General features: G+C 34.8%; 1 protein-coding gene across 1 annotated transcript; it reads left to right on the plus strand.

Moving 5' to 3' along the window:
- The first annotated feature begins 15,484 nt into the window (after window positions 1-15,484).
- Non3 (Ribosome production factor 2-like protein Non3) lies at window positions 15,485-121,527 on the plus strand. The gene is made up of 9 exons (XM_090411804.1): window positions 15,485-15,580; window positions 22,217-22,349; window positions 34,665-34,702; window positions 53,802-53,841; window positions 63,260-63,418; window positions 75,252-75,351; window positions 91,682-91,784; window positions 95,786-95,930; window positions 120,482-121,527. Exons 1-9 carry the CDS (start codon window positions 15,558-15,560, stop codon window positions 120,686-120,688), a joined length of 948 nt encoding a protein of 315 aa, XP_090267930.1. The 5' UTR covers window positions 15,485-15,557; the 3' UTR covers window positions 120,689-121,527.
- Window positions 121,528-121,896: the final 369 nt, after the last annotated feature.

A 121,896-nucleotide genomic window follows, 5' to 3' on the forward strand; every position in this document is an offset into this window, starting at 1 on the left:
TATCGTATTAGCGACACTACTTTTGGCCAAAAATGTGCAAGAGCGTTGTGATGGTAGTTTTCATTATCAGGTATACTTTCCAATTTTTGATACTACATGAACTTTATAAAATCCCTACCTCTGTAGATATTTTATTGCTCAGTCTTCTGTAATTTCTTACTAAATTATCAACTGAGTCCCTCTATTTCTAAGAACATCGTCAAGAACAATTACTTATCATTTTTGAAGGATGACTGCCATTAAAAAAAAAAAAAAAAGACAGAATCAGTTGGAAACTATTTTACTACTTATTACCTCATCCTCTAAATGCTATTTACATTATTGCCTTTTTACACACCGATTTAACACACCAAAATTTAACACCCATATGATTTTAAGAAATACGATAACAAAACATCGCGAACAATTCACGAAATACAATGAGACGTGACACTGCATACATAATTTGTCTAGAAATTTAGATTCCTTGTTGTTGCTATGTCGTGTATTTTAATTCTTTAAATCCATGAAACTGGTTATGGCTTACGACAGATTACGAAATGAATGAGGCAGTATTATAAGATATTCACGCATCTTTCTCTTAGTAACATGTAAAGTAATACTTACATGCATATTCTATCCTTGATGCATATATTAAAAACAATTATATAACATATACACGTATTACTTGCTATATAAAAAATCTAAAACTTAAAAGGCCGTTATTCCATAGTCTGTATAAATACTGTAGATCAATTTTTATCTGGATATTTCGCAACATCTTGTTGCAGTATATTAATTAAACGAAGTCTTATGTCAAAATGCAGATATGCATGTGAGTTTCATTCTTCGCGTTCCACGAAACAAAACAAATCGAGATTACAAATAAAGGAACGTCGTGAAGTGTGTAAGCTTCTTTGTACTTTGCACATCAAACACCTTTATTGTTTTTTTTTATGTTTAAATTTGCCTTAAGTTTCGAAATTTTCAAACTAAAAATTAATCTAAAGCATGCAGATAATCGTAGATTACCTTTTTCTTTTTCTAATTACCATATTTCAAATTCTATGCAGTTATCATTTTCACCGACTACGGAATTCTGATGCCGACGATTATCATTAACTAAGAGTTGGCAATTCGTCTTCAATTATTATTAAATAATGAAACTGTCATATAGTACGTTCGTTACATAATGGTTGAAATATTAATCTTGTAGGATTCTGACAGTATAGCATTTTTTTTATTAAAGTATTAGATATTAACACTTTAAATATTTTATTATTATTATTTTATTTTTTGCCAACTCTTTCTCTTTCCGACACACAAGAGAAAATATTCTATTCAGATAATGTGACACATATGAGAGTGGTAGTTACCAGTACAGAGGCGCCATCTGGTATACAATATACATGATACTAAACGCAATCATACATAATCCGCTTGTCTACTTATTTTATTATTAAGGCATGATTCTAAAGTAGTTTCACATATATATATTGCAATCTCTTCTAGTACAAATTTCTTTCTTTAACTTGAAATTATGTAGTTAAACGTTAATTAAATTTAACATCCTAACCCATAATGCTCTGATAATGAAGGAGATTGTGGAGTGGTGGAGACATAGGTGTAGGGTAGGACTCCTAGGAATCCTAGGAGTCCTACGAGGAAGGACTCGTAGGAGTCTTTCCTCAATGAGTCTTTGGACTCCCTGAAGGTTTTACGTAATAATAATAATAATAATAATAATAATAATAATAATAATAATAATAATAATAATAATGTTATTGAATAATAAATGTAAGTCTTTTTAAGTAACAAGAGAATTTAATGATTAAATTATTCGCTGTAATTCGTTTAATTTTCATCTACAAAAAAAAATGAGTGGAACTAGCAACTTGTTGCTGACATATTAGCAGCTCTTTTCTCTGGGAAGAAATCCTTGGAATCTCCGGAATCAAATTCTGAAAAAAAAAAAAAAAAAAAGGAAAGTATTTCAAAACAAACTTTGTAAAAGTTTTATCGAATACTCATCACTCTTTCTTTACGTATTTTTCTGTATTGCAAAGCGAAATACTAAGAAAACTAAATAAATAAAAAAAAAAGAGTAGCGGATACAGTGTTCTCTAATTTAAGCATTGAACTAAAACCAGCAAGGTTTTAACGTCCGTATTCTTTTACTAAGAGTTATGCTTAATTCTTTAGCTAACATGAATAATCGTTTATTTAACGACAGGCACGCTACGTTTCTTTCTTTCATTTTTTTCTCCCTTCTTTTCTTTATTTTTCTTTTTATGCTATCATTTCTAATGACATATCATTTGGGCGATTTAATGATAAATTTTAAAACATAAAAATGCAAACTTGTCAGGGCTGACTTCCTTTGGTGAGTAAAAAGCGTTAGAGAATTTTAAAAAAAAAATCGTGAAGGCCGGTTAGGGGGGGGGTTCAAGTCAGTGAAACCAATATTATCCTATAGGAAACTAAACCAGCCATGCCAATACCAAAAAGCAAACATCCGAAATCAGTGGCGCACTCAGGATTTGATCTTGGAGGCGACCGAGTACTCAAGATTTAATCTGGGGGGGGGGGGGCGAATTGAGTAGACAATTTGAGAATACACACTACGCATTGCATACGACCTATGACTGAGCATCTGCAGTGATCGCCAATACATGATACCCGTGATCTCTGGCCCGGCTAGGGCAAAAAAAATATCTCCCAAGCACTACTTCGTTCGCCTTGCGTTCACAACGGCCGTGATTCCCGAGAGCCAGAGAGAGGTATTCCCACCTTATGTGATCGCTAATTCATAAGTAGTATAGAAATAGAAGACACGACACAACATAAATTTTAAAAAAATAATAATAATTTTAATTAAGAAAAAATTTTTGGAAAATTTTCTAGTATTTTTTCTTTTGCTTTTTTTGGGGGGGGGGGAGTAAGGGCCCCTTGGCCCCCCTCCCTGGGTGCGCCAATGTTCCGAAATGTGGGTACCAAGAAACATGAACACCTTACCAAACACATCTGGCATGCAACCTTCTAGAGCTCTTGCCCTAAACCAACTAGGAAGAAACGTGAGTAGCATGAAGCGTGAATACTAGCAAATGTTTACTTTGTACAGTACAAGATTAGCTGACGTGTATTACTCCTACTAGGGATATCAGCTGTGAGCAGCATCCTCTGTTAGACAGATGATGAGTTAGTAGTACTATATTATTTAGAACCATAATTTTGAAAATAGGATTATATGGCGATAAAAGTTAAAATATAACCTTTTTTTTTATAAAGTGAAAACAAAAACAAAACGAAAAGAGCTGAAAATTCTCAGTTTTAACAAAAAATCCGTGAATCTAAGAGCCACAGTCAGGTTCAATGATGCCCCTTTGGTTCAAATCTTGTCTAGAATACAAAGAAACTTTTTTGGACTTTTCAACTGAAGATGAGTTAGCTGGTCATATAGAGGTGAAAGGGTTTTTTCTTTCTGCCAAACAAGCCGCATATATGTTGGTTTCACTTACTTTTAAAGTAAGTCAAACCAACATATCAGCCCCGCATGAGCAATTAAAAGAGCCTCACCGATACCAAAAGATAAGCATCAGAAATGGAAATACCCAGAAACATGAACACATAATCAAACATCTATAGCCTGTGGCTTCCACAGCTAACCTGACCTTTTAAAGTAAGTGAAACCAATATATCACCTCACACGAAACCAAACAGCCCATACTAATGCCAGGAACAGATACCAAGAAAAATAAACACACAGTACTACCTCTCAAAAAAAAAAAAAAAAAAAAAACCTATCCAAATCAAAAACCATCACTATAAACAGTAATACGCTATACAAAACAGTACGACAAACGGATTTCCAGAAACACTACTACTACTAAGAACCACTAAAAAAATAAAAATCAATGCGAAATATAAATAAATAAATAAACAAGATAATAATGGGGTTTTATTATTATGTTTTTTAAATTTTTTACCATTCCGACCGTAAAACAAACGCCTCCGTAAACATAATATAAAGCAGTTAACGTATCACTTCTGGTGACGTCAAATATGTGATACAGACGTAATTACCTTTTGCTGATAGATATCTCGGTTATCGGAAAGCAGTAGTTTCATAATGTTACACCACTTTTTTTGCCCTATCGATACATATTTTAAAACTAAGTGCAACTGAATTACTGCACCATTGGGTTAGGTATGCTATGTTAATTTTAGGAGCAGTAAGTTAAAGCTTAAAAAAAAAAAAACTACTTGAAAGAATTTCTTCTGAAATATTTAAACTTGGAGTTATGAAATTTCTCAGATTTAACAGCGAACCTTCACAGTATAATCATATACGTAATCATATAACACATAAAACGTTTTGTCTATAAAGACATTTGCCTCTAATTTCTATTTCGATGGGAAGAATATCTCAGTTCCTTTCAGATAACAAGTTTATAATATGCTATGCTGCTAACAAACTCGTGATATAATTTAAGTTTGTTTTTTTATGAATAAGAAATTGGCAAGGTACAACAAAAATATTACAGAAATATAATTTTCTAACTATCGAAAACATTCTAATTGTGTAAGTGCCAAATTTGTTTTCGCATGAAAAGGTCTTGCAGTTATACATGGCAACAATATCGTCACGTGACTTTTTTGTTACGTTGAACGACCAGCGTTGTCAAAAAATATGCACACTCAGTGTAATTATTGAATGGCGAATTAATTCCTAATCCAAACTCATATTGTCTTTCAATATATAAATTATAGCATGGAATTCCTCCTAACCGTACAGTGTTGTAATTAAAGGATGGTTAATATGGCTTTAAGCCTAATATAAGCTTTCATGACAACCAATGATCTTATAACAGTTGAAATAAACATTGAAAGCTTTTCCCATCAGGTATGTAAACAGCCCTCAATATGAAAAACATTTACCAGTTCTACAAATTTAACCAATCACAGGAAAACAGCAGCTCGTGAAACTGAGAAATTAACGACTATTTTGTTGTTAATTTTCTTTAAATAAGCAAGAATAATATATAATAACAAATAGAAGCCGAAGGAGGGAAGAAGAATGCAGACTTTCTCCAAAAAATACAAAATTAATTTTTTAAAAATCATTTTTACTTACATAGCTTTGTAATAACGAAATTGACAGCCATGATCAACACCTACTAACTATACTCTCGGACAAGAGGTAGTCCTCGTTAGTGCAAATGTGTTATTAAGTAAAATGAGTTATTCCAAGTGAAATCATCACCTAGCAGGAACTGCATAATTCACGATTTTGATTAAATGGAGTTATTTTGTGATCTTCTCCGTTGGATGGAAGAAAATATTTTGGCTTCAGTTTGACATAAATAAGATATTGAAAGAGAAAATATTATGAATTAATCTATATTTTATAGTCAATCATATAAACTTCGAAATTTACCAGAAAGTTCTTCTTCTTGGCTTCCCGTATTAGGCAATTGCTATGACAGTTAACAAAGGTTATGGCAAACACTCTTTGTCATATACAAGCTGCTAGCCGGAATCCGTGTGTTTTAAATAGTGCAAATCAAGACAACTCTGATACCAAAGGTTATATTATCCTAAGCTCTTGGGTAAATTTTAATTTTCAATTTCTTTCTATATTTGCCTATAAAATATGAATGGATTCATAATACCATGATTTCGATATTTTTTTTAGATTTTTTTTTCTATCCAATTAATTATAAAATATTAAAAACATCACTGAACGCTTGTATTCCCCAAGAGGAGTAGTTAAGGCCACTTATCTCTAACTTTTGAATACTGGATGGACAGCCAACTCTACGCTTAGCTATCAGAGATAGCTGTCCCCAGGCTACTATCAATGACTTTTAGTACGCATCTGGGAAGGAGAGTGCAGCAGCTAACTACAATCCCTTGGTTGCAAAACCTAACACTATATTATTGTCAACAATAGTGACTTCCATGATTGATTTTCTTGAGTTGTGGGATTAAAAATCCGAGTTTACCAACTTTTTCTAAGTTTTCTCTATGAATACTTCGAAAACTTTTCCCTTTCTAAGGGAACAACTTAGAAAAATTTTTTAATTGCCAACTTTGTGTTGAATTCCAGCATTTCCTGATTATGTATCCAAGATCAGTACTCCCATATTATGTAAAAAATAATAAATACATAATATCTTAGTCCATCATAATATTAATAACATGATAATAATATCTCAGTCCATCCACAGTATCAATGCACTGTAGTTTTGCAATTTTTCCTGCCTAGTATCACATAAAAAAACTTAAAAAATGAGAGTGAGATAATGCAGGAGAAACATGAATGTGAGAAAGGGCAAGCATTATTGTCTAAGAACATGGTTATGTTTTCATTATTGCCACAATTGGTCTAATAAACAGTATTTGGCTCACCCCTACCAAGAAATATTTACAACTAGTGTGTACTCCCAACAGTGACTATGGTAATGAAATTTAGAGTCTGACTAAAAACAACTAGAGAAACTGAAAACAACACAAAGAAAAATGGAAGGAGCCATTTTGGGAATAAACTGATTAGATAAAAAAAAAGAATAATACTTGGATAAAAAGCAAACATAGGTAATAGACATTGCTTTATTAAAAGTGGCAACAAATGGCACTGAGCAGAACATGTAATGAGGATACTGACAACAGAACGGGCACCAAGAAATGGTTATCAGAAGCCAGGTAGAGCATTGGTAAGATGTTATGGAGATCTATGGTGGAGAGATGCATAAGACTGCCTAAAATGGAAGAAACATGTAGTGGCATTCGTCCAGCAGTGGGCTGATGAACGCTGTTGTTGATGATGATCATAATTTTGTGACGATGATATTCTTTGTAAAAGAATGCTGCATCTTGAAACTTCTCTTTTTTAAATTATCTTCTTTGCCTTAATTCCTTATATCATCCATTTGCTGACTCTGCATGTCACAAATTCAGACAATGATCCTGACTATTTGACTTCTTATCACTGAAATTTGATTTCCTAAAATCCAACTGTCCTAACAGGAAAGTCATCTCTTCCATGGTGACTCAAATGTCCAATTTCAGCTTGCTCGCTTTTTCCAATGCAATGAGAAAGTTGGAAGAGATTTAATGATTTGCTGTAAGAATTGAACAAATTATTTGCTACTCATCAGAAAATAACACCGAAAATCTTTTCTGCTCACACATCAGTCTATATCCGATATTAGCTTCCTTCCAAGCCTTCTTCGAGGTATATTGTTGAGGTAATTTTTGCAAATAAGACCTTAATCTCACACAAATTTCATCTCCAGTGAAACGCTTTTCTCTCAGCTATTCAGAAACTTACATGGACAATAACGAATATCATGTGGGGATATCCAAGAGTTTAAATTCTATTTTCCATGGTCAGACTACTACTTTTACTGTCAAGATCCAGATACTTGACAGAAATTATCCAAGACAGAATAAGTGTCTTCATTCTCCAGTCTGTTACTAATTCCACCCAATGATGAATCGATTTTCAGAAAGCATGTTAACACAGTCCAAGTAAGAAAAACAAATGACATTAGTGGTTTGAGGAAAAACTCCACCATTATACACAACTACATTACATTGAAGCTATCAAAAACTGCAAAAAAGTCATATACGAAGTTGTCTTACTTTAACAGAGCTAAATGTAGAATACTTAGCTTTGCACAAATGAGTCATTCCTTCTGCTCTCTTGAAAACGAGGTTCGGCACAATTTCTCTTTCGCCTGTGCTATGCTTCTTTTCGTTCTCACTCTCTGTCTTATTTAGTACAAATGATACTATTACAATATCACCAAAGAATAATGCAAAAATGACCAAGTCAAATCACTTCCAAATCTACTGGAACATTATACACAGTGAATTCCTCTTGTAGTCTTCCACCAGTCTCAATACTAGCTAGTCCTCATTGTGGATATTCTGTTCTGTTGAAGAGATTTACTCCTATATTAAAATCTCTCCTTTGTGATCTACTGATACTATTACCGAATGGAAGTTCACCTGACACCAAGTTCACAGCATGGAAGTAAGCTCATATTAAGCTGATTCCAAAAGACAGAGACATTAACAATTGAACTATTTTTTTCACCTTAGTGATGCATAAAGCAATGGAGAACATTCTCAACATTTAAGTAATTATTGATCACCAGTATGAATTCTGCCCAATCATGATCTGCAGTAGGTATCCTCAAGTCCGTCACCGCCTCTGGACATATGTGATGAAGAGAGGCGTGGATAAGCCTTTGCTATTGCATTCAGTATTTGCTTTTAAGGCATTTAATATGGTCTAACATCGAGTGCTTCTCAATAAACTGCCATGTTATGGTGTAATTTCCAGAATTTGCAATTGCATTTCCTGTTGCCTCTCAGATTTCCTCTACTGAAAATTATGAAGGATGTTCTCTGTTCAGATTTCCTACCAATGCAGATGTTCTTTAGGACTCTGTTATTTCACGAGTCCACTTCTTAATTTATATAAACGATCTTCTTTCACTGACCTCAAACTAATCCATAGTTTTGTTGATGATAGCATACACTCTCCATTTCTCCTATACATAAGAGAAAAGCAAAAAAGGCTCAAAAATCACATGCTTGAAGATCTTCTAAAACAAGTACTCTAGATGTTCACATCATCATCAATGGCATGATGACAACCTAGTCACTTTCGATGCTTCCAAAACATTTTTTTTCTCTCAAACTATTTTATAAAGCTCAGCTCGACAGTTAAGATCAGATCGCTCTCTAGGACTGGAAATTACTGGCACAAACACATCACTTGTATAGCACCTTTAACTTCCAAGAAAAGTTGGCATCTTTTTTGCTTTACTCTTCATCTGTCCTCTTTATAACTGTATACATATCCAAATCTGCTAAATATTGAAATACTGCTCTTATGTTTGGATGATACACCCCAAAATATGTGTAAAAATTCTTGATGTCCAGAAGAGGGCAGTTCGCTAACTGGCTTTGTGTTTGCTGACTGTTTTGTGTCTCTTCTACAAACATTTCAATGGGTGCTGTTCATCAGAAATGGTATCCATCATTCATCTCAGTTCTGCTAAACTTGCAATAACACAAACCACAGTTGCCCATCATCTATTTACAATTGAATTACAAAGCCACTAAAACTAATATGCCCATTCGAAACTATAACCTCAACTTTTTCAAAGCGAGTATGAGCTGATTACTTTCCCCTTAACCAAATTTGCAATAATTTGAAGCTTCTCATGTGTGTTATTGATATATCTGAGCATTATATTAATAAAAATGAACATCAAAAACTTTTATTTACAAAAGTTCTATTAGATTTAACAAGTTTTTTGATCAACCCTAAATGACACATTTTTTAACCACTATTAAACCATAGATCGCCACAGATTTTAGCCAACACTTTCATCGGAATGACTTGACACACCGTTCAATCAATGGATTGCGGTTATTGAATCTTCCTCAGTGGATTCATATATAGCCAGCTGTTTTAACGATTAACTCTTAATTGTATTATCTATCCCCAATTTATTACTTTCAATACCGTAGCACTTATCTTCATTTGAATTTATTACTTCATTAGAAATCAAATCAATTATTTTATATCATACTCACACTTAATCAATGTTTGATGCTACTTAAATGTGAAGGTTATTTCAATGCAATAAAGATTTAATAAATAAATCTAGAATAATGCGACGTATTAATACACTAAGATGAACTATGGGGAAGAGATAAACTTATTTGACACCCAGGATAGCAATTATTGAATCTCCTCCCCATACTTCATCTTAGTACATTTAGCGCCATGAACTATACTATTCTAGATTTTCTTACTGACCTATAGAAAATAATAATAAAGGAGATATCCTTTATTATTATTTTCGATAGGTTTACTACTATTCACCCATGAATGGCAGTAAACCTATAGTACCGTAGGAGATAAGAATAATTTTTTTCCCATTTTATAAAATTAAATACATATATTTTTGTAAGGCCTATGTAGCTCACTGGAAGTGACGCTTGCATTCTCTGTTTAGGTCTTCTGAATGAACTCTCTCTATTTTTTTTTTTGTTAGGCGTCTTACTCATACTAAGGAAAATAAAAATTACACGTTCTAATGCTAATATGATACTTGACTAGTTAAAATAACTTGCCAATTATCTCACTCTAAGGTAATCCTTTACTGTTGTGCATATAATAAAACAGGATATCTAACAAATGGGACCTGTATAACTTTAAAGCAACGTTTTTTTCACTATAATGCAACATCTTCAGCAAAATAATAGTGCAGATTCGATTTTATTCGCGAACTATAGGAACAGTTTCCCCTCCATTCTGAGTTAATCAGTCTTTGGATCAGGGTGACAGTTTCCTGCCATCCTAATAAGTACAACATTTTTGGTTGCCATGCGCCAGCTTTGGGTGATGGTTAAAGTGGAGACCATTATTATTATTATTTAAGTTAACAGCATGACTAGTTCTATTCCCTTGTTTAACACAGCTTGATGGGACATGTTATTTACTAGTGACGCCTTACAAGTTTCATACTTGGAAGCTTATTTGTAAACACGCTCTCGGCTATCAAAGCCTATTTTCTTGTGTGTAAATTGAACGGATGTATCCCACTAGCAACATTAGTTATCCGGTTTGGTTTATTAATAATATTGAAAAAGAACCACAGTCTACAAATATTCACTTATCTCGATAAAGAATTTCAACGACAGTCGGCGGCCTCGTTTCCTCCACTAACAACAGAAACCGCTAGATGTACAAGCTTTTCTCTTTCCATTTCACTCATAGTGTTTCAAAGCATGAGCTCGCACGCATGCACACACATACATATTATCCACGTCCACTGTCATCTGAATCTTCCATATTTATATTCTACCCTCCATTCATTTCGCTTTGAGCTGTACATCCCACTCGCAATATATTATCCTCGTGATCTTCATAATTCTTATTGCAGGTAAAGGTAGTGATTCAAAGGCCAAAATTTACTTTCTTGTTATCTTCTTTTAGAGAGTGTTTTCTTTTATTGCCTGATTAAGTATTCAGAAAATATATATTAGTTAATGAATAATTAATATATTCAGAATATTTTAATTATTATGATAGTCTCAGGCCTGTGTAGCTTTGTGGAAGTTATGTTTGTATGTTCTGTGCTAGGCCACCCGAAGACAGACTTAAATTCAATCTAGTCGCTGACTGGAGGAACTCTTTCTAAGCCTTTCTTCGACCGGTTCCCAAGTTAGTCGATCTCTGGTAAGCGCAAGCGGTTTTTCCCTCCACGAAACTTGAGTTTTTCGTTCCATAAAATCAAGAAAATCGACTGTAGAACTCACATTATTTCAGACAGCGACATATACTGTTAGGGTTAGGTAACAAGAGTTGAGAGCACTTGTTTTCCAGTTTCGTCATCGATTGTCGCATATAATTAGTGATAGTCATGGGACATTTATTTCTGATGGGCTGCCGGTGGCGATTGAACTGCCTACTCAGTCTCGTCTCCAAAGCTAAATAGGATTAAAAGGCTTCGGCTACTTCCTATAAGGGAATAAAAGGAGTTACCTAATTATTATTTATATATTATGTGATGAATTTCATGCATAGGAGTGCACAGTGAACAAAAAATGGTAACTGTAGTGGTGACAAAATACTGGTTTAAAAATCAACTTGCAACAGAAGAAATATAATGGCTTTTTATCTCTGAAAAAATCAAAGTTGTTGGTGTACAAAATAGGGCCTTACTGATCACACTAAGAAATTGAAATATTGAAACAATAATGGATTGAAGAGGCTAAAGACCGCAGACACCATACAAAGAATTACCATTTTTCAGAAGACAGACTAATGATATATAGAAAAGCAGAAAAGGAGACTGATATAAACTTAACTTAAGAAAAGGAAAGACAATACAATTACATAAATAGAAAACATCAGGTTTTATGCCACTTATCATATTAATTAATAATGTAGGATTGCCAGACTGACAGAATTTTTTAACTGTAGGCACGATACAGGTAAAATAAAATAAATTCCGTGTGATGATACAACGTTCCCCCTTTATCCAGGAGTTCACGGTAACATCTAGTGCCTCGAAATTTTATCCGGGCTCTGCAACCGGCATAGGCTGACGAATCAGACCTATGGCTGGGTCAGTATTCCTGACTGTAATTCGTGTGTGTCCTCGGACCGGTTTGCCTGCTTGCGGGATGAAAAACACCAGATGAAACACTCATACAAAAAAAAAAACACGAAATGAATCCTTTAACGTTTTTGCCCTAAATGACGTATGTGGAGCTTATTCAGCCATAGTTGAAGAACCGTGGGAATCGTTTTCCACTCTCTAGTTTTCATTATTGATACTAAGATACAGGCCACCAAAGAATCAGAGAATAAATTACGGAAGACAAAGACTACTATATGACGACCTCAAGCTTTACCTAATATATATTATGTCTAAAATAAGATGGATTATATAATCGATTTGTGTTCTGTGGAGTTATTAGGAATTCCTCCTGGAAATCGAGACAAGAAAAATCGGACGATCTGGGGGGGGGTGTACACGGGATGGGACTACCACGTCCAATCCATCGGTTCCCAAATGTGGCATTAAGATGCTGACTCACGTCCATGCTGAAATGGGCGAGTGCCCTCGTGCAGGACCCACATACGGGAGCGGATGGCTTGAACATCCTGAAGCAATTACAGCAAAACCTGATGCATAAAAATATGGTACGTTCGCCCATCGAGGCGGTCCAGCAGTAGGTAGAGTCCAATTAAGTAGTCATGCAAGATCCCCGCCCAGACATTGACGGCGAACCGTTGCTGGTTCGACTGTCGACGTGTACCATGGGGTTTTCTGGGCCTCCCACAAATGCGCATTATGGACATTGACTATGCCTTCACGTGAGAAAGTTAATTCATCCGTAAAGAGCACATGAGCGAGGAAATCGGGCTGTACAACATTTTGCTGCAGGAACCACTGGGCAAAATCCATGTGTAGGGGATAATCAACAGCTGTTAATGCCTGCACTCGCTGCAAGTAAAAGGAATGTGGCCCTTCTTCATGCAGTACTCACCAGAGACTGTTTCGATGCACACCCAGGCTCTGGACGGTGGATTGCATGCTTGTACCTGGGTTATCTGTCACCATACACAAGATGTCCTCACCCATGGCTGGCGTTCTGACCGTTCAGCATCATGTCAACTGACGTGGAAGGTGCCTGCCTGCCTTACACAGCTAACGATGCAGTCGGGCAAACATTTTATGATCGGGCATGAGGTGCATAGGATATGGCTCACGGTACAGTCTTTGTGCCTCTCTACGATTGCCCTCGGCTACGCCGTACATCACGTGCATATCGGCTTTCTCTGCGTTCGTAAACTGCTCCATCTGGTGTCCGGTCGACGCGGAGAATGCTGGGGTTTGGCCAATCCAGCGCTTGTAAGCTGTGCGCCTCGTCTGTGCCCTCTATCGGCATCGGGCTGCGTTTGCGGCCGCATATTCTATGACGAATATTGGTGGTTTCGGTGTGTACTACCATCCCCTCATGTTTGGGCCATGAATTCAGGGACACCCTGTATATAAATATATACTTAGAGTCTGAAGCCGTCAGTTCATGGCATCTCAGACTCTAAGAGGTGTATATAATGTCTGAAATAGTGTAAATTCTACCTGCCGTCGATTTTTGAACACCATGGAGTATGAAGACCGATCTCGGGAGACCTACTCCACACAATATATATTATACCTCTTCTTAAACTCATTGACAGACGAAGCATTCAAAACTGATTCAGGCAAAGCATTCCACTCTCCAACCAAAATAATCTAGTCCTCACATTCTTGTTAATCACAATGATATTGTTTTTTAGGGATGATCTCCTATTTTTTCACCACTAGACAACTTTTGCAACCCACATATTCTCAATCTATCAATAGGAAGCATTCTCCAGACCACTCTCTGACCTGATCTCACGCCTCTGAATCTTTTCTTCCACTTTTTCATCTTCGAGGAATTCAGAAGGTCAGACCTGAGCAGAGAAGTTCAGATGTGGATGCAGCAACGACTTATAAAGAGGAATAATTTCATTATCTCTGCATGTTAGCCTGTTCTTCAATAACCAAATAATTCTATGAAATATCTTGGACGCCTTTGCAATATACCATCTGAACTTGAACTGTCTATCCACCAACACCACCTAGTATCTAGTTTTATCAATTTCCTGGAGTACAGTCTATCAATGTGATACACAGCTTCTAAAATTTTAATCCAAAATTGCAAAACTTTCCATTTTTCCACATTAATCTGACATCCATTATCTTTGCCAGTACTGCCAGCTTCTTTAAATCTTCCTACAAGCTCTCTACATCAGCTTGGTTAATTATTATGCTACCTAACTTTGCATAATCAGCAAATGACTGAATATCTTCCTTCAAATCATTTATATAATTTATTTTCAAATTAAATAATAATGGTCTAAGCACCGAGCCTTGGCGTACACCACTGGTCACTTGTTTCATCCAAAACTCTACTCCTGCATGCACTATTTTTTGCATGGTTTATCCCTAATAAACCAAGTAAAATTCGGTATATTGAAGTTTTATTGTCGTCGTCGTTTATTATCTACGATTCAGCTCCGCATAAGAGTATTTACGAGATGGAATTATCATCCCCCCTAAATTCATTCCATGTTGCATAATAACTGGAACAAAGGAGGAAGGACATTATACTGGGGATGTAGATACGAGAGTAGTTCATTCAGAATAATGTCCTTCCTCCTTTGTTCCAGTTATTATGCAACATGGAATGAATTTAGGGGTATGATAATTCCATCTGGTAAATACTCTTATGCGGAGCCGAATCGTAGATAATAAACGACAACATCAATAAAACTTGAATATATCGAATTTTACTTGGTTTATTAGGGATACACTGAATGGTAGTAATGCAACTCTATGAAAGAAAGATTAATAAATGCAGTTAAGAAAGGATTGTCTGTTTATTATCGACACGGCATTAGGAACAAAAAATGAGTATTGCAACTGCTAATGAAAGGGGAAAAAAGAGATAGAGCAAGGAGAAGGAATTACTGTAAAAAAAAAAAAAAATCTCTCTATTTATGACTCTGAATGATGGTTGTCAACTTTCAAACCTGGAAAAAATGCATTTGTAAATCATGGTAACATAAGAAAACTTACTTAAGTTATTCATATTACAGTCTCCTTATTAACTGTAATACACATTACATACATATTACAGCAGTTCTTTTGAAAATACCTCTGCATCAATATTTTCTCTCGGTTAGATAGATATATTTCATGATTTAGTACTATTCATAGACTAACTATATGAATAACGTACTGAACAATATGATTCGTATTAATAATCATATTTATGGATATTCTACGAATAACCTTTCATGCTGATTTTTAATTCCAAAGTTTATTTCGGAACATATGATTAGTACTATTCGGGTACAAAACAGAGACCTCTAGCGGAATGTTATGGTGTCCTCGTGTTTGGTTTGTATGTTGTCTTAGTGATCAAGAAATAGAAACGTACGGAAAATGCCTATGTTACAACGAGTTGTGTAAGTATGATATTATTAATTATTATTACGGGACACTTCCAAGAAGTGTAAGGATTTATTGTGGGAGGGTACTTCACTCTATACTACTTTAAATCTCCATCTATGAAACCTTGTACACGTGTGTGTACAAGGTTTCATATATATATCTATATACATATTTAAATGTTTTGCGAATATGTGAAAGGTATATTACTCAACATATGGGGTAAATGTATCCAATGTCCCAGAGTACTCTCAAGGTTTCCCTCTCCCTCCCCGAAACGTTTTTTTATCCATGAATTATTTTATTTAAACCGCAGTTATTTCTTTTGGTTGGCATGCAAAAAACCCGAGTTCTGGGAGGACTTGTCAACTCTCTTGACAGGTTATTATTATTGTTATTATTATAACGGTGTCTCCATGGAGTCAAAAGACACATTGCGGGAGACCCTACATTGAAACACTAACCATTATTTACACAATGCCTGTCATACTTCTCCTTAAATTCATTCGAATTTAAGGAGAAGTATTCATATGAAGCATTCACAACCACCTCTGGCAATGCATTCCACCCATTCACAACCTTCCAAGCAAAAAATCTAGTCCTTACAGCCTTGTTAACTGCACTCTTACATAATCTCCAGGGATGGCCCCTTGTTCTCTCCCTTCCTGCGTTGGTCTTGAAAATGTCATTAGTATCAATCCTATAAAATCCCTTTAATAATTTATATACCTCTACATATCTCCTCTCTTACGTCTATCAGCTAGTTTTTGGAGCGCACAGACCTGCAACAATCTTTGTAACTCTCCTCTGAATCCTCTCCACCATTTCTTCTTCTTCAAGAAATCCAGGTGACCAGATCTGTGCGCAGTAGCCCAAATGCGGTCTTATTAATGTCTTATAAAGTGGAACAATAACTTCCTTATCCCTGTTTGTTAGTGTGTTCTTCAACAACCATGTAATTTGATGTGATGTTTTGGCAATCTTTGCAATATGCCTTTAAATTTAAGTTCTCTGTCCACAATAACTCCCAAGTCCCTTGCCTCATCAACTTCTTGCAGTTCAGTTCCATCAATATAGTAAACAGGTTCTCCCAAATAATTTTTAAAGTGGTAAGGAATACTATGCAATCTAACTATTCCCAAAACTGTGAATGCTCAGGCCATAATTCGAAACCAATTCCATAATGTAAATTGTCCACCCTGAATAATGTGCATAAGGTTTACACTTTCTTATAATCAGCCTTTCTGTTTGAATGGAAGTGATATTGCAGGAAATATTGGGTATAAAATTTTTTATAGTAATTGGATTTAATGTGTAAAAATCAGTTTTGAAACATGCTGGACTAAGAGTAAGATAATTTATCACTTTGTAGGTCTCTCTTCAGCTATTGCTAAGCTTACTATCACAGAATAATAGCATATAAAATAGCCCTTTACCCAAAAAATCTTTGAAAAAGCTGGTAGTGTTGTTTGTAATCTAGGTGCCATCGTGTTATGTTAAAGTGTTTATTAGTATGTAAATATATGTGTATTGCTGAATTATAATACCTTATTATAGTATTGTGGTAGAACATATAACTTTCATTTCCATATTACAGTATTTCATCAATGCAGTAATATGTCACATCAGGAATGTAAAATTGTAGCCATGGTTATGAGCCAGAAGTGTTATAAAAATGAAGAAGATAGAGTATGCATCTGCTGCAAGATTGGTACACAAAAGGGATTTATGTGTTACTTTGTTATAATTAATTTCTGATATATAATGCCATGCAGAAGTTTCTTTAGTATATTGTCTGCTGTAATACTCTTGTAACCATTATGTATTATAGCTGGTTTTCCTTTTGCATCAGGTATTTATGCATTGTCCATTCACAGTGCAGCAGAAGTCTGTAATAATTTTAATACTAATGATAGAATGGAATAAGAACACTTACATGATTTGCCGTTGAATGAAGAAAATGCTGATGTCCACATTTTTTTTAGTTCATGAAAGTCAGTATTTTCAAACTTATAAAACAAAACAAAACAAAAAAATATAAAAATGTAAAGCATAGTGTCAGTTCACTGAACTGACACTATGCTTTATGATTGGTTATTCACTATGCTATGATTGGTTATTCAACCAATCTAATTGAAATGTTGTCATTTGTCATCAGTTGCTGTTTCTGTTTTCTGAGTTTCATCTGTTTTGCATATGTGAAGTGTGAACTGATGTGTTTAGGCACCAATATAGATAAGATTTTAATATATAATTTTATATAAATAATTTATAATTTTTTGGTCCATATTTACAATGGGAAACAGTGTTGACGATCTACTGAATGTTCCGTTTTCTGCTAGAGCTTTCGCTGATTGTATGATTATAGTCAAAGGAGGTTGGAACTTGCATACAAATAAGTAAAATGAGTTAGTTTAGACTTTCTTTTGTTCAGTTTGGAAAAATAACAATTTTCCAAGTGATTACTTTTTCCGATTTCTACACACAATATATGGCTGTATTTAAAAATCACATCAAAATTCAAGGAGCTGTTAGTCAACACCCACATAGAGTTTTCAACTCATTGGAGCAACTTCTCATCCTCTTTTCTCAAAAAAAAATAAAAAAAATAAAAGCCAATTCCTTTCTTCATTCTAACCACTTTCCCCCACACACAGGCATTGTCATGTCATAAGGTATTAGGAGCTCTCATCTGTTGGGACTGATATATATATATATATATATATACACACACATATATACAAAAAAAGATAAGCTGAAATTTGAAACGTTTTTATGTCACGTTTTTTTTGTCTTACCGGCTTACTAGCCTGGAGCTCGAGGGGTTGGGTGCCAAGGGGGCGGAGACCCCTTAGTGTATATATATATATATATATATATATATTTAAAAAAATATATATAACACTATTCAGATTCCTTCTCTATGCATAATCTGGCAGAGTATGCCACAACAAGATTTGAGCGCTTGCTGAAAAGGAAGCATTCTGACTCATTACTAACAGTTCAGGCCTGTATGCTGTCTGGAAGCACCAGTGTTTTTACTGATAGTTGCTTGAAATGGAAGGAAGGGTTACCCCACTCCTTCTTTCCCTTTCTATCCTCCCAAAAAACATACATTTCCATTATAAGTGATATCCCAGTCATCATCAAACAGTTTTTCTCATTCCAGCTATTATCCGGTGGATAAATTGAGTCACTGCAAAGCAATTTTATTTCCTTTATTTCTTGAAATTTGTAAATAAGCATAATTCATTTGTTCTATAGCTATTCCTACCTATGCCACCCCTCTGAGTGCTCTTGTCTGTTTACCTTCATAACCCTTTATGAAGATGAGCAGACCTTTAACTCGCATATCTCCCCAAATTCAACTATTCCCCATGCATCCCAGGCCATTCTATTTGTATACTGACTATTCCCATACATACATTACTGATTCCAGAATCCACTTGCCTTCTACTGTCTCCTTACCCCCCCCTCCCATTTCTCTGTTCAGCTTGCATTCCTGTTCTTACGTTTTCATCTTTCACACTCTTCATTCACAAATACTTATTGGTCAGGTATAATCTGTGGATTCATTGTGAGAGGGGTCTTCACTCCTAATAGTGCTATTATACCACTTCTCACTGTTGGCCCATTTCACTCATTATGTTCTATGAATAAAACCTAGCCTTTACACCCCAACTCATGACAATTATCTTTTCCTCTTTTTCATTTAACAATCAAACCTTGAAACCAGTGGTGTGTTGGTAATTTTTAACAACTGGCTCGCTTTATGTTTAACAACCGCTCGCTTTATGAAAAATTTGATTCAAAGAGTTCTATTGTATCTTCAGATGTCTTTGTTTCTGCTTCTTCAAATTTTGTCCTTTTAATGTTTAAGAAGTTTCGTTCTATTTCATTTTTTTCAACTAACGGCTATCCACTTTTTCGACCGCAAAACTCTAACTCTGATTAAAATTATTTTAATTATTAAAAAAAAAGAAAAAAAACAAAATAAAAACATATATTAAAGAAAATTTTCCTATATTACCTACAACCTTACCTATTATCAAATGAAATCCTGAACAAAAAAAATGTAACACTAATATTACCACTCGTAGTCGATCAAATGACCGGAGACTGTAGCCGTCGCAACGAATTTTTGTATTTATCGATAGTGCAACAATGTTGCATTTCCAAGAACTTAATGTTGCAAGTTCTTGGAAATTTGCCAAAAAATAAGGCATTATTGTTTATTCAGATACCCAGTTCAGGAGTTTCATAAATCCTTTCATAAAGAATTTTAATAACTGGCTTGCCCGATTTAAAAACATTAACAACTGGCTCGCTAAATTTGAAAAATTTTAACAATCGGCTTGCACAAGCCAGTCCCAACACACCACTGCTTGAAACCCAATATTATGTAGGTTATCCATCTCTGAACCTCTCCATTCCTAACACCACAGAGAATCTAGATCACCATATCTAAGTATAGCAGCTCATATGTGGTGTTTCAATCAATATAATACCTAGTGTGCCATGTTACGCATTTGACATTTATTATTGTTTATCCAATAATAACTGACATTTATTATTGTTTATCCAATATGGCCATCAGTTCAAATCATCCTGCAGAAATTTGTTATTAGAAATATTCCATAATACCCTTTCACCTTAATACCATTACCAGACTTAGATGTTGTCTATTTCTAGACTATCTTCAGTATCATTAATTACAAATTGAATAGCATTGGCATTTTCTGCTCAAAACATGACTTCAATATTATGGGAAATATCTCTGGCATATTTGTCCATGCTGCATCATTGAATTAACCAAGTTTTGGTATTCCTAATTTTCTGCCTTTCCTTATGCTTAATACAAATAAACTGACAAAACCCATACATTCAGGTCCCTTGCAGCTGTAAGCTGTCCTACTTTGGCCAAACATGCAGGACAGCGAATATCAGAATTTCAGAACACAAGGACTACATCCACTTTCACCAGTATACCCACTCTGGTCTTGCAGACCATGCTCTGGATACATGCCACAGAATATGGTGGAAGAAAGCTACAATAATACACCATAGCAAGTTCAAATTTGAGACTTTTCATGGAATCAGCCTAAGCCCTAAGAAACATGCCAAATCTCAACAAATTTGGTTGCATGAGACTGCCCCAAATTTGGGAGACGTACATCAGGAGACCTTCAGCCCAGCAGCCAAGAATACCTACATAGCCTGTTAGGGGGCACCATCAGGACTTTTAGGAGAAACAATAGCTTCCGCACTTCGTCTTCATTCACTGTGTACAGTGTCTGCGTGCATGTGTCTTTAAGTTCCTTTGAAGATGGCAATGTGACATTGCTGAAATATTGGAAATATATATTAAAGTTTAATTTAATACATTATGAATTCCTTAAGTTAATTAATAATCACAAATAAACTGAATGTAGAGATATATAAATAAATGCGCAAAAGCACACTTGCTAATGAATGCTTTTGAAAGGATATACACTTTTTCATTTCTCATTATAATTTAACTTCTTTCAAATTTTAATTTTTAATTTTTGTTTTAATTTGGATCTTTCTGATTTTGGTCAAATTCCATTCAGCATGATTATCCACATCTTTTAATTTTATTTACTCTATTTCAGAATTATACATTTCACTTCTGAAATAATTTTCCTATATATGTTGTGAACATTCAGAGTTCTACTTAATGTGTGGTTGCAATGTGAGTTCTGCAACTGTGCAGTTTAACTTCTATTGGTTCTATGATGATGTAATGCAGATTTTATTGGCACGGATCTAATTCATTTATTTCCTCAGTATTGAGATAACAAGAATATACTATGGGTTTTGTCAGACTGAGAATTGAAGATCCATTTTACTTTAATAGATTTTCTAATAGAAGAATGGCACCACATTCTAGTGAACAATTTCCATTAATTAAAACTGTTGATTTCTTTCACATTTATATGTCATTCTGTTGCATATGAGGGCTTCATGTCCTTTAAGTGACATTGGTACTTGTTCCGTTATTTTGTTCAGTGTGTATTCTGTGATTTGTCTTAATGTACTGTAATAGAGAATGTTAAGCAGAACACATAATTTACAAGTTATTCAAAGCATGATAAATTTATATTTGCCTATATTTTGCTTAACCCTGCAGAGATCGTGGTCAAAAAAATTGCAGCTTAGGTCATGTGTATCCGAGAGATACATTCATTACTAGTATGTGCTGAAATGCGATAAAACTTGAAAACACTGCAAATATAATATATGATGGTTTATTTATTTTCAGTTACAATCTAGAAATTATTGAGCAAAGAAACAAAAAAAAACAACAACTAAACCAATACTAAACTGACATCGCAGTTCACAGTATCTCTCAGATACAATTTACTATCAGATATCACAAACCTTTACATAACATATGTTAAACTAAATTGATGGAATAAACAGTGTGGAATATCACTCGTAATATATGTATGCATGACCTCCAAGCCATAACTGTGTAAGAATATTTATATTAAAACAATTTGTTGGTATCTGTCAGATCAGCTGCGACCTCCACAGGGTTAATTGTAATTGGTTTTTTATTTCAGGAAGTCTAGCTACTTTTTCTTTATTAACTTTTTATTTTATTTTATTATTATTCTTTTTACATACAGGAAACCTACAACACATAAAGGAAAAATTTTCTTAGAAAATCGACAACCAAAATTAATAGAAAATGTTAAAACAGCAATTTTCATACGAGGAGTCAATGCTAATGATACAGTCCTAAAAGCACTTCGGAATTTTGTAAGTTTTTTTGGATGGAAATGTTTTTAGAATTACTGATCAGGTTTTTAAGTGCATCCATTGATAATCCGCGATTTAATTTAGAATAAATTTATATGTCACAAGGCCTCCAGCCCTTGGATCATTGTGTAGTGATCATTACTGTTATCTGCTATATGGTTTTTTTTTATTGTTGTTCAATGTTTGTAGCCCTTAAAATATTGATAATTTGCAGTTTTTCTTTTAAAATTATGTATGCCCCCCCCCCCCTTGATGAGCCCTTGACTCCTAGAGGCCTCAGATAATAATAATTAATATATATATATATAATTTATATAAATAATAATATATTTTTGTAGATAATAAAATTATATATATAAAAATAAAAAGTTTTTTAGCAGGTGTTTATTTTTCATACATGCTAATTTAAATATGAAAACTTTATATAGCATTTTTAAAGTTCTTATCAGTACATATGAAACTGCAATAATCCAGAATGCAACATACGAGGGGTGGTCTGAAAAGTTCTTGCCCTATCAATGAAAAAACAAATTTATAATTTCAAAATTATTTTTATTTTTCAATATAATCTCCCTTAAGACTAATACATTTATTCAAGCGATGCTCCAGCACCATTATCCCACTCCTGTAGTGGTTCTTAGTAAGATCTGCAAAATACCCCTCTACAGCCAATCACCTCTTGATTTGAAGAAAAATGCTGACCAGCTAGGAAGAGTTTTAGTTTTGGGAAGAGATAGAAGTCATAGGGATCCAAATCTGGGGAATATGCTTTATGTTCAAACAATTCATATTGCAGATCCCTTAATTTTCCCATTGCCAAAACACCTTTGTGGGCAGGTGTATTGTCCTGATGAAAGATGATTTTTTTTTCTTCTGCAAACCGGGTCTTTTCTCACAATTTTTTTCGTCTAGTCTGGTTAAATGATCAGAATAATATTCCCTGGTTATTGTTTTACCCTTTTCAAGATAATTAATGAAAAAATGCCTTTAGCATCCCAAAACACTGATGCCATGACCTTTCCTGCATCAGAAAGCAACTTTGTCCTTTGGCACTGAACAACCGGCTTCTGTCCACTGTTTTGACTGCTGTTTGGATTCTGGTGTGTAATGGTCAATCCAAGTCTCGTCCATAGTAATAAATCGATGCACAAAATCAGTTTTATTCTTGTTAAAATGTTCCAAGTGCTGTTCAGAGATTTTCGTGCGAGTACATTTTTGATCTGCTGTGAGCAAGCATGGCACCCATCTTGCGCAAAGCTTTTTCGTTTGCAATTCTTCATGCATAACATATCCTACATGTTCTTTTGAAATGCCTATAGTCTCCTACAGCAATTTCAAGCACTTTTGACTTGCTGGTCATCCAATACCATATCGGAATAATTTGATCAATGATTTCTGGTGTTGTTCCACTTTTTGGACGTCCTTGACGTGGATCATCTTCAAGGCTGGTACGTCCACGTTTAAACTCGGCAGCTCATTTCTTAATTGTCAAAAATGAAGAAGAAGAGTGCCCATAAACTTTTATGAACTTCGAATGAATTTCTTTTTGCCGTAAGCCTTCTTTTACAAAGAATTTTATAACCGCATGATTCTCAATTTTATCCATTTCAAAGGATACAGATAACACTTTTGTTTTGAGACAACTGTATAAAACAAACTACTTGATAGAATGACTTGCAGTTTCACATGGATGCTTATGACAGATGTGCCAACTTAGAAAAAACATTCTTGTCGATAGTGTTGCCATCTATGTCGAGGCTGAGAACTTTTCAGACCACCCTCATATATGATAAGTGGTAATGTTAGCAACTTAAAAAATAGAAACAAAATAAACATATAGAAAGTTATGCTAGACAAATCCTGGTACCATCTATATGGTTCTGTCACTAAACAACAGTATTGGAATGATGCACTTGGGCATAATGTGTTTCCCAGGCATTTGTTATAGTCACATGTCTGTTTAATGGGAAAGACTATAGTGTGATTTTGTTATGTCCTAATCTTATTATTATATATCTATATGTTGTATAGTATACCTCTCCTTGGATGACACGTGATACTATTGAGAACACAAAGGAATTGCCTCAAGGTCGAGCCAATTCCTAGGTGACAAAGCCTCTGAAATTTGCCTTTCTTAAAGTTCTGGGAAAATTTGTTTTTTTATTGCTGCGCCACCCAGAACCCTTAGATTAAGAAAAGAGTTTTCCAATCAAGAAGTGAACTTGCAGATGTACCCACTATTGACCTTTGTTTGCAATCATGATCTTAACTATCGTTTATTCCCTCCTGCTTAGATTCAAATAATTTGAGTGGTGCATCGGATTCTTAGACACAGGCAATCAAATTAAAGGTTTATTTATCATATTTGTTGTCATACAGTATAAAGAATAATCAATCATTACTATTAGAATCTTAAACAAAATAACTTACGTACATTTTAAACAAATATGAATATCATAAAAACACTTCTTTAAAAGAATCATAATCTAGCATTCTTAGATCATAAAACAAAAATGAAACTTTAGACTTGACTAAATTACTCAAATAAAGAACATTCCTTTTCTCTTTGTCTAACTGTTATCAGAGCACTATAGTCCTGTCTTATTCTAATCAGAGTCCTTAATTCTTAAATTACAGTTAATTTCTCTTCCTCACACACACATTACTTGACAAAAAGGTTACAATACCATACTTGATGATCCTTTATACTTGTCCTTTCGATTCCTGATTCTTTTTCTTTTAACTATTTCCTTTCCATCGGTTTTTTGGCTGGGATTCCTGCGATGTTGCTAGTATATCGAGCCTATGTCAAGAATGTTCTTGGCGAATGGTGATTCTGCATTCACATAGCACGCTACTGAGCTTTCCCATGAGTTGCCTATTATCTGTGTAAAACGTCTACCCTTTCATCATAGGGCTTGAGACCCGCAACCTTTTCAACTACTATGCGGCATCTCCGACTGCTGCTACCCGGGAGTGAGAGCAGAACTTCCCGCGTCCAGACGATCAAGAAAAGAAACCCACAAAAAAGCCTCGTGGGGGGGGATCCTAACTCTTTTATACCATTCCCCTACAGGTACTCTCTGTAACCTAAGTTGTTCACCCGTCATGTTTTTATTTGTACATGTGGGTCTCGTTTCCGTAGCATCTTCTTCGAACAGCTTAGGTCTCTACGTGCCATATGCATGCGAGACCATTTGGGGCAACTTCTTAATCCGATGGTTTGACGTTGTACTATGACCTTGTGTTCTCACTTTGTTACATGCAATTTATACAGCAATTCATTGTGTATCAATCTTAACAAGTAATATAAAATTTACCAAACTTCACTATCAAATATGCAATCTAGTAGAAATTCTTTTACACTGAAATATACACAATTTTTCTTCTTAATCACTGTATCCTATATTTGTCCTATGTTTAAGTGTAGGGATACCTCCAGAGACTCTTGAGTAATCTCAAAAACAAGATCATTTTAAATCTCACTGAATGTATCACTAATGGATCACTATTAAACTCATTGCTCTTTACCTGAATCACTCTAGGACAGTAAACTCAACAGTCATTCCATTCAGTGACAGGCCAAAACTTGCCACAGAGTAGAGCCTCTCTTCTCCCCAAGAGGCAAACACACCCAATGACAAGCATTACTAAATTTCATCAGTGGGAGCTAAACCCAAGATGGTAACAAAGTTAAATTAATATATTTAGTATTTTAATAATTCATATATTTTCCATATGCAAGTAGTAAAAAGGTGTGTCACTTATTTTTAAAATATTCTGGATCAGAGATAATTCTAAAAAGTTTTTTTCATTTGGTTACAAAGTAAATTAAACTAGACAAGAGATTATATTTATGTTTAATATAATCACTTTATCCAAGTGTAGGCAGACAAAGTTTGTACGTGCAGTATCTTCAACTAGATCGACCACTTGTACATAGACACTTGTATATTAAACTCAAGTAGATTATAGTGTGATTGCAGTATTTGCAACATAACCGAAATGATACACGCCACTACTACCTAACGTCTGAGCCTGACCTGTTTTTGACTCAATCCCAAATTACAGCTTTAATAACCACATTCTACCTTAATTGTCAAAACTACACTCCATGTGATTCTTTCTGCCAGGGAATTATTTGCTTTAATGCAGCTGTTATTCCTTGCCCAGAGGATGTCAAACCCTGAATCTCCTCTTTTTGGCCTTCTGTAGCATATGATTTCCTTTTCCCATTATAGAGCATGAGTTGTCTCTACTGCTTCCTAATTCTGAAAATTGCTGCGATCCCTTTGAAGATTACCTGTAGTCCAACTACCCAAACAATGAAGTAATCTTTCATGTCACTCCCCCCAAACTGGACTTTTGTCAATTCTGCTGATGAAGTTGGAAGAGAGGCTGAAGTATTTATTATAAACAATGGATAAAAGCAAATTGTTCCAGAAAGACTTCTGGTCCTGAAATCTCTTAAATGTCCTTAAATCATTCAGAAAAGTTCTCCTGATCTGATGCCTGTCCTTTATCATCTTTACATTCTGTTATACTCAGTTGGCATCTAACTCGCAGCATGGAAGCAAGCCAATATTCATTCCATTCCAGAAAAAGGAATGGATCAACTATCGAAATTCGAACTGTTGTTCTCACCTTAATACTTTCTCAAATAATGAAGAAAGTCATGATTGGTTAATTTTTATCTTCTGGAGAATTGCTAGCTTATCAGTGATGATTGATATAGATTATGCCTCAAAGTCCATAGTAAATTCTTTCACCTGTATCGTCCACCTTTGGATACTTGCTGTGGAAAGATTGGGAGAAACCACTCTATGCTGTTGCTGTGCTTGATATTTCCAAGGCATTTGATAGAGTGGCAGAGAGAGAGAGAGAGAGAGAGAGAAAGTGATTCTCAGTAAATAGTCATCTTATGGTTTGTCTTCCATCTTTTGTAATTGGGTTGGCTCTCTCTTCAAATTTCTCTGCTAATACAGCTGCTATATTACTGACTCAAACTCTATCCATAGTTTTGCTGATAGCCCTCTCCAATCCTTGGACAACAAACTGTGCAGTGCTCAAATATATGTGATAGATCATTGTCTTTGCTGGGTACTTGCTGTGATTGGGTTACAAATGTTATCTATGCAAACATGGGTAACTTTTAAAGACTTTAATTTAAATGTCCAAAACACTGATTTCCATGTGATATTTCACTTCAGTGATGAAAATCTAGTTACCTCCAATGCTTCCAAAATACAATTTTACTATTTTCCTCAAAAAATATCTAGTAATTCTCCTCTTATCTTTGATAACATTCAGCCTAACATTCATGACCAGTTCTCTTCTTGGAACCTTTCCTGGCTCTAGTACATTACTTTTATAGCATTTTCAACCTCCAAAAAGCTTGGTATATTTTTTAGCTCAAGACATTACTTTTTCACCTGTTTAGCTACTGACTCTGCAACAATCTGCCTAGCCTTAGATTACAACTCTAACATTTGGGATGATGCATTAAATATCTAAAAATTCTTGATGCTGTCCAAAAGAAGGCAATTCAGCTAATTGATGACTCCATTCTCTCATAGAGACAACTGCCACATAGCTAGTCTGTATTGCATTGTATCTTTCTTCAGATACTGTTCAGATTACATTATTCAGCTGAATTTACCTAATTACTAGTTTGCTAAGCAGTCATCCAACATCCATTTATACTTTAACTGCTACATCTGAATTCCATCTGTTTTCTCTATAACAGTCTTCTACATGAAATTTTTCAAAAAGACTGCAGTCTCCAGCACTTCAAAAAATAACTTTTACAGATTCCATCACTTTTGACCTCTAACTTCTAAATGCTATAGGACACATGCAATTCAGTTTGCATAATGTCCTGTTTGTATGGTATAAACAAGACTTTATGCAGAGCATTACATAGCTGTATTTAAGTTATTAGTTAAAATAGTAGAAATGTTTAACAAATAAAATCAGGTGTGGAGACAAGAATGCATCCTGTCTTCACCGTTAATCATTATCTGTATAGATCACATTATGAAAAAATAAAATAAAATCTTATATTATAATTGGAGGTATTCAACTGAGCTATTTACTTTCTGCAGAATGAGGTTATGCTCTGAAATAAATCTGGTACAAGCTGAAGGATGTCATATATAAATCGAATATATAACAAATTTGACATGAAAGTTGTAAAAAGACAGAAATCATGCCGGTAGGTAGGAACATTAAAAAAATATCCACTGTGTCCTTGAAGGGGAACCTGTAGAACAAGTAGTATTTCAGTTATTTAGGTATAGTTGCTACTTGTTCTACAGGCTTCCCTTTCAGGATACAATGGGATGGGATATTTTTTTTTAGCAAAGATGGCAAGTTCAAATATAGAAATGGATAGTAGAGGAAACGGAGCTGGTATGGTGGGGAGCCCAGTCGGGTAACTTTATTCTGAGTAAGAGAAATTAGTCAAAATAGATAAATTGCAATATATAAGACAGTATTCAAAACATAAATTAAAGATGCCAAGAAATTATATTGGTTAAATCCTTTATCCAGGTGTAAGCAAACAAAGTTTGTGCATGAAGTGTCTTCATGACAGGGATAAAGGATTAAATTTCTTGGCATCTTTAATTTATACTATAACGAAGTGAAAAAAACTTTAAACAGTGGTCAAACTAATTTTTACTTACAGATCTGAGAGTTGGATTAGAAATCAATTATATAAAGACAACCAACTATACATATTAGTGTTGTGGAAAAAATAAAGGAGCGAAGAGATGACATGAGTGGCAGAATCATATTGAAAATAAAGATACATTGTATAATAAATTTAGTTTAATCCTTTATCCAAGTGTGAGCAAACAAAGTTTGTACCTGAAAGTATCTTCAGGACTGGGGTAAGGTGGTACAACACCAGGGCGACTCCTTGCAAAGGTGGAGCAAGCTACCAACACTCCTATCTCAGTATCTCCCATAATGCAAAACACATCTCCTTGCAGATATGTATAATGTTATGCATTAAGGGAAGGGCCACTACCCAGACTAGTTTCGACCTTTATTGAGGTCCCTTCAGTGGGAGCCAGGCCCAAGTGGAGATACCAGGCAGAAGCATTAGCAGGTCATCTCTACCTATAGGAGTTGCCAAATGGTGTGCCACCCTTTTTTTAATAAATTACTCTGGATTTAGAGAAAAACACATCTTGAGGATATGTATAATGTTATGCATTAAGGGACGCGCCACTACCCAGACTAGTTTCGACCTTTATTGAGGTCTCTTCAGTGGGAGCCAGGCCCAAGTGGAGATACCAGGCAGAAGCATTAGCAGGTCATCTCTACTTATAGGAGTTGCCAAATTGTGTGCCACCCTTTTTTTAATAAATTACTCTGGATTTAGAGAAAGATGTTGAAAGTTTATTTTTCACTTGGTTAGAGTATAATAAATTTAGTTTAATCCTTTATCCAAGTGTGAGCAAACATAGGAGTTAGGATTGTTGGTAGCTTGCTCCACCTTTGCAAGGAGTGCCCTGGTGTTGTACCACCTTACCCCAGTCCTGAAGATACTTTCAGGCGCAAATTGTCCAGAAGGACGCCATGGGACGTCTAATAACGGTAGACTGGAAGTACGGTGGCCGTACCATCCGGCTTGTTGCAGTATATGCCCCGTAAAACAGCCCATACCACAGAAGCGGTTTCTTCTCTGCCCTTGAAAACTACCTCTTGGGAGCAGAACACCTAATAGTAGCCGGGGACTGGAATTGTGTGGAAGACACACGTTTGGACAAAGTAGGCGGGAACGCAAACTCCGGAACCGGCGGAACCAGCGCTCTAAAAAGATGCTGTGTAAATTTTGATCTCGTCGATGTCTGGAGGAGGAATAACCCATCGAAGGTAGAAACAACGTGGTGCCGCGGCCAGATATCGACGAGACTAGATAGGGTGTACATGTCCCAAAACTTGGAACAGTATGTTCAAAGGACACGTCACACCACAGCACACAACATGTCAACAGACCACAAATTGGTCATTTTAAAAATTACACTCCCAGAAGTTATGGAAACATCCAGAGGTCCTTGGAGGCTTCCTCCTACCTTTCCCAGTCTTTTTAGCAACCAGCTACAGAAACTCTGTGATGAATGGACAAACATCAACTGGGACTGGGAAAACTGGCTGCACTTTAAGTGGCAGGCTAAGGAACTGTTTCAAAAATGTGGGTGCGAAAGGGTCTACCAACAACGTAAACGGCTGAGGAATCTCTACAGGGAACTCGGCTGGTACCAGTCAAGCGAACGGAGCGGAGTTCCCTGCAGACATCTTATCAGACAGGTAGAAATAGAGCTGCGGCAGAGTAGAGTCGATGACCTCGACTTTCGCATGAGGCTCTATCTCAGAAATTTGGAAACACACTCCGCCGCATTCTACAATCAACAACGGGTGGCAGCAAACGATGAAAGAACGATTTACCAGATCGAGGAGAAAGGCCAGATTCTAAATTCAACCCATGAAATACTCCGTCACTTTCACCAGCAGTATCTCGGCATCTTCGCTGACCAGCAGGGCACGGATGACTTCAGTGAGTGGGACGTCAAACGTTTTCCCGAGCATCTTAGCGCCCTGCATGACAGGCCGATAACTGCAGCTGAAATAAAAGCCACGTGCAAAACGATGAAGACAAAAAAGACCCCAGGGCCAGACGGACTGGGGATAGAATTCTATAGATCTATATGGGACCTTGTACTGCCAGCACTAGTAAAGATCTTTAACGAATTCCTCACTTCGGGAAACATCCCCGAGGAATTCGCTAAGAGCTATACAATCTTTATCCCCAAAAAAGACCGAGATCGGACCTTGTCAAATAACTGGCGTCCCATCTCCTTAACTAACCTAGACTATAAACTTTTCGCAAAAATTATCTGTACATGCATTTAGGGCGGAATAGAAAACATAATAACAAGTTCACAGGTCTATGGAATCCCAGGTAGATCTATGGAATTTAATCTCTTCCTGCTAAGAGACCTAATCAGACTGGCCAAGGAAAAAAAATACCCCCTGGCACTTCTCTCCACCGACCTGGAAAAAGCGTTCGACAGCGTCAGCCACACGTACTTACAGGACACCCTAAAAAAAAGTAGGCATAGGCCCGAGACTTCGGTGTACAATTAAACATATGTACACGGGGGGCCTCGACACAACTGTCTATTAATGGGTTTCTGACAGAACCAATCCGTATAAAGAGAGGGGTTAGGCAAGGCTGCCCACTAAGCCCTAGCATTAGAACTTAGAACATTCTCTTTTCCCTAGCATTAGAACCCCTCATCAAAAGAATAGAGAACACCCCTGCAATTGATGGTATTCCACTGCCCCAAGTTTCCAAACAGTGCAAAATAGTAGCATATGCAGATGATGTAGTGGCCACACTCAGAGACTCTGAGTCTATCTGCATCTATCTTGACATACTGCAAAACTTCAGCATAGTCAGTGGTCTCCGAGTTAATGCACAAAAAACCAAAATCAAAAATTTTGGAAATTTCCATAACACCGGACTTCCCTACGGTTTAGCGCTGCATACGCAGCCGCTAACAATACTAGGAGTTCCCTTTTCTGAGTCGCTAGCTTTACCAGTTAAAAAATTACAGGAAATTACTCCTTTTATGGCAGAGCCACAGTGATAAAAACAATCATTACCCCAATGCTGATGCACACAATCAATATCACAGGCATCACACTGCTACAAGAAAACCAATTATCCAAAACACTCATAGATTTCTTCTGGAATGAAAAAAAACATGAGGTTAAAAAAACAATACCTGCAACTAAAACATGAAGAAGGGGGGTACGCTCTGCCTGATCTCAAAAGCTTGCTTTATGCAAATACATTCAAAACGTACGGAAGGCCTTAAACTCAAACCATATTTCAGGCCTCCTAATTAGATATTTTATAGGACTTTTCCTCCCCCTCTTTGGAACCACAGACTATGCTGGATCCCGTGCAAGGGTTATGCCCAAGTGGTACCGCACACTAGTAAAATCACTCACAGTACTTAGAGACAAAGGAACAGAAATCCTCACACACAAACCGAAAGCAGTATACTGGGATTTCTTCCAACTCTCCAGGCGTGATACACCAAACCTCGGGACAAACAATGAAATTCTCTTTAAAAACATCAAGAATAGCTGGGGACAGCCTTTTCATCGGGATCTGGCCTGGCGAATAGCTTATGGGCGGCTCCCGGTGAAACAGGTTAAATCTAGGTACGTACCCAGTCCGTGCGATCCCTTTTGTGATGTCTGCCGGGGCGTGGAAACGGTGGAGCATTTCTTTTATTTTTGCCCACCAGCCCAGCGCGTCTGGCAAAGACTGAGCACAGCACTGGGAATCTCGATGCTATCACTAGAAGAGGTCATACACCTGCAATTCCCGCCACCAGTCAACAAGATCCAAAAATTCGCCATTTTTTTAATTAACGTCTTAAAGTATCACATCTGGAAGGTACGGAAAAAATCCCAGGTACGGGACGCAAATTTAATGTACGCAGGAATAAGGAAAGGTTTCTTTTTTTACCTTCCTAAATTTCTTGCGCAAGAGAGACATCTACTAGGCGACTTTAAATTTGTGAACAAATACTGCAAACCACCGAAAATATGCTTTCTTATACAGGGACGCATCAAGCCCTGTATATTTCTTTAGTATCTCCAAAACTCCACCTAACTCTCCCTAGGAAAAGTAACAACCACTCTGTTCTTCCTCGCCACAAAGCTTTCGCTGGCACGGTGTCCTTTACTCCAAATAAGGGGGGGTAGATCTGAGAACCCGGGCTGCGAAGGCTTACTGCGAGGCGGTGCTGCTCCTTGTGAGCGGCATCTCCCGGACCAGTCTTCTACCCCATTCTAAGTCCCAGTGGTACCAGGTCTGCAAGTTCCTTATTTTGTTCCCTTTCAGTTCAACTGACCGGACCTTAAGTCCTTTGATTTTTATGTAATTTAAAAAAAAAAAAAAAAAAAAAAGTTCTAACTGAAATTATTGTTTTCAAAACAGGTCAGTGGATCTCCTTCATAGATAACTGACGAAATTATTAAGGATAAATTTATAAGTGAACTATTAGTCAAAATTTTTATGGTTAAATTTTCTTTTTTTTTTTAACAGATAAATTGAGAATATGTGTCACAGACCAATTAGTCATATAAGGCTAAACAGGTTGACTGAGGCCTCTTTTACCTCCTACTTCCTACTCTATCTTTCATTATTCTCCTCTCTTACTGTTTGCTGACCCTCAGCATGCTTTATTCTCCAAAGGCCGATGATGAGAGACATGAACTCCCATTCGACCTCAATAAAGGTCGAAACTAGTCTGGGTAGTGGCCCTTCCCTTAATGCATAACATTATACATATCTGCAAGAAGATGTGTTTTGCATTATGGGAGATACTGAGATAGAAGTGTTGGTAGCTTGCTCCACCTTTGCAAGGAGTGCCTTGGTGTTGTACCACCTTATCCCAGTCCTGAAGATACTTTCAGGCGCAAACTTTGTTTGCTCACACTTGGATAAAGGATTAAACTAAATTTATTATACTCTAACCAAGTGAAAAATAAACTTTCAACAAAGATACATTGTAGCATTCAAACGAGCATTTTTTCAAGGTGATATGGTCACTTGAAAAGACTAAAAGTGGAAAGGTTGACAAAAAACAGGTGGCACAAAGAAAACAAGGAAGATCACGATCTAATGCAGTTAAATGCCTTAATTAGATGACTAAAATGTCTAATCTGACATTATTGGAGTCCTGATAAGCAATAAGTTAATTGAGAGGAAAAATTGTTGAAATTAGTAATAATGGAAACCTGATAAGCATACGTTGAGAACATACCACGATAAGTTCCATGTATACTTGGAGATGATATATGGTCATGGTTGTTATTTAATGTTCTTGTGAGATCCTAAAGAAGCTATTTGTGGAATCAAAACCAATGTTGAAGTTAGTAATAATGGAAACTTATGTATGCTCTTAAAGTATCTTTGAGGGTACATTGAAAATTTGATAACATTTGTTGTGCATGTTCACCATGCAGCCACAACCATAAAAGCTTATCATAGTTAATGTTTATTTTTATGAATAATTGATAATTTGATTTTTAAAAATTATTTTAATTAAAATTATATTAACAAATTATAAATTTTGGTTTTTAGTTTGGCTGCAAATTTTAATAATTTCAATACTTTTGACAACTTTAGTTTAATTTGTTCATACTTACATAATTTTGAACCTTAAAATCAGTATCAGTCGATTTTTATGTAGTGCAGCATTTTATTATTATTATTAATAGGCTGCTTTGAAGAAACCACATGCAGTGATGTTCTCAAGGTAAATATTTTATTAATTGAAAGTTTTTATCACAAATGCAATATGTTTTTTCAACTGTTTCTTAATTAATAAGAAATATTTCACTTTCTTTGCTTCAAAACCTAATGTTGCACATACACACTATTAGTCTGTCTTAGAAACTAGTTTTCTTATCTTTATAGGTATATGTTGCTAAAATTTCTTTCCTACCTTTGAGTTCTTTATAGACTTTTAGCTGCACTATGAAAGGAAGAGAGAGATACAGAAAAAAATCATTATTAACAAAACATTTTAAAGGAAAGATAAATACTAAGTTGTATTTACTTCTTTCTATCTGCATGCATAATACAAACTCCATGGTAAAATCCTGTGCTTAACAGCAGTATAGTGAGTCAGAATTATGTATAAATGCTTTGACATGTCATATTCCACAAAATTTATTGACTTAGGCTATGTCAAAATTTATCGACATAGGCTATATTAGAATGTATCTCCTTTTTTCAACTGTTTCTTAATTATTGTCTTTATAAATGGAGCTCTAGTTAATTTGCAGCACGATTGTATGCTATGCCTAATTCATAGTATTCTTAGTTGCCTTAGTATACTAAGGCAATTGATGAGAAGTCATTAGCTTCTATATACAAGAAGCCCAGTCGTGAAGTGACTTCACATGCAAACTTTGTGTGCTTGCACTTGGATAAAGGATGAAACCAAGAATATAATTTCTTTGCATCTTTAATTTTTAGTATAACCCAAGTGAAAAAAAAAACTTTCAACATGCTCAATGACATTTATATCATTGCTATGTTTGCATACCATAGCTGAACAACTTACACAGACACACACATATATTCCTCCCATGACGTATTTTTTTATATTTTTTCTTATATGCTAATTGAAATGTTTTATTTTATTATTATTATTCATTGTTAACTTATCTACTTCGTCACTTTTCTATCTCTTCTTCTGCTCATTTTTCTTATCCTGTCTGAGTCAGTTTCCCTGGCTCACTGCATTAAGTTTCAACTCAGTCAATAATTTCTCCAGGCAGCTTATTCCAAATCCATTCAGGTGTAGGCCATCTCTCTTATACAAGTCTTCTACCATCAAACTTATTCTGCATGCCTAAAAATTCATATAAATTTCTTCCACACATGTAGCCTGTGTATTCTTAACTCATTTGCTGTTGTATCTCAGTAATAAGCTAACAATTTTCACTCTCTCACTTTTCTTTCTTGCTTCCTCCAATAATCCTTTCATGTAATTTCTCATACTAGTGATAAATACAATCTGTATTTATCACTACTTAAATTGTTAGTTCTGACAAGCACTATGATCTCCTTTACTTTTTCTCTATTACATTTACCACATCTTTCATTTTTCCTCTCAGGAAGCTTAGAGTAGTGATTCTGTTGCAAAATTTATGATTGAGTATCCACACACTATGTTACTTCTTTTTTTCTTATGTTCTAATTGACATGCTTTATTTTATTATTATTATTATTCATTGTTAACTTATCTACTTCAGCACTTTTCTATCCCTTCTGCTCATTTTTCTTATCCTGCCTGAGTTTCTGGACTGCAATTCTCTGGTCAGTTGTCTAATAATTTGTTTTAATCAGGCTATTTCAAATATATCTGTTAACATCTCTGTTAACTTGAGCACTTGTGGTTTTTTTTTTCCACTCTTTTTTGAAACTCTCTAAAATTAACAGTATATATCTACAATTATTTCTAAATATGCTGAATACAATAAATCACTAAAAACTATATTAAAAAAAATGTCAATTTGACAGGAGTTTTATAATGACATGCCCACACTCAGAATAGTTGATAACATTATTATCAACTTCAGTATTTTTCCTTCAGATTAGTTTGTCATTTATCAAGATAGCAATATTGCCAGATCTTGTAGTCCATTTTCTTAACACATTCTTAATATATGTATTAATTCACTTCAATCTTGGTCTTCCTTTGGGTCTTTTTCCTATCCTCAAATTCATGATTTGCTAACCTTTCTGTTCTCATTCTGTTTGTGTGACCATACCATCCTTAGCTCTGTTCACAGTGTCAGATTCCTTCTTAATATCTTCATTTTTTAAATTATTCTACTATTGATGTCATGTGTTCATTCATGTCAGTTTTCTTAGAACTTGTATATCTGTGATTTCTAGTTTTTGATCAAATGTTTTATTTCTGTCTTAACTTCTCAGATTCATAAGTTAAAGCTGTTTGATATTCTTGTTAGGTCAGTCTATGGTAATTTTTTCCTTAATGCATAAAAATTTATTTATTTGGCTCCTCACCATACCACTTTTTACTATTCTGTTTCCATATTTAATTTGCTATCTTTGCTAACAATTGTGCCTAAATAGCTGAAATAGTTTTCTTGCTCAAAAGGTTCTTCATCAAGAATGGAATGCAGTTTGTTTTTCTATGTTCCTGTCCTATTTCTATGTTCTTAGTTTGTCTATTTATTGCTGATTTTGATGTGAAATCTGTTATAATAATTATTTAACTTAGATAAAGAATCCAGAGGACTTGTACTTAATTCATTTAGGAGTATAACATCATCTGCATAAAGTAATGAGCTCATTTGAATATCTCCAATTTTGATATCAGGTTTAATGTCATTTTCATTCACATTGTGATCCATACATATGATGAATAACACTGAAGATAGTGGACATGCTTTATATCTGATTTTACATCAGATTATTTTCCTCAAATTTTCAGTGTAACTTCTGACTTACTCAAATGTAGACTGTGTATTGGTGTGTATATGATGTCCCATTTTCTCTTGGCACTTGTCACATATCTTTTCCAGAACTACAAAAACTTAAATGCAGATCCTGTTATATTCCCATGATTTCTTAACTGTTTTTTTTTTAAAGTGAAAATCTGCATTCATACTCTCTATTTGTCTAGGATCCTTGTTCTTCCCATTTTCCCATGCCCACAATTCTAGCCTATTCAAATCATTTTGCAAGTACTGCATATCAGCAGCACTCCAGATTACAATACCTATCTTTGCATCATCAGCTTCTCCTTCTCCTGTATGACATGCGACATACAGCAAATAGCTGTATGTCACGTGTCAAATGCTTCACAGTGTCATTAATGTACAGATTGCATAACAGTGGACCAAGTTCTGATCCTTGAAGCACACCACTAGTTACCTTGAATCTTGCAGATTCACAATCGCTGTATATGACTATTATGTTAGTCAGCTGTTCTCTTATCCATGCCGATAGTTTGCTAAATGATACAAGGATGATACAGTATGCAAGGCAGAATTTACAATAATAGTTATAAATACATGTAATCGAGGGTGATTACCATACTAGTTAGAAGTGTACATACATTTTGAGGATAGGTACACAATATAATAGATATTTACTTGTATGTATATACATTGATGTCCAAAATCTAAGGATGAGCTACATTTTTACATGTATATGAAAAAATTTTCATGACCACAGCAAAATATGAACATAAATTTATTGTCAGCATACTAATAAATTTTATTACACAATGTGTTAATAACACAAATGGGTTATAAATTTCATACAAAGTAAATTGCAATATGTTTTTGGCAAAAGTTGCAAATTTCCTGAGAATGTAGTTAAGGAATTAATGTACAGTGCTTACAGGAAACTATGTGGAGACACATTTCAGTATAGAATATGTCTACTCTGAACTGCGATGCAGCTCTCACAATGTCGTACCGTGCTTAGCATCAAGTGATTCAGAAGTTCTTGAGGCAAACTGCCTTGTTTGTTTTCTGGAGGGGGAATTTCAAGCAGCAGTATATCTTCTTATTATGTCCCAAATGTGTTCTATGAGATTGAGATCTGGGGTGCATGCTGGGCACTTGATTCTCTTAATATCCTCTGTCTCCAGAAGTATCTGCTGCTTGTGTTCAATGTGGTGTGGCATTGTCATAAATAAAAATGAACTCTTTTCCCTACAGGTCCATGGAATAGTTGAACGTGATGTTGAAGAACTTTATTGCAATATGTGCCATAGGAATGGATGGGATTTCTGGGGAGCATTTAGAATTTTTTTCCATCCTATAGTGATTATAGCCATTGGCTAAGAAAGTGTGACAAGATTACAGATCCCACATGACTACAGTTACCATCCGATACATTCAAGGTGCATCTGAAAAGATATCTAGAGTGCTTAATCACCATATTTAAGTGATTTGTTAAATTGGCAACTCTCATCCACCTAAAGACAAACTGTGGCATACAGGAAGAACTGTAACATCCACTTTGGTGAACATAAAAAATAAATTTGGTACTATTGTTATGACAAGTCAGGTCTAGCAGACCATATCTTGGATACCTCCTTCACACAGGATCAAATGGAAGAAAACAAAAATGCTACACAGAAGTCATAAGTCAAAGAGATTATTTTTGGAATCAACAGCAGCTTTAAAACACTCAAAACCTCAACAAGTGGCTGTATAAATTTACCAAAAATCTGGGTGACAGTCATTTTAAGATCTAATTAATACTTGTTTTCTCTCTTTTGTCAAAACACAGATGGCACCAATTAGGACTTTTGTTCCTTGTGTTGGCCATTACAATTTTTTTAAACTAGTCCTGCTGTTATACCAAATTGTCATTGTTTCATGTACTGTGACAAACTGTTCCTGCATTCTGAAAATGTTTATAATACCAGTGAAATATCAGCTAATAAATTAATAAATATGTTCTTATTCTGTGTTGTCATTATTACTGTTAAAATAAACTAACGTATTGCCAACACATTAGCCTTTCCACTTGTTGGAGAATCCTTTAAGTGTATAGGCCTAATTTTTGCAGATGTCTTAGTTTGTTGAGATATTCACCTACCTGAGCTTGAATGGAGCTGACCTGCCATGGTGCGTTAATTAAGTTTGCTGTTATAATCAGAAATCTGTCTTCATGCTCTGTGGTAGAGCAGGGTACCCTCTTAGCAAACATCTAGAACACAATTTACATTTGGAATGTAAATTGAAATGGTTTGAAATGATGCCCAGAGCCTGGATACGACTATGTGAGATTCCAAACTCTGCAATATCAGTAAATCTGCAGTGTCCTTCAAGCTTTCCAATAATTCTTCCCCAGTGAAATTATTTAGATGATGCCTTTGAGACATTATAAGACATCCAAGTTTGCAACTTTATTCCTTCACAAATGGAAATTCATTCAAACACAGTTTGCTTAGCATAGTCTTTTGTCTTTTATCCTGTTGAGTGCTAACACAACCACATGATCCCTTTACAGACAATTTGAAAATTTGAATGTGTACCTGCTTTCTATTCAAAATCATCAGTTATACAAATTGCCACAAGCTGATTCATCTGAATTTGTGGTTGTAATCTTCAGAACTAGTGTTCTTCTTTAGGTTTTGGACATCAATGCGTGCGCACGTGCACACACACAGAGAGAGAGAGACAGAGTAGAATTTGGTTAATTCAGGCAGCCATTTCTTTGAGACGATAAAGAACAAAACCAAATCAAGAAAATTGCAGTTTTCTTTGCTCATTATCCCACTGAGGTAGTCATTTGTAAATGGTTGTTGGTTTAAGGATTATTGGCACAAGGAGAGCAGTGGTCATACTGTGTTAAAGTACAACTTGTAAAGACTCATCAGCTTTGTTCCACATGTGTTTTAAGTGACTCATCATTCCTCTCGCTTACTCAGGTTATACATTGTATTACCTTCTAATTAGTATCATTTGTGTGCACTTATCATTCATGGTGATCCGACATCTAATCAGAAAAGTGTAGAGATTTTTCAGTTCTCTGTTTTTGAATAATTTTTAATTTTATGAAATTTTGGACCTTTACTAAGATGCCAAAAACATTTTTCACTAGTTGAAAAAAATTGATGATGATAACTGGCATTTGCCTAATGCCAGTTGTCATCATCTGGCAGAGATAACTGAAGTACTGAAACCTATGATTGCATGCTTTATACACAGTAGGATAAACTGTAAAAAGCATAGACACACCATGGAAAACATGGGACATCTCAAAAACAGAAGCATGAAGGTAAGATCCTGACATTGAGGATGTCCGAAATCAGTGGTTCTCCATTATAAGTGGACAAGGAATGCATCAGTGATCCAATGCTAAAAAACAATTCTGAGGAGCTAGCTAAGAAGCTGGGTCATGAGGATTTTAAATCGGATTAAATTTGTTGAAGGACTAAGGACAGCATCTCTGTTGATATTGAAGATGAGGGAAATTTTAATATGTGCATATTTTGCTATTATGATTGAATAAATGATTTGTTGTTCAGTGAAATGTTAGGATTGCAATGACATGTACTGTTTCATCATTGGCAGAAGAATTCGTATATCAAAGGCAATGTGAAACAATTGGCAGGTGGAAGATGTTGAATCCTTTTTTCATATAACTCTATGAAAAAAGGATTCAACGGCTGGCAGAGTTGAATCCTTTTCAACACCTTCTTTCTTTTCAACCTTCTTTTCAATGCCTTTCAGTGTGGAAGGCGTTGAATCAGATTCAATGCCTTCCACATCTGCAATAGCAGATGTGGAAGAGATTGGGGCCTCACCACATTGCTATATCCTATAGATGACCATGGAGAAACGGAAATATCTTGCAAGCTATGCTTTGGAAGTTAGAACCTCTGCAATGTCCCAAGCTGTAAATAGTTACAGGGAAGAAGACACTGAAACTGTGAGTAAAACGAGTGCTGAAAGACTTGAACTATGTTCAGGTGCAAACTTGACTTGTCTGTTTGCTTACTTGGAAAAAAAAGGATTAAAACCTAGCTTGTAAAATTGCTTGGTATCTTTAACATAGTATATTCAAGTTAAAAAACTTTCTACATTTTACTCTCTTCCTGAGATTTTTATTTAATAAGGTCAAAGCACCTTGTGGCAACTTGTTTAGGTAAAATTTATAAGCTCTGCATTACTTCAACCTTGGCATTTTTTGGTCTGGCTCCCACTGATGAGACCTCAATAAAGGTCGAAACCGGTCTGGGTAGTGGCCCTCATCTTTAATGCATAGCATCATACATCTCCATAAGGGGATGTGGTTTGCATTATGGAGAAATACTAAGGAAAGTGATCGGAGCTTACTCCACCTTTACCACGAGTTGCCTCAGACTTGAACTACGTTCAGACACAAACTTGACTTACTTATCTGTTTGCTTACTTGGGAAAAAAGGATTAAAACCTAGCTTGTAAAATTGCTTGGTATCTTTAACATAGTATACCCAAGTTAAAAAAACTTTCTACGATTTATAAAATAAATTCTCTGAAATATCTTCTGAATGAATAGGTCTATAATTCCCCCCCCCCCAAAGGAAGATTATGTAACGAATATGCTCATTTTCTTTTAAAATAATTCAAATCCTCTTTTTTCAAGATAATTGTATTAAATAATTTATAATTTTCGATAATAAAAGTGAAACTGATCATTATAAATTAAGAAGTTATTTTGGCATAAATAATGTATCAGCATGTAAAAGAAATGTCACTATTTCTGTGTTCAACAAGACATTCTTGATGTATTCTGCACTACAGCTTGAGACACTTTAGTATGACTAATGGAGAAGCGTTCCCTCTTTTCTTTCTCAATAGCAGTTTATACTAAAATGAATGGGCATGTTCCCCAAGTGATTTACGTTTGTAACAGTTGTCTCCAGAGGAAAATCTAAGCTTTTAGATTTTCCTCCAGCTAAGAGGATTATTATCAAGTATTTCTAAGACAGGTTATTTCAGAAATAGCAACCAGCAGCAGCAATACAAGTAGTAATATTTAGATTTTTTAAGAAAAAGAAACAAAAATAATATTACTGAACCTTATATTGTGTGGTATGCATATAAACAGTTTTACATGATGAAAATATAGAATAGTGTTTCTACAATTTCAAATAATTTCAGCAGATAGTAGAACAGCTGATTTTAGATTGCAAAGAAAAAGTACAGAATGAGAAGCTTCATGGTACAACAATATTATTGCCTTATTTTTTTTGTCAGAATGGTAAAATGAAGTAATAGATTTTGAATATTGTCTGGAAAAGCTTTCAAACCTGTAGAAATTTAGAGTAATTATGTAATTGTGTTCCATGAGAGGATAAGGGGGGGAAGCATTAGAAAAACTTTAAATTAAGCATAAATTTTGAATCATTCCATAATATGATATCTTTCAACATATCTATGGTGGATATTATCGTAACGTGCATCCTACAAAAAAAAAAAAAAAAAAAAAGTCAAAGGCGAGAGTCCTTGCTAAAATATCATTGGATATAAATTTTTGATACTAAAAAAAACTCATAATCGGAACCCGAGTAATGCAATTTAACATCATTTGTTATTCATAAAAACAAAAAAAAAAAAAAAAAAATTCATTTCTAAAACTGAAATGCGATAATCCATATAATGGTATTTTGCTACAAAAGAAAGCAAAAGGTCATCATATTTATTTCAATAAATGTTATTTAAAAATATAAATATTCGACATATTTTCAGTGCAAACAAACATTTGAAAATCCACGAAAAAAATGCTTCTGTAATGTCAGTTAAGTGAAGTCTTGTTCCATTGCACCGATTTGAAGAATGAAATACAGCAAATTTAGTATTACTAAATGGATTCAAATCAAAGGCTGATCGGTGGTCATTTCACGATGATTACTTTTGCACATGTGAAATTTGTTTAAAAATTTTGGGAAGAGACACAATAAATCAATTGTGAGGCAAATAAAAAGGTCAAATATCCTAGGACAGTAAAGGAAATTCCAAGTAACACAGTACTCTTAAAGACAGGTGACACAAAGGTTGCTAACCAACAGTTAATCCACTAATGGCTCTAAAATAGCCATAAAGGGATTAATGGTGGAGGGAGATAATGGCATGATAAAAGATAGAATGCCGATGAAGTTTTGATCCATGAAAAATGCTCTGGTGGTCTTGGCTATTTCATCCACCTCGGCCAGTTTTGGGGATTAATGACCTAAAGGTTATTTTTAATAACATCTATGATATAGGATATTTTTAATAACATGTATGATAAGTTTAACAAGCCATGTTACAAAATTACTACTGAGAATAATCCTAGAGAGAGAATAAAAGGCACTTTGTCAGTAGAAATAGAAGACACTCAATCAGGTTTTCAAAAACACAAAGGTACAAGAGAAGGAATTTTTAATTTGAAAACATTATGTGAAAGAAGCCTTGATAACCAGAAAAGGATATATCTTTGTTTTATTAATTACACCAAAGCATTTGATTCAATAGATCACAAGAAATTAATACATATCCTACAGAATAACAGGTTAAAAGGAAAAGATCTACGTATAATTACAAATATATACTGTAATCAAATGCCTCAATAAGATATAAAAATGCATATTCTGACAACTTGGAAATCAAAAAAGGAGTAAGACAAGGATGTGTCTTATCACCCTTACTGTACAATATATAAAGTGAGCCAGTTTTTAAAAATATTTCAGAACTTGAAGGGTGTAAAAGTTGGGGATAGCAACTTCAGGTATACAGATGACACAGTCCTTATAGCTGAATCTGAAGATGATCTTCAAAACTTAGTCACAGAAATTTACAACAGAAGCTTAGACATGGGATTAATTAATTAATTATTAACTTAAAGGAAACAAAGTGCATGATTGTATCAAAAGGACCAATAAATAAGAAACTAAGCATAACTGTTTACAAAAAGAAAATTGAACAGGTTCAGTCTTTTATATGTTTGCGACAAATGTTTACAGACAGATGAAATTCCCTTAAAGAAATAAAAAGAAGAATAGAGATAGCAAGAAAAGCCTTTATTGATATGAAAACTGTTCTAACATCCAGAAACATTAATATAAACACAAGAAAAAAGATTAATAAAATGCTAATGTCAAGCCTTCTTTACAACAGTGAGACTTGGACTCTAAATAAAGAAGCAGAGAAAAAATTAGAAGCTTTAGAAATGTGGACCATCAGAAGAATGTTGAAAATACCATGGACAGAGAAAATGAAAAACGAAGATGTTTTAAAGAAAGCAAAAATGAAAAGAACATTAATGAAAATAATCAAAGAATGAAAACTTAAATATTTTGGACATCTAACTAGAAAAGAAGGCATTCAGAAATTAATATTAGAATATAGCTGAATGTTGTGATTTTTGAGGAACTCTTGCACTTTTTTTTTTTTTTGAACTGTGGTATGGAGCAAGGGAAACTGGATGATAAAAGAGGGAGAGGTAGACCCAGGAGAATGTGGTTTGAAGACATTAAGGACTGGACTGGCTTGAATTACTATAAATCATAAATGTTCCAGAGCAGCAAAAGAAAGAAAAAAGTTCCGTGACATAGTTGCCAACCTCCTTCTAGGGGATGACACTTGAAGAAGAAATGTTGGTTTGTCTTTTTATATCTTTTAAACTATTAACTGTGAAACTTTTGCATAATTAAGCCAGAATGTTCTAGACTTGATGTGTCCCAATTAACTGGAATCTATTGCATGTATATGTATGATTATTAGATTACAAAGCTTATTTAATATATAATTATCAGATTATGTACACACACACAAGTAGTGAACAAATTAATCCAAATACTCACATTTTAAAGAAAAATTTTAATTTTGCAAGAAAGTACAAAAATTAAACTCTGACTTTACCTAATAATTTATATGCACTCCTCTGTTGCTAATAAGCTCATTAATTTGCTTAGGCATTGGGCCCCTACCAACATGGAACACATTTTTCTTTTTTCTGCATTCTGAAACCATACTTTTATAATGGATTGCATTAAGTTATCCTTTGTATCACAGTTTAGTTTTCCAAGTCTCTTATTCATTATGGCCTACAAATTTTCTGTTGGGTTAATGTCAGGAGAGTTACCTGGTCCATGAAGCAGTTGGATGTTGTGATTTTTGAGGAACTCTTGCATTTTTTTTTTTTTTGAAGTGTGGCATGGAGTGAGATCCTGTTGGAAGGTGAGTTCTTTTGTCTTTTTTGATCTGTGGGACTACTCTTTTCTCCAATATTTTTATATATTGATTACTTGTCATCATACCGTCAACAGGCACAAGTGATCCTGGACCGTTGTATGTAAAACAACCTTGGAACATCTTTTTAGCTGGGTGTTTAGGAGCTTGTTGAAGGTCGGCAGGAGAAGTCTTCTCAGCCGCTGATTTGCTAACATAGGGTACTCACTCTCCTTGGACAAAGAAATGGCTCTCATTTGAAAATATGAACTTCTTTCACTTCTCATCAGTCCAATGGAACTCTTTTTCTGCATGACCTTCATCAACAGTTTTCTTTTTTGGTCTGTGGGCAGTCCTCCCTGCTTCCAACAATCTTCTACAGACTGTCATGTCAGAAACATTGATCCCACTAGCTGCCAAGTCCCTGTTTAAGTCTACAGCAGACAATCTTGGATTCATTTTGCTTTTCTTAACTAGTAAATGATCTTGAGTAAGTGCAATTTTATTTTTTCACCCAGATTTTCCTTTTCTGTCAGGAGAAAAGGTACCTGTCTTCCTAAATGTTTTTAAAATCACATTAACAGTATCCAAACTAATACCACACTTGTTGGCAAGTTGTCTTTGAGTCATGGATACGTGCTGAGAAGGAGTACATATTTTTGAACGCTCTTTTGGAGATGTCATTTTATAACTACACCAAATGAATGTGGGATGAGATTTTTCCTGTCATCTAAGGATGCCTTCTCCTCCTCCTCTTCTTCCCCCTGTGTCACCATTTCCACAATATCGTTGTCAGTTATTTCATCAACTTTGTCATTTGACATCCTTCTGTAATGTCCTCTGCATTGAGTGGTACATTTCTGAGCAACGAAACAAGTTTATCGTTTTCATCTTCCACTTCGGTTTCACGCACGGGTTCAAAGTTGAAATGTCCACCTTCATGGTCCAAAAGAATTTTCCAATACTCTACAAGTGATATGTTTCAAATCTCTTTACTAACAATTTACTAATGTAACCAGCAACAGTGACACACATATTCCGCACTTGTGGACATCCGATACACAACTGATGAAGTGGGGAAATCCGCACTTTGCATGTCTCAACTTGTGTTATGCACACGGCATGTAGGAGGATTGTAGCAGATGCCCACTTGCAACGTCTTGGCAAAGTAAATTACAGTACGTATTCCTCATTTTATCATGGAGAATTACTGTATTATTATAATTCTCCGTGATAAAATCCGGGCTCCGTATAGTCGAGAGTCTACTGTATGTGTGTGTGTGTGTATATATAAATATATATATATATATATATATATATATATATATATTTTTTTTTTTTTTTTTGTTTTTTTTGTTTTTAAGGTACATAATTGTTTCATCTCCCAATGCTCTTATGTGCTTAGGGTGGTTTTGGTTGCAACTTGTGATTTTGTTATAATTGTGTTTGTATAGAGTGAGCTGCTGTGATGTTCTTTTTCGAAGTAATTCCTCAGAGACATAGAGAATATCCTTATTTTCAGTTTTTATGCTACCTTTTTCTGATTTACTTTGCGGTACTAAATTTTTTCAAAGGCTTCTGATAATTTTGCTACTTTCATGATATTCATCTTCTGTATTCTTTCCAGTATCTTTCCTTATTTTTTCTCTAGCTGCATTTATGCATAACTTAGGCTTTCTTATATTTTTCTGTATTCTCAAAGAGTACATGCTGATTTGCTGTATACTGTAAAAATAATCATAATTTATAATTATGAATCTTTTTACAATTATTTCTCTATGTTAGTATATTATTAGTTTTGGTTTTGTAACACGTATATTGGCACTTGCAATGTGCCTGTTTATTCATTTTATTATTGTGAAAATGAAATATAAAGCATTTGAAATTTTTATGTACTTGCTCGATTTTGATAGTTGTATTACTTTCAATTTTTTATTTTATTTTTTATTTTTATTGTAATTTAAGATTTAGTGTTGAGGTATCTTTTGTGTTTTGTAAAGACATTTTGGTGGTAAAAATAATTTTTGGCTTAAACATATTGTATAAATACCATGAGAACTTGAAAACTGGTGTGCAGAATTATACAGGTTAGTAATGCTCTGTACTTCCGTATTTCATGAATATCAGAAGAATGTACTGCTGTGCGCTGCTATAATACTACATGTGTTATGTTTAGTTTGTTTGTCACAGTTTTTTTTTAAATTGATCTCTGATGTATAGAAGAAAAGACGTTTCACTGTAAAAGAGAAATGAGAAGCGATTAAAATGTGGAATACCAGTTTCTTCACACTATTTCTTTACAAACACACATAACAGGCAGCATTTGTAAAGAATATGTATGAAGACAAGATGAATAGGCTACATAATATTAATTTTTTTATTGTTAAAAGTGATGATTAATTTGTTATGTATTGTCTAATGAAGTAGCTGTTATGTAATAAATATTATACAATATGCATGTATTATATATACAGCAGTTTTAGTTTTGCATATTGAAAAGTCACTATGCTTGATAATATTTGTGGGCCTCTGGTTCCATAGAGATGCTATTTTGTGGATTTCTTGATTTAGCAGACTTTTTGATTTTATGGATCACCACAGTTAGTCCATTAAATCAAGGACATGCTGTGTTACAATATGTAGTTAAAAAAAGTTAATGAAATGGGGAAATGGAAATTGAAAGAAGGAATTTTAGGGATCTCAAGTAGATGAGCAATTGTGAGTCATCATTGTTAATAAAGTTATATTTAGATGCCTTGGAGAAAACACTTTTATGAGCAACAAGACCAGGACTATTGCAGATGTTTCAGAAATTGATCATTTTAGTCGGAATCATTTTCTGCATTATCATTAAGCAGTGTGTTTTATATTGTTTACTAGTTATCATTATTATTATTACCCCAAGACCTCATGGAGTCAAAGACTCATCTGGGAGGTCTCCTTTTATCACACACACAGCTCATCATATCGTGCTTTGAACACATTCAAACTCCTTGCAGACACCACACTCTCAGGCAAGGCATTCCAATCATTTACAACTCTGCATGAAAAAAAACCTGCCTCTCACTCCCCTACTCACACACTCTCTTTATACAGTTTCCAGGGATGACCTCTGGTTCTCCCCCGATCTCCCACTATTTTCTGTAGAACTACTCCAACATTGATCCTATAACAACCCCTTACCAACTTGTAGGTCTCTATCATATCTCCCCTCTTCCTCCTGTCCACCAGACTCTGCAAATTACATCTTCTCAATCTTTCCTCATACTCAACATTCCAGAGGTCAGAAACTACCTTAGTCAGTCGCCTTTGGACCCTTTCCAACATCTCTTCATCCTTCTGAAAACCAGGTGACCAAATCTGGGCACAATAGTCCATGTGTGGCCTAATCAAAGCCTTATGCAATGGAACAAGAATCTCCCTACTTCTGCATGTCAGTGTCCTCCACATCATTCCCAGACGTCTTTGTGTTGGCTTCACAATTTTGGCTATGTGTCCCCTAAATTTCAGATCCTTATCCACTATCACCCCCAGATCTCTTATTTCTTCCACCTCCAACAATATATCCTTACCAAGCATAAATTCTGCATCCCATCTTTGTTTTCCAAATATTTTAAAACCTTACATTTTGCAACGTTGAACTCACATCTCCATTTCCGTGCCCAATCACTCAATTTATTCAAGTCTTCTTGTAAGGCCACAACATCTTCACTACTCTTCATGGTTTTGTCCCAACTTTGCATCATATGCAAACAACTGAATATCTCCATCCAAATCTTCACCAATATCATTAATATACAAGTTAAATAGTAATGGCCCTAAAACAGACCCCTGAGGCATTTCACTAGTGACTTTCCTTTTCCTGGATATCGCTCCCCCATACACAACTTGCTGATACCTATCAGATAGCCAGTCTCCAATCCAATGCACTAATCTAATATCCAACCCCATCTGCTCTAGTTTGACTATCAATTTATCATGTGGTACTCTATCAAAAGCCTTTGCAAAATCCTTCTCCTCTGTCCAAGGAACTTGACCTAAAACATGATCTCCCTTTAGCAAATCCATGCTGTCCATCAAAGATAATACCATTGTTGTCAACCCAACTCTCAATCCTAGTTCTCACAAGTTTCTCCAACAACTTAACCACAACACCTGACACACCGATAGGCTTATAGTTTGATGCTTGAGTTCAATCACCTCCTTTATGAAGTGGCACAATCTTGCCATCCTTCCACTCCCTAGGAACTTGACCAAGTGCAAGACTCGGTCAAGTTACAAGACCTCGTATTAAAAAAAATATGTCAAGGCAGGTGTCAACTCTCTGGCACATTCCTTCAGAATACGTGGTGATATATTATCAAGTCCCACAAGAATCTCCCACAGCCTTATTAACATCTAGTTTACTCAACTCCCCATACACCTCTTGTCACTTACAGTCAGTCTCCCCACACCATTTACTGCTCTCAATCTCTCCATGAAGTCACATTCACAAGATTGAAAGACCTTTATGAACTGCTCATTAAGTATCTCCACCACACATTCCGCAACAGCTGTCTTTATACAGTTTTCTCCTATCAATGTTATCCTTCCATAATCATTCTTTCTTTTGCTGGCTACATATCGAAAGAACTCCTTAGGATTCTTTTTGGCTTCATTAGCTAACTGCTGTTCATACCTCTCTTTAGCTACCCTCACCAACCAAGTCACCCTCCTTACCTGGTCTTTGTAGACCTCATGGAATTGGTTATTTCCACTTCGCTTATGCTGCCTCCACAGTGCCCTCTTTCTCTGTATTGCATGCTTAATCTCATTATTCATCCATCTCACACCTACCTTATTTAACCTTCTCACTCTTGGAATACATTTAGACATTGCATCTACTAGATAGTTTTTGAAAAACCCCCAGGCTGCATTGATCTCTTTTCCATCTAACTCCTCATTCCATGCTACACCCACAAGCTGTCTCCTGAGCTCTTCATAATCCCCCCCCCCCCCCTTGTAGTTCCACATATACCCTTTTCTCATAGAGGTCCTCACACTGCTGGCAACCACCCAGGTAATCACCTCATGATCACTCTCACCAATTGGTGGATGATTTGACACCTCATTTATAATTACAACCTGTGATGAGATGACCAAATCCAAGACCTTCAATCCTCGAGTGCCCTCTGTTACATACTGTCTGAGGTAGTTATCCCTCAAAAACTCAAGAAACTCATTCTCTTTACTTCCAGTTGCTATCTCATCATTCCAGTCTATATTGCCATAATTAAAATTGCCCATAATGATCACCCTTTTCTTATTTGCTTGGTAATTTGATTATACATTTCATTATCATCACCATCCACATTACCTGGTCTATAACAACATCCAACCAAGTATTTGATTCCATTCACCTCTATCTCACACCATACTGCCTCAAAACCACTGGCACTATTTTTCTCTATCATCAATAGCACTCCCCGTCCCTTTTTACCCCTTCTATCCTCACAAAACACATTATACCCTTCCATCTCTATTCCTATCAGGATGTCGTCCTCTTCCAACCATGTCTCACTTATTCCGACAATCTTTGGGTAAACAGACGCAATTAATGAACAGACGTAATTGAAATGCAACCATTTCATCTGCCTTGTTTCTTATACTTCTACCATTTGTATACAAACACAACAGCTCATTTCTGGATCTACAGTTAGTTCCACTGATACCACTCACTCAATGTGATCTCTCCATGCTCGACTGGGGCCATTTCCCTTTCTGCTTATTCATTTTAAAACCCATTTCAATTCCAACTGTTTCCTCTTGATCCCAGGTCATCCCATTCCTTTCCTGTCTACACATGCTCTCACCTCCTCTCGGACCATCCACCTTTCTCATGCTGTGTACCCCTGTCCACTCTGAGTCTCCCTGTTTCCCTGCTTCTCTTGCACACCCATTCTCTCATTTTCTATACTCATACCACCTCACTTCCTCATTCATAACCACCCCTTCAATCTCTCCTGTCTTACTCTCCTGCTCTTCCACATCACTTCCTGCTTGACCTGATTCATTCTCTCTCACACACTACTCACTTCTCTACTTTCCAGCGGCAGTCTCTACAAGCGATTCACACCATAACCACTTAAATGCAGTCCATCGCTCCCATACAGTTCACTTCATCCTTCAACCTCATTCCACACATTAACAAACTGTACTCCCATCTCCTTACACATTTCAGCTAGCATATCATTCATAATCCTTGCTCTTCACCTCATCTCACCACAGTCATACCTAGGCAACATGCTGACTACCTTTCCTGTCACACTATTCTCTTTTATCCTTCTAAGCAGCTTCCTGATATCCATTCTGACGTGCTCTTTGTCCTCTGTCAAATCATTCGTACTGATTAAAACCATCAACTCCTTGCTCGCTCCCTCCTCATATCCAATGCTTCAATCACTCTACTCATTTTACCGCCTGGAAAACATACCTTGTGCATCCTATTATCCAGCACACCTTTAATAATGGAGTCACCATACAACACCACTCGCTCATCTTTCGTTAACTCTTTCATGCCATCATGATTTGTTTCAATAGTTTTTACTCGAATTTTCTTAATTTCATTCCGCATCCATTTAACCTCTTTTCTCATCCAATCCAATTCAACTTCCAAATCTCGTGTCATATTCTCTATCATTCAATCTTTCTAATTTTCTAACTCTCGACCCCCTCTTCTCACTTTCACTCATTCATCCTTCTGTGCTTCCATACGTTCAGTCCAACTTTCACTATCATCCATTCTTTCGATATTTTCCACTTTCGATTCCTGCGTAATGCCATTTCCAGTTTCATTCGTTCTCTCAATTTCGTTTTCTTCCACCATTCTCGCCTCACTTTTGTCCTTTTTAACATCCGTTATGGTTTATAAATCACTTGTTTTCGTTTTTACTGATTTTTTAACATTCTGTTGCCTCTTTCAAACCATCATTCTCTTTCGAATGTGCACTCATTTTCCCCATGACATTCTCGCTACTAACACTTTCTGTCATCAATTTCATATTTGCATTCATCAGTTCCTCGTTCAGGTCACACTTCGCACACACCCTCCTTTCATCTGCCCTAAACATCCACAAATCATTTATGTAATCGAAAGAATACATATAGCACACCTCGCACTTAACGAAACGACTGAAGGCTAAATTAAATTCATGGAATGACAAAGCCGCCGCCGTGTTTCCTCTGTCGGTTATTACTGTAAGGTCTAATAATAACGAATTCGTAATTAATTTTAGGCAAATGAAAATCCCCCACACTAATAATACTGCTAAAACATAACTTTTACAGCAGCTATTAACTCAAACAAATACTCATATATACTTAATTATTCCAAGAATACTTATTTCAGTCCGGAGCTATTCTTACACATGTCCGGCACGCTTAACTCACGAGCGCCCTCTCTCATATATCTCAAATATGTTATCTCATATATCAAGATAAAAAAATATTTTATTTGTTTATAACAAATTTTTTTGCCTTAAAAATTTGTTCTTCTGAACCTACTGTCCCAAAATTTTATGGCTTCCTGTTTGAACAAAAAAAAAAAAAAAAAATTAGTACAGTTCAGAGTAATGAAGTTGAATCCTGCCTCTAATGTGAGAACATTCGAGATAGGATTCGCTCACTCTCTCTCACAGTGACAAGCATAGAATACTATTGAGAAGGGACTAACTGCCCTATAATTATTCCCATTTGGTGTATATGTTACTAGCTTCACAGACCATTGGGTTTAGTGCATAAAGGAAGACTGTTTACAATCTTTTACTTTTTATTCAGAATAATAGGAAATGAGACAAAGAAATACTCCTAGTTTCTGTAATTAAGAAGGTTTTTATCATTCTTTTCAACTTATTTAAATAGTTAAGATTTCATTGTATCCTGTATTGTGATTAGCAGCTTTCTTTGGTAAAATATTTTGTTTTGTTTTAGCTTTCATAATACCTCTCTTTTAATGAAATGAGTAATTATTAAATATGTAAACTTTTTTCTTTATGTTAGTTAGTCGTAATACTCCTTTTTTAATGAAATGAGTAATTATTAGCTACGTAAATTATTTTTCCCTTATGTTAGTCCTTACCTGTATGCACTATATATGCTTTTTTTTTTATATATATACAGAAAAAATGATATTAGGCCATTTGAAGATTCTACAACTTTGGTATGTATCACCTCAATAGCAATAGCAAAAGTAATTGTAATATATTATAGTAAACTAATATTTTGTTTATATTCAGTCTTATATTCAGAATTTTTCTAGGGACTGTGGAGGAGAAAAAATTGCAGATTGACAAAGTGAGTAAACTAACTGATCCTTATTCGTAGTGAAGAATTTATGGAGACAGAAACACACGTTTGTAGAAAAGAGCAAAGCTAATAATAATAGCAAATACCTGTTGGCTTTCTGCTCAGGACATGGACTGGTTATTACTAACACCATGTTCCAACATAAAAATGTGCACAAATTCTCATTGACTATGAAATAACATAGTCAATGAGACTTTTCTTCATTGACTATGTTATTGTTGATAGTGATGTTTTCTCCCTGGTGCAGGACACCAGAGTGTACAGAGGATTTGAAATTGGAAGTGATCACTATTTAGTCTTCAGCAGGATAAAATTAAATTTCATATTGAAAAGAATAACATGTAAGAAAGTTCTAAAGAGAATAAAAGTTGAGCAGCTCTCAGATGTAAACTGTAGACTAAAATACACAACGATTATTGAAGAAAAAATGAAAGAGTTTGAGAACAGCAACCAAACCTTGGAGATTCAGTGGCAAGCCTTGAAGAAAACCCTGATTGATTCTGCCAGAGAGGCATGTGGTGAGGTTGTCTGCAAGGATAGAAAAATCACAACTCCATGGTGGACATAGGAAGTTAAAGAGGCAGTGAAGGAAAAGAAGAAAGCATATCAAAAGTTCCTGGCAAATAACTCAGCTTGTGCTCTGAGAGATGTAAGAAAGCTAAACACTATGTAAAACTGGCTAAACAAAAGTCATGGGAGGACTTTGGCAAGAACATAGAAAATAAATATCAAGAAGGTGGTAAGATATTCTGGAGGTTATTGAAGAAGCTTAGGAATGGAGGAAAGAGTGCTGTAAAAGGAGTTAGAGATGATAAAGGTGATATGAAAACAGGAGAAAAAGATATTCTTAAAGTATGGAGTAATTACTTCGAAAAATTGCTAAATGAAACAAAAAGTGAAAGCACAGTGGTAAGAAACACTCAACAGGCATACAGTCAGGAATATATATCCATATTCCTGACTGTTTTTCTACTTCAAGTAGAAAAAGCCATCAAAGGCTTGAAATGTGGAAAGGCAGCAGGAGTAGATGATATTTGACCAGAAATGCTGAAGTATGGTGGTGGTATAAAAGTCTTATAGTGGCTGCACTGCATAGTTCAGAAAGCCTGGACAGAGGGACGAATTCCTGATGATTGGAGTAGAGCTCTCATAGTACCCATATATAAAAAGGGAAATAAAACTGAATGTGAGAATTACAGAGGTATTTCCCTACCGAGTGTTCCTGGCAAGATTTATGCAAGTATACTTGAGAAACGGTTGAGAAGAATTGTGGAAGAAAAGCTTGGTGAAGAACAAGCTGGATTCAGGCCAAATAGAGGCTGTCAGGATCAGATCTTCACTTTACGACAAATAGTTGAGAAAGCATCGGAATATAACAAAGATCTATATTTAAGTTTTGTTGATCAGGAAAAGGCATATGACAAGGTGCCACGAGAGAAGCTATTCAAAACGCTACACTTATATGGTGTCAATGGGGCATTATATCAAGCAATACTTAGTCTTTATTTGAGTTGTAAGTCAGCAGTTAGAATTGAAGGAAGTACAGGAAGATGGTTTAATGTTAAATCTGGCATGAGACAAGGATGTACATTATCTATATGGATCACATTATGAAGGAAAGTGGTATTAAACATGATATCAAAATTGGAGATGTTAATGTCAGCTCTTTCCTTTATGCGGACGGCTTTATACTTCTAAATAAATCTGCTACAAGTCTGCAAGATTCTCTGACTAAATTGAATAACTGTTGTAATAGATATGGTATATAGGTTAGCAATAAAAAGACAAAGAGAATGAAAATAGGCAGAATTGTTGAAAATGTCAACTGCATTATGAATGCAGGTTGCAGCCGCACTGAATTTTGTAAACCCTTGGATGGGCAAGGTAGGGAAGGGGGCCTTTGGTTTTTGATAGGGAAGAGATTAATATAGAGGTTTAGCTGACCACTGTAATTCTTATTACAGTGGTCAGCTAAATCCCAAATTGTCAGCCCCTCCTCAGTTGTTCCATATCCAGGGAGATATCTAGTAATGGAGTGCACCATTTTTCTTCCAGTTATTAATTCTTTCATGAGAGTTCCAAATGCATTATGTAGTTTCTATGGAGTGAAATTTTTGAGTAAATTGTTAAAGATTTAAAAATGCATTAAAATTGTTTTATGTTATTTTTAGTTTCTTTTCATCATTATATAGCTTTTGAAATGAATTGTCTTAGAAAATTAATTGCAGAATTTTCATCATCATTATCATCCTCAATTTTCTGATATAAATGAACCCTCCAGGGGGGTGTTCAGGTTAATATGATAGCTAACCTGATTTAAGCACTACATGATTAAATCTCCTATCCACAATTTTCCTCTAAATTAGTCTATTGTAAGCAATCTGATATTGTCATACCTGACCTTTTGTTTTCTAAGGCAGTTCCAATTGAATCAATCCACCTAGACCTTGATCTTCCTGTCGGTCTCTTTCCTGCCATCTTGCCATCAAACACTTGTTTTGCTTCCTCACCTGTTCTATTTAAGTTGCTGTACCACCTTAGATTAGCTTTGCTTACACATTCTTGATTGCTAATAATGTCAAGTTCCTTTCTAATATCTTCATTTTTAATATGATTCTGCCATTGATGCCATCAGTTCACTCCCTAATTTTTTTCAGAACACTCATATCTGTGGTGGCACCAGTCTTTAATCAAGTGCTTTATTTCTAACCCAACTCTCAGATCTATAACTTAAAAAACTGGTTTGAACACAATCTTATATACTGCTTATAAATTCATTCAGCTGACTACCCACCATACCATCTTTCATTATTCTATTGTCTATTTCCAGATTTAACCTGCCATCTCCACTAATACTGTGCCTCCTGATTTACACTCATGCATAGACCTACACTTTTTACTGTGTAGGCATTCAGAACTGAAATCCTACGGAATAGGTTAGTTACTCCTTATTCCTGGAGGTATCCTATGTCTTTAGAAGCGTGTGTTCACAGGGCTGTTTTGCCTTCATGTATGAGGAAAAACCCCAGATAAACTGAGGAGGAAAACCCCGCGGTCCACGCCCAATACCGGCTAACTTGGCTATGTCTGAGAAAGATCCTTCAGCTCCTCACGTCAGTGACGGGAATCGAATGTAGGACATTCCTTTCCCAGGCATGTGGTTGTGAAGCACATAACCACTAGGCTAACTGCTTGGACTAAATAGCTTAAATATTTTACATGTTCTGTAGGATCACCATTCAGAATGCAGCTGAAGTTTTCTATGTTCTTGCATTTTATAGTTTGTCTTTTTATTGCTAATTTTAATGCCAAATTTGTTACAGTTGTTATTCAATTTTGTAGAGAATCCTAGAGACTTGCACTAGATGTGTTTAGGAGTACATCATCTGCATAAAGCAAAGAGCTAAGTTTGACATCTCCAATTCTATTATCAGGCCTAATGCCACTTTCTTTCATAATGTGATCCACATAGATGATGAATAAGAGTGGAGATAATGTGCATCCTTGTCGTACCCCTGATTTTACATCAAACTATCTTCCTGTATTTCCTTCAATTCTAACTGCTGACTGACAACTTAAATATAGACTGTGAATTGCTCTGTATGATGTTCCATTCACCCCATATAATTGTAGTGTTTTGAAAAGCTCTGTGCACCATGTCATATACTTTTTCCCGATCTACAAAACTTAAATACAGATCCTTGTCATATTCCCACGATTTTTCAACTATTTGTCTTAAAGTGAAAATCTGATCTTGACAACCTCTATTTGGCATGAACCCTGCTTGTTCTTCTCCAAATTTCTCTTCCATAATTCAAGTATTGTTGCATAAATCTTATCTGGAAATACTCAGTAGAGAAATTCCTCTATAATTCTCACATTCAACTTTATTCCCTTTCTTTTTTCCTTTTTTTTTTTAATAGGTGGGTACTATGAGAGCTCTATCATTGGGAATTTGACCTTCTGTCCAGGCCCTCTGAATTATGCAGTGTAGCCACTTCAAAACTTTTATACCTCCATACTTAAGCATTTTTAGTCGAATATCTACTCCAGCTGCCTTTCTACATTCCAAGTTTTTTACGGCTTTTTCCATCTCAAATATTGATATGTACTCCTCTCCTTTTGAAAATTTTCTAGTATGGTTCTGTCACTGCTTGGTTCGTTTAACAGTCTTTCAAAGTAATACTCTAGACATCTAAGATATCTTTATATTCAGTTTTAACTTCACCTTTATCTTGTTTGATTCTTTTTACAGTACTCTTTCCTCCATTTCTAAGCTTTTTCAATAGCCTCCAGAATATTTTGCCACCTGATATTTATTTTCTATATTCTTACCAAAGTCCTCCCATGATTTTTGTGTAGCTTCTTTTACACACAGCTCAGCTTTCTTACATTTTCCTCTGAATTCTTTTAGGGCATCTGTTGACTTATTTGCTAGGAAATTTTGGTATGCTTTCTTCTTTCCAGGACTGCTTTTTTAATTTCTCATGTCCACCATGTTGTTCTTATTTTTCTATCCTTGCACACATCTTCATCACATACCTCCCTACCTGAATTAATCAATGTGTTCTTCAGAGTTTGATTCTTGTTTTCAAATTGCTGCAAATTTTCTTCAAGAATGTTTGCATAATCGAGTCTACAATTTACCTGTAAAAGCTGCTCAACTTTAGTTCTTTTTAGAACTTTCTTACATACTGTTCTTTTCAATGTAATATCCATTTTTATCTTACTTAGCACTTATCTTTGTTAAGTAATATCACTTCCAATTTTGAATTCTGTGTCACTCTTGTATCCTGAACCAGCTTTATGATATCACTATGAACGGTGACATAGTCAACCACGAGGCAGAAGTTTATCCTTAGGAGATGCAAAAGGTTATCAAAATGTTCAATGGTTTAAAATTTTCTGCATTCAGAAATGCCTTGCACTTACGGGATAGGAATGTAAGTTATTTCGTCTGGATTAGAAGATGTAGAGATTCCATAACTGCTAAATGCTTTTTTGATGAAGGAATCATTAAAAAGATTTGATAAGAAGGTGGGATTTAATATGTCATAATTTTTTTCTAAAAAATGATTTAAAAAGGCTAGGATTATTTATACCTGGTTGCATTGTACTCGTTTTCAACAAAATGCTGTGTTGTTTCACAAGCAGCATGAAGCAGATATAAACAAAATTTATCTTTCGTAGAAATGAATAACATAGCTGCTTTGTCAGAGAATGCTTTTTTTTGATTTCTTGTGGAAAGTTGCTTCATCCAAGAGTTTAGATCGGGGCTTAACTCTGGCCACTGAATTCTTCCAATCATCTTCAAATCTTATGTTTACAGTCATTGCTTTCTGGCATTGAACATTATGTTGCAAGATGTAATGACTAATGCTGTAAAATTGCAACAATGTAGATCATGCATTGCTGGAGGATGTAGCTATAGCAATTCCATGCACTATGACCAGTATGCCTAATTCATGCCACAAGAAGCATCATCTCATCTCATCTTCCTTATACCCTCTTTTACCTTGCGGTGTCAAGGGTCCATTGATCATCGGACCTCACTCCGTTTACAGGATAAGGTGGTCAGCCTTATGCCCCGGTGTATCCTATGGCCTGTAGTGTTGAGTTCTCAAGGCCAGTTTGCCTGCTTTGCGTGATGAAAAACCCTAGAATAAACTGGGGGGAAAACCCTGCTGTCCACGCCCAAGACTGGCTAACTTGGCTATGGCCGAGGAAGATACTTCAGCTCCTCACGTCACCGACGGGAATCGAACCTAGGACACTCCTTCCCTAGGCATATGGTTGCGAAGCGCATAGCCACTAGGCTAACTGCACTGCTGCTTCCAAACTTCATTAATGGGACCACACCTTTTATAAAAAAGCATCCTCCAGTCATTCACTATACCAGATGTTTCATCCATTATATTGGAAAAATATGCAACTTGACTCAGTGTTCCACAGGATTGATTTCCATTGCTTTATGATCCAGTGTTTCTGTGTCAGTCAGCAATGTATGTTTATGTTCATTGTTCAAAAAAGATTTGTGGATTACAGCTCTCTACATGTCATGGAAATATTTGTGGAATTGAATGCGACTGCTTATATTTGCAAACACACATTCTCTTGGGTGAGTTAAGCAGCCTTCACAAGGAACATTAACTTCTGCCATTCAGTATTTTAGACCTGTCTGATTATATTTTGGGCTCAGTGTCACTCACCTGTGGACTCATTTCTTCAGCTCATTGCCAAATTTGGAAACACTTCATCATTGTGCAAATAACATAGCATCTATAGATATTTCTCCCAAATGATATCCAGCTGTTCTTTATCTCTGAAATGCTGTGAACTTTCTTTTTGTAATTTTATTGTTCACTGGCATAAAAATTTGAAATCACTTCTGAGCGAACTGCTGTTTCCTTTTATAGGTCATAGATGGTGGCATCCATTTTTTTTGCAGTTGGAATGGATGTTTAAGTAGGATAGTGTATGCAATTCTGTACTCTTGAAAGCATTAAATTAATAACTCAGGTAGCATGTTATTCCTGTAGTGGGTAGAGACAATGCCCTTGTCTCTGCAACAGTCGAAAGAGAAAATTATGTCAGCTTTATCTTTAGGTGTTGGCTTTGCAGCAGTCGAAAGAGCAGATGCCAGGTCGTAAGCTTTATCTTTAAGTGTTGGAATAGTGCAGTCTGGGTAAGAAGTGATGGCAGATAGAAATTGTGCCCTGTAGTCTTTGCCAAAGGATCAAAAAAGCATGGCTGCTATTCGTGCAAGAGTTGAGTTTCTGTAATTAGCTCTTTCAGAGAAGTCAGACTTGGATTTGTTGATGGTTGCTTTGTAAATTGTGGGCTTCTGCTGTAGGCTTGCGAATGAAACTGGACTCTGTCTTTATTATGATATGCTTTTTCTTCCTTGGCTTACTTTTTGGAAGATCGTGGCATCATATTGGGTTAGAATTTTTTTAGAGTGGGGATATAGGCCTTCATTCCAACATAGATGTTTCTGTGACTCCAGATGCATCAAGTATCTGGAGAGCAGAAACCATCTGTATTGGATTGAAGGCCTATATCCCCACTCCAAAAATTCTAGCCCAATATGCATGCCATGGTTCCAAGAAAGAGGATTAGAAGTCTTGAAGGTCTTTCTTCTGGGTGTTACAATGCCAAAATATATGGGGTTGAGAATGGTTAAGGGAAAGGAATTCCACTTAGTGATGAAACTTTGTGAGATTTTGTCCTGATTATCAAGAAAAGAGATGACCTCAAGAATGTACTTAAGAGAACTGGTTAAGAAAAGGCTAGTGTTGGTTGAGTGGTGAGATGCTGTTGATAGATGAACAGCATCTCTTCCAGCTTGATCAGTAGAATCAGAAAAAAAGGAAGTCAGAGTTGTGGATATTCAAGTCACCAAGGAAGATTACTTCACTGTTTTGCTATTGAAATGCAGGTAATCAAGCTTCCATAAAAAAAAAAGTCATTATCGCTTCCTTAATTCAAAAATTTTCGAATTAAGGAAGCGATAGAGACTGCAGCTGAAGGATACATAATAAAACTAAGAAACCTTAAGCCTGGGAAGGTCAAAAAGAGGCAATTCAAGATCTGGCATACTGTGTCAAGAAACATCAGAAGGAATGATTCATTTTCTATCATTCATTATGATGTTTCCCCATGCCAGAATATGTATAATTCCTAATGCCACAATGGTGGCAAAAGAACATAATGTGGAACAGTCGAAGTAGATTGTGGTTGTTGTAGCTCTAATTTGGTTCATTTAAAAGCAGAAGGTCAAGTCTGAATGCCAAGGTGTTCATTTTTGTTGATGCTTTTGAAAGAAGTTATTTTAACTGTAGTGATGTATGTATTTAAGATTTTTATTGTCATGTTTGAGAGGTGAAAAATGGTAAGAGGACATGCAGTGAGAGGAGATACTCTTAGATATAACATGTTGCCCATACATAGAGCATCCAGTCTCATGCTATAAATGTGGCCTTGACATGCTTCCCCCCCCCTCCTCCATACACTACATGGCCTCCCTCCAAGTATGATTTAGTAGTACACTTATAGTGGGATTATGCACCAGCATTGGGAACCTCCAAAAGTATTGCCATTGGGTTCAGTCTCATGCACTGTCCGGCATACAGAATTGCTTTACTGCTGTGACTTTGAAAATGGGGGATGGGGGATCTGAATCTTTGTAGTATGTTTGGCATGCATTTGAAGAACATCACTCATGCTATATGAAGGGGTTTTTTTTTGGGGGGGGAGGGTAAGGCATGAGTCTCTTCAGGGTCCTAGTAAACAAGGTGGTGGTATTTCGTTGGACATTGAAAGCCAATCACTAGTGGGTCTAGTTGGCATTACTTTCAACTAAGAAGAGCCCTTTGATGACAGGAGGGATTGCTGAGAATGTCACAGTCACTTTGGAAATGCTATTCACATTCATTTGAATTGAACGTGGAGTTGAGTGGACTGGGAGAGGCTTATGGCATATTAGCGAACTACTTAACTTTTATTTCTCATCTTCCTTTTGTGTTAGGCTTAATGGCATGTCATGACCAAGAAACATGAATTGAACCTGAATACATCTTATCATATGGTGATAATCTTATTTGTATCATCTCTAATTTCTGTAAATTTTTATGGGATGAAAAACTCAAGTTTCCTAGGAGCAAAATCCTACCACCTCTGTGTGAGACAGGCTATCTCACATTCATTTGAGAAAGGTTCTTTGTGCTCTAGGTAAGATTCAAACCCAAGTCTTTCCTTTATTTATTTAGTTATATGTTTTAGTTATTCAGCTAATCAATTCATTAATTAGATTAAATAATTCATGAAATGAACCTTTTTAAAAATAATTAGAAAAATTACACTATTAGCTATGTGTTTCGTTTGCAGAGGTATTTTATGTTTTCATTTATCATAAAAAGTTTCACAAGTTTCTCATAACACTCTTAAATAGGTGAGTCACTATTATAGAAATTAAATATATTTACAGTGTGGAACTGTAGCAGTAGCTCAAATTATAGCATTAGCTATTGATTCAACCTGAGCAGTAAGCATGTACTTGTCCTATTGAGAATTAACTTTCCATGGATACTTGTCAAAGATTGTCCTAGTTTTACATGTATGTGTGTGACAGCTGCTCTGTTTCATTCTTTAGCTCTTGCCTAACTTACATAAAAATATTTTAATTTTGTGTGAATTTGTTTTATTTGTTTGAATTTATCTCAGTCAGAATGTTATTATGCTGTCATTGTAGTGATATTACGCTATCATTTCAGGAATTCTTTTCCCAGAAAAATGATTCCTCGCTGTTTATGTTTGGATCCCATAACAAGAAAAGACCCAATAATCTAGTTATTGGAAGGATGTATGACTACCATATTTTAGATATGGTAGAACTAGGAATATCAGAGTTTAAACCACTGGATAGTTTTAAAGTGAGTTTGAATCTGTTCATATAATTTTTTATCCGAGTGTTCTTTAGAAATATATTACTTAACCCAAGTTTTGCATAAATGCTGCTTCAATGAAATATACTTGAATGAAAGAGTATATTAATGAAAAAAAAAAAACCATGTAATCTTTAATTTATAGTATAACCAAATGAAAAAACTAAAAAACTTTCAACATCTATCTCTGATCCAAAGTAATTTACTAATAAGGTGATACACAATTTCACTACTTGTATATGGGAAATATGACTTCTGCATTACTTCAACCTTGGTATCTCCTCTGGGTCTTGTTCTCGCTGATGAGATCTTATAATAAAGGTTGAAAGCCGGTCTAGGTAGTGATCTTTCCCATAACTCATAGCATTATACACGTCCAAAAGGGGATGTGCTTTGCATTATGGGATACTATGGTAACTGATATGAAGTCATTTGGCTTTTATATACAAGCAGCCCAGTTGTGAAGATACTTCACATGCAAACTGTGTTTGTTACACTTGGATAAAGGATTAAACTAAGAATATAATTTCTTGTCATCTTTAATTTATAGTATAACCAAGTGAAAAAACTTTGATCAGGAAAAAAAACAAAACATAATTATGATTATATCGATTTTAAAAACCATATCTGTAGTTTAAGCCAGTACAGAATATACTTCAGATCTTTAAGTTCCAAAGTACTAGCCCATCCTTATTCATTTAGTATCTAGGTGGATACCTGATAATGGGGGCATACCATAAGAAAGTAAGGATTAGATAGTAGATCAGAGATACTGGTCATTTCGATACATTTTTTACAGGTTATGTGGAGTTCTCTTTCACATAAAGCTGGTTCTTGTTGGAGACCTGAACATCAGAGTAGGAAATTGATCCTGGAAATACAGAAATATGTTCAGAAAATTTGGATGAAATAGTAGGCACTTCCACTACTATTAGTGGAAACACCCCAGGATATACTTTTATTATTAGCACAGTGCCGCAGCATAAAGTCATTTGTGAATTCACATGGAAAGAATGTGGAAGAATAAAAAAAAAGTTTTATTGACTTATGCTTGGTTCAGAATATAGGAGTACATAGAAAATTTTAAATAGAAAGTTATCAGTTTAGTTTTTAGCGAAATTGGAGTATTATTCTATAATGATACAGTTGTATTAGGATATTACTGGAGAAAAAGTGAAGGAACTTGAAAATAAAACTTGGAGGCTCATTAGCAAAATATTATTTATTTATTCTACCAGGGAGGCTATGTGAAGTTATTTATAAGCAGAGAAAAAATTAAACTTCATATGGTATTTAAGATGTGAAATAGGTCTTCCTGGATAAGAAGAGATCATGTTGAAAGTGCCTTGCATGCAAGCCAGCCTGTGCTCTAAGAAACAACTATGAAAGCTAACTTTTACATAAACGTAACTGAACAAAAGGCATGGAAAGAAAATAAAGATAAATGTCATACAGGTGGCAAAATGTTGAAGCTATTGAAGAAACTTAGAAATGGAGGAAAGAGTACTATAAAAGAAATAGATGATAAAGGTGAGTGACATTAAAGCTGAAGATAAGGATATTCTGGATGTCTGGCATAATTACCTTGAAAATTGTTAAATGTAATGAGCAGTGACAGAGCAATAGTAGAAAATAAGTAGGAGGAATTCAGTTATTAGTATATTTTGGAAATGAAAAAGTCTGAAATGCAGAAGGGCAGCTGGAGTAGTGATATTCAACCAGAAATGCTGAAATATGGGGTAAACAAGTTTTACAGTAGCTATACTGCATAATTCAGGTGGCTTGACCCTTTAAAAAAAATAAAAAATAAAATGAAAAATCTCTATTATTATTATTATATCTGCTTTCCACCAGGAGACTTCCTAAGTTCATCAAAGGTGGCTATAACATGAACTGTCAATTGCTTTTAAAAAGTATGTTAGATTATGTTAATATTCTTTTTGATAGGAAAAGTGGAGCATCCAGAGTAAAACCAATCTAAAATGCTAACAGTTGAGCCATATGCTGAATTCCAGTGTGGCAACATCTGAAATGTGTACATATCCTCCTGAATTCTCAGTCTTGAATGGGATGGCTTTCTCTTGACATTTATGTTTTTCTCCTTGCATTCATCTTTCATCTTTTTTATTTTTTACACATATACAACAAAAACAATATTAACATGTTCAAGCATGCTAATCTAAAATGCCTTATCAAATCACTAGTTTTCTGAAATGTTCATATGAACTACACTTAGGCAGTATAATTATTTCTTGTACATGTATAAAAAGTTCAGTGTTTTTAATAAATTTTGAATGTTTGCACTCAAATTTTATCAAGCCACTTTATCAGATATTTATCATGCCACTTTAAGTCTCTGATTAACAAGGGGAAGCAGGTCTTGTGCTAGGTAATAAAAACAATTATCCATGCCCATGGTTGGACTTGACCCATAACCTTTGGTTGTAGAGTGGGTATGCTACTACTCAAGCTATCTAAAGCCTGAAATTGGAGTGAATCTGTAAATGAAGATGATCAATTAATTGGATTGTACTCTTCTGGACAAAGCATTCTTAGAGAGATTTTTGGCACTGCCCCAAATTTGTGAATAGTAATCTAAGGTTTGGCAGATGTAGGATATATATACAATCAGAAGTTGTACAGATGAGAAATATCTTGAGCATAAAAGTACCTCTAGATTTTTGGATGCTGAAAACAGATGTCTGAGATGTGTTTATATGGCAAGGTTACAGGTGGTCAGGCTAAGAAGAGAAATCCAGTCATATTTGGATATCTGGTGTTGTCAAAAGTAAGGGGATATTGGACATGTAGGCTGCAAAGCACTTTTTATCCTGAGTTAATTGTGGAGTTACGTATTTTTTTTTTGTACCATCTTGATACATTTCTTGGAGAACTAATGCAGGAATAGTAATTGGGATTTTGAGTGGACTGGGAGAGCTGATTTTCATAGTTTGGATGAATGTAGAGCTTGGTAAGAAACAGACAAGGTTTGGCAGGATAGTGATCATTATCTAGTATTTTGGTGGGTGGGTGGACAATTTGAGTTATGTTTAGAATTACTTATTAATATTATTCAAAATTAAATGGATATTGAATACCACATAATTTCTTAGCTGAATAAGAAACTCAAAGATAGAAAATCTAACCTAAGAGTTTCATGCCGAATATAGAAAACTATATAAAGTTTGGCAAGTCCAAGCGTAAGCCAACACCTGGTAGTGCAATGCCAGGGAAACTTGTAGTAAAGGTGGAGCAAGTTCTGATCACTGTTCTTAATATTTTCCCATAATGTAAAACACAGCTGCTAGGAGATGTATTACTGTTCTACATTATGAGAGGTCACTACCCAGACCGGTTTCGACCTTTTTTTGAGGTCTCATCAGTGAGTAGGTAGACCTAGATATAAATACTATAGTAATTATCAGGGGTGTTCAACCCGCTGATCGCGATCGACCGGTTCGATCATGGAGCGATTTTTGGTTGATCTCTTGTGTATTCCTCCTTACTTATAAAATTAATTAAAACTGAAAACATAAATATTTTATTTATGATTATTTTGTATTATTTTTAATTCGCTTTAAGTGTATTGCTATTGTTTATTTGTTTTTCGTTAAAATTGTCAAATCAGTAATTTTCTTATAAGTCGTAAATGAATTAATTTGGATCAGTGGAAGTCAAACAGCGAGCCGAGTGAATATGATTATAAGCAAAGTGTAAAGACTCGATTGTATCTTAAATATTCCAAAGCACATTACGTCGATTTTTTACTTAGATTAAGTCCCATGTGAATATTGTAAAAAAATAAACTTTGTTTGTCTTGGTATAGTTTGTATTAGATGTTTTTGTAAATAACTCTTTTGAAGCTAACTGTATATACTGCTTTAATAAGAATATGTTAGTGTTAAAAAGGCACTTCGGTGACAAAAGGCAATGTTTTTGTCACCGAAGCTGTACATGGCGGCATTAGAAAGATTGTTATTGAAACTTGTATGTATGAGAAAGGCTTGCAGGCTCTAAGTGTAAACATCTCCGAAGTCAGTCAGAAAGAGTTCAAACAACTTTCCGATGGCCGGCAACTTGCAATCAAAAGAAAGCAGAGGAGAACAAAAGGTGTGCCGAACTTGAAACTTAAGATGAAAGACTCATACCAATTCTTTGGGGGTTGCCAAACTTCATGCGAGGTCTCAGAGGAGGCCTAATAAAAAGGGACTGAAGCAAGCAGAAGGGGTCCCGGTTCCAGAATTGTTGTCAAAGAGGAGGCCGTCCGGTCCAGAGTCGCCGTCAGAGAGACTGTCCGGATCCACGTTGCTTGAGAGAGGAGTTTCCCGCTTCCAGAAAGGAGCTTCTCGGTTTGAGATGTCACTAGAGAGAGAGAGAGACTACTTCTAGGCTGCACACAAGGCTTCAAATTGTCGAAAGGAAGAGTTCCAATTGCCGGAGAAAAGTTTCCAGGCCAGGTTAATGTCGGACATTCACCAGTGTGTTGTGTTTTCATTACAATTTGATGAATCAAACGACTTCACTGATATTGCTCAGTTAATGGTATTTATTCGCATGGTATTTCAAGATTATTCAAGTAAAGAAGAACTTTTGAAAATTATACCATTATTGGGAAGGACTAGGGGAGAAGACATTTTTTCGGCATTTGATGAATTTATGAAACAACACAAACTTCCGCTTTTTAAACTTGTGTCTATTACTACTGATGGTGCTCCTGCAATGATAGGTAATAAATCAGGCTGCATTTCATTATGTAAAAACGATGACAAATATCCAGATTTTTTAACGTACCACTGTATTATTCGCCAACAAGTACTGTGTAGTTAAAGATTAAACACAAAAGATGTTTTGGATATTACATTTTTGTAAATTCTGTTCCAGGAAAAGCCCTGCAATGGCGGTTATTTAAATTACAGGTAGATGATGATAGGGAACTTCTCGCTGGCTCAGCAGAAGTCAATTTTTAGAAAGATTTCTTGTATTAATTAATGATATAAAAAATTTTCTTGATGAAAAAGGAGATATTTATCCACAATTGAGTGATAAAACATGGCTGTTACACTTATCATTTTTAGTAGATTTCTGTACAAACTTAAGCAATCTAAATTTAGAGTTACAAGGTAGAGATAAAAATTTAATTGACATGTTAAGTTCAATAAAAACTTTCCAACAATACTTACTTTTATTAAAGAAAAATATAAATGACCACGAATTTAGACATCTCCTATATTTATTAAAATTTTTTGAACAAAATCAAGAAATGCTTCGCTATGATTTAAAACAATTTATTCGTGAAATAGAATTAGTTGAGGAAGAAATAAATTCCAGATTTAAAGATATTAATAAAACTGAAATGATTGTATCTTTTATCAATAATCCATTTCAAGAAAACTTGAACATCACAGAAATTTCAAATAAAATTAGTGGGCTGTTTCATATAAACCAAGCTGAAGTAGAACTTGAGATAATAAACATTCAGAATAGTTTACATTTAAAATCAATAAACAATGAAGTCATTTAGAAGTATGCGAATGAAAAATTCCCAATATTAACTAATATTGCGTGAAAAATTCTGTCGTGTTTCGGATCGACATACTTGTCAGAATCCGCTTTTTCAAATATGACTGTCATTAAAAATCGATTAAGAAACCAAATTACAAATGATCATTTGTATGATTGTCTGTGATTGGCCATTTTATCATATCAACTTGACTATGAAAATATTGCGAGGTCCAAACAATGTCAAATTTCACATTAACTTTTTTTTTTTTTAATCAATTAGCATTTCCTGTACCTTGTGAGTTTGTAATCAATCTGTTGTTTTTTCTAACTTTGGTTTTCCAAAATAGAGGAAATAAATATTTTATTCCAATATATTTGTTTGTTTGTTTTTGTATTAAAATAATTAAAAGTGATAAATAAATTTTTAAATATACAAATAAAGTTTTTAGTTGTGTTTTTTTTTTTTTTTTAGTTGTTTATTTGTGCATAATCGGATATCAGGTTGGGGAAACATGATCTATACAAGAGAGTAGATTGCCGAATAATTTATATATAAAAGAGTAGATCGGCGAATAACTTTTTATAGAAAAGTAGCTCGGGAAGTAAAAAAGTTGAACGGCACTGGTATATACTATACTATACTATATTAAGGTTTCAATAGTCAGAGCTTATTTCTTTACTGTACAAGTTGCCAAAAGGTTCACAAATATACAATTACTGAAATAAGAGCCAACAGGTTTCACTTTGGCAAAGTAAAATTATTCAAAATTAAGTGGATATTGAATATCCACTTAATCATGTGGTATTCAATATACGTAGGCTGTCCAATAAGTTATAAGACTATATTTATACAGAAAACAGATTACCTTTAATCGTCATCATTTACATGGTCTTTTTCGAAGTAACTACCGTGAGACGCGATGCGTTTGTCCCAACGTTGCATCCACTTCTTAAATACATGTGAAAGTCCTTTGAGAGTTCTTTCAAAACCGCCTCCGCAGCTTTTACACATGCTTTGTTGCTTTTGAAATGGCGGCCTCTTAGTGGTTTCTTGAGCTGAGGAAACAGCCAGAAATCGTAAGTTGCGAGATCAGGACTGTATGGAGGGTGTGGTAGGATATCTGTGTTGTTCTTCTGCAAAACGTCCACTACACAACCAGCAATATGTGGCCTTGCATTATCGTGATGCAATAAAAATCAATGGACGCTTCCTTTTGACGTGCTGTACCATTGTCCGTAAAACATCCGCATAGTATGAGCCATTTACAGTATTCCCGGGTTCTACAGCGTGTTGGTAAACAATGCCTTCGTAGTCAAAAAACATTATGGTCATAACTTTACCAGCCGATTTTACAGTTTTTGCTTTCTTGGGGGTAGGCGAAGACAGATGCTTCCATTCACTGCTTTGTTGTTTCATTGTAGGGTCATAGTGATACAACCAAGCTTCATCTGCTGTAATGATGCGTTTTAAGACGTTGTTGCCTTCTTGTTCCAGTCTTTCTTTCATTCTGTGCACACATCCACTCGATGCTGCATTTGCTCCGGTGCCAAGAGTTTGGGAATTCATCGGGTGTAAACATGTTTCAGTCCCAAATGTTCAGCCATGATTGAGTGAACACTTCTCACAGAAATATTCAGGACAACATGCAGCTGGCGTACTGTAATTCTGCGATCCTCCTTGATGATAATCGCTGCTGTGTTGATCATTGTCTCTGTGATGGATGTTGAAAGTCTTCCCTCACGTTCAAGATCTTCCACATTTTGCTTTCCTTCCTTAAAAGTTTTATGCCAGCGAAAAACACTTGCCCTCGACATTGCTTCATCGTGGAAAGCTTCACATATCATTTAAAAGTGTCCAATGCCGATTTTTGCAAACGCACACAAAATTTAATTGCATAACACTGTTCCAAGGACGCTTCCATTTCAACGACTGGTCGCGGCTCGTAGGCACGCCGAAACAAGCTTGCATTTATTCACGTGACACTCTGGCACATCAGCCCGTATACGCCATCTATCAACCTCTTTTGTTAATACAGACAGCAACATTTCTTCATTCCACAGAAATTAATATTGTGATGAGTGGTTTCGCGACAGTAAAATTAGTCTTATTACTTATTGAACAGCCCTCGTATATTACTGAAATAAGAGCCTGTTGGCTCTTATTTCATTAATTGCTTATTAATATTTTTAAGCTTCTTTCTTCTCTCTCATACAAATATATAGTGATTTACTTATTATTCTTCCATAACCAGACACTTAATTGACTGGTCCTAAAATGCCATCTGACTTCTATGATATTGCTTTGTAATTATATATTCATGTAAATGTATACCACAATTTATTTACTGGAAAAAACCCTTTTTTCTAGCACAACTGGATAATCGACAGATAGCTGTAGTAATATTTATATGAGAGGGAATAGGTGCTAGTGTTATGTTACTAGAGGTAATGATATAATGGAAATCAGTGTGATACAAAAATCATCCCTCCTCTTCATGAATTACTTTTCTGTCTGTTTTTAACTTATAATTTATTTTCTATTTAATTTCCTATGTGAGGATATTCACTCTCATCCACAGTGTTTGAAATGTAAAGGAAATTCTCATGATGTCTTTCATCAGCACTTGCAGCTTTTCCTGTAACTTGTACATTGTGAATTTTGGTTTGCTACTTGAATATGAAGAATCATCCCATATTTGCATTTAAAGACTCATTTCCACCTATTGAACGAATAAGGTCAATAAAATTATTATCTTTATCCATAATTTATGCCTAGTTATGAGGATATTGCATGGAATCATGTCATTGATCCATAACACAAGCAATTATTTTCTGCATGTTTTCATTTGGATATATTGGTGCTAACATGAGCTGATGATTTGAAGGAGTTTCTGATTTTCTCAGAATTCTCGTTATGGTTGTAAAAGTTGAATAGGTCAAGTTCAGAGATCTTAACGTGTTATGTCTCTTTAGACTTCTTTTTCACTTTTCTTTCACCATGTTCACTAGGGCCTTCATTACTAATGGCCATCTTTTCAACTTTTTTTTTTTACTTTATAAATTTTACAAATTTACTTTCACTGTAATAAAAATCACAGTTGTAATAGTGAACTCAGTCACTTCAAATTCACAGCATGGTTGAGTAAAAACTGACAGCAAAATTCCCTAAATGTTTGATATGTGCATAATTTTCTGTTATTTCACAAGATATTTCCTTTATTTTTTTAACTTAAGTTTTCCCTTTTTCAGCTGAACAGGCATTATTCTGAAGCTGCATGGATTCTTGAATATAGGAGCAGTGCAAACTGATGCCTCACTTCTATATTTTCTTTATAGATTGTGACAATTCAGCATTGCAAAAATGGCAGCCAGTGAGCTTTGATAATGTTGTTAGAAAAGTCAAATTGTATCTTTTATGTCTAGATGATTAATAATCAGCACAAAGATGTTTGCTTTTTTTTTAAAAGACAAAATTGTGTTTAAATATCTTATGTGAACTTAAATATAAAGAGCTAATAAGCTTCATTTCGGCGATATAAACATTATTTAAATTAAGGGGATATTAAATCCCACATTGTTTTATAAAACAATGCTTTAAAACAAAACAATCCACCTTTGCTACGAGTTGTCCGGTATTGTACTACGTACTAGGGTCACTTGTATAAGCTCACGCTAGTGGTCGCCGATACTTTATAGTTTACTATACTATATTCGGTAAGAAACTCTCTGATTCCAATCTTTGAGTTTCTTATTCTGTTTTAAAACAATGTGGGATTTAATATCCCCTTAATTTAAATAATATCTTATGTGAAGTTTAAAAATGCTTTAACAGCAGTGAAAATGAATTTAAAAATCTGTCAATATAGATCCTTTATTTTGCTGTTCTTTCCTGAAAAACAGTATGTCCCTAAGAATGTCTTTACAGAGCAAATCTGCCTAACTTGCACTTAGCTATGCTAAGTGCAAGTTAGATAGAAATTAGCAATGAGGTAAATCATGCTGGAAAGTAATCCACATTAAATAACTTTCTGTATCAGACTGTTGCATTGTCTCTTCAGATTGTGCAGTATTTCAGTATTTTCTGATGCACTTGTGTTCTGCAAACCATAGTGGATAATGTGGGATGTTTTAGTCTTAAAACAGGATTTCATCAGTGATATGATGCACAACTTTAGGAAGCTATATTCATAGGAATATGCTTTTGATAGGATTTTTTTAGACAATTATATGATGATCTAGAACAGGGTTTCTCAAACTGTGTTCTGCGAGAAGTTCTGGAATTTGTCATTTTAGTTTTCTAAGCATTTTTCATGAATAAATATTTTATAGTAGAAATATTCTGAGTAAATAGTAGAAATAATATTCGAGAATATGTCGAAAAGCTCAGACCCAGAAAGCCTAATAACATCTGTGTATCGTTAATTTTCACACATCGAAACCTTTCAACATTTGGGAAAGGGAATCGCAGGCAATTTTTATGACCCATCATAAAAAATTGCCTGCAAGCCCATTACAACAATGTGTGTCATGTCCTCTGTTCTCAAAACTGAAGGAAATGACATCTGTGTAGCAAATGTCAGTGACCAAGCGGCATATTTTTAAACATGGAAATATTCATGAATTATCGTTAATTTTCACACATCGAAATCTTTCAATAATTGGGAAAGAAAATACCGCCGTTTATGACTGATCATAAAAATTGCCTGCAAGCCGATTACAATGGGCGGCATGTTCTCAAAACTGAACGAAATAACATCTGTGTTGCAAATGTCAGTGACCAATTAGCAAGGAAGTATAAAGAAAATTTTTCCACTGAAACTGAAGATCAAGGTAGTCTGTATCCGGTTCTCAAATCTATTAATACTGAATACTTTCTTCGCAACTTCGTATTGCAGTGTGCGAGTGCTTGTTCTGAAACCGGAGTGCCATGATTTTTTTAAAAGTAATAGGAATACAGATTTAAATTTTAATATGAATAAAAGATGAGGCACTTTGTTTAATTTTGGTATTAAGAAATCTCTTATTGAAGGTGTTTGTGATGGAACAGATAGTGAGTCATCCACCTCAAGCCTACAAAGATCTCTCTCCAGGATGTACAAAAGGAGGGGAAAACTACCAGCACACGGGAGAAAAGGTCTGCATTCACTCGTAAGTACTTATAATAATATAAATATATTGTTGATCAGAATAGGATATGTCAATGAAAATCAGCACAAATTAATTTAATGGTGGTTTAATTGATGTTTAATTAATTAATAATAAAAGTCAGCTAAATCACCAATTAATTATTAATTAATGCATTACAAAATAACCAAGGTGTTCCGTGAAAATTTCAGGATTTGTGAAGTGTTCTGTCGTAGAAAAAGTTTGAGAAACTCTGATCTAGAATATGATTAATCAGTATTTGAATTAGTTATGGTACAGATAGCTATGACTTGGTGCTTCAATGCAGTACTGTTCCTGTAGTACTATATTATTATTATCTGAGACATCCAGGCAGTCTAGGACTCATTGAGGGAGGCTATAAATCACCCAAACCAGCTGTCATACCTTCCCTTAAATTCATTCACACTAGATGCACTCGTTACCCCTAAAGGCAAACTATCACACTCACTCACTGCTCTGTGAGAGAAAAACCTAGCTCTTATCCCTTTTTTTGATTGTGAACAAACTTAACTTCCATGGATGCCCCATGTTCTCTCCTCACCTTCCATATAACAAAAAATTTCATCAGATGATATCCTATAACACCCATTCAAAAGTTTATAGACCTCTATCATATCACTCCCTCTTTCTCCTGTTAACCAGTCTGTAATCCACATACTCGCAATCTGTGCTCATAATCTAAATCCCATAATCCAGATATAATCTTTGTAACTCTTCTTTGCACCCTTTCCACAGCTTTTTTATCCCACTGGAATCCAGGAGATCAAATTTGCGCACAGTATGTGATCTTATCAAAGCCTTATAAAGAGGCAAAATGACTTCCTTATCCTTAGATGTCAAGGTTTGCTTCAACATGTATTATATGTTTAATATAATATGTTTAATAATTATTAATTAATTATTATTATATATTATTATTAAATTATTAATAACTTAATAATTAATGATTAATTTACTAATTATATCTTGTGATGTTACGAATTACAGGAGTCACCATATGTAGTGTCTTGTGCACGTACTGTGTTAGAGATTTGTCAGGAAAATGGGAGTCAACATTGATGATGATCACCAAGCAAAACTTTAGTCCATAACTTTTTGTGTTATTTTATTTAAATATTTCTTTTGAGATTAAGGATTATCTTTTTGCTTTCAGGTCCCAAAAATCCCCATTGGTACCAAGCCTTTGCTGCTGTTTGCTGGAGAATTATTTGAAAAAGATACTACATATCAGAGGTTAAAAAATTTGTTTGTTGGTAAGTCAGTTTTTTTTTTTTATCATAATGATGTTATATTCTTCTTTTGTATAATGCTAATATATTTAACTCTCATTATAACAAACTCTTAGGGGATACAGAAGTGAATTTCCTTTAGCACAGCATTGTTGCATCTATGGGGGTGGGGAGAGTGAAGTTGCAAATTTTGAGTAGGTTGCTATAATGGTGCTTGCTATAGCTGTAAAAGAAAATTTATAAATTTAATGAACAGTTAAAACATAAAAAGGATGGCAATTTTATTGAACTTAAAATGAAATTTTTTGGATTTTAATTTATAATTTTTTGAAATGCATCCATGAAAGATGTAGGAAGTAAAGATACATGGGCATGCCAGTTCTCTTTTCTTAGTGGGGTGGTAATCAAATTTTTATAGTAGATATTTTTTTATTAAAGCACAATCACATGATCACTTACTGAAGAAATCAGATCATGTAAGACTAGGAGTTGTAGGACTAGTTGCTTTGCTTGGTTTGAAAATATATTATATTTGACAAGCAATATTCTCATGTACAATATTTATTCATGCATGAGTAAAAGATTAAAGCAGAAATGTAATTGCTTCTCAAGTATACTTTAAATAGGACTACACTCCTGAATATGAAAAATAAAAGGTCATAAGAAGTCTACACTAGTGGAAGAATTCTGGACATCTGTTACTAGGATGCATAGCAGTATTAACTATGTACATACATTCAGTCAGTGTCATATGGGTGTGTTCACATGAATGTTCATGTTGTTGATTGATGATAATGTAAACATGAATGAGTATTACATTGAAATTCTTGAGTGGGAATTACTGTTGTCTATTGATCTGTTCTAATGTGTTAGGATAGAGTATCCTTTCATACTGCCAAAACAAAATTTCAAATATTTGATATTTAAAACAAAAAAAAATGTGTATGTACGCCTTAAAGTATATCTTATTATGGTCCTGATTATAGAATGTTTTATGCTCTGTGCTGTGAAAGATCTCTTAGATGATAAGCAACAAAAGAGCATTATATGAATCCATCATTCTTTATTGGTGTAAGTTTAGTGAGCATCTTAGCAGTTTAGAGGACTCATTGTCAAGGAGGATTAATCCAATTAAATCAGAAATTTGGAAAAGATCATACTCATTATTGCCTTTGTTGATTCCAGAGGATTCCAGCAAAACATCAGAACTTATTATTACTTAAATATAAAGAGCTAATAAGCTTCATTTCAGCGATATAAACATTATTTAAATTAAGGGGATTAAATCCCACATTGTTTTAAAACCGAATAAGAAACTCAAAGATTGGAATCAGAGAGTTTCATGCCGAATATAGTAAACTAAATTTACTATATTATAAACTAAGTAAAGTTAGTTTACTATATTCGGCATGAAACTCTGATTCCAATCTTTGAGTTTCTTATTCGGTTTTAAAACAATGTGGGATTTAATATCCCCTTAATTTAAATTAAAAAAAAAGAACTTATTATGCATCAAAGTTGTCTAATACATGTCAGTAAAAACTAATTTTTGTTCTTTTTTTTGGATCGATTATATGAAGGGATGGCAGTATTCGTATAATCAGTTTCCTGGTCTGTACTCTCAAGGGGTGTTCAGGCTACTATGACAACACTACATGATTAGGTTTACATTAATCTCCTATCAACCATTTTACTCCAAATTACTGTATTACTTGTCATTGCTCCAATAGTGCTGTGTATCTAACATTTCATTCTTCTAAGACACTTTTGACTGGATCAATCTACATAGACATTAGTCTTTCTCTGGGTTTCTTTCCTGTCATCTTGGCATCAAACACCTGTTTTGCTAACCTTTCCTCTCTCATTCTGTTTAAGTTTAATTCACACATTCTTGAATGCTAACAGTGTCGTTTCTTTCTAATATCTTCATTTTATTATGATTCAGCCACTAATGCCATAGGTTCACTCCTCTAATTTTTCTCAGAAATCTTATATTTGTAGTCTCTATATTTGTAGTTTCTAACCCAACTCTCAGATCCATAACTCAAAACTGGTTTGAACACTGTCTTGTATACTTTTGGTTCAGTGTTTTCACTAATTTCTCTCTTATTTCGTATAAATTTATTCAGTGGGTTCCCTACCAAAGCCAGCTTTGCTTATTCTGTTGTATGTTTCCAAACTTTACCATCTTCACTAAAAACTTTGCTCAAACAGTTGAAATATTTTACTTTTTCTGTAGGCTCTCCATTAAAAAGGCAGCTGAAGTTTTCTATGTTCCTGCCTGGTTTCATAGTTTTGGTCTTTTTATTGCCTGATTTTCATACAAAATTTGTTACTGCTGTTATTCAATTTAGTTAGATAATCCTGGCAACTTACACTGGATACATTTATCATCAGCTGCATGAAGCAAAGAGCTAAGTTTGATATTATCTGATTCTAATATCAGGTTTAATGCCACTTTCTTTCATAATTTAAGCGATATTTTAGTGTAGTCACTGCACACCTTTTATACCTCCATATTTTGTTTTGTCTTTTCAGATGTCATCTCCTTCCAGGAGGTTGACTATCATGAGCTTCCACCATGTATGGTTTTGTACTTCTCTTTTGCATTCTTCATAGGACAAAAAGGTCCAGTCCTTAATATTTCCCATCCAATCTGCTCTTTGTCTTCCTCTTCTTCTTTTTCCTTGTATTATTCCTTCTAGAAGTGTTTTTTGTAGGCATTCATGTCTTAGTATGTGACCGAGGTAGGTGGTTTTCCTTTTCTTAATGGTTTTTAATGGAACAGATTCCTATCTTCTCCAATCATTTCTAATATTAGTTTTTTTTTGGCAGTCCATCGACTCTAAGAATTCTTCTGAGGATCCACATCTCAAAGGATTTTAGTTTATTTTCGCAATATCTTGATATTGTCCAGGTTTCTGCCCCATATAGCAGTGTTGACCACACATAGCATTTGGACAGCCTAATTCTTGTTTTTGTGTGAATTTCCCCTTGAGGTCAGAATGTTTTTCATGCTAATGAAGGTTGATCTAGCAGTTTCTATTCTTAGTATTTCCTTATCACACTTTCCATTCTCTATAATTAGTTGACTCAAATATACCGGTATATATAACTCTCTACTTGATGTAAAGTATTTCCTCTGATCTTAATCTTTATATCGGGTATTTTCCCTTTTTCTCTTGTTACCAACATGGTTTTAGTTTTTTTGAAGTTGAAATTAAATCCATATTTTTCACTTAGCTTCAGCGATTCTTCTAGTAGGTTTTGAAGATCTTTTTTATTTTCAGCTAGCAGTACTGTATCATCTGCATATCTTAAGTTGTTTATATTCCTGCCTCCTATGCTGCCTCCTTTAAATTCTTCTAATTGCTGGAAGATATTTTCAGTATAGCGGTTAAACAATATAGGAGAAAGAACACAGCCATGTCTGACACCCTTCTTTACTGGGAATTCCTCCGAGATTGCTCGTGATATTTTTATTGAGGCAGTTTGCTCCCAATATAGATTTATCAGTAATCTGTTATCTGTATCATCTACTCCTAAATTTCTGATGTATTTGATTAGTTGTTCATGTTGTATATTGTCAAAGGCCTTTGTGTAGTCAATAAAACATAAGTAGACTTCTTTTTGCTTCTCCAGATATCTTTCTATAATAGTTCTAATGTTGAAGAATCCTTCTCTAGTTCCTTTGTTTTCCTGAAAACCAGATTGTGTTTCATTAATTTCCATTTTGATTTTATGTTTATTTCTTTCTAGGATGATATATAACATCATCATCATACGTATCAAGGATTTAGGCCTAGCATGGCCTGTTCCGGCCTTAGAAGTCATCGTTGAATCGTTTAAGAGGACGTCCTGGTTTTCTTTTTCCTAATGGCTTGTACTTTAAGGCTTGTTTTGGTAATCTTTCTGTTTTCATTCTTTGAACGTGTTCCATCCATTTATGTTTATATTTTTTAATTTTTTTTTTTCTATTACTGGTTCTTGGTTTAATTCTTTCATAATATCTTCGTTTCTTTTGTGATCAAATAGGGTATACTTTGCAGTTTTTCTCATAAACTTCATTTCTGCTGTTGTTAATCTTTGTTTGTCTTTTTGTTTTATTGTCCAGATTTCGCTTCCATATATTAAGACCGGTAAGGCTAATGTATTGTATACTTTTAGCCTGGTTTGTTTTTGAACTAGGTTTGGTTTAAATATAGAGTTAATTACACCTGTCATTTTTAAATATTTTGCAATTTTTACGTTTATATCTTTTTCATTTTCATATGTGATCATACATCCTAGGTAGTTAAATGAATTCACCTGTTCTAAGATCTTGTTATCTATTACTATTTTAGTTCTTGCTGGATCTTGTCCTTTAAAGGCCATAGTTTTTTATTTTTCTGTTGATATTATCATACCATAATCTTTGGCTATCTCATTTAGATCTAAAGTAGCTTTCTGTAAGTTATTTTCAGAATTTGTAATTATTATTTGGTCGTCTGCAAAGAGGAGAGTGTTTAAGTTAACTGTAGGTGAAAGTTTAATTCCTTGGTGTAAATTTTTACTCCATTTTATTATTATTTCATTTAAGTAGATATTAAAAAGAGTTGCTGAGAGGGGACATCCCTGTCGGACCCCTTGGTTTATCTCTCTTGTATATGATAGCTCGTGATTTAATCTTATTTGTATTTGATTATTTTCATATATACTTGTGATAGCTTTTAGGATATTATTTGGTATTTGTCTTTCTTTTAATATGTTAAATAATATGTTTCTTTTAACTTTGTCAAATGCTTTTTCAAAGTCAATAAATGCAATATGTGTTTCCAAATTATATTCTCTTCTTTTCTCTACTATTAATTTTAGGCAAAAGGCTGGGTCTATACATGATCGTCCTTTTCTAAATCCATTCTGTACCTAAGATATATAACATAACTTTTGCTATCTGACTGATCAGACTGATTGTTCTGTACTCTTCACATGTGATTGTCTTCCATTTTTTAGGTATAGGTAGGAATGTTGAGTGCTTAAATTCTTTTGGCAGGTGTCCAGTTTTCTATATTTTGTTACATATGTCAGTTAGTGATCTTATAGCCTTATCATCTAAAGCCTTTAGATATTCTGCCATAATTCCATCCATTCCTGGAGCTTTTCCTGGTCTCAGTTCAGTTTCCTAATGGCATTTGTTGCTTCCCAGATAAGAATAGTAGGCCGCTCCAAATCTTCTTGCATTGGCTTATCTATTCTATCATGATTGTAGAGTTCCTTTGAATACTCTACCCATCTATCCCTTATTTTGTTTTTTTCCATTAAGATGTTTCCACTGGTATCTTTGATGCAATGAGAGCCTACCCTTTTGCAAGATTTGCTGTTTAGTTCCCTAACTTTTTCATGAAGTTCTCTGATTTTGTGCTTTTTGTCCAGAAGTTCAATTTCCTTGTATTTGTTGTTGAGCCATAGTTCTTTTGCAATCCTACATTCTTTCCTGATCTCTTTGTTTAAATTCTTGTATTCAGAACGATTTTTGTGTTTCTTTCTTTCCTCCATCATTTTCAGTATCTTGTCATTCATCCAGGGTTTACTCATCTTCTCAAATTTGGGAATTGTTTGTTTTACTGCTTTTATATGCCTTCTTTAAATTTTTGCCATTTATCCTCAATCTCATCTTTAGGGTAAGTATACTTGGTGGAATCAAGAACATTAACAACAGTGGATTGTGCTAGTTCCTTTAAAAATTTATCTTGTATTTCTTGATTTTTAAGGGAGCCAAGATCACATTTTTCTATGTTTATAGGTTTCATTGTTTTCTTTAATTTTATTGCTGCTTATTACCACAGGATTGTGGTCTGATCCAATATCAGCCTCTGGATATGTTTTGGCTTGTAAGATGTTATTCCAGAATCTTTTTTTTAATCATTATATATATAGTCAATCTGGTTTCTATGCTGTCTCCAGGACTTCTAGGAGGGTGGCTAAAGTATTTGCTATTACCAGATTGTTTTTTTCACAGAACTGTATTAATCTTTCTTCTCTTGGATTTCTATGTCCCAGGCCCTGGTCTCTCTCTCTCTCTCTCTCTCCCCCATGCAGGAAAAGAGATCTTTTCTGAGCCTACTTTAGCATTTAGATCTCCCATAACGATAGTTATGTCATCTGATTTAGCATTAAGTGCATTTTGAATGCCTTCATAGAAACATTCTACATCTTCATCTGAATAATCAGAAGTAGGTGCATATATTTGGACAATAAAAATGTTAAAAGGTTGAGCTGCAATTTTTAATGCAATTATCTGTCACTTATGGGCCAAAATCCAAGTAAAGATTGTGCAATCTTATTTTTTAGTATAAATGCTACTCCATTCCTATTACTGTCTCCACGTGAGTATATTATGTTCATTGATATTGATAATTGATGATGAATGAGTTGAGATAATGTGTATCCTTGTCTTACACCTGATTTTAAATCAAACCGTCTTTCTGTATTTCCTTCAGTTTTAATTGCTACCTTACAACTTAAATATAGACCGGCTCTGTGTAATGTTCCATTTCCCTCATATAATTGTAGTGTTTCTAAAAGCTTTTATCTGGACACCTTGTTGTATTCCTTTTCCATATCTACAAAACTCAATATCAGATCGGTACAGATCCTTGTCATATTCCCATGATTTCTTAAGAATTTGTTGTAAAGTGAAAATCTGATCTTGACAACCTCTATTTGGCCTGAACTCAGCTTGTTCTTCTCCAACTTTCTCTTTCACAATCTTTCTCAACCTCCTTTCAAATATTTTTGCATAAATCTTACTTGGAACACTTAGTAGAGAAATTCCTCTGTAATTCTCACATTCAGCTTTATTCCCCATCTTATAGATGGAAATTATGAGAGCTCTACTTCAATCATCGAATTCAATCTTCTAACTGAGCCCTCTGAATTATGCAGAGGGCTTATATACCTGAATATTTTAATATCATCTGCTTTAGCTGCCTTCTCACATTTTGAGTTTTTGATGGCTTTTTCTGTCTCAAGTATTGACATGCACTCCTGTTTACATTCCTCTTAAATTTTCTGCTACTTTTCTCTCACTTTCATTTAATCTTTCAAAGTATCAGGTCATCCTAAAAGTAATGTTGTTTTTAGCATTAAGTTTTGAAAGAATATAAAAGATAAATCACTTGCTAATTTAATCAAGTATTTATTTTCCATTTGAATCAATAATGCTCTTCCAGCATTGTGAAAGCTTCATAAAGCCATTTCTATACAATTCAGGAAGTTTGGAGGTAAAGAAATCGCATAGGCTCAATGTCAGTGCCTGTAATGTATTGTATTGTTTTCATTCATGAAATGGTGCAAACTTCAAAATAAGTGGTATATTGAAAAACACTCAGTAAATATTAATAATTATATTATTATAACATAAAGCTGCATAAAAGTGAAAAAATATTTGAAAGAAAAAGGGGTATTCATATTATTAATAAAAATTATAAATAAAATTTTTACTTCATAACATAAATAGTAACTTTAAAGATAGGGAAAATGCACACACACACACAGCTTCAGAAATACAACTTATATCTATTAGCCAGAAAAAAGTTTACTAATTTGAGGTATTGGTCTAATGATGTAATTTTTTCATGTAGTACTATCATATCCTGTACACCCCTTGAGGGTACATGGCAGGAATTTGATGGTGGTATTGGTCTATTTTATATAAATATTGTAGGCCATGTAAAAAAACAATGTTATGTTGACAAAAAGTAATGCATTCTTTAATTGTTGTTATACGTTATATGTAATTATACTGAAATAGGCTTTCCTTTAAGATAGGTTTACAATGTACACCACAACACAGGTCAGTTTGTGGTCTATTTTTTTTTATTGTTCGTAATGAAGGGTGAATTTATATAACTTATCCATGAAAAATAATTTAACAGGGAAGACAAATAATAAAATGTACAAAAAAAGAAAAGTAGGTGGCAATTGATGTGGATCTGGACTTACTCTTCATGATTCACTCAGTCACATGACTTGGCTTTGTAAGATAATTGTATTTTTTAAATAACAATATCCAAAAGAATCTGCATGGTTAAAATTTTTGCGCATTTAATTACGCTAGGCTAATCCATATTGTGAACTCTGAAAATTAGCTAAGGGAAAATATTTTACGATTGCATAATGAACAAGATGTTGACTTTAAGGATAAAGTTGTTTGAGGTATAAGATATATAGATGTACTGCAGTATTTAATTAAATTGTGCTAATTTTAATTTTTGTTTATAATCACCGATTCATTTTGTTTATGACATTATATTGTAAGAAAAGTACAATTTTTTTAAATTTTATTTCTTTTTTTAAAGAATAGATTATCTATCAGAGTAGGAAACGATTGTCAGACATATAAAAATAGTTCGGAAAAATTTGGAGAAAAGAGCACAAAGCTAATAATGGCATTTGCCTGTTGGATTTCTGCTCAGGACATGGAGCAGAAATCTAACACAATGTTCCAACATAAAAATATGTACAAATTCACATGGAGAGAAGAGGCAAGGAATAAGAAAAGTTTCATTGACTATGTTAATAGTGATGTTTTCTCACTGGTGCAGGATATTAGAGTATAGAGAGAATTTGAAATTCGAAGTGATCACCATTTAATCTTGAGCAGGATAAAATTGAATTTCATATTGAAAACAAGAACATATAAGAGAGTTCTAAAGAGAATAAAATTTGAACAGCTCTCAGATGTGAATTGTAGACTAAAATACACAAACATTATTCAAGAAAAAATGAAAGAGTTTGTCAACAGGAACCAAACCTTGGAGATTCAGTAGCAAGCCCTGAAGAAAACATTGATTGATTCAGCAAGACATGCATGTGGTGAGGTTGTCTGCAAGGATAGAAAAATCAGAACTCCATGGTGGACACAGGAAGTTAAAGAGACAGTGAAGGAAAAGAAGAAAACATATCAAAAGTTCCTGGCAAATAAGTCAACTTGTGCTCTTAGAGAATACAGAGACAAATGTAAGAAAGCTAAACACCATGTAAAACTAGCTAAACAAAAGTCATCGAAAGACTTTGGCAAGAACATAGAAAATAAATATCAAGAAGGTGGCAAGATATTCTGGAGGTTGTTGAAGAAGCTCAGAAATGGAGGAAAGAGTGCTATAAAAGGAACTAGAGATGATAAAGGTGACATGAAAACAGGAGAAAAAGATATCCTTGATGTATGGAGTAATTACTCCGAAAAATTGCTAAATGAAACAATCAGTGACAGCATCGTTGTAAAAAACACTGACCAGGCATGCAATCAGGAATGCATATCCATACTTATTAGAAAAAAGTATTAGAAAAATCCATCGAAAGCCTGAAATGTGGAAAGTCAGCTGGAGTAGATGATATTTGACCAGAAAAGCTCAAGTATGGAGGTATAAAAGTCTTACAGTGGCCGCACTGCATAGTTCAGAAGGCCTAGACAGAGGGACGAATTCCAGATGATTGCAGTAGAGCTCTCATAGTACCCATATATAAAAAGGGAAATAAAACTGAATGTTAGAATTACAGAGGTATTTCTCTATGGAGTGTTCCTGGTAAGATATATGGAATATACTTGAGAAATGGTTGAGAAGGATTGTGGAAGGGAAGCTTGGTGAAGAACAAGCTGCATTCAGGCCAAATAGAAGCTGTCAGGATGAGATTTTCACTTTATGACAAATAGTTGAGAAATCATAGGAATATAACAAAGATTTGTATTTAAGTTTTGTAGATCTGGAAAAGGCATACGACAAGGTGCCAAGAAATAAGCTATTCCAAATGCTACAGTTGTATGGTGTCAATGGAGCATTATATCAAGCAATAATTAGTCTTTATTTGAGTTGTAAATCAACAGTCAGAATTGAAGGAAGAACAGGAAGATGGTTTAATGTCAAATCTTGTGTCAGACAAGGATGTACATTATTCCTTCTGTTGTTTATTATCTATATTAATCACATTATGAAGGAAAGTGGTATTAAACCTGATATCAAAATTGGAGATATTAATCTCAGTTCTTTACTTTATGTGGATGATGTTATACTTCTAAATACAATAAATCTGGTACAAGTCTGTAAGATTCCCTGACTAAATTAAATAACTGTTGTAATAGATATGGTATGAGGGTCAGCAATAACAAGCCAAAGACATTGAAAATAGGCAGAAGCATTGAAAATATCAAGTGCATTGTGAATGGAGAATCTATTGAACAAGTAACACATTTCAGCTACTTAGGCACGATTTTTAGTGAAGATGGTAAATTAAATATGGAAATAGACAACAGAATCAACAAAGCTGGTATGTTAGGAAGTCAAATGAATTAATTTTTATGGAATAAGAGAGAAATTAGTCAAAACACTAAATTACTGTATACAAGAAAGTGTTCGAACCAATTTTAACTTATGGATATGAGAGCTGGATTAGAAATAAAACTTGACCAAAGATTAGATTGCAGATATAAGATTCCTGAGAAAGATTAGATATCATATTAAAATCATATATCATATAATATCATATTAAAAACAAGGATATTAGGAAAGAACTTGACATTGTTAGCATCCAGGAATGTGTTAGTAGAGCTAATCTCAGGTGGTATGGTCACTTAAACAGAATGGGAGAGGAAAGATTAGCAAAACAAGAGTTCTCTTCCAGGTTGGCAGAAAAAAGACCCAGAGGAAGACCAAGATATAGGTGGATTGATATAGTAAAAAGTGCCTTAGAAGGTAGAAATAAAAGATTTGATAATGTTGGAGTCTTGATAGGTAACGGACCGATTTGGAGGAAAATTGTAGATAGGAAGTTAGTAATGATGTAAATTTTTCATGTAGTACTATCATATCCTGTACACCCCCTTAAGGGTACCTGTCAGGAATTTGATGATGATGATAGATTATCTATACTGCTCAAAACAATTAAGGGATATTTTAGTTTCTTGTAAATTATAAAGTTATAAAAATAATTTACTTTTACTTTTATTTTAAAATATTCTTATTATACAACAGTGTAGAACATGCAACTGCATACAAAATCATGTTTCGACAAGTCTTAATGTGTCGTAGCCATATTAGCATGTGTGTGTGTGGGGGGGGTATAAAAGCGTGGCTTGTTGCGCTCACTTCCACAGTGCATAATTATCACTTCAGTTGTAAACCTGTGTCACCTACCATCCATTATTTTGTTAAAAATGGCAGAACAACATGATATCTCAGAATCCATGGCTTTGAGAGCCATTGGTCGATTAGAAGCTGGACAAAAGCAGCAAGTTGTCGCTCAAGTGTGTCGTGTATCTCAAAGCTTAATTTTGTGACTTTGGAATCGCTTTCTGGAGACGGGAAATGCTCAAAATTGTCTTCATGCCATAGGTTTATATGCTTGAAGACCAATGGTTTGCATTCCACTTACTGCAAATCACAAAAGAGTCCGAAGAATTTGAGCAAAGGAACACTGCAGCTGGGCAAATGAGGATTGGGCTCATGTACTTTTCAGTGACCAGTGCAGGTTCAGTCTGCAACCAGATAACCAACGTATCTTGATATGGCATGAAAGGGGAACAAGAAATAATCCACAGTTTGTTCATGAAAGACCCCAACATCAAGGTTGGAGTTTGATGTTATGGGCTGGAATAAGTATAGGTGGCCATACTGATCTCTGTTTTATTAGAAATGGTTCCTTAACAGCCCAAAGGTATTATGATGAGATTTTGGAACCTATAGTTCGTTCATATGCTGCTGCTGCAATTGGCCAAGAATTCATTTTTATGGATGACAATGCTTATTACACTGTGCAAATTTGGTACAAGAGTGGTTTGAGGAAGAAGGTATTGAACGAATGAACTGGCCTGCCTGTTCACTGGATTGTAATCCAGTCGAACATGCCTCGGATGCTTTAAGTAGGTGCATTTCTTCGCGACTGGGCCACCACGATCGCTTCAAGAGCTCAAAATTGCTCTCTCAGAAGAGTGGGGAAATATCCCACAAGAACTGCTTGATCATGTTATCTGGTCCATGCAATCAAGATGTACTACTGTTTTGGCTGTTAATGGAGACCATATGCCCTATTAAAAATTAACAAAAGCGTTTTTGGCTATTCTTGTTAAAATTATTTCATGCTAAAATGTTAAATTTGTAATAAATATTGATTATTTAAACAATATCTCATCAATTACATCCTATCCATAAGTAAGAAATATTTATTCATATATAAAATACCTAATAGTTATAATTATTTGCAGAAATTTATAATTGTTCAACAGAAACTAAAATATCCCCTAAATTGTTTAGAGCAATGTATTACATGTCATGCATACTGTATATACTTTTAAAGTTAACATTGAACTAAATGAATGCATTGATTGAAAATTTATTTATTGGAAATGATAACTACAATTTAATTTAAATGCATGTATGATATGAAAGCTGTGCATATTTTCTGTTTTTTTTTTTTTTCAACTAATGTGCCATAACTATAACACGGAATGACAGCTAATTTTTATTGTTTCATGACTGAAGTGTGTTGCATAGTGAAGCATGTACGGATGCTTTAGAAAAGAACTCTATAATAATGTCTCTGAAAAGAACCCTATAATAATGTTGTGTGAGAAAAGAGACTTTTGGAACTAAAAAGCAGATATTTATGAAGTCTTTCACATAGAAAGAAGAAAAAAAAAAGAGTTTAAGCTCTGATCACTTTCCCTTAGTATCTCTCCTAATGCAAAGCACATTTCCTTGCAGAGATGTATGATGCTATGCATTAAGGGAAGGGCCACTACCCAGACCGGTTTTGACCTTTATTGAGGTCTCGTCAGTGGGAGCCAGACCCTGAGATACCAAGGTTGAAGTAATGCAGAGCTTATAAATTTTACCTATACAAGTTGCCACAAGGTGCTTTGACCTTATCAAATAAAAATCTTAGTAGTGGCCCTTCCCTTAATGCATAGCATGTTTTGTATTAGGGAAGATACTAACAGAAAGTGATCAGAGATTACTCCACCTTTACGAGTTGTCTCAGACCTGAAAATACTTCAAGTGCAAACTTGACTTACCTGTCTGTTTGCTTACTTGGGAAAAAGGATTAAAACCAAGTTTATAAAATTGCTTGGTATCTTTAATGTATAGTATACCCAAGATAAAAAATTTCTCTCTCTCTCTCTCTCTCTCTCTCTCTATATATATATATATATATATATATTATTTACTGTTCTTTTTATTAAAATGATATGTAGAAAACTTAACTTACAAAGGCTATGGGTTCCCCTAAATTTGACCTGATTTTTGTACAAATTAATCTAGCAGTGTGAAAACGTGCTCAGATTTGATATTTTTAGGTTTTATTTATTTTTAAATATCTGATCCACACGAAAGGTTGCAAGAGCTATAGCATATTAGTGCTGTGTGTGTGTGGGTAATGAAAAGCCATTTTTAAATATTTTCCTCATAGTTATTTCTTCTTGAAGATTCCATTCATTTCTTGTGTTAAGTTTTTAGTAGTATTTTTCTATTGGGTCCAGATCTTCACAAACTATTTCAGTTTTTACTTTATTGCTAACTGAAATTTTTCCTTCATTGATAACTCTGCTGATGTCAAAGGAACTGAATCTGAAGTTGCAGTTTCCTCAGACTGGAAATCACTAACTTCAGTTGAATCTTGTTTCTTTTTTTTTTATTATAAAAGGCATTCCACTAAGTCCACAATTATCTTCGTTATTGTATAATGTGTATTTGTTTATGTTGTGTGTGTGTGTATATATATATATTAAAGGGAAGCAATCTTACATGTTAATTAAGTAATACATGTCAGTATTGTTTAACATTAGTAATTTCAGTTGTAAGTGCAGTTTCTTTCCTTCTTTTATAAGCTAATTTTGTGCTGGCTTTTAAGATGGCTAGATAAACTGCTACTACCACTTCTATCAATTGCTTTTTTCCAGTGCTATGTATACAGAGCTCTTATTATTGGTTTGTATATCTGTGGGCTTGATTTTCTATAAACTCCATGTAGAAATTGCCTAGTGGGGGGGGGGCCCATTTTAGTCCTATCTAGTTGTTTATATAATTCCTTTTTATAAGAATAACCCAAATAAATAGTAAATATGTCAGAAGAGTAATGGGTGAAGAAAGATTAGCAAAACAAGTGTTCTCTGCCAGGTTGGCAGCAAATGACCCAGAGGAAGACCAAGATATAGGTGGATTGATATGGTACAAAGTGCCTTAGACGATAGAAATATAAGATCTGATAATGTACAAAGTGCCTTAAGTCTTGACAAGTAACAGACTGATTTGGAGGAAAATTTTAGATAGGAAGTTAGTAATGATGTAATTTTTTTCATGTAGTACTATCATATCCTGTACACCCCCTTGAGGATACATGGCAGGAATTTGATGATGATGAGTAATGTGTTTTGAGAAGGTCAAGGGTATCTGTTAGTGGTGTCTGAATCTCTTCAGGTGAAGATTTTTTTTTTTTTTTTAATTAAGGTTTTAAAGTGAAGGAGTTGACCATGAAGGGAAGATAGTGATTTTGCATGTTGTTTGGCAAGTTTGGGTGTGCTGTCTCCTATCAACTGTTGGATGAAGGGATGTATTGAGGCTTTTGAATTTGTGAATTTTTGTACTCTGAGGATGGTAGTTAGAAATCTAGCAAAATATTGGTAAGATCAATAAATTATTTTGCTCTGGCATATATACCATGAAGCATTGTTATGAATAACATTGCCTTTCAGTATAAACAACACCAGAGGCATCTGGCTTTGGAGAATCATACTATTGCATCACCCACGAATAAGTGCCATGAATAGTTTTGGAGAAACCTGTGTTTTTGCACTTCCATGACATTTCCAAGGCATTTGATTGAATATGATATTGAGGGCTTAAATTGCTATCTTATTGTCTACCTTCCACTACTTTTAATTGGATTGTGAGATTGCTCTTGTGTTATCTCTCTCACATCAGATATTCCTGCTAACTCAGTTATTCCTAAATCAGTAAATTATTTTAAATGATTTCTCTTGTGTTATCTCTCTCATATCAGATATTCCTGTTAATGTAAATCATTCAGCTATTTCAATTCATCCTCTTTCTCATATACAGGGTGTTTCAAATTAAAGTACTCCTATTCAGACCAATCTGTAGAAAGAAAGAAAGGCAATGTTATTCATAACAATGCTTCATGGTAAATGAAATACCCTTAGACTTGGTGATTACACTAACCAGATCATGGGGAAGAGATTTTGATAATAAAAAAAAAGTAATTAAAAAAAATGACTGATAGGGGAAATATGACACTGTAGTGAGAAAAGAGACTGACTCGAGTTGTTCGGCTTGTGTGATGGGTCTCATTTTGCCTGAATGTGCCTTGCTTGTGAAGTGTTTCTATAGAAATGGAGAAAATGCTGCAGTAGCTTTTGTGAGTACAGATGCATCTAAAGACTTTGCAAAAAGGTCCACTGACACCAAATGCAGTGTGACGCATTGTTCTTTGCATTCATGCATGAGATATTTGTTGTTATTCTTTAAACTGTTGTTGATTAGGTTTTATTTTCTTTCTAATTAGCTCAAAACTATGGTTTGTCTATCCTAAAAATGACAATGTATTTTTTGAAATATTGGAGTGGCTCGTTGAAGTGGGGTATTGGCTATTATTGAGTTTTTTTGCTTGTGATTGGCTTCAGAAAAATGAGATATAAGGTGGAATTAATTTTCTTTGAAGTACTTTTTGTAAAGTGAGGAAAAGTGGAGAAAACTGGTTAATAACACTATTTAAAATGAATAGTGTTATTAACATTATTAAAATATATTAAATATTTATGTTATATATTAATTATTAATATATATATGTCAACATTGGTGAGCTTAGTGGCTGTGCGCTTTACAACCATATGCCTGGGGATGTAGTGTCCTAGGTTCGATTCCCGTCGGTGACGTGAGGAGCTGAAGGATCTTCCTCAGCCATAGCCAAGTTAGCCGGTCTTGGGCATGGACAGTAGGGTTTTTTCCCCAGTTTATCCTCTGGGTTTTCATTCCGCAAAGCAGGCAAACCGGCCTTGAGAACTCAATACTACTGACATAGGATACACCGGGGCGTAGGGCTGACCACCTTATCCTGTGAACAGTTTGTGGTCCGATGATTAATAAATCCTCGCCACCGCAAGGTAAAAGAGGGAAAAAGAAGATGAGATGAGATAATATATATATTAATTATTAATATATTAAAATGAATATTTTCAGGAAAAGGAAAGCCAGTAATAGATTTGTTATGATAATATTAAGAGAATGAATAGCACTGAATTTTATTCATTTTTTTTGTATGCATATTGATAGGAAGATCACTTGAGATTTTCTTTTTTTTGCAGATTTCTTCCGTGGACCTGAGATCGATGCTATCAGACTTCAAGGTCTTGAACATGTCATCATGTTTACAGCAGTGGAAACTCAAGTCCATTTCAGAAGTTACAAGTAAGTTTCTCAATAAACCCAATTTATTATATCCCTTTGAGTAATTTGGTTGGAATACGTACATGTTTTATGTATTACATTTTATACTGTGATGCCGTGGAGATTAATATGTTAACAAACTTTTAGCTAGAAATGTGACTATTTATTTGCAAAGAAAGCATGCATATTTTTCACTTGGTGAGCTCATTCTTGCGAAGGAAATGTGCGACTCTCATATAAATGTTTAAATGCTCTGTTGGATCAAAATTTTGATGTGTTTATAGTCAGTATTACTTGAGATGGATTATTATTTTGTTGTTATATACAGATACCCTATCTGTTTGTATGAATGATCTTTGTAAACCATAGTCAGTAAATAACATTTAGATCCGAATTATTTGCCAACCTCAATGTTTAGCCTTGATGAGTAGTAGTTCTGATCAGAAATAAATTCATGTAAGCTATACATAGGTACATTTAAAAAAAAAGTAAGCACAAAATAACAAGAATGGAATATATTTACGAAGTACAATTTTTACTGTAATCAGTATTTTTTTTATACCTGATTACAGTAAATCAGGTATAAAATTACAATAGCCTCACCATATCTACTATATATCTACTTGTATAAAGAGGCTATTAATTTCATACATGACTCAACAGCACCCTCTTTGGTTATGTATGTTACCATGCATTATGGGAAGGGTTGCTATTCAGATTAGTTACATCCTTCAGGGTATAATTTGCTCGAAGGTCTCAGGAATTTGACAAACAGAAAGATTTTACCTCCCCCCTCCCCTCTCTGATAAGTCTAAAGGGATCATTCTGGGATACTGAGATTCTGAGTTAATTCTGCCAGCACTATGCCAAGAACCACACAGCTGCAAGCATAAACTACCAGGTTCAAAACCTCAAGTTTACTGCACCTACAAAGTTTAACAGCATGCTGGAACTGGACTCAAGCCAGTGGTGCAGGAAATGGCTCTGTCCTATAAGTAAGTGGCTTCTGGATGACCTTTAAAATTATTTGTTCAGGGTATCTGAGAGTTCTAAAAACTATGAGTGATATAAAAGATCATTGCCTCATACCTCTAAAACTCCAGGATTTCAATCTGCATAAGACCACACTATATTGAACAGTGGCACTGCACTGTTAGAGGCAAAGCTACTCTGCATTGAAACTTTATTCTGCTCACTACCAGGCTACATCCTTCAGTATTCAAGAGCTAGGTCGAAGGCAGTGACTGAATGACATAAACCAACTTAGCTGTCACCTTCATATGTGAACAGCTAATTCACCTTCAGTTGAAAAGTCCTGATAAAGGTTCTTTGTATCCTAGATGGGATTTGAACTGAGATCTTTCCAACCAAAGGGCTTCATCTATACTGACTGAGCTATGGAGGCTCTGTCATTATTAGGGAGCCCTCATCCAAAGTATTTTAATAATATGGTGATATATCATTTTGCTATTTGTATGTAGAAAATGACTTCTGCATTAATTTAGCTCTCAGTATATACACAGAAGGGAAGGAAGGAAGTATTTATCTGTTATACTGATAAGAAATTGATTAGTGAGTATAAGACAGAATGCTCCTTGATCACTAAACAGAAGTTAATGTACTTTGGGCATATTATGTGAGCAGATGGATCGTTGGAAAAGGCAGTTATGTTGGGGAAGATTGAAGGTGTGAGAAGGAGATGAAGTCCATAAAAGAGTTGGATGGACAACACAAAGGCTTACCAACTTAAACTTACAATTGCTGAAAGAAAAGACAAGAGGTAACCAGTAGTAGTAACCACTCCATGTCCAAAGCAGAAATCCAACAGGTATTTTAACAAAGTTAAAATAGTTGTTGGATTTACTTTATTAATTTTGCTCTTTTCTCCAGATTTTCCCAAAATATTTTTGCATGTCTGACAGTCATTTCCTACTCTGCTATTTTTATCCCCAACAAGGACCAACTTTTCCTTTTTCATGGTGCCAGTTGCTTTCTCTAAAGCATCAAAAAATTCCACCTCCACTTCTACCTTAGTAGAACTGTCTGTAGGACCATAGGCACAAATAAGTCTCATTGTCCAGTTCTCCATGCTGATTTTTGCCCATATCACTCTACCTGATATTGCTTGTCATTCAAGAAGATTAGCCTTGTATTTTGTGTTCAGTACTATAGCTTCACCTTCTTTTCCCTGATTGTCATTGGTATATTCGTGTTACGGTGATTGAACATCAGTTCCATCAGTATTTTAGATTTCTGGTTTTTGCCCAAGAGACTACAATAATGCAATCTTTGTCTATCTCGCGTCTTCAGTCTAAATATTTACTGTGCTCATCTGATTATTCACGGTAAGATTTTTAAAGCATGCTTTTTGTATACATTTAAGAATTACTATAGGCAAAGGTTGATTTGGATAAGACATTCTAGCATATGAATAATATATACTTTCAGATGTCTGTTCCACAGGTGCCAGTTTGTGTAATGACATGTGAAAGGTAAATGGTAGAACCACCAAATTTGGCATTCATCTTACTATTATTATAAACTCAGTATATGAGGTACTCTTGTATCTGAATAATGAAATCTAGAACCATGAGATTTGGTAGATATACTTATCAAATATACTTATATTTGATAGCTTATACTTATCAAAAAGCAACATAAGGATTTGGTTTGTCTCTCCTACAACTTCAGGATCTGACATCTTGCAGATTTTATTTAAACACTAAGATAAGAGAAAGCCTACAGCTTTCTCTTATCATTACTTAAAGGGAAACTTCAACTGAAATTATGGATTTCACTTAAATGATTACAAGGATTGGTTGGATGCTTTACACCAGTGGGCTTGTCTAAACATTTGTGCACTTTAATAAAACAGACTTAACCAGGAAATGTGATTAACAGTTTTCTCTTCCTAATATGAAGTAGTATAAAATTAGGTTAGAGCCTTTGCAGATTTTGACTGGGACACACATAATCCTATTAAGTCAGAATCTTTTGTAGGATGTGTATGACAACGTTTTATTTTCTGATTTCCTTATAATATCTTGACAGTACTATTTACAATCAGCCTGTATTCTGAGCAGTTGTTTTCAGCAGCTATTTGCTGCAAGTAGTCCCACTTGAGTGCTGCTGTACCACAGAAGGATGAATAACCTGCACTCCTTCATTGGAAAAGATTTGGGTTTAATTTTTGTTACTAATACCAGCCACATTTCTATGGAGGATGGGAACAGGTTTTTCAACTGAATGTGTGTTAGTCTCGTGGAGATTTTGGGTCAAGATAATAAGTAGTAACTTCCTCTATAGTACACTCAATATCAACAGTTATTGAGTGCACTTAATAACTGTTACTACCCTTTGGTTGAAAAGACTCAGGTTTGACTCCTGTTTAAGATATAAGGTACATATAAGATATTTATAACAGCTGACTTGGAGCGACCTTTATTCTGGCCTGTTTTGGCCAAATGGACAGCATGCCTGCTCTCTCCAACAACCAGCAGGCTATGAGTTTGAATCCCACTGCTGTGTGTTGGAATGCTTGTCAATGTCTTTAGGTCATAGATGATTCTCATTGCCAGGTGTAAGACCACCACCCTATTTATTGGAGGCTTGAAAAAGTACCATATTTGGTCTTTGGAGCAGAGGACTAGATTGTCTAACCTAAGCCTGCCTGAAAGGCGTAATAGATTTGTTCTTTACGTGGGTGGGATTCACATAAATAAACTGTAGGCGTTGGTAATCTCATACAGCATGCTATCGTATTTTAAAAAAAATTTTTTTTTTCTTTTTTTTCCCTGGAAAAATAATAAACGCGTATTACACTATGGGAGAGATAAATAACTGCTCTACCATCATAGAAATTTGGCTTATAAAAACCAAAGTTACTTGGTTTTGTCTTGCAAATAGACAAATGAGTTTTGGAACTTGACCCAAGTGTAGTAATGCATATTATGTGTTGTATTCAGAACTCCATAATTCTTTCTATACTTTAACCCCCCCCCCCCCCCCCCTCCTGATTTCAGAATTTTTATGAAGAGATCAGGAACCAGAACTCCAAGGATAGAACTTCAAGAAATTGGGCCTCGTATGGATTTTTGCTTAAGACGAACAAAATTAGCTTCTGAAAGTTTGTTTAAACTAGCAAGGAAACAACCACAGCAAATCCTGGTGAGTGTTCCCTGCTCTTCTTTTATTGTATGCCTCATTTGTATTGTATATAGTTTTGCTTCTTTATAACTACCTTTCTGTTTATTCAGAAGCATAATAATACAAAACAATGTCACCAAACTTAATAAATATGAGAAAGTATTTCAGTTGAATATAGTTCATAATATGATGTCAATAAATTTGATATAACCAAAATACTTCAGAATAAAATAAATTTTGCTGCACATAAAATTGTGTTTTATACTTAAGGCATTTTATATAGATGTGTATTTAATTTATTAATGGTTAGAGTAACTCTTTTGATAGCTAGTAATTATTCAGTTAGTATTAGAAACTAATTATCTGTTACCATACTGGCCATGAAGAGTTTTTAGTTTTATCAGAATGTGGATGTGAACCATAGGATAATTGATGACTTGTTCATGTTATTTCAGCTATATCCATTATGTGATAATCCACTTAAGCAAATGTTCATCTATGCATCTTGGTTACTGAAAGCAAGAAATGCATAGTACAGTAAACGTGGTAACTCAATTTTGAATAGAAGTATTTTAGATAGACTAAACATATATGGTACATTTTTATGTTTCTAGTCCTTTTAACATAATAGTTAATGTCCTGTCCTGTTCAGCATCATCATCTCCATCCTACCTTTCCTTCCTAAGTGTCTTCCTTCCTTTCTTTCACTTGCCATTAGTTCTTCCCGCTAATAAATCTTTTTTTTGAATACTTTTGTGTCTCCTCACAATATTACCCATACATGATATTTTTTTTTATGTTCTTTTTTAGTTTCAATTTAGTACCTGTCATCTCCAAAACTTCATTTCTCTTCTGAATTCATGAGATCCTCAATGCTCTTCTGTATGTCCACATCTCAAAAGCATCAGTTCTGCTGTCTTCCTTGTTTATTGTCTGTTTCTGCTCTGTAGAGAAAAGTAGACCAAATGAAGCATTCAGTTATTCTTAATCTAGCTTTTTTGCTTATTTCTGTTGATGTTAGTATATTCTTCATTCTCTTAAAGGTTGATTTTGCATTTTCCATCCTCTGCAGTTGTGTTCCTAAATTTGTTCTCTACTTTAATTTTTGACTACTTTGGGGTATATTTTTCTCTGCTTACTGTCATAACCTTAGTTTTACTGTGTATATTTATAATCATTGAAAGGCTTAGTTGTTGATTATTCATATTTGTGTTTCATGGTATGAAAAATAAATGAAATGAAATGAAAAAAAAAATTATTGAACTTACTAGTATTTCGCTGGTTTTCTACCCAGCATCATCAAAGCACAAATAGCTGAGATAAGCACAACATTAAAATGTTAGAAACAAATCAATTTGTAGCTGACACAGAACTAATGTTCTAAGAAGATGCCTTCTATGGACTGGTTAACCATAAAGTTAATTTGGAGAAGTCAGGCTATCTGGTCTCATAATGACTGTCTCCCAGATCTTTGGCAAATTAATGCAGCCATACTTGTTGAGGTTGGAGGAGTGCTTCATAGCATCTGCTATGAAGCACTAACATGAATGAACTCTGTATGTTTATTTATATTTATTTTTCTAAACTTCTGCAAGTCTTTCTCAGCAATCAATAAAGTAATCATCTGCATAATGAAGATTATATTTCTTCCCCCTGTTTTTATTCCATCTAGTTCTTCCATACTTTCAAAATTTTTTTAACTGTGTAGAGATTGAACAGAAGAGGAGAAAGCATACCACCCTGCCTGACACCTTTTTTGTATTTGGAAAGTTTCTGGCAGTTCATTGTTAAATTTTATGTTTTCAGTTTGGTTCCAGTATATGTACGACATCAGTCTTTTATTATGCCTTTTCTGTATTAATTTTTTATGCCGAACACTATCAAATTCTTTATTATAATCTATAAAACAGATAACATCCTTCTGCATCTCCAAGTTTCTTTCTAGTATTATTCTGATATTGAAGAGCTGCTCCCTTGTTCCGCTGTTTCTTAGAAATTCACTCTGGACATCCTTTATTTCTTTTTTAAATAACGAAACCTGTGGTGCATTCATGATTAAAAGAAACACGTATAAACCACAGTGAAAATTATTTAATTGTAAATATTTCATCCTAAGTATCTTAGGACATCATCAGTACAGTATTTAAACAAAAATTAGGAATAACATACAGTTAGGGCGCATGATTACAATAGAATCTCATGAAAACGTGCATAACGTGCTAAAGTAGTACAAAAAAAAAAAAAAAAAAAAAAACCGTTAATTATTTAACACAGTTTTGTATGATAATTTCCCATACTTTAGGAATAGTAAGAATGTCGTTGCGGTTTAGGTTTGGTCTGTGTAGTAGGGCTTCAGAACTTTCTTTGTATAAATGTTCATGTTTAAATAAAGATCTATGTAAAAGTTTAGCCTTTTCCCAATGGATCCTATGGTTTGGATTTTCAATTCCGTGTTGAGAGAGGCCAGATTTCTGCGGTTTAAGAAGATGAATGTGGTCTTGATGTTCCGAGATGCGTTTCTGAACAGACCTACCTGTCTGTCCAAAGTAAGATAATTTGCATGAGCATGGAATCTCATAAACATCAGGTAACATCAAGGGTGAGAATTTGTCCTTAGGAGAAGGTAATAAGTTGTAAATTTGGTTGATAGGTTTGTAAGTAGTGGCAAAATTGTATTTCTTCATAATTTTAGAAAGACGTTCTGAGATGCCTTTAATGTAAGGTATGGGAATCCTATGCACTTCTTCCTGTCTGGTTTGATGTATGCAGAAGTGACTGATGATTTTTTTGAGTTGTTTTGGGATTATCAAAAATACAGCCATCCTAAATGGATATAATCCCATTTAGGATTCATGAAAACGTGCATAACGTGCTGAAGTAGCACAAAATCAGAAACGCATCTCGGAACATCAAGACCACATTCGTCTTCTTAAACCGCAGAAATCTGGCCTCTCTCAACACGGAATTGAAAATCCAAACCATAGGATCTATTGGGAAAAGGCTAAACTTTTACATAGATCTTTATTTAAACATGAATGTTTATACAAAGAAAGTTCTGAAGCCCTACTACACAGACCAAACCTAAACCGCAACGACGTTCTTACTATTCCTAAAGTATGGGGAAATTATCATACAAAACTGTTAAATAATTAAAGTTTTTTTTTTTTTTTTTTTTTTTGTGCTACTTCAGCACGTTATGCACGTTTTCATGAGATTCTATTGTAATCATGCGCCCTAACTGTATGTTATTCCTAATTTTTGTTTAAATACTGTACTGATGATGTCCTAAGATACTTAGGATGAAATATTTACAATTAAATAATTTTCACTGTGGTTTATACGTGTGTTTCTTCTAATTATCCTTTATTTCATTTGCTATTTTTGATTTTATTCTTTTCCATAATAGTAATTTATTGCATGGCTCATTACTTTATTTGCCTGTAATCTTTACATTCAACTCCAGACTTTTTTGGGGGATATTATAAAGATAGAATTCCTCAGTTAGGAACATATTCACTTTCATAAATATGGTTAAACAGGTTTCCTTAAATTTTCTATTCAATTTTCTTCTATTCTCTTCTACAGACAGAAGACCGGCTTCAAGATTGTTGAACTCTGGCATTATTTCTCTTTCTCTCTCCTCATCTCTGAAAAGATCTAAAATGTATTCAGCCCATTGTTGTTAACTTCTCTTTCAAGTAACATTTTGCAGTCATTACTCTTGATTGAAAAGATATGGGGATCTTTCATTCTCTTGGTTGTCATTTCATTTTTTTTTTTTTTTTTGGAGTACTACTTGTAGGCCTATTTCCTTGCATTTATTTAATAATTTGCTTAATAAAGCTATGTTTCTTTGGTCTCTCTGCATGCTTTCTTTATTATAATGTTTAAAGATTTATATTCTAATTTATTTTTTGCTCGTCTTTTGTTGAACAGATTTAATATACTTTCTCTTTTGAATGTTCTTGGGGATACAGTCATAGGCAGTATTTTTAACACTCTTTGAAACTTTTCCATTCTTTTTCTATCTTTAGTTTATCAATCAGTTTTCATTTCATGTTGTAAATGAAACTAATATGTTTAAAACAATCTTTTTTTTTTCCATACTTATTTTTAACTTAGTCATTCTTAGGTAATTGAAATCCTGATGAGGTTCTTTGTTTCCACTCATAGTTTTTAGTCTTACTTTTATTTTTGAAAGAACTGGAATGTGATCTGAGTCTATATCTATTCCAGGGTATGTTTTTGTTTGCACAATACTGTTTCTAAATCTTTTTCTAATCATTATATCATCAGTCTGGTTTCTGGTTTTACCATTTGGGTTTTCCCTGTATAATCATCTTTTTTTGATTGTTGAAAGAAGGTATCTGCTGTTATCAGATCATTTTGCTTACAAAACTTAATTAACCTTACACTTCCATCATTCATATCACCAAGTACAAAGTTACCAGTTACTGGGAACACACCTCTTCCTGCAGATCCAACTTTTGCATATAAGTCTTCCATAACAATCAGGTAACCTTTTGTAATTCCTCAAAACAGTCTTCAAAACAATATTTAGAGTTACCTGTGGCATAATAATTAATAATAGTCGGCTTGTCGAGTGCTCCTGAAAAGATTAGTATTATTTTGTGTTAACATTAGATATTTTATTAGAATTTTAAGTAGTATTGTTTGCTTTTTGTTTCTTGGTGTGTCTGTGCAATTTTTGCGTGTTTTCTGTTATTTTAATTATTATTTTTAAGAAAAGATAGCATACACATGGCACCGATAAAGAAAAAAATGGCGGCCAGGTCGCCATGTTTGTTTATGAGTTTTGATGTAAACGAATTTATGCAATGTGCTGTTTGTGAGATATATGCCTTGCGAAGAGCGGTGGGAGTCTGGTTAGAAAGTGATAGTGGAATTAATATGTGTAGAAAGTGTAAAGAGAATGAGGACTTCAAGCATGTTTCGTGTGTCGAGACTGATATCGTTAACGATAGTCAGAATGTAGAAAATGGCGGTGTGCTAGAGAATTGCGTGGTAGTGCCAGATAGGTGTGAGAGCGTCGCTGAAAGTGTAAATGAAGGTAGAAACACAGAAAGAATGGATGATTTGATCGATAATGAAAATGGTGAGATAAATGCGAGTAGCGAAATTGCCCGTTCGAATGGCGCGATACACAGAGCCAAAAGACAACTGGAGCGTATGGAAAAATGTGTGTTGAACGTACCGACAAAAAACCGGTGGAAGTCTGTGACGGCAAATAATAGAATGTTCGTAAACGTCAATAAAATGAAGGAGCGAGTGCTGTATGGGGATTCGCTATTAAGAGGCGTAATAATTGAGAGTTTAACGAAGTCGTACCAGCCGGGTGCGAACATAAAGGACGTCAGCGAATCTATTCGACTGCAAAAACAGAGGGTGAAAGAGATGATAATCGTGGCAGGAACGAATGATTTGAAAGAGGACAAAATGGAAATGATAGAGGATGTGAGGGAGTTGTTTGAGGTAGCAAAAGAGAAGAGTGAGAGAGTTAGGATGGTGAGTATCTTACCGCAGTATGACAGCGAAGTGTTTAGAAGGAGGGCCATAATTGCCAATGACTTTATGCGTGGGTTATGCATGGAGAGTGGTGTGGAATTTGTGGATGTGTGGAATGAGTTCGATGGGCGAAAGGACTTATATAAGATGGATGGGTTACATTTGAATGGAGTTGGTGTACGGAGACTTGAAAGAGTGTTGATGAATGATGTGGAAGTGGATGTACAGACTCAGGGAAACTAGATTTATTAAGAGGGGGGAGTAGATATGCAGACTTTAGGGGGGGCAGTTAAGTGTATGAATGAGTATATTATGCCCGGGCGAGTACGACGGACAACAAATCAGAATGGGATAGTTAGTATAAGGCAACAAAGTAGGGATGGGACAAATGGGCTTCTGCGATTCATGTACACTAATGCCAGGAGTATTAGGAACAAGAAGGAAGAGTTTTTGGCCATGGTTGGCACTTCCAGGCCAACAGGTTGTCGGTATTAGTGAAACATGGCTGACAGAAGATGATAAAGCTAGTGGGATTGAATGCGATGGGTATAGCGTGTTCAGGAGTGACAGGGTGAATAAAAAGGGGGGAGGAGTGTTATTGATGATAGCTGATGAGCTTCAGCCAACGAGTATAGAAGTTGAACTGCAGGATGGGGAAAAAAGCACATTTGAGGCTGTTTGGTGTGAGATGGAATCTAGCAGAACAAAATATACAATTGGGTGCTGCTATAGACCTGGTGATGGAGTGGATGGTGGGGATAGTATGCATAAGCAAATAGAAGAAATGAGTGGAAGGAGGGTAATTATTATGGGTGATTTCAATTATGGTAACATTGACTGGAAAGAGGAGAGGGCACATGGGAGGAAGGAATTGGATTTTATGCAGTTATTAAGGGACAACTATCTACGGCAACATGTATTGGAAAATACCAGGGGGCAGAGAGTGCTGGACCTAGTAATTGCAACTGAGAATGTAGCTGTAACGAACATGATCATGTTGCCACCAATTGGTGAGAGTGACCATAAGTTCATGACTTGGGAGGTGGCTAAAGGAGTCGAATTTACAATTAAGACAGGGTACATATGGAATTACCGGGCTGGTAAGTATGACAAGCTTAGGTGTGTGCTTGGCTCAATGCCATGGCATGTAAAACTGCAAGGGCTGGATGTTGATAGTGCATGGGAGGTGGTTAAGAACTGTTTGCAGGAGGCAATGGTTGACTGTATACCAAGAGTCCGAATAATAAATCAAGTAGGGGTTAAATGGATGAATAACACTATTAAGCTTCAGCTGCAAAAAAAGAAACAATTGTGGAGGGAATTTAAGGAGAAGGGTGACCATCAGGTGCAGGAACAGTATAAAGCTCAGGCCAGGATGGTAACAAGGGTGGTAAGAAAAGCAAAAGCAGATTACGAAAGGAAATTGGCCATGCAGGCTAAAGAGAATCCCAGACAGTTTTTTCAATATGTTGCAAGTAAAAGGAAAATGCTCATGGTAGACTGATCTTAAAAAATGCTGAGGGTAGGGAGGTAACCGAATCAGTCAATGTTGTGGAATTACTGAGCGAGCACTTGCAAGAGTATATCATCCAGGTGGTGACTTTGCAGAAATGGAAGAACCAACAGCTTATACTGGAATTGTGATGAATGAAGTAGAGGTAACTAGTCTATTACAGAACCTCAATGTCAATACATCTGTGGGATTGGATGGTATACCAGCTCGTGTCGTACGTGAAGCGGCCAAAGAATTGTCAGTGCCCTTGACCATTTTGTTTAATTTGAGCCTCAGGACTGGGTCAGTCCCAAGGGGGTGGAAAGAGGGGAAAATAGTTCCACTGCACAAAGGTGGTTCCAAGGCTGCTGTTGAAAATTACCGGCCAATCAGCATAACAGGAATCATTATCAAGGTCTTAGAGAAAATAGTCAAGAGGAAAATACAAGATTGGATAGAAGAAAATGGGATACTGTATCAGGGACAGCATGGTTTTGTGAAGGGTAGGTCATGCCTCAGTAACTTGCTCACGTATTATAACACAGTGACGGCTGAACTGGATAAGGGTAATGGGTTTACAGTGATTCTACTGGACCTTGCTAAGGCCTTTGACAGGATACCACATGGAATTCTAATCAGTAAATTGCAGCAAATGGAAATGGACATTGGGTTGGTGAGATGGATAGGAGGGTGGTTGAAGGAGAGATATCAGAGAGTGGTTTACTTAGGAGTAGAGTCCACAAGACGGCCTGTGACTAGTGGTGTGCCACAGGGATCTGTTCTTGGACCACTGCTGTTTAATTTGTTCATAAATGATATAGGAAAGGATCTGAGAGGAACAGTTCAATTGTTTGCGGATGATGCGAAGTTGGGTAGGGCAATAGTGAATGCAGATGACGTCAAAATTTTGCAGGATGATTTGGATAGATTGGAGGTCTGGGCTAGGGAGAATGGATGTCAATTTAATGTGGCAAAATGTAAGGTTATGCATTTTGGGGTGAAAAGATTGGAGGCAGTTTACTGCATTGGTGGAACCGTGCTCCAGGAAATTGATGAGGCACGAGATTTAGGAGTGTTGGTGGATAAGGAATTGAAATTTAGGGGACACGTTGCAAAAGTGGCCAAATCAGCTCATCAAATCACTTGGTTGCTGAAGAATCCGTTGACAAGCAGGTTATTGTTCCTCTGTATCGAGCCTTGATAAGACCCCATCTCGACTACTGTGCTCAGATTTGGTCACCTAGGTTTCTTCTTGATGGGGAGGAGGTGGAGAGGATCCAGAGGTGAGTGACCAAGATGATAGCAGGTCTGTGGAATGAACCGTATGAGAACAGGTTGAGGATTTGTGGGTTGCAAAAATTGGTTGATAGGCAGAGGAGGGGAGATATGATTGAGACATTCAAATTACTGAAGGGTTTCTATAAAATTAATTCAGAAGATATTTTTGAGAACAGGGCTGGTTGTGGGAGGACTAGGGGACATCCATGGAAACTGGGCAAAAGTGTGGTTAGTAAAGGTGTTAGAGCTGGGTTCTTTACTTTTAGAGTAGTGAATGAGTGGAATGCGCTCCCTGAGTCTGTGGTGGATGCTGTGACAGTGAATGAGTTTAAGGCGAGGTATGATAGATACTGTATGAATGTCAAACAGTTGTGATGAATATGATTGAGGCCTCCCTCGATGAGTCTAATGACTCCCTGGAGTTGCTCGTAATAATAGTAATAGTAATAATGGAACACGTATTCAAAACAATATGTTTTCATAGAATTTCTCACTCTCTTCATCAGGCCTATCTGTGTGGAGTGCATAAACTCCCACAGTTGATACATTGGTAGGATGGGCCTTAAGTCTTATACAAAGTATCCTGTCATTTATGGGGTTATAACCAAGAAAGGTTCTTACCTGAACTGTCTTTAGTATTGCAACTACCTCATGATGCTTTGAGTCACCTCCTGTATAAACAACTAGCTTACCATCCTATCTTTTGAAGTGACCTTCATTCCATCTGGTCTCTGTAATTTGTAGGATATCAATTTTATACCTCTCCATTTCTTTACAGACAATCTCAAGAGCATCCATATGTAGACCCTGAACATTGCATGTGCCTACGTAAAATTCCATTCTAAGATTAATCCTATACCTTCTGTGTTTCTCGTTCACACTGTCACTGATTTTTGTTGGAGACGTCTCAAACAGGACCCTCTGCCCAAGCCCTGAACTTTTATTTTTAGCTCTGATTATTCTGTTCAACAACTGATGCAGCATGAAATGTATTATAAGGCACAGAGTATAGTTAATGGCAGGATAAAATAAGTCATACTGTAATATGAATATTTTCTAAATTTATCATGGGGGGGGGCATTGATTTCAAAAAATGGTTATAATCATTTACTGCACATAAATAGAAAAGCAGTGCAAATCAGTATTTTTTTCTTTTTTGTCACTTACTTAATTATGTGTAGCTGAAAGTGAAATTTTTTAGCTTCTGAAGAATTTTATTTCAAATACTTTCATTAAACAATTACATGTATCTAAGTTGAAAATGTTCACTGTTCTGAATTAAGTTCGGTTTATTCACAGTCCTAGTAAGAAGTCACCCCATAAATTTTTTTAGTTTTTGTACATGGTTTTTCTTTATAGAAAGCAAAACTTTAAGATTTTCAATAAAGAATAATTAATTTTCATTAAAACAGAGTTTTATTCTTAATTGAAAAAGAATTTTTTGCCATATTTTTTGCCTTATAAAATGTGCTTTTTTGTACCTAAAATTTATTTGAAAATTAGGATGCATCTTATACACCTATGTGTTTTATATGTATGCACAGTTAATGGTACATCATTGCTTGTCGGTAACACATGATCAGTTTGAATAGTTGCGTGGTTGTTAACGGTCCGCATTTAAACTAGTATTCAATACATTATTACATTTAATTATTTTTTATAACCCATGGATTCTGCATTTAAGTATAGTCTGTGTATGAAAAAAAGAATGGCAATAGGACAGCATAACAACACTTTGGGTTCCGCATACAGAAAAATGGTACGAACTTGGAGCAAACAAGAACAGCAATTAATAGAAGCAAATTATATATTAAAAAAAAAAAAAAAAAAAAAAAAACAGTCTCCACATAAAACCAGCAAAAGGGCCAGAAATTAAAACTTGGATAATGGATCAAAGAAGATCAGGTGCTGTGCAAAAAAAAAAAAGATTATTCAACGAGCAAAATTATTGGCGACAAAAAGAAAGAAATATCATCGATTTTACATGGTCACCATTATGATGCTGTAGATTTATGATGAGAAATGATTTATGCATGCATGCATGCATGCATTATTATATGTTAAATTTTTTAAACGGATAATGGATTAAAAATTAATATTTACATGAAAAATTTGATGCATAATTCGTGTGTCTTATACTGCAAATAATATTTTTTCCCCAAAAATATGACATGATAAACGTGATGTGTCCAATACAATGATTCATCTTATAAGGCGAAAAATACGATAATCTTTACAGTATCAAACATTTTAAATAATTTTATCAGCAGAATTTTGAGTTGCACTTCTCCTTTTAGCTCTTACTTAATATTTCTTCATTTGGTATTGGAGGACTATCTTCAAGATTGTTGAAGTCTGGTACAATTTCACTACAAATAATGCAGTCACTGTGCTCTATCATACGTGCATCTATAACATCCACCATGTGAACTACTTCCATGCTGCATTTGTGTGACAGATTGTAACACTACTCACTGTGGTAGAACTAGACTGTTACTGTCTAATCAGTGATGTGTAAACCTTTCTGTTGCACTTAAAGAATATGAGGCATTCCTTTTTGATTGCCTCTTGTATGCTGGCCTCATAGGCTTACATTGCTCTGGCCTAATCACCAAATACAAATAATATCATAAAAAAATTGGAACCCTCTCCTAAAAATTGCCTCTTTTATGGAATTCTATGCTTAAATACTACAGTTGATAAAATTAAGTATTTACTGTTACTTAAGAGTTCCATAGGAATCACTTCAGTATTGGTCATCATCATCATCAAATTCCTGTCATGTACCCTCAAAGGGTGTACAGGATATGATAATACTACATGAAAAAAAAATTACATTATTACTAACTTCCTATCTACAATTTTCCTCCAAATCAGTCTGTTACTTGTCAAGACTCCAACATTATCAGATCTTATATTTCTATCGTCTAAGGCACTTTGTACCGTATCAATCCACCTATATCTTGGTCTACCTCTGGGTCGTTTTGCTGCCAACCTGGCAGAGAACACTTGTTTTGCAAATCTTTCTTCGCCCATTCTGTTTAGGTGACCATACCACCTGAGATTAGCTCTGCTAATGCATTCCTGGATGCTGACAATGTCAAGTAGTTCTTTCCTAATATCCTCGTTTTTAATATGATATTGCCATTGATGCCATCTGTTCATGCCTATAATCTTTCTCAGGACTCTCATATCTGCGGTCTCTAGTCTTTGGTCAAGTGTTTTACTTCTGACCCAACTCTCAGATCCATAGGTTAAAACTGGTTTGAACACTGTCTTGTATACAGCTAATTTAGTGTTCCGACTAATTTCTCTCTTATTCCATATGAATTTATTCAACTGACATCCCACCATACCAGCTTTGCTGATTCTGTTGTCTATTTCTATATTTAATTTACCATCTTCAGTAAAAATTGTGCCTAAGTAGCTGAAATGTTTTACTTGTTCTACAGGTTCTCCATTCACAAGACAGTTGACATTTTCAATGATTCTGCCTATTTTCATTGTCTTTGTCTTTTTATTGCTGACCTTCATACCATATCTATTACAACAGCTATTCAATTTAGTCAGAGAATCTTGCAGACTTGTAGCGGATTTATTTAGAAGTATAACATCATCCGCATAAAGCAAAGAGCTGACATTAACATCTCCAATTTTGATATCATGTTTAATACCACTTTCCTTCATAATGTGATCCATATAGATAATGAATAACAGAGGGGATAATGTATATCCTTGTCTCACACCAGATTTAACATTAAACCATCTTCCTGTACTTCCTTCAATTCTAACTGCTGACTTACAACTCAAATAAAGACTAAGTATTGCTTGATATAATGCCCCATTAACACCATATAACTGTAGCATATTGAATAGCTTCTCTCTTGGCACGTTGTCATATGCCTTTTCCAAATCGACAAAACTTAAATACAGATCTTTGTTATATTCCCATGCTTTCTCGACTATTTGTCGTAAAGTGAAGATCTGATCCTGACAGCCTCTGTTTGGCCTGAATCCAGCTTGTTCTTCACCAAGCTTTTCTTCCACAATTCTTCTCAACCGTTTCTCAAGTATACTTGCATAGATCTTGCCAGGAACACTCAGTAGGGAAATACCTCTGTAATTCTCACATTCAGTTTTATTTCCCTTTTTATATATGGGTACTATGAGAGCTCTACTCCAATCATCGGGAATTCATCCCTCTGTCCAGGCCTTCTGAACTATGCAGTGCAGCCACTGTAAGACTTTTATACCACCATACTTCAGCATTTCTGGTCGAATATCATCTACTCCTGCTGCCTTTCCACATTTCAAGCCTTTGATGGCTTTTTCTACTTCAAGTATGGATATGTATTCCTGACTGCATGCCTGGGCAGTGTTTTTTACCACTGTGCTGTCATCACTGCTTGTTTCATTTAGCAGTTTTTCAAAGTAATTACTCCATACTTCAAGGATATCTTTTTCTCCCATTTTCATCTCACCTTTATCATCTCTAACTCCTTTTACAGCACTCTTTCCTCCATTCTTAAGCTTCTTCAACAACCTCCAGAATATTTTGCCACCTTCTTGATATTTATTTTCTATTTTATTCTTGCCAAAGTCCTCCTATGACTTTTGTTTAGCTAGTTTTACACAGTGTTTAGCATTCTTGCATTTGTCTCTATATTCTCTAAGAGCACAAGCTGACTTATTTGACAGGAACTTTTGATATGCTTTCTTCGTTTCCTTCACTGCCTCTTTAACTTCCTGTGTCCACCAGGGAGTTCTGATTTTTTTATCCTTGCAGACAACCTCACCACATGCCTCTCTGGCAGAATCAATCAATGTTTTCTTCAGAGTTTGCCACTGAATCTCCAAGGTTTAATTCCTGTTCTCAAACTCTTTCATTTTTTCTTCAATAATCTTTGTGTATTTTAGTCTACAGTTCACATCTGAGAGCTGCTCAACATTTATTCGCTTTAAAACTTTCTTACATGTTATTCTTTTCAATATGAAATTCAATTTTATCCTGCTCAAGACTAAATAGTGATCACTTCCAATTTCAAATCCTCTGTACACTCTGGTGTCCTGCAGCTGGGAGAAAACATCACTATCAACAATAACATAGTCAATGAGACTTTTCTTATTCCTAGCCTCTTCTCTCCATGTGAATTTGTGCATATTTTTATGTTGGAACATGGTGTTAGTGATAACCAGTCCATGTCCTGAATAGAAATCCAACAGATATTTGCCATTATTATTAGCTTTGCTCTTTTCTCCAAATTTTCCCAAAACATTTTTGTATGTCTGACAATCACTTCCTACTCTGCTATTTAGATCCCCAACAAGGACCAACTTTTCCTTTTTCATTGTGTCAGTAGCTTTCTCTAGAGCCTCAAAAAATTCCTCCACTTCTACCTTAGTAGAACCTTCTGTGGGACCATAGGCACAAATAAGTCTCATTGTCCAGTTCTCCATTCTCATATTTGCCCACATTACTCTACTTGAGATTGACTGCCATTCAAGAAGATTAGCCTCGTATTTTGTGTTGAATACTATGGCTACTGCTTCTTTTCCTTGATTGTCATTGCCTGAATATAACATTTTGTATTTATTGCTCAGAAAGATCTCACCAGTTTTTGTCTTTTTTGTTTCAGTCACCCCTATTATGTCAATCTGGTACTTATCAAGTTCCTCAGCTAGCTCCATTTCTTTGCCATTCAGGCTTCTTATGTTGATAGTACCGATCTTTAACTCTGGTGATGTTGAGTTGGGGTTTGTTTTCAGATTTGTTCCAGTAGCTGACTTTTCGCTGTTCGCCCTGGTTCCCTGGCCTCTTTTGTATCTAGATTTGTCTTTATGCTAAATGCTCCAAGCACCAACATATCATAAATAGTGTAATCCCCCCCCCCCCCCACAAAAAAGGGGTCAACCAACTAACCAACCAAGAACCAAGAAATAACAACCAAACAAAAGAGAACAGCATGACCAACCAGATGGCTGACTGCCTGCCCAGTAGTAGCTTCTTTTGGATCTTTTGACAGCACTTACATAACATGTCTCACTTGGTTGGTTGAAACATTATTCTGACCCCACCCCAAGATCCTGTTGTTATTGGTAAATTATACAGATGTTATTCTCTTGAATCTGCTACAATTTATTAATCTTTCATAAAATAAATGCTAATTGTGAAAACTTGAAAATGAGCAATATGAAGACAGATGCTATAAAAATAGATAGGAAGACAAGAAAATACCAATGGTATTCTTCTTAGTATTGACTATGTAAAACAGCTTCACTACTAGTTCATGTTTTAATTAATAGGTTTAATTGTAAGACTTATGGTATAGTTGGGAGCCAGTTAATTAAATTTATACCAGAGAGAAATCAGTCAAAAGACTGAGGCAGTAGTATACAAGGTAGTGTTCAAAGCAGTTTCAAGATATAGATCAAAGACTTGGATTTGAATGAAACAGACAGGAAACCACAGTCAGAGTTCTGAATAAAAATTAGAAGAGTGAACATGGTATCAGTGGCAAAATATTAAAATGAAGATATTAGAGAAAAACTTGACATCATTAACATTCAAAAATGCATAAGCAGAGCTAATCAAAGATAATGCAGTCACTCAAATAGAATAGGAGATGGATGATTAGCAAAACAATTATTTGAAGCAAAAATTACATGAAAAAAATCCAGTAGATGAAGTTTTATCATGACTGATGCAGTAGAAGTGCATTAGAAAGTCAGAATGTAGACCTGATGAAATCAGAGATTAAAAAAAAATAGATCACTTTGGAAGAATGTTGTTAACTGGAAACTAGTCTTGAAATAACTCTCATAATATTTGGTATATTAGTTTACTTGTTAGGTGACTAATTTTATCAACTCTTATGTTTTGTTCTTCCATACTTGAAGTAGCAAAAGCCATCAAAAGCCTGAATTGTGAAAAGGCAGCTGGAGTAAATGATATTCAACCAGAAATACTCAAGTATGGAGGTATAAAAGTCTTACACTGCATAGTTCAGAAGGCCTGGACAGAGGGACGAATTCCAGATGATTGGAGTAGAGCTCTCATAGTACCATAAAACAAAAAGGGAAATACACAAAAGAAATACACAACGGAAATATACAAAAAGGGAAATAAATCTGAATGTGAGAATTACAGAGGTGTTTTTTCACTACTGAGATTTCCTGGTAAGATGTATGCGAGTATACTTGAGCAACAGTTGAGAAGGATTGTGGAAGGGAAGCATGTTGAAGAACAAGCTGGATTCAGGCCAAATAGAGGCTGTCAGGATCAGATTTTCACTTTGCAACAGATAGTTGAGAAATCATGGGAATATAACAAAGATCTGTATTTAAGTTTTGTTGATCTGGAAAAGGCATATGGCAAAGTGCTATTCAAAATGCTACAGTTGTATGGTGTCAATGGGGAATTATATCAAGCAATACTTAGTCTTTATTTTTGAGTTGTAAGTCAGCAGGAAGTACAGGAAAATGGTTTAATGTTAAATCTGGTGTCAGACAAGGATGCACATTATCCCCACCCCCTCTGTTATTATCTACATGGATCACATTATGAAGGAAAGGGATATTAAACCTGATATCAAAATTTGAGATGTTAATCTCAGCTCTTTACTTTATGTGGATGATGTTATACTTCTAAATAAATCTAGTACAAGTCTGTAAGATTCCCTGACTGAATTGAATAACTGTTGTAATAGATATGGTATGAAGGTCAGCAGTAACAAAGGAATGAAAATAGGCAGAAGCATCGAAAATATCAACGGCATTGTGAATGGAGAACCTATAGAACAAGTAAAACATTTCAGCTACTTTGTGAAAGTGGTAATTAAATATGAAAATAGACAACAGAATCAACAAAACTGGAGGAAGTCAAATGAATAAATTTATATGGAATAAGAGAGAAATTAATCAAAACACTACATTTGTATAAAAATATAGTGTTCAAGCCAATTTTGACTTATGAATCCAAGAGCTGGGTTGGAAATAAAACACTTGACCAAAGACATGACTGCAGATATGAGCGTCTTGAGAAAGATTAGGGGCATGAACAGATGGCATCAATGACAATATCATATTAAAAACGAGGATATTAGGATTTGTTAGCATTCAGGAATGTGTTAGCAGAGCTAATCTCAGGTGGTATGGTCACTTAAAGAGAATGGGAGAGGAAAGATTAGCAAAACAAGTGTTCTATGCCAGGTTGGCAGGAAAAAGATCCAGAGGAAGACTAATATATAGGTGGATTGATAGAGTAAAAAAGTGCTTTAAAAGGCAGAAATATAAAATCTGATAATATTGGAGTCTTGATAGGTAAGAGATTGATTTGGAGGAAAATTGTAGATAGGAAGTTAGTAATGATGTAAGTTTTTCATGTAGGACTATCATATCCTGTGCACTGCTTGAGGGTACATTTCAGAACTTTGATGATGATGTTTTGTTTTTCTGAAACAATCTCAACTGCATTAAACCACCTATATCTCGGGCCTTTTTTATTCAAACACGTTTTGCTAATCATTCATCTCCTGTTCTGTTTAAGTGACTATATTCCTTAGATTAATTATATTTCTAGATAACATCTCTATAGCACATCAGTGAGGACATCATAACATTTTTCCTTTGGTTAGAAATACCCTGGATTTAAATTCCATTTTGTAGGTTGTAAAGAACCTTTGTAAAAGTATTTCAACTTAAGGTGAATTAACTGGTTGAATACAGAGATGGCAGGATTTTTCATTCATGAAATAGGAAAATTGGCTGGAGAATACACACTGTTATTGAGCATAATGCACTTTGGCTGGATAATGTTAACTGTTGTTGCCTAGATTGTAATTCCAATTAACTTAACACATCTCTGTATTCAACCAGTTAATTCACCTTAAGTTGAAATACTTTTACAAAGGTTCCTTACAACCTACAAAATGGAATTTAAATCCAGGGTATTTCTAACCAAAGGAAAAATGTTATGTAGCTCTGATTACATGTTCTTGAATATTAATAATGTCAAGTTGTTTTTTGATATCTTCATTTTTAATATTCTGCCATGATGCCATCTGTTCATACTCATAATTTAACTTGGAACTCTCATATATTATGTGATTTGTAGTCTTATTTTTAACCTTGCTCTGAAGTCTGCATGTTAAAATTTATTAGAAAATTATCTTATATAAATGCCAGTTAGAGTTTTTTCATAATATTTCTATATAATATAATAAAAATGGGAGGAGATCTCCACATAACCTTTTAAGGGATATAGAGCAAACCGACCAGAGCTTCTGACCTAATGTTCAATCCTTATCTTCTCAGAGTGGATCCTGTTAGTAGGTATGTACCTGGATATTGAACAAATGAGGATTGTTTAGTACCCTAGCTGGTGATTTGGGATTCAATCAGCCTAATTGTACTCTTATTGGTTTAAACCAAAATAAAGTTATACGTGATAGAATTTCATGTCAGCTGGGGTGTTACCTGGTTAAACAAATCCACTGTTGTTTTTGTAAGAGAACCAGGATGAACAGTGAAAAGTTAGCGACTGGAACAAATCCAACTTGAACATTTAGCAGAGTTCAAGATTAGCACCAACAACATAAGAAGCATCAGTGGAAAAGAAATGGAACTATTGGTAAATACCAGATCAATATAGTAGGTGTTACTGAAACAAAGACAAAAACAAGTGAGATTTTTCTAAGCAGCTAGTAAATGATGTCATATTCAGCTCATAACTAAATATGAGGATAATCTTCTTGAATGGTACACAGTATCAAGTAGAGTGATATGGACAAATATCAGGGTGAGCTGGACAATGAGACTTATTTGTGCCTATATTCCTACAGAAGATATTTTGCTAAGGAAGAAGAGGGCAGAGTATTATTGTGAGGACAATAATACTCTGCCTTTGCTTTACGATGATCTGCTCATACAACACTTTTAAGTTATGAACAATATCTTTTATATAACACTGCATTCATTCATATGATAGTTTTAGTGACATGGATCAATTGAATCGAGCAACATGTAGTTTTCATGAATTTGTTTACAACATTGTTGCTCACTCCATCTCTTTGTGTTTTGGTGTTTTGCTGTGAATTATAAACCATTTATAACTTATTTTATTGTTGTTAATAAAGGCAGATAGACTTCAAAATAAGGATGCTGTTACTTCCTGAAAAGAAGATGTGTAAACCTGCTAGATTACAGGCTACGATTAAAATTACTAAATTTGGTGATGATGATGATGGTGCATCGAATAAGAGATAAGCTGCAGGGTAATCTTACCAAGTGCTACTGCTGTTACAGTTCTTAAAAACAAAGATAAAAGCGAAAAGTTCTACATTAGTTAATACTGCAGTTATCCCTAAATATGACAATCTTATTGCCAAAATGGTAACACTTTTAATGGTGTGGATTGGTGACCAAACTGTGATCCTTAAGCCCATCTATTCAGAATAATTTTTGAATTTGCAAAAATGGCAAATTTTTCATTTGCATAACTGATGTAAATTAATGCTTTGTCACTTAAGCACATATATATGACTGCTTAAAAATGTTATTAAACCATTATATGTAGGTCTTTATAAATATGTTGCAGAGTACACAAAATTTTTATTTAATAAAAAATCATTATCTAAACAAACTATTTTTTTTTTAACTTTAAGGAAACATGGAAGAATATATGTTGTAATATAAAGGGCCATTCTAGTTATAAAAATTAATGTAACAAATTATATTTTCAAAAAAAAAAAGTTCTTTTTACTGTTCTTATTGACACAGCACCACTAATCACTGTGGCACTCCTGACGAATTGACTCGGATATATTTAAAAAAAAAATAAATAGGGGAGAGCCATGGGATAGTACATTTTGTTCTTGATGAGTCGGATTTTGCACAGTTTGTCAAGCCCTGATTATATCTACAAGAGGAGTGAGGGGGAGGGAAGGCAGTGATTCACTAAACGATGAAATTTGCTATGCAATAGTTGTTTATTACCTAACATGTCATATGAGAGGTATGCCTGTATTAGAGAAGGCAGCTGGCATAAAGACAAAGTTGTCCCTTATGATCTAAGCTGCAGAGTAGTAAATGATTATCAGACACATAGCTAATAATAATGGTAAGTATCTGCTGGATTACTATTCAGGACATGGACTAGTCTTTACTAACATTTTCATCTCTGGTATACCAGAGTGGTTTATTAACTTTTTCTTTTCAGTTAATAACACAGGTTCAGATTTTATTATAAAAATAAGTTAATTTAAAAATTAAAGAGGTTGAGCGAGAAACAAAGAAATAATATTCGTGTAAATTTCGATATTGCATAAGTATAACAGTATGTATGTATAAAATGTTTTGCAAGTGCTATATAGTTCTACATCATCAAATTCCTGCCATGTACCCTCAAGGATATGATAGTACTACATGAAAAATTTACATCATTACTAACTTCCTATCTACAGTTTTCCTCCAAATCAGTCTGTTACTTGTCAAGACTCCAACATTATCAGATCTTATATTTCTATCGTCTAAGGCACTTTGTACCGTATCAGTCCACCTATATCTTGGTCTTCCTCTGGGTCGTTTTCCTGCCAACCTGGCAGAGAACACTTGTTTTGCTAATCTTTCTTCGTCCATTCTGTTTAAGTGACCATACCACCTGAGATTAGCTCTGCTAATGCATTCCTGGATGCTAACAACATCAAGTTCTTTCCTAATATCCTCATTTTTAATATGATATTGCCATTGATGCCATCTGTTCACGCCTATAATCTTTCTCAGGACTCTCATATCTGCGGTCTCTAGCCTTTGGCCAAGTGTTTTACTTCTGACCCAGCTCTCAGATCCATAAGTTAAAACTGGTTTGAACACGGTCTTGTATACAGCTAATTTAGTGTTCCGACTAATTTCTCTCTTATTCCATATGAATTTATTCAATTGACTTCCTCCCATACCAGCTTTGTTGATTCTGTTGTCTATTTCTATATTTAATTTACCATCTTCAGTAAAAATCGTGTCTAAGTAGCTGAAATGTTTCACTTGTTCCACAGGTTCTCAATTCCCAACACAGTTGACATTTTCAATGATTCTGCCTATTTTCATTGTCTTTGTCTTTTTATTGCTGATCTTCATACCATATCTATTACAACAGTTATTCAATTTAGTCAGTGAATCTTGCAGACTTTATTTTATTTAGAAGTATAACATCGTCTACATAAAGCAAAGAGCTGAGATCAACATCTCCAATTTTGATATCAGGTTTCATACCACCTTCCTTTATAATGTGATCCATATAGATAATGAATAACAGAGGGGGATAATGTACATCCCTGTCTCACACCACATTTAACATTAAACCATCTTCCGGTACTTCCTTCAATTCTAACTGCTGACTTACAACTCAAATAAAGACTAAGTATTGCTTGATATAATGCCCCATTAACACCATATAACTGTAGCATATTGAATAGCTTCTCTCTTGGTACCTTGTCATATACCTTTTCCAAATTGACAAAACTTAAATACAGATCTTTGTTATATTCCCATGATTTCTCCACTATTTCTTGAAAAGTGAAGATTTGATCCTGACAGTCTCTATTTGACCTGAATCCAGCTTATTCTTCACCAAGCTTTTCTTCCACAATTCTTCTCAACCATTTCTCAAGTATACTTGCATAAATCTTGCCAGGAACACTCAGTAGGGAAATACTTCTGTAATTCTCACATTCAGTTTTATTTCCCTTTTTATATATGGGTACTATGAGAGCTCTATTCCAAACATCGGGAATTCGTCCCTCTGTCTAGGCCATCTGAACTATGCAGTGCAGTCACTGTAAGACTTTTATACCACCATACTTCACCATTACTGGTCGAATATCATCTACTCCTGCTGCCTTTCCATATTTCAAGCCTTTGATGGCTTTTTCTACTTCAAGCACGGATATGTATTCCTGACTATATGCCTGTTGAGTGTTTTTTACCACTGTGCTGTCATCACTACTTGTTTCATTTAGCAGTTTTTCAAAGTAATTATTCCATACTTCAAGGATATCTTTTTCTCCCGTTTTCATGTCACCTTTATCATCTCTAACTCCTTTTACAGCACTCTTTCCTCCATTCCTAAGCTTCTTCAACAATCTCCAGAATATTTTGCCACCTTCTTGATATTTATTTTCTATGTTCTTGCCAAAGTCCTCCCATGACTTTTGTTTAGTTAATTTTACACAGTGTTTAGCTTTCTTACATTTGTGTCTGTATTCTATAAGAGCACAAGCTGACTTATATGCCTGGAACTTTTGATATTCTTTCTTCTTTTCCTCCACTGCATCTTTAACTTCCCGTGTCCACCATGGAGTTCTAATTTTTCTATCCTTGCAGACAACTTCACCACATGCCTCTCTAGCAAAGTCAATCAGGGTTTTCTTCCAGGCTTGCCACTGAATCTCCAAGGTTTGTTTCCTGTTCTCAAACTGTTTCATTTTTTTCTTCAATAATCTTTGTGTATTTTAGTCTACAGTTTCTATCCTTGCAGACAACTTCACCACATGCCTCTCTAGCAGAGTCAATCAGGGTTATCTCCAAGGTGTGTTTCCTGTTCTCAAACTCTTTCATTTTTTCTTCAATAATCTTTGTGTATTTTAGTCTACAGTTCACATCTGACAGCTGCTCAACTTTTATTCACTTTAAAACTTTCTTACATGTTATTCTTTTCAGTATGAAATTCAATTTTTTCCTGCTCAAGACTAAATAGTGATCACTTCCAATTTCAAATCCTCTGTATACTCTGGTGTCCTGCACCAGGGAGAAAGCATCACTATCAACAATTACATAGCCAATGAGACTTTTCTTATTTCTTGCCTCTTCTCTCGATGTGAATTTGTGCACATTTTTATGTTGGAACATGGTGTTAGTAATAACCAGTCCATGTCCTGAGCAGAAATCTAACAGATATCTGCCATGCCATTATTATTAGCTTTGCTCTTTTCTCCAAATTTTCCCAAAATATTTTTGTATGTTTGACAGTCATTTCCTACTCTGCTATTTAGATCCCCAACAAGGACCAACTTTTCCTTTTTCATTGTGTCAGTTGCTTTTTCTAAAGCCTCAAAAAATTCCTCCACCTCTACCTTAGTAGAACCTTCTGTGGGACCATAGGCACAAATAAGTCTCATTGTCCAGTTCCCCATTCTGATATTTGGTCACATTACTCTACTTGAGACTGCCTGCCATTCAAGAAGATTAGCTTCGTATTTTGTGTTGAATACTATGGCTACTGCTTCTTTTCCTTGATTGTCATTGCCTGAATATAACATTTTGTATTTATTGCTCAGAAAGATCTCACCAGTTTTTGTCTTTTTTTTGTTTCAGTCACCCCTATTATGTCAATCTGGTAATTATCTAATTCCTCAGCTAGCTCCATTTCTTTGTCATTCAGGCTTCTTATGTTGATAGTACCGATCTTTACCTCTGGTCATGTTGAGTTGGGGTGTGTTTTCAGATTTGTTCCAGTAGCTGACTTTTCGCTGTTCGCCCTGGTTCCTTGACGAAAACAACAGGGGCCTTGTTTAAATGGGCAACGCCCCAGCCGGCGTGAAATTTTGTCATGTTGTACCATCATTTTGTATTTTGGTTTAACCAATAAGAATACAATTTGGTTGGCTAAATCCTATAACTAAAATTTATATTCTAAAGAGAAAAGTGCCCACACACTTAATGTCCTACTAGAATATTTTTACTGCATGAGTAAACAAGTATTTAGGCTTAGATGCTGGTTTACACTCATAATATAGTTTAGTTGCCTAACTACAACACCATGGTTACAATGCTACAAAGATCTTACAAATTATCTATCCCTTCCACCTCCTCACATCCCTCTCAACATAAAGACTACAGTAATGCCATTACCATTCCCTATATCTGGGGCACTTCAGAAAAAATAGAACTTTATAAAGAAATATAATCTCTGCACTGCCTTCAATCCTCATTTGAACCTGGAGAAGCAGATCCCCTAAGATCTGCTTTTTCCCTTCTCTGTTCCAGGGGTTTACAAGGTTCTTTGTTCTTGCAACTTATCATATTATGGTCAGACTGGGAGATGTACCAACATCTACTTAGATGAACACAAAACAGTATATCCACCACCATAACTATGGTCAGTTAGGTCTAACAGACTATGCCTTGTGGATACTTTGCACAGAATCAGATGGGAGAAACTATTATTTTCCATCACATAAATATAAACTTAAAAAACTCTTTTTAGAATCCATAGCGAATTTAACGCACCAGCCTAATATTGATAAATATAGTTGCATTAAACTTTCTAAGATTTAGAAAACTAATTCTTAGGCCTCCCACCCAACAACTAAGGCTAGCCAACATTACTCATAAGACTTTAGTCTTTATATAGTCTAATTTCATTTCTTCCACTTATTGTTTCTTGTGTGTTATTACAATTTTATGAATTTCTGAAAATGTGGATGCATTTACAGGAATTCACTCCATTTTAACATTTCTTCTGTGACAGAAGAAATGTTGAAATGATTAAACTGGCTGTTTAATTATTTCTCTTTGTGCCGTAGTTATTCCATTAAATTGTATTATGAATGTTTACTGCATAACATATCAAAAGTAATTGTCTGTTGCTGTGGGAGAAATTACATTATTCTTCTTATCACTTTTATGTATGCTCCCACTTAGCTTCCTTGGAAAGAAATACATCTATTAATTTTGGAAAAATCTGTATGTTATGAATTATGTTAATTTTTTTTTTTTTTACTAGAATGGCCCTTTATTTTATCATACTCTTCTGTGGTTTAATGAATAAAATTTATTTTATTTTGTCCAGTCTGCAGCTACTTGCCAGTTGGCAAAATTTACTCACAACGGGCAAGCATATTTGTCAAGTGCTGCATATAAGTATCTTTATATACATTTGAAATCCTTGTATCCTTAAGGGTCTGTCTGATGATATTTGTTTACAAAAAAATTATATAAATATGTTTAAATGAATTTATATCTTTTAAATATTATATTAACTAGAATATCAAGTTATCTAACTTCAGCACCATGATGTTTTAAGCTATACTTATTACCTTGATGGGCCTGTGATTTCAGTCAGGATTTCTTCATGACTGCAGGTTGTAAAGCGTTCAGTTATTCCTGTCTTGAGCCTTTCTTCTCCAGCTATACTTATATGAGATTCAACTTGATGGTGCTTCAGTAGGATAACTTGTTTTTTTATTTTGTATACTGTATAATCTTGGTGAATTTTATTTTGCAGCCTAAGACAAAGAAAAATATTAAGAGAAATCCTTTTGGCAGCACAATGGGTCGAATTCATATGCAACGACAAGACTATAGAAAACTTCAAACTCGGAAATTAAAGGGATTAAAGAGAAGCAACAAAGAAAAGAAAGGAAAAAAACGAGAGTCTTCCTCTGATCCAGTTGAAAGGGATGCACAAATCAAAAGGCAGAAATGTGAATAAAATTTGTAAATAGAAATACTTCAGAACAAAAGTGTGATAGTTATTTTTTACTATATCTAAAAGTTTCACTCAGAGAACATAGTATCAGTGTTGTCCAGCAGACAAATTGTATAACAAACTACAGAGAAATCACTCTGGTAAATTGAGGGGGGGGGGGATCACCAAAACTTCAGTTTGACTGATCTTCAAAAAACAGTTGTCTAGGAGTTGACCGACATGCTAGTTAGCCAACTCCTGGAATATCTGTAGTATGTCAGTGGCTATGGATTAGATAATCTTGGAAACTTTGCTCTCTAGAGACAAACCATTGAAGTTGTTCAAGTTGCCTTAGACCACCATTAAGCTGGGTTGTGGTCTTACACTATGTAGTCACATGTCTACGAGTTAAAAATTCACAAACATTTGTGCTCATGTTGGGATTTGAACCCATAGCTTGATGGTTGGAGATCATATCCATTCAGCCAAAACAGGATAACACACTAACTGTACATTAGTCACATACTCGGCCAGCAAATCACGTTTCCCAGTGTAGCCAAATGACTGAGAGATCTTTATATTTCTTTGGTTTCTATGAATATAGCGAGAAATGATTGTATTTGTACAGTCTTATATGAAAAGATTACCCTTGATTTTAATGTATAGAGGTTCCAGTCATAAAAGAAAATCTGAAAAGCTTTATTTCTTTGTGGATGTCACAATTTGCAGAATAAGAATTTGCAAATAATTCTTTTTTAAATTGAACATTTAAAAAAAAGAAGAAAAAATGCACAGTTGTTGTTTTTGACTGTACACATGCAACTTATACATCAGTATCAATAAAATGAAGCATTTGTTAATTTCTCAGACTGCATTTAATAGTTTAAACCATATCATTTGCCACAGTATTGAAAACCCTCACTGCCATGATGCACTTATTGATATTTCAAGCAGTTTCGTGGAACTTAATGCTGGCAATTTCATTGAATTTGGGCATTCTTATTTCATTGTGATCTAGCATCTCATCGTAATGACCTTGTCCACATAGTCACTGGGCTTGAATTGGCATAAGCATTCTCAATGATTAAATAAATTATATACTTGCCAAGAAATTATATTGTTTAACCCTTTTATTTTTTATTTTTTATTATCCCATGGTATTATTACACCAGATCATAGAGGTCAAGTTCATGTATTTTATACAGCACCTTTTTTGGGTTGTTATAGAGTTC

Source organism: Typopeltis vanoorti, chromosome 22, assembly GCF_054136105.1.
Source record: "Typopeltis vanoorti isolate ZY-2024b chromosome 22, IOZ_Tvanoo_1.0, whole genome shotgun sequence".
In the NCBI taxonomy this organism is placed as follows: domain Eukaryota; kingdom Metazoa; phylum Arthropoda; class Arachnida; order Uropygi; family Thelyphonidae; genus Typopeltis; species Typopeltis vanoorti.

Excerpts from the sequence above, each read along its gene's own strand:
- Non3 (XM_090411804.1), top strand. The coding sequence starts at position 15,558 with ATGCCTATGTTACAACGAGTTGT. Across the intron at positions 22,350-34,664 it reads TAAAAGCACTTCGGAATTTT|GCTGCTTTGAAGAAACCACA; the intron begins GTAAGTTTTTTT and ends TATTATTAATAG. Across the intron at positions 53,842-63,259 it reads TTGAAGATTCTACAACTTTG|GAATTCTTTTCCCAGAAAAA; the intron begins GTATGTATCACC and ends CTATCATTTCAG.